At 43.7% G+C, this 121,896-nt stretch overlaps 1 protein-coding gene across 2 annotated transcripts; it reads left to right on the forward strand.

The window, feature by feature from the left end:
- The first annotated feature begins 22,389 nt into the window (after positions 1–22,389).
- extl3 (exostosin-like glycosyltransferase 3) lies at positions 22,390–107,646 on the forward strand. 2 transcript variants are annotated; one of them, XM_078541956.1, is made up of 6 exons: positions 22,390–22,583; positions 87,226–89,914; positions 97,947–98,074; positions 98,244–98,388; positions 101,212–101,340; positions 106,010–107,646. In XM_078541956.1, the coding sequence occupies exons 2-6, from the start codon at positions 87,782–87,784 to the stop codon at positions 106,217–106,219; spliced, it is 2,745 nt and encodes a 914-aa protein (XP_078398082.1). In that variant the 5' UTR covers positions 22,390–22,583; positions 87,226–87,781; the 3' UTR covers positions 106,220–107,646. The 2 variants fall into 2 exon arrangements, with proteins under 2 accessions (XP_078398082.1, XP_078398081.1); XM_078541955.1 differs by lacking the exon at positions 22,390–22,583 and adding an exon at positions 32,961–33,099.
- The last annotated feature ends 14,250 nt before the right edge of the window (positions 107,647–121,896 follow it).

Below are 121,896 nucleotides of genomic sequence, written 5' to 3' on the forward strand. Positions count from 1 at the left end.
GCACATCGGTTGAGTGTTGAATGAATACTTCACGTCCATCTTCACCCAAGAGAATGAGGATGAAGGTATCGAACTCGGGGAGAGAGACTGCGAGGTTCTTGAGCAAATTGATATAAGGAGTGACAAGATATTGGAGGTGTTGGCAGGTTAAAAGTGGACAAATCTTCAGGTCCGGATGATTTGTGTCCCAGACTGCTGAGGGAGGTAAGGGAGGAGATCGCAGGGGCTCTGACCCAAATTTTTAATTCCTCTCTGGCCATGGGGGTGGTGCCAGAGGACTGGAGAACAGCTAATGTGGTTCTGCTATTTAAGAAGGGTTGTAGAGATGAGCCAGGGAACTACAAGCCAGTGAGTCTCACGTCAGTGTTAGGGAAACTATTGGAGAAATTTCTGAAGGAGAGTATCTATCTCCACTTGGAGAGGCAAGGTTTGATCAGGGATAGTCAGCATGGCTTTGTCAGAGGGAGGTCATACCTAACAAATTTGATTGAATTTTTTGAGGAGGTGACCAGGTGTGTAGATGAGAGTAGTGTAGTTGATGTAATTTATATGGATTTCAGCAAAGCCTTTGACAAGGTCCTACATGGGAGACTTATAAAGAAGGCAAATGCACATGGGATACAGGGTAATTTGATAAGGTGGATTCAAAATTGGCTTAGTTGTAGGAGGCAGAGGGTGATAACAGAAGGATGCTTTCGTGACTGGAAGCCAGTGTCCAGTGGCGTACCACAGGGATCTGTGCTGGGTCCCCTATTATTTGTCATTTATATAAACGACATAGATGACTATGTGGGGGGTAGGATTAGTAAGTTTGCAGATGACACAAAGATTGGCCGTGTGGTTAACAGTGAGGTTGAGTGTCTTCTGCTACAGGAAGATATAGACGGGATGGTCAAATGGACAGATAAGTGACAGATGGAATTTAACCCTGAAAAGTGTGAGGTGATACACTTTGGAAGGAGTAATTTGACAAGGAAGTATTCAATGAATGGCATAACACTAGGAAGTTCTGAGGAACAAAGGGACCTTGGCGTGTGTGTCCATAGATTTCTGAAGGCAGAGGGGCATGTTAGTGGGGTGGTGAAAAAGTCATATGGGACACTTGCCTTTATCAATCGAGGCATAGATTACAAAAGTAGGAAGACCATGTTGGAGTTGTATAGAACCTTGGTGAGGCCACAGCTGGAGTACTGTGTGCAGTTCTAGTCGCCACATTATAGCAAGGATGTGATTGCACTGGAGGGGGTGCAGAGGAGATTCACCAGGATGTTGCCTGGGATGAAACATTTAAGTTATGAAGAGAGGTTGGATAGACTTGGGTTGTTTTCGCTGGAGCAGGGAAGACTGAGGGGTGACCTGATCGAGGTGTACAAGATTATGAGGGGCATGGACAGGGTGGATAGGGAGCAGCTGTTCCCCTTAGTTGAATGGTCAGTCACAAGGGGGCATAAGTTCAAGGTGAGGGGCAGGAGGTTTAGGGGGGATGTGAGGAAAAGCTTTTTTACTCAGAGGGTGGTGACGGTCTGAAATGCACTGCCTGGGAGGGTGGTGGAGGTGGGTTGCCTCACATCCTTTAAAAAGTACCTGGATGAGCACTTGGCAAGTTATAATGTTCAAGGCTATGGGCCAAGTGCTGGTAAATGGGATTAGGTAGGTAGGTCAGGTGTTTCTCACGTGTCGGTGCAGACTCGATGGGCCAAAGGGCCTCTTCTGCACTGTGATTCTGTGATCTATGTGTTAACACCACTTGGAAGAGGCACTGAGGATAACAAGGACACAGAATGTACTCTGGGGTGGGAGACTTCAATGTCAATCACTAAGAGTGGCTTGGTAGCACCACCACTGAGAGAGTACGGTGAGTCCTGAAGGACAAATCTATGAGATTTGTGGCAGGTGGTCATGAAACAACACACTTGACTTTGTCCTCATAAAGACAATCGGCAGTCTGAAAGCAGCTCGAGTGGAGAGGCAGTCGGGAGATTGAAAACAGCATGAGAGAAGAGGCTGTCGGGAGATTGAAAACAGCGCGAGTGGAGAGTCAGTCGGGAGATTGAAAACTGCATGAGTGGAGAGGCAGTCGGGAGATTGAAAACTGTGAGTGGAGAGGCAGTCGGGAGATTGAAAACAGTGCGAGTGGAGAGGCAGTCGGGAGATTGAAAACTGAGAGTGGAGAGGCAGTCAGTCGGTAGCTTGAAAACAGCACGAGTGGAGAGGTAGTCGGGAAATTGAAAACTGTGAGTGGAGAGGCATTCGGTAGCTTGAAAACAGCATTAATGGAGAGACAGTAGGGACTTTGAAAACAGCGCAAGTGGAGACCAAGCAGGCAGCAGGGGAGGAGCCTCAGACTTTGCAATTGTCAAACAAGTTTGAAGTGCTCACAACCTGTGTGGATGAAAGTGAGGTCTGCAAGGTGGATGAGCAGGCTGGACGTGGCACCATGGTACAGGAAGCCAATCAAGCGGGAGCAAAGAGGAATGTAGTGGTAGTAGGGGACAGTATAGGGAGGGGATTTGACACTGTTCTCTGCAGCAAAGAGCAAGAGGCCAGAAGGCTGCGTTGCCTGCCCAGTGCTTTCTGCTCAGGGCTGGAGAAGAACTTGCAGTGGGAGGGGGAGGATCCAGTTGTCGTGGTCCATGTAGGTACCAATGACATAGGTAGGGCAAGGAAAGAGGTTCTGCATGGTCAGTATGAGGAGCTAGTTATCAAATTAAGAAGCAGAACCTCAAAGGTAATAATCTCTGGATTAATACCTGAGTCATGTGCAAATTGGCATAGGACAAATAAGATTAGAGAGATGAATGCGTGGCTCAAAGACTGGTACGGGGAGTAGAGACAAGGCAAGGGAGAAGGTATTAATTTGGGAAATGAATCACAAACCATGACAGGAAGGGACAGAGAGTACAAATCTAAGAGTAAACCAACAGATAAGGCTAGAGGTTACAAAAATAATAAAAGGACAAAACTTAAGGCTCTGTATCTGAATGTATGTAGCATTCATAACAAAACACATGAACTGATAGTGCAAATAAAAGATAAATAAGTACGATCTAATAGCCATTACAGAGACATGGCTACAGGTTGGAAAAATTGGGACCTGAACATTGAAGGGTATGTGACTTTTAGGAAGGATAGTAAGTTAGGAAAAGGTGGAGGGGTGGCTCTGTTAATTAAAGATGACATTAACACAATAGAGTAGAATGGCCTAAGTTCAGGAAATCAGGATATTGAGGCGGTTTCCATAGTCAGAGCTAAGCAATCCCACAACCAAAGGATCAGATCAAACCTCTGCAGCCTGCTACATTTGGCCGTGAATGATGGGCAATTAAACAAGTAATGGGAGGAGGAGGAGGCTCCATGAACATCCCCATCCTGACTGATGGCGGAGTCCACCATGTCAGTGCAAAAGCCAAGGTTGAAGAGTTTGCAACCCTCTTCAGCCAGAAGTGTCGATCGATGATGTATCTCAGCCTCCTCCTGAGGCCCCCAGCACCACAGATGCCAGTCTTCAGCCAATTTGATTCACTCCACACGTTATCAAGAAATGACCGGATGCTCCAGACATAGCAAAGTCAATGGGCTCTAATAACATCCTGGCTATAGTGTCGAAGATTTGTGCTCCAGAACTAACCATGCCCCTAGCCAAGCTGTTCCAATACAGCTATAATGCTGGCATCTAAGTGACAATGCAGAAAATTGCCCATCAAAAGCAGAACAAATCTAATCTGGCCAATTAGCGCCCCACAATCTGTTCTTCATCATCAGCAAAGTGATGAAAGGTGTCATTAACAGTGCTATCAAGTAGCACTTACTCAGCAGTAACCTGCTCACCAATGCTTATTTTGCCAGGACCACTTGGCTCCAGAAGTCATTTTACAGCCTTGGACCAAACATGGATAAAAGAGTTAAATTCTACAGCTGATAAGACAGTGATTGCCCTTGACACCAAGGCAGCATTTGACTAAGTGCAGCATCAAGGAGTCCTACTAAAATTGAAGTCAATGGGAGTCAGGGGGAAAGCTCTCCACTGACTGGAATCATACCTAGCACAAGGGAAGATGGTTGTGCTTGCTGGAGGCCAATCATCTCACCCCAGGACATTTTTGCAGGGCACTGTCCTAGGCCCAACCATCTTCAGCTGCTTCATTAATAATTTTCCCTCCATCATAAGGTCAGGTGTGTGGACATTCACTGATGATTGCACTGTTTCCAGTCCCATTTGCAAATCTTCAGTCCATGCCTGCATGCAGCAAGATTTGGACAATATTCAGGCTTGGGCAGATGTTGGAAAGCAACATTCATGCCACACCAATGCCAGGCAATGACCATCTCCAAGGGTGAATCTAACCATCTCCCCTGACATTCAACAGCATTACCACTGCTGAATCCCCTATGATCAACATCCAGGGGACTTAGCATTGACCTGAAACTTAACTGGACCAACCAAACAAATATTGTAGCTACAATAGCAGGTCAGAGGCTGAGAAATCTTGGTGAGTAACTCACCTTCTGGCTCCCCAAAGCCTGTTCATCATCTACAAGGCACACATCAGGAGTATGATGAAATATTCCTCATTGCCTAGATGAGTGCTAGCAGTTCAACACTATCCAGGACAAAGCAGCCCACTTGAGTGGCACCTTTCCACTACCTTAAAAACATTCACTACCTCCACCACTGGTGCACAATGGAAGCAGTATCTACCATCTACAAGGTGAACTGCAGAAACTCGCTAAGTCTCCTTTGACAGCCCCTTCCAAACTTGCTATCTTTACCACCTAGAAAAACAAGGGTAGCAGATACATGGGAAGACCACCACTTCCAAGTTCCTCTCCAAGCCACACACCAACCTGGCTTGGAACTATATCACTGTTCCTTCACTGTTGTTGGGTCAAAATCCTCAAACTCCCTCCCTAACAGCACTGTGGGTGCACCTACACCAGGTTGACCGCGGCGGTTGAAGAAGGTGGCTCACCTCCACATCCCATGTATGAATTGAAGAAACATGGCCCCCAGGACATGTGAAGCATCCTGGAATTCCCACAGGGTGCAGAAATTGGAGTCAGCACATTTCAATTCTTTCCCCATGCTATTTAGAGTCTACTTATTCTATGCGTATATATGTGCTTCTTACGTTGCTTTTATGTCTTATCTTAGTACTCCTTTAACTGAAAATGCATCTATTTATTTAATATGTGTGTATACCAAATTCTTTTTAACACAATTTTGGGTCCCTTTAGTGTTGTTACTCCTTAGATACATATTCTAAATACATATCTTAAATATTTAATAGCAATTTCTTCGGCTCTGCACAGCACGCGTTGTGATATCACTTCCTCACGTTTTTTATGGCTGTTTAGCGATGCTCTTTGGGCGCCGTTTCCACACATGCGCTGTTTTTATGCTCCGGAGTCGCACCCCCGCCCCAGTCCTGCTCTCCGATGCCGTTTCCATGCCTGTTGTCTATTTATGATCTCGATCGACCCGCGATTCTCTCTGCCGCCCTCTCCGTGCCTGCTCTGTATTTATGATCAGGATTTTAGCGCAGTTCTCTCTGTCGCGCTCTCCGCTCCTTGCGCTGTATTTCTCCGCCTCGTTCCTCCTGCAATACTCTCCGTTTTCTCCCATGAGATCTCTGGGCTGATTGTGGGAGCGCGTTAGCTGCAACCTCCTTTGAATGTTGCTTTTCTGCGTTGTCCTGTCGTCATGTTTTGAAGGAAAGCTTTACTGTGAAGGCGTCCCGGGATATTTAAACTGCCAGCTCTGTAACTCCCCAAGGTTTGAAATCGGTCGAGATCTAGGCAAATGTCGCACGAGCAATTAACGTCTTTAAAAGGTGTATTTCTGGCAGGAAGCCTTTGAAGCACAGTAATTGAATTCAAATCAATAATCAATGGAAATGAAACTCGGAAAGAGATGTATAACTCGGCGCTGTTTCATAAATGGCCCTTTTACACTATTGCCCAGTCAACATGACCCCGTCTTGCATGATATGAACCCCTCTGTTCAATAACAGCAAAAACTCACATTCAATAGCACCTTTTTATGAAGGAAAACGACCCGCCACACTGCTGCAAAAGGGCAGAATCGGACAAAGATTAACAAGGAGTCAAAGAGATAGCTTCAAAGGGTCTTTTAAAAAAAAGGTGGCGAGCTTGAGGGAGGGAATTCAATATGAACGCAAACTGGAGGAATAGCACCTCATCTTCCGACTACGCACTTTGCAGCCTTCCGGACTTAATATTGAGTTCAACAATTTCAGATAATGAACTCTCTCCTCCTTCCCCACCCCCTTACCAATCCCCCCTTTTCCAATAATTTATAGGTTTTTTTATTATAATGTTTTTCATACTTTTTTCTTTTCCCTCCTATTTTAAAATTTATTTAGATCTATTGTTTCATCTCCACCTTTTAGCCCATTTCGATCCCTTCCCCCCACCCACACTAGGGCCATCTGCCACTAGCTTGTCCTGTTTGCTACCCTCAATGTCCCCATTAGCACATCTTTCAGATAATACCACCACCGTCAACACTCCTTTGTCCATGACATCTTTGGCAGTCTCTTCTTGGCCTCTACCTATCACTGGCCCTCTGTCAAGCTCTCCTGTCCCACCCACTTCTTCCAACTTATATTTCATCTCATTTCTATATGTCTTAGTTCTGATGAAGGGTCATCCAGACTCAAAACGTCAACTGTGTCCCTCTTCACAGATGCTGTCAGACCTGCTGAGTTTTTCCAGGTATTTTTGTTTTTGTTCCATATTTTAGGGCCTATATAGCTGAAGGCAAGCCACCTAGTGGAGCATAAAGAAGTGGACCAGCTTCGGAACAATGCAGAGATCGCATATACATGGTTGTAGGACAGAAGGAGGGGACAGAGATCGGGGCTGGAACTTTCCAGCCCCTCATGCCGGCGGTATCTTCCGGCCTCTGAAGTGATTTGACCAGGAGAATGAGAATTTGAAATGTGAAACCTGCTCTGAGGTGATGGGTGAACAGGATTTGTTATGATTTGTTACGAGTTGGGATCCATGCAGCAGAGTTCATTTGTTTCAAACTATTTATTGGCACCTGTCCAAATATTTGTTAAAATTAGTTTCGGAAATTGAGCCATTCCTGTGCTGGCCACACTAGAATTAATATGTGTGGCTCTCACAAAGGACAATTGTGCCTCCTTTCAATTACTTAGCGACTCTTCTCCAGAGCTCTAGAGAAGAGTCAAAAGGACGTAAAACGTTAACTCTGTTTTTCTCTCCACAGATGCTGCCAGACCTGCTGAGTTTTTCCAGCATTTTCTATTTTTATTTTAGATTTCCAAAATCTGCAATATGTTGCATTACTTTCCAACTTCTACCTCTCTCTCCTCCTTGAAGGCACTCCTTAAACCTACCTCTTTAGCCAAGCTTTTGGTCACCTGTCCTTAATATCTTTTTATGTTGTTTGAAAATTATCCTGCAAAGCACCTTCAGATATTAATACTACTTTAAAGCTGCTATCTAAATGTGAGTTGTTGTTCTTGTAGGCCAGGTACAAGGAATGGTCACATTTGTGAAGTAATGGAACACTACCATCACCCATGAAACCATATCCCCAGAAAATCAGTGTTCTGTAATCTCCTTCAAATTACTACCCATCATGTGATGGTGAATGAAGTAAAATGTGGGTTCTTGGAGATGACCTCCTCTAATATACCTATATAAAAGTTCACTTCAATTATCCCCCCAGTCCACTTTAAGATCCACCAGGAGCTGACCCTGTCTCATGTAAATGGAGTTGAGGGGAAATGTTGCTAATGCCTTTGACTCATCTCCCCCAATGTTCTGCCCCAAATAATTATTGCCACTAGTTAGAAGATACTGTGTTCACTGCACTGTTGGAAATATGTCTTTTGGTTGAAATATCAAATGAGGATCTTGTCTTCAGAATAATGAGATGGAATATTTTGCCTCCACCTGAGAAGACAGACAAGGTCCTCATTTGACATTTCAACCAAAAGACATACCTCAAACACTGTAATGGACACAGTACTGGACTGGTATGTCAGTTTAGTTTGTACTCAAGTCTCTGGAGTGTTTCAAACCTTATCTTCTGTATCAGAGACAAGAGTGCCACCCATTGAGCTACAGCTGACACTTCACCTATATATCATTCCCTTTAGTACTTCAGAGATTTAGTCATGACTGTTGCTGGTACAATCCCCACCATGTACACCATCTATGCTTACCATGGACAGATGCCTATATCAACAAAATGACGTTGACCATTTGTCATTACCATAGGAGTCAATTACAATGGTACTGCTTGTGATGGAATAAAGACTGTAACTATTGCTGAAAGTTCGATAAGAACTTATCATGTACTCACTTAATTAAAAAGCAAAGTCAGGTCTTCAAACTGTTTCCATCAGCTGTCCATACCTGGTTAAAGTCTAATGAGTGATGAGATCCTGGATGCAATTGCTAACAGTAGAAGCAGTTTCTCAGTGGCGAATTCCTGTTGATTAAATACGTTGGTTGCTTAGCTTTTTGGTTTTATCATCCATCGCTCCTAGTGGACAAATTACATTAACACCCAATGTTGCTCAAAGTCCTGTTTTACATTGTGGACATGTATTTTCCACTGGGAATTCTATTATGCAATGAGGAAGAGGATGATATGGAAGAAGCTAGATTGAAGCTCTTAGAATGGAATCAGTGAAGACATTGCTTCCCTACGTGCAGATGTGGCTAGTGAACTCCTCTTGTTTGTCAATCACTCAGCCTTATACATAAAATGATCACTGCTGCCTCTATCGATGCTCCCTAATAATAGCTGATTTGAAACCTGAGATCTGGGATCAGAATCTCTAGGCTCCTCAGTCAACTGGGAATTGGTACCCTCTCACCCTCTTCCATTACTAGACCCTCTTGCTCATTAATGCTTAGTTCTTCAACCAGTGGCAGCTCTTCTGCCTCACTAGTTATTTCCCTGCGAGGGTTGTCTCTTGGCTTGTGCATGTGTAAGTAAAATGCCACGATGCAGTTGGTGTGGAAGTGGTTTTGTGATTGGGAAGCTAAATCTACAGTGGGAGTGCCTGAGTGGTGATTATCATGCTTTTTGCAGAAGTGAGGTCCCTTGATTTTCCCAATGCCGATATTGAAAGAGTTTAATAAGTAAGGAGCAAAGTGGAGGCTTTATTAATGGTAGAGGATATGTTTTGGCAACAATGCCTTGAATTAACTTTGCCATCCATGTGAGGCCATTGCTCCTCTCTGTCTGTGTAGCAGTTCATGGAGTGATATGGGTTGCACTGATTCCCTTGGCCTCCTTCCTTCACACTGCCTGTGCCATTCTTTTATGAGACTTTCATCAGTGTTCAGAAATGTTCTTCTTATAGTCATCACCACCAGCAACATCATTCCCTCTTCATTCTGGTAAATTATTTATCAAATCCAAAATGCCATTGTCCTTTATTATGGTTTTATTTACCAGCACTAAAACTATCAGGAGAATATATATTTCGATCCCAGGGTCTCTTTATTCATCCACACCCTTCAATGTCTTTTTTTATTGTGTCATGGATTGCATTATTTGATGTCTTGATGATAGCTCTGAGTACTGGCATTGCTGGAAATCCTTTGTTAGCTCTAGTGTGTCAAACATGCACAAGTAATTTAATATTAAGCATCAAATCATTCACTGTGGAAACAATTCTACGTCCTTGAATGTCAAACAAACTCCTGCCATTCTGTCAGTCACTATATTCATTTGTAGAGACTGCAACACATGAAGAACAGAACGATGGTGTAATGTGTTGGTGGAGTTAGTGCTTGGTCTCTGGACTCTCAGATCTTTATTCAGTCATTGGAAATGAACTGTTGCTCTCTCTTCCTATAACGGATAACCCACTTTAGGGGACTTGAATACAAAATCGAAGCTGACGCTTTCAGTGAATTACTGAGTAAGTGCCAGATTGCTGGAGGTCCCATCTTTTGGATAAGTTGTTAAATTGAGGCCCTGTTTGCCCTCTCAAATGGGTGTAAAGATCCCTCTGCACTATTTTGAAGAAGAGCAGATGAGTCCTCCTCAATATCCAGGCCAACATTTATTCCTCAACTAAGTTCACTTAAAAAAAAACAGATTGGCCATTATCACATTGCTGTTTGTAGAAACTTGCTGTGTGTAAGTTAGCTGTCACATTTTTCACATTACGGAAGTGACACGCTTCAAAATAGTATTTACTTGTCTGTAAAGCTTTTTGTGACATCCTGCAGTCATGAAAGATGCTATATAAATGCAAGTCTTTCTCTTCTTTTAATCTGCCATATTCTTAGTGTCTCCACAAGAATGTGTAGTTGAGATTTTTTAAAAATTCATTCACGGGACCTAGGCTTCGCTGGCTGGGCCAGCATTTATTGCCCATCCCTAGTTGCCCTTGAGAACGTGGTGGTGAGCTGCCTTCTTGAACCGCTGCAGGCCATATGGTGTAGGTACACCTACAGTGCTGTTAGGAAGGGAGTTCTAGGATTTTGACCCAACAGTGAAAGAATGGCGATATATTTCCAATTCAAGATGGTGAGTGGCTTGGAGGGTAACTTCCAGGTAGTGGTATTCCAATACTGCTGCCATTGTTCTTCAAGATGGTAGTGGTCAAGGGTTTGGTAGGTGCTGTCGAAGGAGCCTTAGTGAATTCCTGCTGTGCATTTTGTATATGGTACACACTGCTGCTATTGTGTGTTGGTGGTGGAGGGAGTGAATGTTTGTGGATATGGTGCCAATCAAGCAGCCTACTTTGTCTTGGATGGTGTCAAGCTTCTTGAGTGTAGTGGGAGCTGCACTCATCCAGGCAAGCGAGTGTATTCCATCACACTCCTGACTTGTGCCTTGTAGATGGCAGACAGGCTTTGGGGAGTCAGGGGGTGAGTTATTCGTCGCACTATTCCTAGCCTCTGGGCTGCTCTTGTAGCCACACTATTTATATGGGTAGTCTAGTTCAGCTTCTGGCCAATGGTAACCCCCAGGATGTTGATTGTGGAATTCAGTGATGGTAATGCCATTGAGCATCAAGGGGCAATTGTTAGATTCTCTCTTGTTGGAGATGGTCCTTGTGTGGCGAATGTTACTCGCCACTTGTCAGCCCAAGCCTGGATATTGTCCAGATCTTGCTGCAGTTGAACATGGACTGCTTCAGTATCTGAGGAGTCGCAAATGGTGCTGAAAATTGTGCAATCATCAGTGAACATCCCCACTTCTGACCTTATGATGAAAAGAAGGTCATGGATGAAGCAGCTGAAGATGGTTATGCCTAGGTTACCACCCTGAGGAACTCCTACAGCAATATCCTGGAGCTGAGATGACTAACCTCCAACAACCACAACCATCTTCATTTGTGTTAGGTATGACTCCAACCAGTGGAGAATTTTTCCCCTGATTCCCATTGACTCCAGTTTTGCTAGGGTTCCTTAATGCCATACTCGGTCAAATGTGGTCTTGATGTCAAGGGCAGTCACTCTCGCCTCACCTCAGGCGTTCAGCTCTTTTGTCCATGTTTGAACCAAGCCTATAATGAGGTCAGGAGCTGAGTGACCCTGCTGAAACCCAAACTGGGCATCAGTGAGCAGGTTATTGCTCAGCAAGTGCCACTTGGTAGCACTGTTGATGACCCCTTCCATTACTTTACTGATGATCAAGAGTGGACTGATGGGGCGGTAATTGGCCAGGTTGGATTTGTCCTGCTTTTTGTGGACAGGACATACCAGGGCAACTTTCCACATAGTCGGGTAGATGCCAGTGTTGTAGCTGTACTGGACCAACTTGGCTAGGGGCGCGGCAAGTTCTGGAGCACAAGTCTTCAGTACTATTGCCAGAATATTGTCAGGGTCCATAGCCTTTGCAGTTTCCAGTGCTTTCAGCCTTTTCTTGATATAAGAACATAAGAAATAGGAACAGGAGTAGACTACTTGGCCCCTTGAGCCTGCTCCACCATTCAATAAGATCATGGCTGATCTTCTTCTGTTTCAATTTCCGCTTTCCCATCTAACCCCGATAACCTTTGATTCCCTAGCCTAACAAGAATCTATCTAGCTGTGCCTTAAAAGTATTCAATGACCCCACCTCCACCACCTTCTGAGGCAGAGAATTCCAAAATTGCACAACCCTCTGAGAGAAAAAAATTCTCCTCATCTCTGTCCTAAAAGGGCAACCCCTCATTTTAAAACAGTGCCCCCTATTCTGGACTCACCCAGAAGAGGAAACATCCTTTCGACATCTACCTTGTCAAGGCCATTCAGGATCTTGTATACTTCAATCAAATCACCGCTCACTATTCTAAACTCCAGTGGAAACAAGCCCGGTCTGTCTAACCTTTCCACGTAAGACAACCCGCTCATTCCCGGTATCAATCTAGTAAACCTCCTTTGAATTGCCTACAATGCATTTACATCCTTCCTTAAATAAGGAGACCAAAACGGCACACAGTGTTTGAGGTGCGGGTCTCACAAATGCCCTGTATAACCGAAGCATAACATACTTACTTTTAAGTTCAATGCCTCTTGTAATAAAGGATAGCATTCCATTAGCCTTCTTAATTACTTGCTGTACCTGCAGACTAACTTTTTGTGACTCATGTACTAGAACACTTAGGTCCCTCTACACCTCAGAATTATGCAGCCATTCTCCATTTAAGTAATACTCTGCTTTTTTGTTCTTCCTGCCAAAGTGAACAACTTCACATTTTCCCTCATTAAACTCCATTTGCCAGATCTTTGCCCACTGACTCAACCTATTTTTGTCCATCTGCAACCTCCTCATGTCCTCTTCACAATATACTTTCCTACCTATCTTTGTGTCATCTGGAAATTTAGCTGCCATGTCTTCACTCCCTTCATCTAAGTCATTGATGTAAACCGTAAAAAGTTGAGGCCCCAGTACAGACCCCTGTGGGACTCCACTTGTCACATCCAGCCGATCCAAAAAAGACCCATTTATGCATACTCTCTGCTTTCTGCCAGCCAGCTAATCTTCTATCCATGCTAATATGTTACCCCTTACACCATGAGCTTTTATTTTCCGTAATAATCTTTGATGTGGCACCTTATCAAATGCCTTCTGGAAATCCAAGTACAGTACATCTACAGGCTCCCCTTTGATCCACTGCACATTCTACTCCTTCAAAAAACTCCAATAAATTCGTTAAACACGATTTTCCTTTCACAAAACCATGCTGACTCTTCCCGATTGTCTTGAGCTCTTCGAAGTGTCCAGCTATTGTCTCCTTAATGATTGATTCTAATAACTTCCCCATGACAGATGTCAAGCTAACTGACCTATAGTTTCCTGTTTTCTGCCTCTCTCCTTTCTTGAATAGAGGGGTTATATTTGCTACTTTCCAATCTGATGGAACCTTTCCAGAATCTATTGAATTTTGGAAAATTAATACCAGCACATCAGCTACCTCATTAGCCACCTCTTTTAAGTCCCTAGGATGTAGTCCATCGGGACCCGGAGACTTGCCAGCCCACAGCTCCATAAATTTGCCCAGTACCGTTTCTCTAGTGATTTCAATTTCACCAAGTTCCTTTCTCCCATTCACCTCCTGATTTGCAGCTTATACTGGAATGTTTTTTGTATCCTCTATAGTGAACACAGAAGCAAAATATTTGTTCATCCCTTCCACCATTTCCTTATTATCTACTAGTAACTCCCCACTGTCACTCTCTGGAGGACCAACACTCACCATACTCACTCTTTTCCTTTTTAAATACCCTGTAGAAACTCTTGCTATCCATTTTTACATTTCTAGCTAGCTTCCTCTCATACTCTAATTTCTTTCTCCTGATTAACCTTTTAGTCATTCTCTGCCATTCTTTCTTTATGTTCTATCCAATCATCTATCCTACCACTCATTTTTGCAGAGTTGTATGCTTTTTCATTAAGTTTGGTGCTTTCCTTAACTTCTTTAGTAAACCACGGATGTTGGGTCCTCCTCTTATAATTTTTCTTTTACAGTAGGAATGTACTTATTCTGAATACTCTGAAATATCCCCTTAAATGTCTGCCACTGCTTCTCTATTGATCTATCCTCTAGCCTAGTTTCCCAGTTCACTTCAGCTAGCTCAGCTTTCATCCCCACATAGTTGCCCTTATTTAACTTTAAGATACTAGTCTTAGACCCACTCTTCTCCCTCTCAAACTCAATGTAAAATTCAATCATATTGTCGTCGCACACAATATTTTCTCTTGAATACTTTGTCCTACACTGTGGCTACTGTTAGGGGATCTGTAGACCACTTCCACGAATGACTTTATTCCCCTACTATTCCTCATCTCCACTCAAACCATTTCTACATCCTGATCTCCTGAAGCAAGGTCATTTCTAACAATTGCACCTATTCCCTCTTTGATTAACAGTGCACCCCTCCACCTTTACCTAGCTTCCTATTCTTCTTGAATGTCATGTACCCCTCAATATTAAGGACCCAATCTTTGTCATCCTGCAGCCATGTTTCTTTAATTGCTATCAGATCATATTTATTTACTTCAATGTAGGCCATCAATTCATTTACTTTATTATGAATGCTATGAGCATTCAGATAGAGAGCCTTCAGTTTTGTCTTTTTGTTACCTTTGTAACATTTAGACTTGACTGTTGATGTATTCTTAGGCTTTTTCTCTCTGTCCCTTCCTGCCATTCTCTGACCCTCATTTCTCATATCACTATTTTGCTCTCCTGTCTTGACCCTATGCCTTGAATTGCTACCTCTACCCAAGCCTGATCCCTCACCCCTCTTGTTTAGTTAAAAGCCATCTCTATTTCCCTAGTTATGCGATTTCTGGCAATTCTGACACATCCAATTGTGAATGGTGGTGGATAATTAAACAACTCACTGGAGGAGGACGCTGCACAAATATCCCCATCCTCAGTGATGGGGGAGCCCAGCACATCAATGCAAAAGATAAGGCTGAAGTATTTGCTACAATCTTCAGCCAGAAGTGCTGAGTGGATGATCCAACTCGGCCTCCTCTGGAGGTCCCCAGCAGATGCCAGTCTTCAGCCAATTCGATTCACTCCATGTGAATTGTGGCGTATCAGGGGTACAGGAAGCTGTTCAAGTAGGAGGAGCGAAAAGAAATGTAGTGGTAGGAGGGGATAATATAGTGAGGGGGATTGACACTGTTTTCTGCAGCAAAGAGCGAGAGTCCAGATGGCTATGTTGCCTGCCCGGTGCCAGAGTTCGGGACATCTGCTCAAGGCTGGAGAGGAACTTGCAGTGGGAGAGGGTGGATCCAGTTGCTGTGGTCCATGTAGATACCAATGATATAGGTAGAACTAGGAAAGAGGTTCTGCAAAGGCAGTATGGGGAGCTAGGTACCAAATTAAGAAGCAGAACCTCAAATAATCTCTGGATTATTACCCGAGCCACATACAAATTGGCTTAGGACAAATAAGATTAGAGAGTGAATATGTGGCTGAAAGACTGGTGTGGGAGAAGTGGGTTCCGGTTTGTGAGGCACTGGCATCAGTACTGGGGAAAGTGGGGGCTGTACTGTTGGGACAATTTACACCCGAACCATGCTGGGGCGAGGACTGCAGAGCTTAGATCTGATCCATTGGTTGTAGAATCACTTAGCTCTGTCTATCACTTGCTGCTTATGCTGTTTGGCATGCAAGTAGTCCTGTGTTATAGCTTCACCAGGTTGACACCTCATTTTTAGGTATGCCTGGTGCTGCTCTTGGCATGCCCTCCTGTACTCTTCATTGAACCAGGGTTGATCCCCTGGCTTGATGATAATGGTAGAGTGGGGGATATGCTGGGCCATGAGGTTACAGATTGTGGTTGAGTACAACTCTGCTGCTGCTGATGGCCCACAGCGCCTCATGGATGCCCATGGTCGCTGGATTTGTTCGAAATCTATCCCATTTATCATGGTGGTAGCGCCACACAACACTATGAAGGGTATCCTCAGTGTGGAGATTTCTCTGTCCAATGGAAATCGGTGCTTAAAATCCAAATGAATAGTGTCCCTATAGTAAGAGTATATTTTGCTTTCTGTTTTCCTGATATCAGGTTTGTGATCAGCCAGACAGAGGATTTAGACAAGAATATTTCAGAGCAATGTCCTAGATCCAATCATCTTCACTGCTTCATCATTGACCTTCCCTCCATAAGGTCAGGAGTGGGGATGTTCACTGATGATTGCACAATGTTCAGTACCATTTTCAGCTCCTCAGCTACTGAAGCAGTCTGTGACTGCATGCAGCGAGACTTGGGCAACATTCTGATTTGGGCTGATAAGTGGTGAGTCACACTTGTGCCACAGAAGTACCAGGCAATGACCATCTCCATCAAGAGATAATTTTCATCATCTCCCCTTGACGTTCAATGGCATTACCATCACTGAATCTTCCACCATCAATGTCCTGCGAGTCACCATTGAGCAGAAACTTAACTGGATCAGCCACATCAATACTGAGACTACAACACAGGTCAGAGGGTGGATCTTCTGCAGTGACTAACTCACCCCTTCAAAGCCTGTCCACAATCTACAAGGCACAAGTCAGGAGTGTAATAGGGTACTCCCCACTTGCCTGGATGAGTGCAGCTCCAATAACACTTAAGAACACTTGACATCATTCAAGACAAAGCAGCCCAGATGATTAGCACCCACCATCTTAAACATTCATTCCGTCTACCATTGGCATACCGTGGTTTCAGTGTGTACCATTTAGAAGAGGCACTGTGGCAATAGGCAAGGCTTCTTCAACAGCAACCACCAAACCCACAACCTCTGTCACCTAGAAGGTCAAAGGAGAAGGCACATCAAAACACCACCACCTGCAAGTTCCCCTCCAAGTCACACACATTCTTGACTTGTAAATATATCATTATTCCTTTATTGTTGCTGGGTCAAAATACTGGAACTTCCTCCCTAACAGCCCTGTGGGTGTTCTTACAGCCCACAGACTGCAGTGGTTCAAGAAGGAAGTTCATCACCATTTTGTCAAAGGTGATTAGGAATGGGCAATAAATGTTAGCCTTGCCAGTGACAGCCACACCCCAGGAAAGGAAAAGAAAACAAACAATGTATGAAACAAGCAAAGAGGCAGCTGATTTTGTCTTTCTCTGACAGTAGCATCATAGAATATCAAGCTAGTATTATTTAAAACAAATGATTGCATACAATGGACCAGTCAGTTTTAGCAAATATCTTCAAAATTATTTTTAGGGAATGTAATGGTTGAATGCCTGGACAAGCAAAACTTGATTGGAACATAGGAACAGGGAGTGGACCATTTAACCCCTCGAGCCTGTTCTGCCACCATTCAATCAGATCATGGCTGATCTGTAAGCTAATTCCATATAGCTACCTCGGTAAAGTGCAGCCAGGAAAGGGAATGTGACAGAAATGAAGCTTTTATTATTATAAGAAGCAATAATTTTGTGTAGTATTGTACTCATTGAACTCCATTTGGTGACTCCATGCAATACAGACACTAGGAGGAATTTTAACAAGGCTGAGCGGGTGGGATTGGGTGCAGGTGGAGGGGTAAATGGGCAAAATTTCTAAGCACTTCAGGAAGTGGACGGGACTGGATGCTTCTGACCTTACTGTGGCTGGCTAGGTTTCCCAGGCCTCTAGAAACCCAGCAGCTGCAGCAAGGTGAGGTTAGCCCTAGAGAGAAGATAAATACCTTCACAGCAGTCCACCTAGTTTATGAGGAGTGGCAGTGCTTCCTTCAGTCCTTCTAGGTTCCCCCATCATCAGACCCATACAACTCACCATGCCCCGCTGCCATCCCTGGGATCGGATATCAGACCACCCCCAACAACTGGAGGTTGGGGATTGATTCCCCCTGATTGAACGCCTCTCTGAATTAAGGATCAGACCTACCTTGGTCCTGCAACCTCCCCTGGATTGTTCCTTACCCAACTGGGAGCCAAACCTGTCAATCAGGTTGACATCTGGGTGGAAAAGCTGTCATGGATCTAAAGTCACTGCTTTGCAGTTAAAACTCCACAGCAAACAGGAAAACTGAAACGTATGGGTTTCCATCATGCTACCAGACCGTCCAAACCCATTCCCACCCTGCTTCCAGCATGTTGGGAGTACAACAGTAACTTCAAAAAGACCTTAATTGGCTGTAAAGCACTTGGAGACATGATGAGGTTGTGAAAGGTGCTATATAAATGCAAGTCTTTCTTTTGTTCCACTGACACCCCTGACTATTAAGCTTGTCTATCAGTTTCTGTATCAGTCCCACCTTCCAGCACGTATAGAGAATTAAACTTACAAGATCAGCCAGAATAGAGGACTTTAAAATTATCGACTGGTTTGATAGGGTAGATGTGGGGAAGAAGTTCTGTGCAGAATCCCAAAACTAGGGGCCATAAATATAAAGACAAAAAGCTAAAAGCTACTGCGGATGCTGGAAATCCAAAACAAAAACAGAATTACCTGGAAAAACTCAGCAAGTCTGGCAGCATCGGTGGAGAAGAAATCAGTTAACGTTTCGAGTCTTCATGACCCTTCGGCAGAACTGAGTATAGTTAGGAGAAAGATGAAATATAAGCTGGTCTAAGGTGGGGGGGGCGGGGGGAGAGAGAAGTTGAGGGTGTGGTGATTGTGGAGATAAGCAAGCAGTGATAGGAGCAGATAATCAAAAGATGTCACAGACAAAAGGATCAAAGAGGTGTTGAAGGTGGTGATATTGTCTAAGAAAAGTGCTAATTAAGAATGGAAGACAGGATACTCAAGGTACAGCTCTAGTGGGGGTGGGGTGGAAAGACTAACAAAGTTTTAGTTTTAGATTTAAAAATAATGGAAATAGATGGAAATAATTTTTTTCAATTTTTTTTCAATAATTTATATAGATTCTTCTTTTCCCACCTATTTCCATTATTTTTAAATCTAAAACTAAAACTTTGTTAGTCTTTCCACCCCACCCCCACTAGAGCTGTACCTTGAGTATCCTGTCTTCCATTCTTAATTAGCACTTTTCTTAGACAATATCATCACCTTCAACACCTCTTTGATCCTTTTGTCTGTGACATCTTTTGATTATCTGCTCCTATCACTGCTTGCTTATCTCCACAATCACCACACCCTCAACTTCTCTCTCCCCCCGCCCCCCCCCCCCCCCCCCCCCCCCCACCTTAGACCAGCTTATATTTCATCTTTCTCCTAACTATACTTAGTTCTGCCGAAGGGTCATGAAGACTCGAAACGTTAACTGATTTCTTCTCCACCGATGCTGCCAGACCTGCTGAGTTTTTCCAGGTAATTCTGTTTTTGCCATAAATATAAGATCATCACTAATAAATCCAATGGAGAATTCAAGAGAAATATCTTTACCCAGAGGGTGGTGAGAATGTGGAACTTGCTACCACAGGGGGTGGTTGAGGTGAATATCATGGAGGTATTTAAGGGGAAGCTGGATATGCACATAACAAATGTTTCTTTATATAGTGTCTTTAATGCAATAAAACATTCCAAAGCACTTCACAGGAGCATAATCAGACACACGTCAGTGTTCAGAATCACGAAGGGCCTGAACAGAGTAGATAGGGAGAAACTATTCCCATTGGTGGAAGGGTCGAGAACCAGAGGACCGAGTTAAAGTAAAACAAAAACAGAATTACCTGGAAAAACTCAGCAAGTCTGGCAGCATCGGCGGAGAAGAAATCAGTTAACGTTTCGAGCCCTCATGGCCCTTCGGCAGAACTGCAGCATAGTTTCAGCAAGGGAGAAATATAAATTGGTTTAAAGTGGGTGGGGGGGGTGGGGGGGGGGGAAGAGACACATTGAGGGTGTGGTGTGAGCAGATAATCAAAGGATGTCACAGACAAAAGGGTCAAAGAGGTGTTGAAGGTGGTGGTCTTTGTCTGAGAAAAGTGCTAATTAAGAATGGAAAACAGGATATTCAAAGTACAGCTCTAGTGGGGGTGGGGTGGAAAGACTAAAGGTTTTAGTTTTAGATTTAAAAATAATGGAAATAGGTGGGGAAAGAAGAATCTATATAAATTATTGAAAAAAAAGCGGGTGGGGGTGGAAAAAGAAACGGGGTGGGGATGGGGGGAGGGGGAGTTTAAGATCTAAAGTTGTTGAATTCAATATTCAGCCCAGAGGGCTGTAAAGTGCCTAGTCGGAAGATGAGGTGCTGTTCCTCCAGTTTGCGTTGGGCTTCACTGGAACAATGCAGCAAGCCAAGGACAGACATGTTGGCAAGAGAACAAGGTGGAGTGTTAAAATGGCAAGCGACAGGGAGGTTTGGGTCTTTCTTGCGGACAGACCGCAGGTGTTCCGCAAAACGGTCGCCCAGTTTGCGTTTGGTCTCTCCAATGTAGAGGAGGCCGCATTGGGAGCAACGAATGCAGTAGACTAAGTTAGGGGAAATGCAAGTGAAATGCTGCTTCACTTGAAAGGAGTGTTTGGGCCCTTGGACGGTGAGGAGAGAGGAAGTGAAGGGGCAGGTGTTGCATCTTCTGCGTGGGCATGGGGAGGTGCCATAAGTGGGGGTTGAGGAGTAGGGGGTGATGGAGGAGTGGACCAGGTTGTCCCGGAGGGAACGATCCCTATGGAATGCCGTCAAGGGGGGGTGAAGGGAAGATGTGTTTGGTGGTGGCATCATGCTGGAGTTGGCGGAAATGGCGGAGGATGATCCTTTGAATGCGGAGGCTGGTGGGGTGATAAGTGAGGACAAGGGGGACCCTATCATGTTTCTGGGAAGGAGGAGAAGGCGTGAGGGAGGATGCGCGGGATATGGGCCGGACACGGTTGAGGGCCCTGTCAACGACCGTGGATGGAAAACCTCGGTTAAGGAAGAAGGAAGACATGTCAGAGGAGCTGTTTTTGAAGGTAGCGTCATCAGAACAGATGCGACGGAGGCGAAGGAACTGAGAGAATGGGATGGAGTCTTTACAGGAAGCGGGGTGTGAGGAGCTGTAGTCGAGGTAGCTGTGGGAGTCGGTAGGCTTGTAATGGATATTGGTGGACAGTCTATCATCAGAAATTGAGACAGAGAGGTCAAGGAAGGGAAGAGAAGTGTCAGAGATGGACCATGTGAAAATGATGGAGGGGTGGAGATTGGAAGCAAAATTAATAAATTTTTCCAGGTCCCGACGAGAGCATGAAGCAGCACCGAAGTAATCATCGATGTACCGGAGAAAGAGTTGTGGGAGGGGGCCGGAGTAGGACTGGAACAAGGAATGTTCCACATACCCCATAAAGAGACAGGCATAGCTGGGGCCCATGCGGGTACCCATAGCCACACCTTTTATTTGGAGGAAGTGAGAGGAGTTAAAGGAGAAATTGTCCAGTGTGAGAACAAGTTCAGCCAGACGGAGGAGAGTAGTGGTGGATGGGGATTGTTGGGGCCTCTGTTCAAGGAAGAAGCTAAGGGCCCTCAGACCATCTTGGTGGGGGATGGAGGTGTAGAGGGATTGGACATCCATGGTGAAGAGGAAGCGGTTGGGGCCAGGGAACTGGAAATTGTTGATGTGACGTAAGGTGTCAGAGGAATCACGGATGTAGGTGGGAAGGGACTGGACAAGGGGAGGGAGAAGGGAGTCAAGATAACGAGAAATGAGTTCCGTGGGGCAGGAACAGGCTGACACGATCGGTCTGCCAGGACAGTTCTGTTTGTGGATTTTGGGTAGGAGGTAGAAGCGGGCCGTCCGAGGTTGGGCGACTATCAAGTTGGAAGCTGTGGGAGGAAGATCTCCAGAGGAGATGAGGTCAGTGACAGTCCTGGAAACAATGGCTTGATGTTCTGTGGTGGGGTCATGGTCCAGGGAGAGGTAGGAGGAAACGTCTGCGAGTTGACGCTCAGCCTCTCCGAGTTAAAGTGACTGGCAAAAGACCCAACGGCAGCGACATGAGGAAAACCTTTTTACGCAGCCTGTGTTAGGATCCAGAATGTACTGCCTGAGCCTGTGGTAGAGGCCAATTCAATTGTGTCTTTCAAACGGGAATTGGATAATTATCTGGAGAAAGTATTTGTAGGGCCATGGGAAAAAGGCTCGGGAGTGGGACTAGCTTTGTTGCTGTTGCCGACAGCTGGCATGGACATGATGGGCCGCATGGACATACTGGGCCGAATGGCCTTTTTCTACAAAGAGATACGTAACATGAGGGACAAAGGAATCAGAAGGATATGCTAATAGTAAATAGATGAAGTAAGGTGGGAGGAAGCATGGGTGGACCCGTCGGGCCGAGTGCCTGCTTCTCTGCTCTCCATGCGATGTAATTCCCCGTCAGAGCAGGGAGATGTGGGTTGGAACCAAGCATAACGGCGGGCGAGCTGTGTGTTGTGAATTACGGTAAGACTGCTGTTACCAGCCTGGCCAGCAGGAGGCGGGCGGCCGCTGTGGGTCGAATGGGCCGCGGTTCCCACAATGCTGCTGCGCCCTGTTTGGAAAGCGGCTTGTACAATGCGGTGGGGCTGAGAGCGAGTGCTAGCTGAGTGAGATCCCTCCATTCAGTCCTCCAATGTGTGGATGCAGTGTTTTTATCCATATTTTTTAAAAGCAGCTTCAATTTTGCATTAAGAGAAGATATATCTAAAAACAAAGGAACGAGCGCCATCAAAAAGCAGCGCAACCCGGATCCTGTAAGTCATTTTCTTTTTCTGTATCCAAGAGATTTTTGTGTGTGTTGAAGCCGGACTGTGCGTTTGAGTGAGCGACACAGCCGTGTACTGGTGTTTGGCCACACACAGGCCTTTATGGAAGCTGCTAGCAAACGGCTGGAAGTTGCTACATCGGGTTCCTTTTAAGGCTACATGTTCGATACAGCGTTGCACTGTGGTTTGTAGCTCCTCCATTGCTTGGAAAATGCCCCCTGTTCCTCTTGTCCTGTTATGACCGGCTAGGGGCCTGGGCATTTTCAGCTCCCGGTAAGCTTGCAATCCGTGCTTTGTGTGTTTTTTGTTCTGCAGCATCAATTGTGGGGAATTTACTTTTTGGATTGTTTTCCAGAATCGCTTTGCGTTCATGTATTTTTTTAAAATATAAGTTTGAAGTTTAAACCATAGCCGAAACGAGTCCAGTGCTCAATGTTTCCCTTCATTGACTGCTGCTTTACTTTAGTTATGTATGTGATCACTTCAGGGCTGGAGTTTCCTGTTAGTCAGCTGTGGTCGTACAGGCGATGCACCCAACACTGTGTGCATTAAACCCCCTCCACCCTCCAAATATCGACTAACTAGCATGAGCCAAAAGTTCGTGGGAGCGAGCGGTTTATGTTTTGCCGGCTAAAATCATTGCTGATCAACTCGTGCAGCCGATCGAGTGAAAAATAAATATTTTGCTCAATGACAGTCTTAGGAATCGGCGAGTTGAACACTCAGTTGGTGTAATCCTAATCTTACATTCTAAAACTTCAGCCATGTTTACGTATTTAGCATTTCAAACCCTAGTTTCTTTTAATGAGTCAAAGCCTCCAGACCACCTGTCTCCAATTCAATTAAATCACACGCGTATACACACACGCACATAGAAACTATCCAAACCCCACTATTAACCTACTTTTGCAATGAATCACAATAATATTATGAGAATTATTATACTTACGTGACACCATGTAACTGAAATCCCTCATCCCTGGAACCATTCTCATAATTTTTGACATAGATTGTGCCGTTGAGTTTCATCTTAAACCCAAGTTGGAATTTCCTTGCTCTCTTGGTATAGGGGCAGATTTTTAAAAGATTAATTTTGGGGATATTAGTTAGTTAGTTGAAGGGTCAGTCACGAGGGGACATAAGTTCAAGGTGAGGGGCAGGAGGTTTAGGGGGGATGTGAGGAAAATCTTTTTTACCCAGAGGGTGGTGACGGTCTGGAATGCGCTGCCTGGGAGGGTGGTGGAGGTGGGTTGCCTCACATCCTTTAAAAAGTAGGTAGGTAGGTCAGGTGTTTCTCATGTACAGACTCGATGGGCCGAAGGGCTTCTTCTGCACTGTGTGATTCTGTGATATGGATGTTGTGAGCAAACTGTTGGCAATTATTGCCCACTCCTATCCTATCTCATGGACCCCCCATTGTCCATGTGTTGAAGGAGCTCCCACGGCGCTGTCAGTAGAGTGTTCCAGGATTTTGACTTAGTAGCAATAAAGTAACTGCAATATATTTCCAAGTCAGGATGGTGTGTGACTTGGACGGGAATTTGGAAGTGATGGTGTTCCCTATGCTCCTGCTGCTGTTATCCTTCTAGGTGGCAGAGATTGTGGGTTTGCGTTAGATGCCATGGTATGCTCTTCTCTGTTATTCATTAGCCAAGATTTTACAGCCCCACTGCAGCGTGAATCCCCCGGGTGGGTGCAGTGAGCCATTTAAATCTTCATTCAGTTCAGCGGGACTGAAATATTCCACTGGGCGGGAGGGGCCATAAAATCCTGGCCATCATGATGTGGTGGTGGCATGTTACAGATTATTTAGGTAGTCTGAGTTGCTGTGGGAACATTCACTTTTACATGCATGTTGTAGTGTGGGGCTATGGACAGTGATGGCAGAGGCTCCAACTTTCTATCCATCACATGGCTAACCAAGAATCTTTCCTACTCTTACTGGCCGCCTGTGTTTTGGAAGGATTTGCAGGTTGATAATCAACCTGTTTGGCCAAGTTACAAATCCACCGAGTCATGTGGTGGGACTTGAACCCAGAGCTTCTGGCTCAGAGGCAGGGATGCAACCCACTGTGCCACAAGACCTCCCTTTATAATGTAACGTCACAAATCATAAAGTAGCTGAACATTATCAGCACTCTCCTCCAATTTGTGCTAGCCCCAAGCTCTTCCATCGAACCAATAATTTCCCAAAGATTGGGTGTTTTTATGGATGTCACACACCACCCCTGTTCCCTCCAATCTGTTGCATGGCATGCACTTAACTGCTGGCTATTTGTTGGTTTCATATTTAGCAATGTGCCTTGAGACTGTGATTTGGCACAGGGAATTTCCCTCCTGCATGTACTGTCTGCTATCCTAGCCTATATAACCTGATTTGCATAACTTATGCTATTTTTATTTTTGCTGTATGACTAAATACATGCTTCACAAATATTTTAATGTCAAAATATCACTTCACTCTTGAGCCAGGAAGTTTCTCATTACATTGGCTCCATCTCCGCTCTCAATAACCTGTCAGAATGTTGTGGGTTCAAATCTAACTCAAGGGAATTAAACATATAGTCCAGATTGAGTCTCTGTGCAGTACTAATGGAGTCTTTTGCATTAGAAGTTAAACAAAGCTCCGGCCTATCCTAATTTCTCCTTAGCTCAGTTGTGTCTGATAGCGCTCCTGTTGAGCATCTTGGGATGTTTTACTCTGTGAAAGGGGATAGATAAGTCCAAGTTGTTGTTGTTAGTATTGCACAAAGTATCTCCAAAGAACTTAATGATTCTAATTAGTTGGTTCTAGTCAATCTCTCACATCATTCTGCACAAGGAGTCAATACCAATTATAAATTCAGGCAAAATGAGGTTAGAGGGAGGTGATTAATTAGATCAGACTGGTTAGGTGCTTACTTTGAGGTCATAGGTTTTGTTCTTAATTTATATTGTACTTTAGATTTATATCAGCAACAACTTGCACAACAATGCAGGATCAAAAACTAATCAAAACCCTTCAACGACCCATATCATACATCACAAAAAAAATAGCTTGATAGGTTGGAGTGAGTTTAAGGCTACAATCTAATTTTGTAGTTCAGATGCCTGTTTATAAAGCACTGGAGTGAGTCTGTGCAGTTTACGCTGTCATTGTGTAAATTATTCTGGTTATCTTCTGCTCTGTGTAAAACTCAAATTGAGACTCTATTAAATAAGACCAAAGCTTTACTGTATTCAACAACAACTTGCACTTATATAGCATAACATAGTAAAATATCCTAGGGCACTTCACATCACAAAGAATAATGTAATGCTGCTTAAAGAGAAGAGAGAGGTTTTAGGGAGGGAATTCCAGAGCTTAAGACTTGGCAGCTGAAGGTACAGCCAGCAATCAGTAGGGCATTTAAAATCAGGGATGTGCAGGGCCCAGAACTGGAGAAATGTAGAGATCTTGAAGGGCTCTGGATAGTTATTATGAGTTACTGTTATTTAACAAAATGTACAGCAATTTTGAAAGCAGAGAAACTATGTTCCTTGAAAGAGAAGGCTGATCGGAGAGACAAGCTGAGTTGCTACAGCACCACCATTAGCAAGAGGGTATAATTACTATGTGACAGGTTTACATAGGTGATTTCCATTATACATTTTTATGCCATGTTTGTAATCAGAAAAGTTGACAGGAAGTGCATGCAAACATAAGATCTTTAATGATTTATGGGTTATGTCATATGACAGCATTGGAATCAGTACAGGTAATTTAATTGGTGACTGGGTTAGCTGTAAAGGAACATTTCCTGTTTCTGTTTGACTCTGGTTGCTATTTCATAGCTACGAAAACCTTGTAATAAAATGGCCAGTGGCTCTAATTTATGATAAATTCCGCCTGCACTGTTCTAGGGAATCCCAGAAGGTTTATTTGTTGAAGAACACAGCCAGAATGACCTGAAAATTCTTAATTCACTTGATACAGCTTCAATGTTCGTTTAATAGTCATGAATCCTTAAGTCCCAGTCCCAAAAATAGTCCACCCTCTGTGCCAGCCTTTGTTTTACTTCAGGAAAATCATTTCTGTGCTTCATGTAATAGAATTTTGCTAAATCAATGTCCATGTTAAGGTTGGTTTCATTGCTGAAAATCATATGAAGCAAACTGTATTCTTGCCATAGATTTCACACAAGGTACCTGGATTTAAAATAATTTGGAATGTTTTCGTAATGGTGAGAGACTTGGAGCCTTGGAGGAGCAAAGAAATTTGTGTGTCCAGGTACAGAAATCACTAAAAGCTAGTATATAGGTTTTTTATTCATTCGTGGAATGTAGGTATCACTGGCTAGGCCAGCATTTATTGCCCATTTCTAATTGCCCTTGAGAAGGTGGCGGTGAGCTGCCTTGAACCACTGCAGTCCATGTGGCATAGATACGCCCACAATGCTGTTAGGGTGGGAGCTCCAGGATTTTGACCCAGCGACAGTGAAGGAATGGCAACATGTTTCCAAGTCAGGATGGTGAGTGGCTTGGAGGGATCTTCCAGGTGGTGGTGTTCCCGTGTGTCTGCTGTCCTTGTCCTTCTAGAAGGTAGCAATCTTGGGTTTGGAAGGTGCTGTCTAAGGAGCCTTGGTGAGTTCCTGCAGTACATCTTGTAGATGGTACACACTGCTGCCACTGTGCGTTGGTGGTGGAGGGAGTGAATGTGGACGGGGTGCCAATGAAGCGGCTGCAATGTCCTGGATGGTGTCAAGCTTCTTGAGTGTTGTTGGAGCTGCATTCATCCAGGCAAGTGGGGAGTATTCCATCACACTCCTGACTTGTGCCTTGTAGATGGTGGACAGGCTTTGGGGAGTCAGGAGGTGAGTTACTTGCTGCAGGATTCCTAGCCTCTAACCTTCTCTTGTAGCCACAGTATTTATATCGCATAGTCCAGTTCAGCTTCTGGTGAATTGTAACCCCCAGGATGTTGATAGTGCAAAAAGTAATCAAATTGCCCATTGGCATTTATGTCAAGAGTGTTGGAATACAGAAATAAGGGAGTGGTGTTGCTGTTGAACAGAGTCTTCATTTGACTCCACTTGGGTGCTGTGCCTCAGAAAGGACCTATTGGTCTCAGAGTAGTTTTAGATGCACCAGAAGAATACCAGAGCTTGTAGGGTTAAATTGTGAGGACAGTTTGCCTAAACTTGGTTCATAGTCCTTGAAATTAGAAGGTTGGAGGGTATTTAAAATGATAAAGGGATTTAAAAGGACAGGTACAGAGAAACTGTTTCCTCTGGTGTGGGAAGAAGAGAACACAAGCTTACTATTAAAGTTAAGCTGTTCAGGTGCTGTCAGGATGCACTTCTTCACATAAAGGGTAGTGAATTGTTCTCCACGCCTCACCCCCTGGGCATTGGCTGTGGGTGCTGGGGAGTGTCAGTTGAAATTTTCAAGATTGAGATCGATAGATTTTTGTTGGGTAAGGACATCAGAGGATATGGAGTTAAGATACAAATTGGCTGTCATCTTGAATTGTAGAGATTCTTAGGAATGGCCCATTCCTGTTCCTGTGAATCCAGAATTTGGTGAGGCCATCAGATTTCTCTCTGACCATCATCGGGTTTGTGTATTTGTTAACTTGTTGTATTTGTTGCTGTAAATGTTCGATTGATAGAAACGTTTTGTGTAATGGTAACACTGTGTTCCGTTGAGTAACTGACGCTTGCCTTTTGAATGTTGCTATGGGTTCCTTGGAGTGTTTCAATATTTATGTGGAATTCTATGCACACAAAAGTTTTAGAACTAGTATCTAAGGTTACTAATTATACATTTTTGTTTTCTCTTTTTTCTGTTTCTTTTTCTTTATTTTAAAGTAGGTCCCAGGACACACACTACTTTAGCTATCGCTTCATGGCATTGGCCATGGAGCTTTAGAGATCTATGCACTAAAACATCCAGATATCTACCCCCACTGGCTTAAATTACTTCTCTTGTAGGATATATGTATATTTAGCATTTGATCTGCCCATATGCATAACATTACATTTTCCTAAGTTAAACATAGGTCCAATCCCCAGAACTGCCTGTAGTAGTCAAGCATCCTCTGAAGTTCTGACTCGTACACGTCTTGGTATCATCAACAAACTTGCAGATCATTTCCCACTACCTATATTGAAGTCATCAATATAAATAGCAACAGTTCCAACACCGATACCTGTGGGGCATGACTGGTAATCGGTCACCAAACAAATACAAATCTATTGGTTTACAATTTTCTGCCTGAGGCAATTTGGCCACTTCCCAATCCACCACAGCAGACTGCTGCTAGTCCCACAAGATTCTATCTCTTAGAGAAGTCTCTTGTGACCTGCCTTATCAAAGGCTTTCTGTAAGTTCCAGTGGACAATGTCTAACCAGATTACCCTCACCCCCTAGCCCAGTGGCTTCTTCTTCAAACAATTCAAATTGGGAAGAGATGACCTTTTCCAGAAACTGTTGAGTGTCCCTGATTATGATCCTTTTTATCTGTGCTCATATCGGGCATCTTTAATGATGCCTTTGGGCATCTTCCCTATTGCTGACATCAAGTTAATAGACCTATAGTAACCTGGCTCTACCTTTTTTATTCATTCACGGGATGTGGGTGTTGCTGGCTAGGCCAGCATTTATTGTCCATCCCTAGTTGCCCTTGAGAAGGTGGTGGTGAGCTGCCCTCTTGAACCGCTGCAGTTCCCCTTTTTAAAAATTGGAACTACATTAGTCTCCTTCGAGTCTAGCGGAACAGCCCTTGACACCAGAGAGCCATAGAGTTGGGCAACAAAGGGTTCAAACACCATCTGTCCCAACTCCTTAAGGGACCAGGATGAATTTATCTATTTTGTGGTTAAATGTAATATAAGGGTCTGGCACATAGACTGAGTACAATACTGCCCACACAGTGACGTAAGAGAACACATGACTTACACCTAGGGGACAGTGTAGTGTTGGACAGAGCAGTGTGTAGAATTAAGCATGGAGACAGTTCCTAGCTTGTACTTTTCCTGTATCTATGTATATAGTTTCTAATAGTTTGTATATAGTTTCAATTAGTTAATAAATACTTACTACTGAACTACACCCAACACCTTACAACAAGGTGGCAGCGAATGGAACAGCTCAAAACCTTGCAGAGACTGCAGAAGAAAATTAAAATCCTGGAAAACTGAAGGAAAAATCAAGGAAGCATTCTGACCTGAAGAAAAGCTCAGGAAGCAAAGACGCAGAAGGAAAACGCCAGGGAAAAGCACAGAGGAAGGCTTGGAAGCTGAAGGTAGAAATTAAATTCCTCACTATAGCAGAAGACTCCATTGAATCCCATGGAAGTCCAGCTCCAGTACCCAGAGTGTACAGAGTTAGCTGATCTAGAAAGGGAGGGCTAAAAATTTAAAATTCCTAGACAACATAAACCCTGAAAGAGGTTACATACTGCAGTGGTCAGAAATTGCCATTTAAATTGCAGTCTGAGAAACCTGATTCCCAAGTTGGCGCCTGAACACGTGGCAGCCGAGCTCGTTCTGAATGAAGAAGAGAAAGGATAATTAATTAAAGTTAATTGCGACTGAGTAGGCAGCTTTAAAAACCCAGCACAAGTCAAGAGTTGACACTTCCAAGATCTGAGAAGATTGTGCTAAAGTGGGGAAGACATTAACCAGTGGATCCAGGCAGCCATTGTGAAAAAATTTAAATGCTGAAGTCGCAAACGCCATTATTGTGGGAGGCTGCCAAAATTGGCAAGCACAGGAAAATCCTTTGTGAAGAAGTGTATGGTGTTGCCATCTTGGATTTTTGGAAACCTCTTAAAGCTGAACCTGCAAATTAAAAAAAATTTAACCATGGATCAGAAATCCACTCTTTGGACTTATCCAAAACCCAGATCATTCACAAAATTGGAGACTTTGGCGAAAGAGAATTCTTAGATACACGCTTGGATAAAAAGACACAAGCTGAACAAGTTAATACACTGCTTTATTCAGTAGGCCTGCTAGCTGACAATATAATAGCTAGTCAAGGAATTAATGAATCATCTGCAAAATTTGATGAAGTTTTAAAATTATTCATCACTTATTTTAATCTCAGAAGTAACAAAATCCTTGGAAGGGCTAAATTTAATAAATGTGTCCAGCAGCCAGGAGAATCTGTCAACTCCTTCATTAATGACCTGTACAGAATGGCTGAAGGCTGTGCTTACAATAACCTGAAATCTGAGCTAATCAGGGATAAAATAGTTGTACCAGCGGCAGATGACGCACTTATGGATGTGCTTCAAGTGAAGGAAGATCTCACCCTTGAGAAAGCTATCCAAACTGTCAGGCGATCTGAAATCCGTCTGCAGCACAGATCCATGTTAAGGGGAGAAAGCAAACCGTAGTACAAAGTAAATCCCGCTGTCCAGTCAGTGAAACAGCATAAAAACAGGGATACTTCAGGCCAGGGAAAGCAATGCCCTAATCGACCAGGAGAGTGACCATGCCAGCGTTGTGGAGCAGAGTCCCCACTGGCGTGATCATTGTCTGGCAATTTCAGCCCAATGCTTTCAATGTAACCAAATAGGACACTTAGAAAGCTGTTCAAAGCCAAAACATTAAAATACACAGAAGATTCGAAGGGGATTCACAAGGTCAAGACAACACACCAAGAGGACACACAACTATGCTTCTTGGGTGAAGTCAAAGATCCTGGATTTTTGTTGTGGTATGCAGCATCTGAGTTAATGGCCATGTCACAAACTTTAAATTGGACACAGAAGCCAGTGTTATGGTCATATTGGACAAAGAACCATAGCTGAGACACCTCTGGCTTCAAACAACAGACATACCACTTTGTTGGCCTGGAGAAATCCAGCTTGGTCATAGGCATGATTCTGGAACCATTAAGGTATGGTGGCAAACAAATCCTTGAGCTGATGTATGTCATCCATAACCAATCTTTTTCTCTCTTGAGCGGAGATGCCCGTGTACACCTGAATCTCCTTTAAAGGCAGAAGATGTCAAGACAACTGCTGTCATAAATTATACAGAACTGCAAGTTCCTAAGAGCTCCAATTCAGCTTGGAATTGTCTTCACTCTTTGCAGAGCAGGTTTGTCCACTATCATTACAGGTGCCCTCATTGGTCAGACCAGCCAACCACTGATGGTTACCATGACACTTCGAGTAGATGACAGTCAAGAGAGAAACTAGCAATGAGAAGAGCCTCAACCTCCGGCTCCAATGCCAGTTGGAGAGATAAACCCTGAGACCACAGAGCAATTCCCAACCAGCATGACAGTGCCACAAGCGATGCTGGAGCCGAGTAGCAGCCATCCATTGATGACAGCACACCACACAGCCAAACACAAAGTTGAGCTTACTACCAAGTCACACCCTTATAACAGGAAAAGCCACCTTCCATCCCAGCATGTGTCATGGCGAGCTGCATGAAGTAAGAAGAGAAAGAAACTCTAGAGATGAGCTCAGAGTTCGTTGGCCCTGTAAAGAGGGGGATAAACCAACCCCGATCCATGGCTACAATTGGGGAATCGGCAAAGAGCGATTCAATGCCAAAGAGCAGAAAAAGAGGCTGAAAAGACACCACCCAGATGCCCGAACAACCTCCAATTCAACAAAGCTTACCTGTTGCGACGGAGCCTACCATTCCTTCGACGGCAGTGAAACAAGATATGGAAGGGTTATAAGGCCTCCAGATGGCCTGAACCTATGAACTCGGAGACTTGAGGGGGGTGGATGGGGTAGTAGTAATGATGTAATACATGGGGTATATTAGGATAACTTGTAAATACGTTAGATAAGGACTTGTGGGGAGGTGTAGTATAAGGGTCTGGCAAATAAAGGGTTAACGTGGGACTGAATACAGTACCACCCTCGCAGTGATGTAAGAGAACACATGACCCGGACTTAGGGGTCAGTGTAGTGTTGGATAGAGCCATGTATGGAAGCAAAAATAGAGACGGCCCCCAGCTTCGACCTTTACTGTACCTTTGTATGTAGTTTCCAGTAGTTAATAAATACTTACTGTTGAACTACCTAAAACTACAAATACCTTAAGACCTACTGAACTACGTCCAACAGCTTACAACAAATGTTCTTCTGATAGCAGAGAATTAGCAACAGTTCAAAGTCCTGTTCTCCTTTATTGCAACAAATTTAAGAGATTGAAACTAAGGTGAACTACTTCATTTTGAGAGTTGAGTACAAAATGTGGAAGAATAGTTCACACAGCTTGAACAACGACTGCGTGAGAAGAGCTAGTTTGGGTGATATGTGGGTGAGATTAACTGATCTCCAGTTCTATGTGATTCATTTTATTGTTATTTAAAAAGAAAATAATTTGTGCGATTTCACAGACAAAGCTGCCATTTATTACCCATCCCTAGATGTCCTAAGAAGATTGTGGTGGCCTTGAACACAGTAGTGGTTTGATACAACTGAGGGGCTCACAAGGCCTTCTTCATATGATGGTTAAGACTGGGCCATATTGATGTGGCACTGGAGTCATATGAAGGCCCAGACCGGGTAAGGCTGTTAGGTTTCCTCCCCTCAAAGGACATTGGTGAACCAGTCAGTTTTTACAATATTTTCACAACCTCATGTTCCCTTTGCTACCATATTTTGTTTATTTACAGTTTTATTTGAAACTGAATTTAAATTCTCAAACTGCTCTGATAGGATTTGGAAGTCTCGTACTCTGGATTATTAGTTGAGTAACATAACCACCTCACTACCGCACCTGTATATTTTGTATGTTATAAGACGGACCTTGCTCAGCTGTCATCAGCTTGAAATCTAGAGTTGTGGGGCCAAACCCATATCCTATTACTCAGTAGGATTCACAGTTTTGTTTTTGATGGTGGTACAACAAAGGATAATGTAATGCTAATGTAGTTTGCAAATGATGTAGATGGGATGAATATCCATGTAGGATCTGTGAATCCCTCTCACTATCTTGGTAACTTCACCCAGCCCTGCAGCCTCTAAGGTCTCTCACTGCTCCAATTCTGGCTGTTTCTGCATCATTAAATATCGTTGCAACTCTAGCAGCTGTGCCTTTAGCTGCCTGGGCCTTAACATCTGGAAATTCTTCAGTAAACCTTTCCGCCTCGCCACGTCTTCTCTCTCCTTTAAAGTGCTCCTTAAAACTTACTCTTTGATCCAGTTTTTAGTTGTCTGCCCTGATGTCTTCTCATGTGGTTCAGTGTCGTTTTATCTGACAGCATTCCTGTGAAGAGCCTTGCACTAAAGGTGCTATATAAATGCATTTTTCTACCTATCCTATTCCGTCTTTTAAAGTGCATTCTCCAGAAGGCGGTAAAGGTAAGTGTGTGACTGGTCCATTTGTATAATCAGTGCATTTGCACACAAGCCTGTTTGCTGCACCGAGTGATACATGCAGTAGGCTTCTTGTGCAGCCTTTGTGTATATATAGTGTTAACTTCAATTACTATGTTATCTGCCAACAGTAGCCATGATTTTGTGTGGGCGGTGTCATTTTGCTAAATGGTAGGTTTATACCTTTTGTTTGTTATGAAGTCGTATGATTCTCAGTTTTAACTGCATGTCGTGATTGAGTAGGAGAAGCATTGTCTATGCAATGAGGAAAATGTCCAACAAAAAAGGATTTCATTACAAGTGTCTTGTGACAGAATTAAATGAAAATAATCAACACATAAGAAAGATGAAGAACTTGTGTTTATATAATGACTTTCACGACTTAATGATGTTGCAAAGAATTCACAGCCAGTTGTACTTTTGAAGTGTAGTCATTGCTTTTTTTAATGTGATGAGGGATGAATATTGGCCAAGACACTAGGAAGAAACTCCCCTGCTCTTCTTTGAATAGTGATATGGAATCTTTTATACCCACCTGAAAAGGCAGTTGGGGCCTTGGTTTAACCAGTCAAATGGAAGATGGCACCTCCAGTGCAGCATTCCCTCGGTGTCAGTCAGGATTTTGTGCTCAAGTTTCGGATCGGGACTTGAACTGACAACTGAGAGAAAAGGTTTTGAAGCAAGGTGAGGAATAAACAAAAGAGTGTGAGAAAACTTTGGAAATTTGCAGTGGAGGGTAGGGTATAACATTTTGTAGTGCACACTAATATAAGAGGTTTTGGAGAGAGCACAATCAAAGTTAGTTGGATCTTGGAGCAGGTTTTGTGAAGTGATGGATATTACAGGTATTATGTGTGATTAATATTGTTTGGTATTGTAACTCTTAATATTTTATATTTATATGGTATTAGTAAATTAGGCCAATTATGGTGATTGCCCAACCTTTATGTGACAATAAGATTGCGTTAACCAGCAGAAGCAGCGTTCCACATCAGGGACTGCCTGCAAGCATTGTCATTGGACATTGGCTCACTAAAAGCTGTATTGTTATAACCCCCAGTGGAGTCCTGCCCATTTATATCTGACATGACAACTTCTGCTAGCAAAAAAAATTAATGTTTTCATGCAGACTATAATAACAAAATTAATAGACATGTAGTGATTTTCAGGCAAGTTGGGAGTCTTGAGCTTCAGATGATTATTATAAACAACGGAAACTTTGGTTTTGTGGTTATCCGATCATGATTGCAGCCTCGTTTTCACACTCTACTTCCACTTCCCAATATATATGAACTGTTCAATGAAATGGCAGCTATCCTGACATGGGTTTTAATGTAATCATTACAAGCTCAAAGAGTAGATAGTTAGTAAATATTCTATTAACTATGAATAAGACAGGTCCATGTATACTAACTGATCTATCACAGTATTGCTGACAGATTCTTTAAAAGTCTGTTTCCTTAACTCTGTTCCCATAATCCTTTGTGTTCCTCTCACTACCTTTCTATTTGCAACCTTCTCAGTTCAATAGGTCATAGTCATTGTGTGTTCTGTTTTTCTCGTTTTTTCTATCTCTATCTCTCGCTCTCTAAGCTTCTTGTTTGGTCTCCAGCTCACCTCAACAGGCTCCCTGTACCCCTGCACAGAGGCACATTAGCAAACCTATGGGACAAAAGTGGAAAATGCTGTAAAAACTCAGCAGGTCTGGCAGCATGTGTGGAGCGAGAAACCAAGTCAATGTCTTGAGTCCAATATGACTCCCACCCCCCCCCACCCCGAACAAGCGCTTTACAGTCAATTAATGCTTTTTTAAGTGTAGTCACTAATCTGAAAGACAGAATCTCCAATAGTGCAGCACTCCCTTAGTAATGCATTGGAGTGTCAGGCTAGATCTGAACCTGATCGAGACTCTATGTAGGACTTCAACCTTCAGACTAGAGGTGAGTTCATTGAACAGCAGCTGATACCTTGGGGATATGCTAAAGAGCAGAATCGAAGGAGTTCAGGGAGGCTTGGACCTGAGAGTGAGCTAGAGGGCGGATGCACTCTGGTGTACCTCAAGCACTCAACGTCCACACTGAATGTTAGCTTTTGTAGCAGTCTATTTCAGGACTCAAGCCAAAGTACAGAAAGGCCTTGCTGCCTTATCTGCAACCTCTCCTTCTTATCACAAATACTTTTATATGACAATGCAACCCTATTGCGATTTTAAAACATGATGTGGGAAGCTCTCATCTTTTGAATTATTTTCCCCACACAATGGGGAGAAAGTCACCTCTGTTTGCCAGCTGTGAGGGTTTCTTTGTGAAACAAGTTTGCGCCAGATCATTATGGCCCACATGCAAAGGACAAGAGAGTACACATCTACTCATAGGTTGCTAATTGGTAGTTGGATGGTACAGGATAGCTTACGTGGGAAGTGAAAAATATCGCATGATGCTGTAAAGAGATACTGGTCGAAAGGATGGGAGAAACAATTTATTTTGAAGTAGGTTATGGCAAAGATGGATAAAAGATCTTGTGTTTCTACAGCACCTTTCACAACCTCAGGGTGCCGTTATTTATGATCAAGCAACCACCTGGAACACACATGAATCAATGAAGTACTTTTTAAAGTGTAGATACTAATCTGAAAGATGACATCTCCAGTAGTGCATGCACTGAAGTGTCACACTAGATCTTTATGCTCAAGTCTCTGGAGTGGAGTGGAACTTCAACCTACAACCTTCAGACTAGAGGTGAGAGTGTCATCCACTGAGCTACAACTGACACCTTGTGATGAATGTGTAGAGTTAATGAAGTCCGTTAGGGTGTGAATAGTGGGTAATAGTGCAACCTCCGAAGACCCTGACCTCACCAAATTTCAGAGGAGCTCTTGAGCACCTTAGCTTCTGGTCCGTGTGTGAGCCTATACACCCTGTGCCTGCTGTTCCTGTTGTCACGAGGACACAAGAACTGAGGCAGATTCCATCCCTTTTAACTTCAGCACTTGCAGTTCCAGCAGAGGTCACTAGACAACAGTTGAGCTTTTCTTCTCCCAGCTTCCTGCCCCTTCCCCAATTCCTCACACAGTTCAAGGATGCTGACCTTCATTGTAGCTCCCCAACTAAAACTTATTCTACACAGAACAAACTGCAAATCACATTTGGGACTTGCTAGTCTGTGCACTGCCTGAACACAACAATCTAATTTTGACACTCCAGTGCAGCAGTGAGGGAATGCTGCACCATTGGAGGGTGCTGCCTTTCAGATAAGGCATTAAACTGAGGCCCCCATCTGCCTTCTCAAGTAAACGATCTATGGCATTATTCGAAGAGGAATAGGGGAGTTATCTCTCAAGTACTTGATGTACAAACTGAATGTTAGTTTTTGTAGCAGTGATCAGGAGTGATCCCCAATGTCCTGGTCAATATTTATCCCTCAATCAACACATTGCTGTTTGTGAGAGCTTGCTATAGACCGCAAGGTTTCCTACATTACAGCTGATGAAGTGCTTTTGAAGCACTTTTGTAAAGTGCTTTGGGACATTCTAAGGTTGTGAAAGGCACTATAGAAATACAAGTCTTCTTTCTACTTGTCTGGATTTAAATCCAGGCCCTAGAAATGAAAGGATTGTGCATGGCTTGTAAAACTAATGGGTAGCCAGTGAGTTTATGCCTGAGGAAATTCTGACAGAAATAGTTCCATATTTCGGACCTCATCTTGAATAGCATTTGAAATGTGTGTACGCACACATGCACTTGTTAAGTTGTTGGGCGAGGTCATAATTTGGCCTGCCTGGGCCGTTATTTATGACCAAGCAACCACCTGGAACACGCATGAAGCATGGTTACTTGGACAAGACATTAGGCAACAATACATGCTTGAGCAAATTGGGGTAAATGGGGAAAAATAAATTTGCTGATAACTAACTATTACAAAATATTTTAACTATTATTGTAGGGTGTGAATTTAACTGCTTCCCTCCTGAATTGACAATTGGAAGGAGCTGAGAGTGAGCTTAACTTGGTGGTTCTCTGTACTTGTGGAGCTGTCTGAATGATCTTGTGTTAACATGGTGTCATCTGATTTCTCTTCAGTGACCCTCTCGAGCGTATGATTAACCACCCACCTTTCTTTTGAGTGGAGCATTCAGAAATGACTGAAATACACGCTCAAATAACCCCAAAACTCCCATTTTTAGCAATTCGAAGTCTATTGTTCCCATTGTTTCTGTCTCTTTTGATATAGAGCTGTTAGTTATTGAGGCTTTCATCATGTTTCATTTCATGGTCATCAACAGTGAAGGTAACTTTCAACTTCAAACCATTGTCCCATTTATGACTACCCTGCTCCTCTTACCGAATAGGACAAAGGTGAGGTCTTGGTTTGTTGCTTGGTATGAGACAGAGTTTATTCAAGGTTGGGAGCAGCATTGCTGGGTGTGGGCTGTCTTGTGTCTTAATGCTGTGTGTGTCAGATCAGTGTGTTAGCAAATCATCTACCTGGAGTTTAATTTAATTTTCCCTTGCATGATCTTAGACCCATGATATATGACTACATGCTTCAAGTGCATAGGTTTACAAAAAAAGTTTAGAAAACCATGCAAAACACTGTGGGAGAAACCTGCCCGAAGCAAGTGTGGTTTCAGTGGGAGAGCCTTGCAAGATGGTGGTAATCCGCCCAGTTTGTATGCAAGAGTTTATTTTTTTAAAAAAAGGATGTGCCTTCTTAGTTCAAGACCCTCTTCTAATGAGCTTTCTCTCCATTATTCCATTGATTTTAAAAAGAAAACCAGTTTGCAACTGGTCCACAGGTTCCTCACATTTGTAATAGTCCTGGGTGACAATCAGAAATGTAATTAGAAACCTTGGACAACAAGGGAGCTGACATCACAGCATCCATTCAGGCAGAGTGTTTGCCTATGTTCCTATACCTAGCCCTAGGCCAGAGAAACAGATGTCTTCAGTGATTCATGAGGTTAAAGAAGGAAAAAAACTTGAAAGTGATTTTTTAAAATTGTAATTTAAAGAAAAATTGTGCCTCCTGCCCCAAAAAATCATTGTTTGTTTATTTTTTAAACCAGTTTGATTTTTAAGTTTAAAACCCTCTGCTTTGTGTTTTTAAAATTATTCCCTGGATATGGGAGTAACTCTTTCGAGTACATTCACAGTTCTTGGTTTCCGGGAGTGGGACATGAACCCACAACCCTCTGATTCAAAGGCGAGGGTGCTATGAACTGAGCCACAGTTGACACCTCCCTTAGGGCATTGCTGGCAAGGTGAGCATTTGTTGCTCTGAGTGGCTTAGTTAGCTAGGCTACTTCAGAGGGCAGTTAAGAATCATCCACATTGGTGTCAGACTAGAGTCACATGTAAATCCAGACTCAGTAAGGATAGCAGGTTTCCTTCCCTTAAGGGACTTAGTGAACTAGGTAGGTTTTTACAACTATCCGACTGCTTTGTGGTCACTTTAACTGATATCTGCATTTGATAACCTGAATTCAAATTCTGGATTACTAGTTCAGCAATTTAGCTACTATACTGCTATACCCTAACACTATGTGGTAATATAATGTTGAATTATCCTCTAGCTAGAAAACAATCTTCCTGGGGTTAATTTGCACATCATTCTGTGGGGAAAAATTAACTTGAAGTGTGCATGCAGAGCATTCAATGCTCACCTTTTCTTTGTGCTTGTATAAACTTGATAGGATATGGTCAGTGGAGCAGGAGGAGGCTGTTCAAGCCTGTCCCACCCTTGAATTAGATCATGGTTGATTCTGCTAATAGTCTTGTTGGCACCTGTGGTACATCTCCCAGTGTGAGCTGAGATATTGTGTGTTGGCAAGATATTTAGTCACAGAGGGAGGGGAGTCTCAACTGGACCTGATCCTCATGCCCACACATCTCCTTTCTAGCAGGAGTTTGCAATTGAGAGCATGAACCATAATTGTGGTTTTTGTTTGCTTTCCTTCCTCCAATTTCAATATTGAAATTACAACCAGCTATTTTTTTTGCATTAATTCCCAAGTATACATGCAAGGACGATGATAGAAATAAACAATCATAAAAGTGCTTATACTTCAAATTAATGTTTTAAATGATCTTGTGATCCCTGACTATAGCCATTAGTGGATCGATGGCTCATGATAATTGGAATAATGTTATTAAAACGTGAGAGCCTACAATGGGCGAGAGCCTCATGGCCAACCCAAACATGTAAAACGCATCGTTTATCTGCTGATGACAGCCATTAGATTTTAATGGAGCATGAATGATATTGGAGGGACAGATGTGTGTGAATGTTTGAGAAGGAATGTTGGTGCTTATTAAGAGCTATCCTCAGCACTTTCACCAGCTCATTCAGCCAGTGTCCACCCAATCTGTTCTCGGCTGACACGAATTGGAAAATTATACAAAAAAATGATTTGCTATAATTTCTTTATAGTGCAAAAGCACCTTTCATGACCTCAGGTGGTCCCAAAGTGCTTTACAGGCAATGAAGTACTTTGAAATTCTGTCACCATTGTAGGGGATGTGCAAGCCAATTTGCACACAGCAAGAACCCATAAACAGCAATGAGATTGACGAACAGATCATCTGTTTGAATGGCGTTGATGGAGAGAGAAATATTGGCGAAGGCATCGGGTGAATTTCCCTGCTCTTCCTCCAATTCTGCTTGGGATCTTTTTACATCCACCTAAGAGGGCAGGAAGGGTTTAATGTCACACCCACTCTCTTGGTACAGTACAGGGAGTGTTAGCCTAGGTTTTTGCTCGCTGGAATGGGACTTCAACCAATAACCTTCTGACTTGGAGGTGAGTGTGTCCCATTGAGTCATGGCTGACACTTGCATATGTGTAGACGAGGAATGCTGATGAATGGAACTATGCCAACACATTGTCGGGTAGAGTAAAGGTCTCACTCGCTCTCTCACGTATTTGTGCTTTTCCCAGCCTGAGAGAGCTCAGTGCTGACTTGGAGACATCCTTTCCCTTCCAGCTTCCTTCCTAGTTGGAACCAACTCCTTGCTGATCCATGGGCTCGGGCAGCACTCTAACATGCTAACCATGCCTGACCCAGTCCCAGTGTAGTATCTGCTTGTGAGCAGAGGCATGGTCACTGGATGCTGCTCTAGAGGAGGAACTCTGGCTGTTTCCTATCTCAGTTAGACAACTTTATTGAAGCACACAAAAAAATCCTAAAGATGTGTGATAAATACTCGAATAAATCACTGTTCCCAGGAATGACGTGGGACCTCTGGTCTCTTGTAAAATAGCATCTTTACCCCTAACTCGCACCAATTGCTGTTCAGTCATCCACCCCAGTGCTTGCTGACCTACACAGTTCCTAGTCCAGCAATGTCTCTATTTTAAAATTCTCACCCTTATCTTCAAATCGCTCCGTGGCTTCGCCCCTCCCTATCTCTCCTACAGCTACCTAAGATATCTGCTCTCTTCCAATTCTGGTCTCTTGATCATTCGCAATTTTATTTACTCCATCTTTCCACAGCTACTGAAGCCCTAAGCCATGGAATTTCCTCCCTAAACCTCTCCGTCTCTCTCTCTCTCCCTCCCTCTCTCTATCACTCCTTTAAGATGCTCCTTAAAGCCTACTTCTTTGGCCAAGTTTTTCGTCACCTGCCCTAATATTTCCTTATGTAATCCAGTGTCAAATTTTGTGTGATAACACTCCTGTGAAGCACCTTGCAATGTTTACTACGTTAAAAGCACTATATAAATTCAAGTTGTTGTTTAGCATCAGCAATTATGCTTTTAATTTGAGGGACGGAAGAGGAGAGATACAGAAGAATTGATTTTGGGCAGTGATGCCTTGTTCTCAGCATCATTGAAATGCAGCCATGACTTTAGGAACAGTGCAAGTGCTGAATGCTAATAGTCTTTACAGCTGACACTTTGTTTGTGTGATCTCCTGGACTAGTTTCAATTGCCAGAAGGCTGCGGAGAGAAATTTTGTGCAGCAAAAACTTTACTCGCTCCCTTAGCCAAGATGTTCCAGTACAGCTACAACACTGGCATCTACCCGGCTATGTGGAAAATTGCCCAGGTATGTCCTGTCCACAAAATGCAGGACAAATCCAACTTGGCCAATTACTGCCCCATCAGTCTACTCTCCGTCATCAGTAAAGTAATGGAATGAAACAGTGCTATCAAGTGGCACTTGCATTGCAATAACCTGCTCACTGGCACCCAGTTTGGATTCTACCAGGGCCAGTCAGCTCCTGACCTCATTACAGCCTTGGTTCAAACATGGACAAAAGAGCTGAACTCCCGAGGCAAGGTGAGAGTGACTGCCCTTGACATCAAGGCCGCTTTTGACCGAGTGTGGCATCAAAGAGCCCTAGCAAAACTGGAGTCGATGGGAATCGGGGGGGGAAAACTCTCCACTGGTTGGAGTCATACCTAGCACAAAGGGAGATGGTTGTGGTTGTTGGCGGTCAGTCATCTCAGCTCCAGGACATCACTGCAGGAGTTCCTCAGGGTAGTGTCCTTAGCCCAACAATCTTCAGCTGCTTCATCAATGACCTTCCTTTTGTCATAAGGTCAGGAGTGGGGACATTCGCTGATGATTGCACACTGTGTTCAGCACCATTCGCGACACCTCAGATGCTGAAGCAGTCCATGACCAAATGCAGCAAGACCTGGACAATATCCAGGCTTGGGCTGACAAGTGGCAAGTAGTATTTGCGCCACGCAAGTGCCAGGCAATGACCATCTTCAACAAGAGAGAATCTAACCGTCGCCCCTTGATGTTCAATGGCGTTATTATCACTGAATCCCCCACTATCAGCATCCTGGGGTTTACCATTGACTAGAAACTGAACTGGACTAGCGATATAAATACTGTGGCAGGTCAGAGGCTAGGAATCCTGCGACGAGTAACTTACATCCTGACTCCCCAAAGCTTGTCCACCATCTACAAGGCACAAATCAGGAGTGTGATGGAATATTCCCACTTGCCTGGATGAGTGCAGCTCCAACAGCACTCAAGAAACTTGACATCTTCTAAGACAAAGCAGCTCGCTTGATTGGCACTACATCCACAAACATTCAATCCCTCCACTGTATTAGCAGTGTGTACCATCTACAAGATGCACTAAAGAGTCTAAAGGCTCTTTAGACAGCACTTTCCAAACCCACGACCATTACCATCTAGAAGGACAAGGGCAGCAGGTAGACGGGAACACCACCACCTGGAAGTTCCCCTCCAAGTCACTCACCACCCTGACTTGGAAATATGTCGCCGTTCCTTCACCGTCGCTGGGTCAAAATTCTGGAACTCTCTTCCTAACAGCACAGTGGGTGTACCTACATCACATGGACTGTAGCAGTTTATGGAGGCAGCTCACCACCACCTTCTCAAGGGCTACTGGGGATGGGCAGTAAATGCTGGCCCAGCCAGTGAAGCATACATCCTGTGAATGAATTTTTAAAAATTTCCCTTATTGGCCCTTTCTTCCTTGTTTTCTCTTTTTATTGCCTCGCCAGAAGATTACATGGCAGTGTCGAGTCCTCATGGTCCAGCCATCAAGTGATGTGTGGCTTGATGGAACAGCTGGTCTTTTCCTACCTGTCAATTTCATGTGTTTATGATATATATCGTTCATTTCTGGAGGGATAGAATTGTAGGGCAGCGAAGTTATGTTAAGCTTTTATAGAACCATGGGTAGATCACACATTGAGTATTGTGAACAGTTTTGATCTGCAAATTTTGAAGGTACTGGAGAAGGTGCAAATAAGATTTACATGGATTATACCAGAACTAAGAAATTATAACCATTAGGAAGAACTGAACAAACTGAGGCTCTTGTCTCTAGAAAAGAGAAGGCTGAGGGGTGCGCTAATAGAGGTATTTAAAATTATGAAGATATTTGATAGGGTAGGCATAGAGAGGATGTTTCCACTGGCGGGGAGTTCAAAACTAGGGGCCATAAATATAAGGCAGTCATTAATAAACCCAATATGGAATTCTGTCAAGAAATTTTGTTAAGCAGAGAGTGGTTAGAATGCAGAATTTGCTATTACAAGTTCTTGAGGTAAATATCAAAAATGCATTTAAGTGGAAGCTAGATTGGTATACAAGGGAGAAAGGAATAAAAGGATATGCTGATGGGGTGAGTTGAAGGTGGGTGGAAGGAAGCTCGTGTAGAGCATAAACACTGACATGAACCAGGTAGTCTATATGACCTGTTTCTGTGCTGTACAGAATCTCAGAATTTTTACAGTGCAGAAGGAGGCCAATTGAGTCTGCTCCGGCTCTCTGAATGAGAAATTTACTTAATGCCATTCTCCCACCTTCTACCTGTAACCCTGCACATTCTTCCTTTTCAAATAACAGTCTAATTCCCTTTTGAATGCTTCAACTGAACCTGCCTCCACCACACATTCAGGCAGAGTGTTCCAGACTATAACCATTTGCTGTATGAAAAGTTTTTTCTCATTTCGCTTTTACTTCTTTTACAAATTACTTTAAATTTGTGCCCCCTTGTTCTTGATCCTTTCACGAGTGGGAACAGTTTCTCTCTAACTCTCTGTCCAGACCCCTTGTGATTCTGAATGACTCTCTCAAATCTCCTCTCAGCCACCTTTTCTCCAAGGAAAACAGTCCCAGCTTCTCCAAACTATCTTCATAACTAAAGGTCCTCATCCTTGGAACCATTCTCGTGAATCTTTTCTGCACAATCTCCAATGCATTCACATCCTTCCAAAAGCGTGGCACCCAGAAATGGACGCAATACCCCAGCTGAGGTCGAACTAGTGTCTTAGACAAGTTCAACATAACCTCCTTGTTCTTGTACTCTATACCCCTAATAATAAAGCCTAGGATACCATATGTTTTATTAACCACGCTTTCAACCTGTCATGCTACCTTCAATGACTTATGCACATATATACCCAGGTCTCTCTGCTCTTGCATCCCCTTTAGAGTTGTATCCTTTATTTTATACTGTCTCTCCATGTTCTTCCTACCAGGATGAATCGCTTCATTTCTCTGCAGTCAACTTCATCTCCACCTGTCTGCCCATTCTACCAACATGTCTATGTCCTTTTGAAGGTCTACACTACCCTCCTCACAGTTTATAATGCTTTGAAGTTTCATATCATCCACAAATTTTCAAATTGTGCCCTGTAAAAATTCAAAGGGGAGGACCCACCATCTGTGGTTAATTAAAGAAATTAAGGAAAGCATCAAACTTAAGGAAAAAGCATTTAACTGTGCAAAGATGAGTGGCAAGTCAGATGATTGGTCAGAATATAATGAGCAGCAGGGAAAGGCTAAAAGGTTAATCAGGAGAAAGAAATTACAGTATGCGAGGAAGCTAGCTAGAAGTGTAAAAATGGATAGCAAGAGTTTCCACAGGTAGTTAAAAAGGAAAAGCATAAGTAAACTGATTGTTGGTCCTCTAGAGAGTGACAGCGGGGAGTTAATAATAGATAATACAGAAATGGCGGATGAAATGAACAAATATTTTGCTTCCATCTTCACTATAGAGGATATAAAAAACATTCCAAAGGTTGAGGCCCCAGCACACATGCCGGTGGGACTCCATTCGTCATGCCCTGCCAATCAGAAAATGACCCATTTACGCATACTTTGTTTTCTGCCAGCCAGCCAATCTTCTATCCATGCTAATGTTACTGCCTAGACCAGGAACTTTTATATTCTGCAGTAACCTTTGGTGTGGCACCTTATCAAATGCCTTCTGGAAATCCAAATACAGTACATGCCCTGAGTGAGGAGTAACCAGGAGGTGGAAGGGAGGGGGGAGCTTGGTGAAATTACATTTACTAGGGAAATAGTACTGAACAAACTGGACTGACAAGTCTCTGGGTCCAGATGCACTTCATCCTAGGGTCTTGAAAGAGGTGGCTAATGAGGTAGTAGGTGGGTTGGTGTTAATTTTCCAAAGTTCCCTAGATTCTGGAAAGGTTCCATCAGACTGAAAAGTAGCAAATATGAACCCCCTATTGAAGAAGGGAGGGAGGCAGGAAACTATAGGACAGTTAGCTTGATGTCTGTCCTGGAAGAAGGTATTAGAACCGATCATTAAGGATAGCTGGGCACAGAGAAACTGAAGGTAATCTGGAAGAGTCAGCATGGTTTTGTGAAAGGGAAATTGTGTTTAACCAATTTATTGAAGTTCTTTTGAAGGAGTAACATGCATTGCAGATAAAGGAGAGCCTGTAGATGTACTGTACTTGGATTTCCAGAAGGCATTTGATAAGATGCCACATCAAAGGTTACTGCAGAAAATAAAAGTTCCTGGTCTAGGCAGTAACATCAGCATGGATAGAAGATTGGCTGGCTGGCAGAAAACAGAAAGTATGCGTAAATGGGTCTTTTTCTGATTGGCAGGGCGTGACGAGTGGAATCCCATAGGCATGTGTGCTGGGGCTTCAACTTTTTACAATTTAAATCAAAGACTTAGATGAGGGGAGTGAAGCCATGGTAGCTAAATTTGTAGTTGACACAAAGATAGGTAGGAAAGTAAGTTGTTAAGAGGATGTAAGGAAGTTGCAGATGGATACAGATAGGTTGAGTGAGTGGACAAAAATCTGGCAAATGGAGCATAATGTAGGAAAATGTGAAGTTGTTCACTTTGGCAGGAAGAACAAAAAAGCAGTGTATTACTTAAGTGGAGAACGGTTGCAGAATTCTGAGGTGCAGAGGGATCTAGGTCACATGAGTCACAAAAAGTTAGGATGCAGATACAGCAAGTAATTAAGAAGGCTAATGGAATGCTATCCTTTATTATGAGAGGAATTGAACATAAAAGTAAGGATGTTATGCTTCAGTTATACATGGCATTGCTGACACCACATCTCAAATATTGCATGCAATTTTGGTCTCCTTATTTAAGGAAGGATGTAAATGCATTGGAGGCAGTTCAGAGGAGATTTACTGGATTGATACCTGGAATGAGTGGGTTGTCTTATGAAGAAAGGTTAGACAGACTGGGTTTGTTTCCACTGGAGTTTAGAAGAGTGAGGGGTGACTTGATTGAAGTATATAAGATCCTGAAAGATATTGATAAGGTGGACGTGGAAAGGATGTTTCCTCTTGTAGGTGAGTCCAAAACTAGGGGGCACAGTTTTAAAATTAGGGGTTGCCCTTTCAGGGCAGAGATGAAGAGAATTTTTTTCTCTCAGAAGGCTGTGCGACTTTGGAACACTCTGCCTCCAAAGACGGTGGAGGCAGGATCATTGAACACTTTTAAGGCAGAGGTAGATAGATTCTTGTTAGGCAAGGGAATCAAAGGTTATCAGAGGTAGATGGGAATGTGGAATTCAAAACATAAACAGATCATCCATGATCTTATGAATGGCGAGCAGGCTCGGGGGGGCTGAATGACCTACTTCTGCTCCTATGTTGTATGTACATCAAGGTCTAGGTCATTAGTACATATCAGGAAAAGCAAGGGTCCCAACACTGACCCCTGGGGAACTCCATTACAAACCTTCCTCCAGCCTGAAAAACATCCATTAACCACTACTCTCTGTTTCCTGTCACTCACTGAATTTCGTATTCATGTTTCTACTTTCCCTTTTATTTGATGAGCTGTAATTTTGCTCATACGTCTGTTGTGTGGCACTGTATCAAATGCTTTTTGGGAGTCCATGTATACTACATCAACAGCATTGCCCTCACCAAACCTCGGTGTCACCTCTTTAGAAAAACTATAGCAAATTAGTTAAACGCAATTTTCCCTTAAGAAATCCATTCTAGATTTCCTTAATTAACCTGCATTTGTCCATGTGACAATTTGTTTTGTCCCAGATTATTGTTTCTAGAAGTTTCCACACCACACTGAAGTTAAACTGACCGGCCTATAGTTGCTGCATTTACCTTTACATCCTTTTTTGAACAAGGGTATATTGTTTGCAATTCTCCACTCTTCTGGCACCAGCCCTGAGTCTGAGACAGACTGAAAAGTTATGGCCAGTGACTCTGCAATTTCCACTCTCACTTCCCTCAGTATTCTTGCTTGCTTGTCATTCTGTCCCAGCGCCTTATTAACTTCAAGTACAGATATCCTATTCAATCCTTATCAATTTTAAACCCTTGTAGTGTCTGTATTATCTCTTCTTTCACCATGGCCTGGGTAACATCTTCCTTGGTAAAGACAGATGCAAAGTATTTATTTAATACCTCAGCTGTGCCCTCTGCCTCCTTGTGTAAATCCCCATTTTGGTCCTTAATTGGCCCCACTCCTTTTACCATCTTTTTTTATTATCTATATGCCAAAAGAAGACTTTGGGATTCCCTTTAATATTCGGTGTTAGCCTCTTTTCATAGTCTCTCTTTGCTTTTTTTTATTTTCTTTTTCACTTCACCTCTGAACCTTCTATATTCAGCCTGGTTCTCAATTGTATTTTCTACATGACATCTGTCATAAGCCTGTTGCCTGGCTGGAGAGTTTAGTTATGAGGAGAGATTGGATTGACTGGGGTTATTTTCCCTGGAGCAGAGGAGATTGAGGGGGGACATGATCGAGGTGTATAAAATTATGAGGGGCATAGATAGGGTGAACAGGAAGGAACTTTCCCCCTTGGTGGAGAGATCTATAACCAGGAGGCATAGATTTAAGGTAAGGGGCAGGAGGTTTAGAGGGGATGTGAGGAAGAATTTTTTCACCCAGAGCGTGGTGGGAATCTGGAAGTCACTGCCTGAAAGGGTGGTAGAGGCAGAAACCATCATAACATTTAAGAATTATTTGGATGTGCACTTGCGATGCCATGGCATACAAGGCTATGGGCCTAATGCTGGAAAATGGGATCAGATTAGTTAGGTACTTGTTTGACCGGCGCAGAGTTGATGGGCCGAATGGCCTTTTTCTATGCTGTAGACCTCTATGACTCTAAGCACACTTTTTCTTCCTCATCTCAATTTCTATCTCTTTTGTCATTCAGAGAGGTCAGGATTTGTTTGCCTTAGCTTTCCCTTTCAAGGCGATATACCTTGACTGTACTTGAATTATCTCTTCTTTGGAGGTATCCCATTGATCAGCTACCGTTTTTCCTGCCAATCTTTGATTCCAGTTTATTTGGCCCAGATCCCTTCTTACCCCATAAGACCATAAGACGTAGGAGCAGAAGTGGGACATTCGGCCCAATGAGTCTGCTCCACCATTCAATGAGATGATGGCTGATAATCTTCAACTGCACTTTCCTGCCTTTTCCCCTTAACCCTTGATTGCCTTAAAAATCTGTCTATCTCAGCCTTGAATATACTTAACGACCCAGTCCTCTGCGGTAAAGAATTCCACAGATTCACTACCCTCTGAGAGAAGAAATTCCTCCTCATCTTTGTCTTAAATGCGCGACCCCTTACTCTGAGATTATGCCCTCTGGTCCCTGTCACAAGGGGAAACAACACTCAGCATCTACTCTGTCAAGCCCCCTAAGAATCTTACATGTTTCAATAAGGTCGCCTCTCATTCTTCTAAACTCCAATGAGTACAGGCCCAACCTACTCAACCTCTCCTCATAAGAAAATCCCTCCATATCTGGGATCAACCTAGTGAACCTTCTCTTATCCATGCTAATATACTACCCCAACAACATGGGTTCTTATCATATTAAGTAGCCTTATGTGGAGTACCTTATCGAACGCCTTTTGAAGATCAAAGTATATTACATCTACTGGCTGCCCTTTATCTATCCTGCTTGTTACCACCTCAAAGAATTCTAATAAATTTGACAGGCATGATTTCCCATTCATGAAGCCATGCTGACTCTGCTTGATTATATTATACATTTCTAAATGCTCTGCTGTTACATCGTTTATAATAGACTCCAACATTTTCCCAATGACAGATGTTAAGCTAACTGGCCTATAGCTACCTGTTTTTTGTCTCCCTCCCTTTTTGAATAAGAGTGTTACATTGGTAGTTTTCCAATCCTCTGGGACTTTTCCAAAATCTAAGGATTCTTAGAAGATTACTACCAGTGCATCTACTATCTCTGTAGCTACTTCCTTTAATATCCTAGGATGCATCCCACAGGTCCAGGGGGCTTATCAGCCTTTAGCCCCATTAGTTTCCCTAGTAGATTTTCTCCAGTGATAGTTATTGTATTTTTTTCCACCCCACCTCGTTTTGTCACTTGATTATTTAGTATTTTTGGAATGCTACTCATGTCTTTTACTGTGAAGACCGATGCAAAGTATTCATTTAACTCCTCTGCTATTTCCTGGTTCCCCATTATTATTTCCGAGTCTCATTCTCTAAGGGGCCTATGTTCATTTTGGCCCCTCTCTTCCTTTTTATGTATTTAAAGAAGTTCTTACTGTCCATTTTTATATTACATGCTGGTTTACCCTCAAAATTTATTTTCTCCCTCTTTATTACTTTTTTGGTCATCTTTTGTTGGTTTTTAAAACTTTCCCAATCCTCTGGCTCACCACTAATCTTTGCCACAGTGCATATTTTTCTTTCAACTTGATACTATCCTTAACTTCCTTGGTTAACCATTTTTGGTTTATCCCCTTCCCAGAATGTTTATTCCTCAATGGGATATATCTGTGTTGTGACCCCATTAAAGTTGGCTTTCTCCCAATTAATTATTTTTACTCTGGATTGTTCTTTGTTCTTTTTCATTGCCAGCCTAAACCTTTGTAATCCTATTTAAAAAGGAGATGCCAACATACACCACATTTGGAGCACTTTTCATTAAAGGGGTAACGGCTGTCCTGATTCTAAAGCTCAGGATGCTGTGTCTAGTTTGCTTCCTGTAAAATGACTTTCAATTTCCTATTTGAATCAGTTTCCAGATTCACTTCCTCTCTCTCCAGGTTACATATTTTATAATCAACATGGCTTATTCCCCCAGTAACCCAATGTGAATTTGCATATTTTAAAATGTAAAATCAATATTCAGGGAAAAAATTTTCTCCCACGAAAAATAATGAAACGGCATTCAGAAATTCAGTGTCCGTATTCTGCTGATCATAAACCACAAGAGAAGTGGCCAGAATGTTTAAACGAGACTGTTGCCTGTAGTTTATCCCCTGTGGAGGTGGTCGTGTACCAACTCCGGTTTGATCCAATTGCATGATTTGCTAGGTTATTTCACAGGGCAGTTGGGCGTCAACTACTTTGCTGTTTTCTGGAGTTCCCTGAAGAACGTGTGATTTTACTGTCATGGTGGTATTTGATTCCATGTTCTGTCTTATTAATCCAGGTCTCTGATACAAGTCTAGTAACATAACACTGATGTATCCTTGGTTTGAAACCAAGTATAATACAATGTAGATGTTGTACGTGAGACAGGACAGTAAAGCATCAATAGATCAAATGGCATCAATTCAATACAAAAATTAACGGCTGCATACACATTACTGAAAAAAAGTTATTGTTTTTTCTTGCCAGCAGTGGGCATTATAGAAGAAGGGAGTGAATGGCAGACCCCTACAATCAGAAGGCACAGTTTGTGTTCATTATTTCTCCATCTCTTCCCTGCTACCTCCCAAATTCCGTCCAACTTGCCTTTTAAAGTAGTCACGTGCTATGAATCACTCCCCGAAGGCAGGTTATGAGCTGGCCCAATTGGCTATTCCATGCTTGGGTGTGTGCTCGGTGGTGGTGTGAACAGTGACTGTAGGCAGCTTATCTGAAAGGCTAGGCTGATCCTGGACCTCACCTCAAGTACATTAAGTCTCTTTTCCCAGCAATTAGCCACTTTCCCCATCTTCCCCCAGCCCCCCCTCCAACCCCATTCAATCCAAGGGGTGCTGAAACCAATGTAGCACATTATTGCTGCTCCATTTGCTATCAACTAGCCATCACGCCTGGGATCTCCCAATTCATTTCCATGCTGGGCAGTGTACTTAACAGCTGAGCAAGTCTATTTTTATATTTATATGCCGCATCCCAGAGACTTGAGCATGAAATCTAGGCTGACATTTCAGTGCACTGCTGGGGGAGCGCTGCACTGTCAGAAGTGCCGTCTTTTTGATGAGATGTTAAACAGAATCCCCATCTACTCTTTTAGGTGGGTGTAAAAGATCTCATGGCACTCTTTCAAGAACAGCAGGGGAGTTATCACCAGTGTCCTGGCCAATATTTATCCCTTAACCAACATCACTAAACAAATTATCTGGTGGTTATTTCAATGTTGTTTGTGGGTTTTTGCTGTGGGCAAGTTAGGTTCTGCATTTCCTGCATTACAACAGTGATTACACTTCAAAAAATCCTCATTGGCTGTAAAGCACTTTTGACATCCTGAGGTCATGAACACCATTAGATAAATACAAGTCTTTCTTTCATATTTCTACCCTCAAAGTTTTCATTCTTCAGTTATGTGAAACTAAGCAGCTTGGAAATCAAAGGCTAATCCACAGTTGGTTATTTAAGCCTATTGTTGGACGGCTTCTGATATGTGTCAGCAGTTGGAAGAATTCTTGCCTGAGTGAACTTTGGTTGTGATACTTGAGCATGTAATCTAGGCTGACACTTCAGTGCAGCGCTGGGGGAGCACTGCACTGCTGGAGGTGCTGTCATTTTGCGAAGATGTTAAAACTAGGCCCTGTCTGCCTCCTCTACTTGTAGGTAGATGTTAAAGATTTCAGGAGATTGTTTGAAGGAGGTGGGAAGTTTTATCAATGGAATGCTTCTCATCCCTGCCATAACAATACCTCCCTCCAGAAAAATGTTGCTGCCAAAGTTGTAAAGTTTCTGATGCAGAATGGCAGCTGCATTTCCCCACAAAACGGTCACTGCCTTTCAGTCTTTGTATCAAGTGGCAAATGAACCTAGAGCAACATGGTGCTGATGGTGTGAGTCACAAGCAAGGTCAGGCTGGTACTTAGAGTCATACAGCACAGAAACAGACCTTTCAGCCCATCGTGTCCATGCCGGCCACCAAGCACCTATTTATTCTAATCCCATTTGCCAGTTCTTGGCCCGTAGCCCTGAATGCTATGGCATTTCAAGTGCTCACTTAAATACTTCTTAAATGTTGTGAGGGTTCCTGCCTTGACCACCCCTTCAGGCAGTATGTTCCAGATTCCAACCACCCTCTGGGTGAAAAAACCTTTCCTCAAATCTCCTCTAAACCTCCTGCCCCTTACCTTAAATTTATGCCCCCTGGTTATTGACATCTCCGCTAAGGGGAAAAGTTCCTTCCTGTCTACCCTATCTATGCCCCTTGTAATTTTGTATTCCTCTATCAGGTTCCCCCCTCAGCCTTCTCTGCTCTAAGGAAAACAACCCTAGCCTATCCAGTCTCTCTTCATAGCTGAAATGCTCTAGCCCAGGCAACATCCTGGTGAATCTCCTCTGCACCCTCTCCAGTGCAATCACGTCCTTGCTTATGTGTGGCGACCAGAACTGCACACAGTACTCCAGCTGTGGTCTAACTAGCATTTTATACAGTACCAACATAACCTCCCTGCTCTTATATTCTATGCCTTTGCTAATAAAGGCAAGTATCCCATATGCCTTCTTAACCACCTTATCTACCTGTGCTGCTGCCTATGGACATGTACACCAAGGACTCTCTGGTCCTCTGTACTTCCTCGGGCCCTACCATTCATTGTGTATTCCCTTGCTGTGTTAATCCTCCCAAAATGCATCACCTCACAGTTCTCAGGATTAAATTCCATTTGCCACTGCTCTGCCCATCTTACCAGCCCGTCTATATTGTCCTGTAATCTAAGGCTTTCCTCCTCACTATTTACGACACCACCAATTTTCGTGTCTTCTGCGAACTTACTGATCAAACCTCCTATCTTCACATCTAAATGATTAATGTACACTACAAACAGCAAGGGTCCCAGCACCGCTCCCTACGATACACCATTTGTCACAGGCTTCCAATCGCAAAAATAACCTTCGACCATCACCCTCTGCCTCCTGCCACTAAGCCAATTTTGGATCCAATTTGCTAAATTGTCCTGGAACCCATGGGCTCTTACTATTTATAATGTGGAGGATAGTGATTAAAGATAAAATGCAACATAGCCACTTTATAAATTGGGCATCAATTTTTTCAAAAGTTAAGTTGTAACAGTTTCTCCTTGATGTAAATATCTGGCACTTGTTGACTAGCTCTCATACCAAACCTGACCCACACAGTGAAATTACGAACTAGCTCTTACACCTGACCTGATCCACTTGGTGAAATCATTCACTAGTTCTCACGCTGAACCTAATGCACTTGGTGAAATCACTAAACAAAAATAAAAATATCTGGAAAAACTCAGCAGGTCTGACAGCTTCTGCAGAGAGGAACACAGTTAACGTTTCGAGTCCGTATGACTCTTCAACAGAACTAAGGAAAAATAGAAGAGAGGTGAAATATAAGCTGGTTTAAAGCGGGGGGAGGTGGGACAGGTAGAGCTGGATGGAGGGCCAGTGATAGGTGGAGACAACCAAAAGATGTCATAGACAAAAGGACAAAGAGGTGTTGAAGGTGGTGACATTATCTAATTGGATAGCTCTTTCAAACGGCTGACAAAGGCAGAATTGGCCCAATGGCCTCATTCTATGCTGAATCATTCTATGATTCTATAGCAATTTCTTCATCTTCAGGCTGAACACCTCGAATTCTCTACTTCCCATCTCTTAAGTTTCTCTCACCTGTGTCCTCACCAGCCTCCTACTAGCTTTCCATTTCCCAGCATATTGATTTCATTGATTTGTGCTTGGCTTTAATGTCCCTACTATGACCTTCCCCACCCTACCTCTATACCCCATGTCCTAGCTCACACCTCTGCTCCCCCATTTTCAACTGACCCCCTCCTGATTCCTGCTCATCTCTGTAAAACACCATGGGATACTTTGCTATGTCAAAGGTGCTACTGAAATTGAAGTTGTTGCATCAACTATAACATTTATGGGGATTAGGGGGATGGGAAGAGAGAGTGAGACAGACATAAACACAATTTACGAGGACAAGACAGAGCCAGAGGCGAACACTTTCAGTAACTGAGAGCAGAGATCCAACATACAAGTAGCAAATTCCTCTTGGACATTAAAACAAATGGCAGAGATCAGCTGAGAGCAAAGACTGACAGGCAAACCATTTCCCTGCATTTTACTTCAGTCAGTGGTGCCAGAGAGAGGAAAATCCATGTCAGGAGGAGCTTAGTTCTTTTAAATAATCCAAAGTCTTGTCAGTGCTACTGACACATGAGCCACTTTGACCATATCTCCACACACCAACCAAATATAAATCAAACATTGCACAGGGCTTGAATATGTCATAAAAGTGAACAATAATAGGGTGCCTTTCACAACCTCAAGACGTTAAAGGTGCTTTACAGCCAATGAGGTACGGTTGCAGCACCGACACTGTTATAACGTAGAAAACATGGTTTCTAATTTGAACACAGCAGGAGTTCACAAACAGCAATGCAATAATGCTCAGATAATCTGATTGTAGTGGTGTTGGTTGACGTTACTCTTCCCAACTCCCAGCTTAAACCCCTCCAACTCTCTGACTATCTTTAAAACTCAGCTCTTCAACCCAGCTTTTGGTGAAACCTGCCAATCGCCCATTCCTGTCTCTTGGCCTATTTTCTTAGAGAGCTTTCCTTATGCAAAGGTGTTTTATAAATTTATGTTCTCCTTCGCACTCACTGTCCTGCACTGACCTTTCCAGCCATGGACTGAAAGAACGATTGTCATAGCCACCAACTGCAACTTAATAAGCAAGCATTTTTGTTTTTCAGTTCTAGTTCAAGACTTGCACAGTTCCTTCAAGATAGTGCAATTGGACCTTTTACAGTGCAATTGGATCTTTTACATCCACCCAAGAGGGCAAGATGGGGTTTTACATCACAGCCAAAAGACATTTTTTAAATTATAAAAGTGTAATAGGGTAACTGTTGAGAGATGTTCCCACTTGTGGGAGAGACATTAATAGAAGATTATAAGTTAAATATAAAATAAATATAAATATAAACAAAAATACACTTGGGGCCATAAGTATAGGACAGTCACTAATAAATTCAGTAGGGATTCAGGAGAAAGATTTTTAACCCTGAGAGTGATGAGGATGTGAAACATCCTACCCACTGGAGTGGTTAAGGCCAATAGTATAGATGCATTTAAGGGGAAGCTAGATAAACATGAGAGAGAAAGGAAGAGAAGGATATGCTGATGGAGTGAGATGAAGAGGCGTGAGATGAGGCTTCTGTGGAGTACAATTGCCGATATGGACCTGTTGGGCCAAATAGTCTATTTCTGTGCTGTAGGTTCTGCTAAAAGAATAGGAAGCCTCAAACCCAAGATCAGGGATTCAGAATCTCATATCCACACTGGTTCAATATGTAGTAAGTTGTTTTTCTTGACCTGTTGTCTTCTTTGTATCACCATGACTGAAATTCTTAAAGTTATTAATCTGAGGGACGTACTGTTCCGTGACAAGGTCAGCAGCACACATCTTGTTTTATATTCCTTATCGCCAAAGTACAATGCCATGTGAAACTGTTGTCCTCTTTAGATGTGCTGCCTGATTTTATTGCAAAACACTCATTACATGAGCAGAAATTGTTTAAATCTGGCCCTGCAAACACACTATCGGGTCTGAATTACAATCAGCAGAAAACCCAAATAAGATCTCAGCTAACAAAAGGATTTCCCCTGTCTGTGAATAGCATATATTTGTGGAGTTTCCAGCTACATATCCACGATATCAGCAAGACTGCCCACTTTCACCTTTGCAGTATTGTCCAACTCTGCCACTGCCTCAACACACCTGCTGCTGAAACCCTCACCCAAGCATGTTACCTCCAACATTAGCTATTCCATCGCAATCCTGGCAGGCCTACCACTTGCCACCCTCCATAAACTTGAACTCAGCCCTGCTGCTTCTATCCTAACTTGCACCAACTTCTATTCACCCATCAACCCTTGTGCTCACTGACATACATTGGCTCCTGGCCCAACACCTCAATTTTAAAATTCTTCTGTTTTCAAATCCCTCCATGGACTCATCCCTCCGTACTTCCTCCAGCCCCTGCAATTCTCTAAAATCTCTGCACTCCTCCAATTCCAGCCTGTTGAGCATCCCTGATCTTCATCACTCCACTGTTAGCAACTGTGCCTTCGACTGAAATTCCACCTCTAGAACGAATGAAGGTTATGCTGATAGTGTGAAGTAGAGTGAGAGTAGAGTGCGAGGAGGCTTGTGCAGAGTATATACAGACTGTTGGGCCAAATGGCCTTTCTCGGTGCAACAGTTACAATGCAATGTCTAAAATTGCTCATATATCGTATTCAAAAGTGTTACTTGCTGAAATAAATCTAATTTGCATTTGAATGAATCAATACTAACAGTTTCCACTGTCTCCATAGGGAGCCTGTTTCATAGATTGACCATTTGTTTACTGAAATATTATTTCCACAGAGCAGTTTTTAATTCTTCCCAACAAGCTCTGGTCATGTCCTGTGCTTCTGCTGTTCTGAACAAACTTATCATGGTTGATATTATCTAAACCCACAGCCTCTACAACCTAGAAGAACAAGGGCAGTAGATGCAAGGCAATACTGCCATCTGTAAATTTCCCTCCAAGTAACACACCATCCAGTCTTCGAACTATTCCTTCACTGTCGCTGGGTCAAGAACTTGGATCTTGGATCATACCTGCATCGCATGGACTGCAGTAGTTCAAGGTGGCAACTCACGTCCACCTTCTCAAACAGAATTAGGGATGGGCAATAAATGCTGCTTTGTCAGCGACACCTATGTTCCAAGACCAAAATTTTTTAAAAACAGCCTGTCGACACTCGGTGCTTACCGGTAAACCTGTCCATTTTATTCTGACTGTGCTAGGGGTTTAGATGGTGACGGTGGGGGAGCAAGGCGGGAGTAAGAGGGGAGTAGAAATGAAAAACAACTGCAAGATTTTACACACACATTTGCTTTAAACAAATTAGGTGGCAGCATCAAACCAAGGAGGAAGTGTCAGTGAAGATCATTATTTAAGAGGCAACAGGTGAATCTGGGAACTTGAAACTATAAAATCTCTCTGTTAAGGACACAAGTCCAGCATTGGTTTCTGAAAGCATTTTAAACTACTAAGAAGGTTAGTGTTCCTTTAAGATGCTGCAAATTCAGAAAGTAAGCTGCATGTGGCCCAACAGCTGCTGCGAAGGCAGAGAGCAGCTGTTTACTTCTCACGCGCTCTAGTCCGGAAGGAAATCTAGCCTTCTGTCTCCTGTTGCAAGGACTGAAGGTTCGAAGTAGGGGAGAAGCTCACACATAGCAATTACACAAGGCCGGCTTTCCTGAAAAGCAGCAGCAGCGATAGTACACCGATCGAAGCAAAATGCCAAGATGGTAACCAAGCTCCTCAGTCACTTCACAGAAGCTGTTTTATACTGAAGTGATCCTCTTCGTTCATTATTTACTTAAACCTGGTCTCATTGAGGTAAAACCCAAGTCAGAACATTGTGGGTTCAAGTCCCAGTCCAGAGACATAAGCCCATGATCCAGGCTAACATCCCACTGCATTACAGAGGAAGGTCTGTGCTGTCAGGAGGGACAGTACTGAGGGAGGGCTGCACTGATGGAGGTGCCGTCTTTCAGGTACTTGCAATATAATTACAGATGAAGGTGCTCATTCAGCCTATCACGATTCATCCATGCAGCAAGATCCTAAACTTCCTGTCCCTCTGCCATTGCTCCATCCTGTTGATTCTTAAATGATAGTTATTGCTTCCATTCCTGTGTCTGGGATATATAAATATGGCTTGGATGAAGGGATCGAAGGAGTGGTTGCTAAATTTGCTGACGACACAAAGATAGGAAGGAAAGTAAATTGTGAAGAGGAAATAATGAGGCTACAAAGGGACATAGATTGGTTAAGTGAGTGGGCAAAGATCTGCCAAATAGAGTATAATGTGGGCAAATGTGAAATTGTTCATTTTGGCAGGAAGAATAAAAAAAAGTTTATTATCTAAATGGTGAGAGATTGCAGAGCTCTGAGATTCTGAGGGATCTGGGTCTACTAGTGCATGAATCATAAAAGGCTAGTTTGCAGGTACAGCGAGTAATTAGGAAAGCTAATAGAATATTATCATTTATTGTGAGGGGGAATTAATTACCAAAGTAGGGGGGGTTATGCTTCAGTTGTACAGGGCATTGGTGAGACCACATCTGGAGTATGATGTATATACTGGTCTCCTTATTTAAAGAAAGATGTAAATGCTTTAGAAGCAGTTCAGAGAAGGTTTACTAGACTAATACCAAGAATGGGTGGGTTGTCTTAAGAGGAAAGGTTGGACAGGTTAGGCTCGTTTCCACTGGAATTTAGAAGAGTAAGAGGCGACTTGCTTGAAACCTTTAAGATCTCAAGAGGTCTTGACAGGGTGGATGTGGAGAGGATGTTACCTCTTGTGGGAGAATCTAGAACTAGGGGTCACTGTTTAAAAATAAGGGGTTGCTCATTTAAGACAGAGATGAGGAGGAATTTTTCTCTCAGAGGGTACAGTGTCTTTGGAATTTTCTTCCTCAACAGGCGATAAAAGCAGAGTCCTTGAATATTTTTAAGGCAGAGCTAGATAGATTATTGATTAACAAGGGGGTTAGGCAGGAATGTGAGGTTGATGTTCCAATTCAATCAGCCATGATATTATTGAATGGCGGAGCAGGGTTGAGGGGCCGAGTGGCTCAGTCCTGCTCCTAATTCCTATGTACGTATGTTCGTATGATCACTGTCTGTTCCTGAAGAACTTCTAATCAGTAATAAATTTGTCTTTTACTAGTTTGGACCCATGACCACTTTTCACACAAAATTAAGGCTCATGAGATTTTGGGGTAATATATTCACATGGACTGAAAATTGGTTAATGGACAGAAAACAGATAGCAGGAATAAATGAACGCTTCTGGTTTAGCAAGCTGTAATTAACGGGTACCATGAGGATCAATACTTGGGCCTCAGCTTACGAGGGGGTCACAAAGAGGCTGCAGAGGGATATAGGCAGGCTGGATGAGTGGACAAGAACATGGTAGATGGAATAGAATGTGGTGAAGTCATTCACTTTGATAGGAAAACTAAAAACACAGAACATTTTTGATTGGTGAAAGACTGGGAAATGTTTGCATTCAGAGGGACTTGGGTGACCATGTATATGCTTCACAGAGTTAACATGTAGGTGCAGGAAGCAATTAGGAAGACAAATGGTATGTTAGCTTTTGTTACAATGACGTTTTACTACAATTAGTGAGCAGTGGAGGACTCTGTGCAGTTTTGGTCTCCTTACTGAAAGAAGGACATACTTGCCCTAGAGGGAGTGCGACAAATTGCCCTATGAGGAAAGATTGAGTTAACTCAGCCTATATTCTCTGGGGTTTAGATGAATAAGGAATGGTCTAACTGAAACATATAAAATTCAGGTTTGACAGGGTAGATACTGAGAATATGTTACCCCTGGCTGAAGAGCCTGGTACAAGATGTCAAAGTCTCAGAATAAGGGGTCGGCCATTTAGGCCTGAGCCAAGAGTAAATTTCTTCACCAAAAAGGTTCCGAATCTTTTAAATTCTCTACCCTAGAGAGCTGTGATTGCTCAGTCATTGGGTTTATTCAAGGCACAGCTTAATGGATTTTTGGGTACTAAGGAAATTAAGGGATATGGGGTTAGTGTGGGAAGGTGAATTTGAGATAGATTAGCCATGGCACTGTTGAATGGCAGAGCAGGCTCCAAGGGGAAAATGGTCTATACCTGTTCCTATTTCTTCTGTTCTACCCTTGCAATTTGGAGATGGTGCAGAGGATATTTAACAGAATAGTATCAGGAGCTCGGGATTTCAGTTACATGGAAAGACAGGAAATGGTGGGATTATTCTCTTTAAATAGATTAAGGGAAAATTCAACAGGAAGGGTTCAAAACCATGAAGGGTTTTTCATAGAGTAAATAAGGAGAAAATAGCAGGAGGATCGGTAACCAGAGAACGCAGATTTGACACAATGAATTGGCAAAAGGGCCAGAGAGGAAATGAGGAGAAATATTTTCACACAATGAGTTATGATGATCTGGAAGGGCAGTAGATACAGATTCAACATTAACTTTTAAAAGGGAATTAATTATATACTTGAAAAAAATTTGCAGGGTGATGGGGTAGAGAGTAGGGGAATGGAACCAGTGTGATAGCTCTTCCAAAGAGCTAGCACAGGAATGATGGGCCAAACAGCCTCCTTCTATGCTATATGATTCAATGATAATTTAGTTGAAGGCTGGTTTCCAGATTTAACTATAACATATCCTTCTACAAGATCTTCTTGTCAAGCATTTCCTTCCCAAGCTGGGAAGCCAGCCATTTTTCTAGTCATACCACATAACTTGAACTCTTAGGATCAGCTTGTAACCTTGCAAGCTACCGCAGCTGACAAAAACGTGGCTTTAATAAAGGTTGTACTATGATGTCACTTCCCCCGTGAACCCAGCCAGGAAATATAACGCTGTCAATAGCTTGTTCTGATCAATCATGCAAAACTTTGAGTAAGACACACACATATTTTGCCACAATGAGTAATCTGAACCTATTACACAGGCAAATGGGGACATGTCTGCTTCTAACACAGCAACCTCTTTTCAAGTGTGTGCATGCACATCTCAGAGGGCGGTGTACCATTCAATGTTACTTAATGTTGATGGAAGAAACAGGGTAAACTCCAATTCTCTAGAAAGGAGAAGACTAAGAGGAGATCTCTTAGAGGCCTTTAAAACTATGAATGTGTTCGATACGGTGAATGTGGAGAAAGTAATTCCATCTCTGCATTTGTTCAGAATAAGGGGACAGAAATGGGTGTCAGCTGTGGTCCAGCTGGTCACACTCTCATTCTGAGTCAGAAGTTTGTGGTTTCAAGGATCACTCCTGAACATGAGCGCAAGGCTGACATTCCAATGCAGTACTGAGGGAATGCTGCACTGTTGGAGTTGCCATCTTTTGGATGAGACATTAAACCAAAACCCCATCTGCTCTCTCAAGAGAACACGAAAGAACCCATGGCACTCTTTCAAAGAAGACCAGGGGAGTTACCTCGGTGTCCTGGCCAATATGTATCCCTCGATCAACTTCGCAAAAAACAGATTAACTGGTCATCATCACATGATGTGTTTGTGGGAGCTTGATGTTTGCAAATTAGCTGCTGTGTTTCCTACATTATGACAGTAACTACATTTCAAAAGTACTTCATTGGCTGTAAAGTGCTTTGGGAAGGCCAGTGGTTGTGAAGGGCACTATGTAAATGCAAGACTTTCTTTTTCAATATAAGATAGTCACTAACAAATCAAATGAAGAATGGAGGAATTTCTGTAAAAAGTGGTGACAGTGTGGAGCTTGCCGCCACATGGAGTAGTTGAATCGGAAATCATTAATGCATTTCAGGGGAGGTTTGATGCATATGTGAAGGAGGAGGAAATAGAGGGATATGATGGCAAATTGGGAAGAGGTCGTTAGGGTGGGTGGAAGTTTGTGTGGGGTAGAACACCAGCTTAGACCAGTTGGGTCAAATGGGTCCATTTTTGCGCAGTAAATATAATAAATTTTGCACATTGTGGGTCTCTGTCTATTTTGGCAGAGAGCAGCATTGATGATCACTGAGGAAGGGTCAAACTATTCCTTAACGGTGGGATGGACAGATTTTTGGTCTCTCAGGAAATCAAGGGATATGAGGAATGGCAGGAAAGTGGAGTTGAAGCCAAAATCAGCCATCATCGTATTTGAATGGCAGAGCAGGCTCGACAGGCCATGTGGTCTACTCCTGCTCCTACTTCTTGTGTTCTTGTGGATTTTCACAGAATGGAAGGAGCATAGTGCAGATTGAGCATAATGGCACTGGGGCTAAAAGGGTTAAGTTATGGGTGCTGATTGCATATACTAGATTTGTATTCCCTCAAACATAGCAGATTAAGCAGTGATCTAACTGAGGTATTTAAGGTAATTAAAGCATTTGATAGTTTCTCTCCATCAACCCTATTTCCTTCAGTGGATGGAATCCAGAATAAGGGAGCATAACCTCAAAATAAGAGCTAGGCTGTTCAGGGGTGATGACAATAAGCACTTCTTCATATAAAACATAGTGGAAATTCAGAACTCCCTCCCCCAAGATGCTATTGAGGGTCTAGGAGTCAATTGAAATTGTAAAACCAAGACTAAAAGATTTTTGTTAAGTAAGGGTATTAAGGGTCACGGAACCAAGATGAGTGGCTGAGAGTTAAATTAGAGATCAACCATGATCTCATTGAATAGCGGAGCAAACTAGAGGGGCTGAATGGCCTCCTCTTGTTCCTAACTGTGGGGGAGGTGCAGCGGGGAGATCTTTGTTGCACTGAACTTACAAAGCAATTGTTGGACCTCCGACTTTGTCATTTAAAAACAATTTTGATTTTTTTTTAAAAATGAAGAGAAAAACTCAAATGCTGAAAGTCTGGTGAACGTTTGTACCAGAGACATCAGTCGATTTTCTCGCTTGAACCTGCTGTGAATTTTCAGCTGTTCCTGGAAAACCGTTAGGTAAGTGCGTGAAGGATTCTAGTAGACACTCAGCACAGAACACTTGATAGCACTTCAGCTATTTGTAACACTTCACTTCTAGCTTCCATCTATTATGCATGAACAGAAAATTAGGAGAGTGTAACCTGACCTGCCAAAGAATGCATGGAACATTAAAAAACCACAAATCACCAATGTACAAGGATTGGAATTCAAAAACTGAAACCAAAAAGCGGATATTTAAGAATACGGGGCTATTTTTGGTGATTTTTATCACGCGTTCATTAAGATCAAATAATTTAATTTTGGGGTAGTATCAAAGCAAAGTAATTTAATGGTAAATCTGATATTTTAAAAGCAACAATTGCTACAGTTTTTTCTCCAACTCGCCTGCAGCTACTACAGATGATTGCCTGTATTGTGCTGTGCTGGAGCATAATGACTCTAAACTCTGGCCATTATCAACAGCAACAACAACTTGCATTTATACAGCACCTTTAACTTTGTAAAATGTCCCAAGGTACTTTAGAACAAAAGTTGACACTGAGCCACATAGGAAGATATTAGAACAGGTGACTAAGAGGAGCATCTTAAAAGAGTAAAAGCAAAATAAAAGCAAAATACTGTGGATGCTGGCAATCTGAAACAAAAACAAAAATACCTGGAAAAACTCAGCAGGTCTGACCACATCTGCGGAGAGGAATACAGTTGACATTTTGAGCCTGTATGACTCTTCATCAGAACTAAGGAAATAGAGAAATGAGGTGAAATATAAGCTGGTATAGGGGGGTGGGACAGGTAGAACTGGATAGAGGACCAGTGATAAGGGGAGGCAAAGAAGAGATTGCCAAAGATGTCATAAACAAAAGGACAAAGGGGTGTTGATGGTGGTGATATTATCTAAGGAATGTGCTAATGGGGACATTCAGGGTACCAAGCAGGACAAGCTAGTGGCAGATGGCCTTAGTGGGGGTGGGGTGGGGGGAAGGGATCGAAATGGGCTAAAAGGTGGAGGTAAAAGAGTAGACAGAGATAGAGAAGTTTAGGGAGGGAATTGCAGCATTTAGGACCTTGTCAACTGGAGGCACAGCCACCAGTGGTGCAGAGATTAAAATTTGGGATGCATGAAAGGCCAGCGTAAATCTTTCAGAGAGTTGTAAGAGATTGTCGAAATAGGGAGGAGCAAGGCCATGAAGGGATGTGAATTTTAATATCTTGGCGTGGTTGAACCAGGAGCCAAGGCAGGCAGGTCGGTCAGCAAGCACAGAGTGGTGGGTGAACAGAATTTGGTGCCAGTTAGGATATGGGCAGAACTCTGGTTAACCTCAAATTTAAGGAGGGGGACAGATGGGAAGCCAATTCCCATTGGAAAGCTGCAGGTTGTGCCTGAAGGGAACAAAGGCATTAATGACAGTTCCAGCATCAGATTAGCTGACGCTAGGTCAAATTCTCCTTGTTCTGCTTGCTCAATTCCCGATACAGTTCAGGAAGAGTCTATTATTAATTCACACTGTTTCAGACACACGTTTTTCTGCATTCCTTGTAACTTTCACCACCACCCCACTCCCCGGATTCAAATTCCAGAGAGATAGTAACTTAACTAAAGTCAACTTTTACCTTGTCCCTTTCAAAATATGTTAAAAACTCAAAGTAAGGTAAGTCAGTGTCAAATGATTTTCAGTAAAATCATTTGAGCACTATAACCTTCTTCACACACAAAGAGAGAGATCAAGGTGTGGAATGAACTCCCAGACTTGGAGTAAAAACCCTGGAATCATTAATTAGTTAAGTTTATGTTTTGGGTGTTGTCCCCTTTTGGAGAGCTCCCAGTTCTAATAGAATCTGTACTTGATGTGTAAACCTGCCTATTCTCTACATGGACACTGTGTGTTTCCAGCACTTTTGGGTTTTGTTTCTGGCTGGATATACCCTTGGCTGAAGGACAAGCAGCAAAAGAAAAATACTTTTTTTAAAAAAAAAGCCTGTAGGACACAACTAATCTCCCAGGGTAGAGACTCCAGCATCTGTGAACAGCAAGAGAAACAATCTTTAGGAGCCAAATATGCTGGTGAAAAAAATAGTCTTTTCCATTTTCAAATTTAAAAAAACTATCTTGATCTTGTGCTGAGTCTGTAAATCAGCCAATTTAATTTGTTCACCGATGTTTGAAATTTTACTCAAAGGGTTTAACCCAAGGATCAAACTCTAAGTAATCAGCAACAAAGTCTAAACAAAATTCTCTGGATGAACAATAAGAAGTTAAACGACAGTAATTTCACTGAGCGCATTAGGTTCAGTGTGAGAGCTGGTTGGTGATTTCACTGACTGGGTTAGGTTCAGTGTGAGAGCTGGTTAGTGATTTCACCGAGATAAAAACAAAAAACTGCGGATGCTGGAAATCCAAAAGAAAAATAAAAATATCTGGAAAGACTCAGCAGGTCTGACAGCATCTGTGGAGAGGAACACAGTTAATGTTGAATCTGTGTGACTCTTCAACAGAACTAAGTTAAAATAGAAAAGAGGTGAAATATAAGCTGGTTTAAGGGGGGGGGTGGGACAGGTAGAGCTGGATGGAGGGCCAGTGATAGGTGGAGATAGCCAAAAGATGTCATAGACAAAAGGACAAAGAGGTGTTGAAGGTGGTGATATTATCGAAGGAATGTGCTAATCGGTGACATTATGGGTAGAAAGCAGGACGAGCAAGGTACAGATAGCCCGAGTGGGAGTGGGATGGGGGGAAGGGATCGAAATACGCTAAAAGGTAGAGATAAACCAATGGATTGAAATACATTTAAAAATAATGGAAATAGGTGGGAAAAGAAAAATCTATATAAATTATTGGAAAAAAGGGGGATCGGAAAGGGGGTGGAGATGGAGGAGAGAGTTCATGATCTAAAGTTGTTAAACTCAATATTCAGTCTGGAAGGCTGTAAAGTGCCTAGTCGGAAGATGAGGTGCTGTTCCTCCAGTTTGCGTTGAGCTTCACTGGAACAATGCAGCAGGCCAAGGACAGACATGTGGGCATGAGAGCAGGGTGGAGTGTTGAAATGGCAAGCGACAGGGAGGTCTGGGTCATGCTTGCGGACAGACCGAAGGTGTTCCGCAAAGCGGTCACCCAGTCTGCGTTTGGTCTCTCCAATGTAGAGGAAACCGCATTGGGAGCAGCGAATGCAGTAGACTAAATTGAGGGAAGTGCAAGTGAAATGCTGCTTCACTTGAAAGGAGTGTTTGGGCCCTTAGACGGTGAGGAGAGGGGAAGTAAAGGGGCAGGTGTTGCACCTTCTGCGGTTGCATGGGAAGGTGCCATGGGAGGCGGTTGAGGTGTAGGGGGTGATGGAGGAGTGAAGAAATTTACCCTTGGCTCAGGCCTAAATGGCCGACCCCTTATTCTGAGACTTTGACATCTTGTACCAGGCTCTTCAGCCAGGGGTAACATATTCTCAGTATCTACCCTGTCAAACCTGAATTTTATATGTTTCAGTTAGACCATTCCTTATTCATCTAAACCCCAGAGAATATAGGCTGAGTTAACTCAATCTTTCCTCATAGGACAATTTGTCGCACTCCCTCTAGGGCAAGTATGTCCTTCTTTCAGTAAGGAGACCAAAACTGCACAGAGTCCTCCACTGCTCACTAATTGTAGTAAGACGTCATTGTAACAAAAGCTAACATACCATTTGTCTTCCTAATTGCTTCCTGCACCTACATGTTAACTCTGTGAAGCATATACATGGTCACCCAAGTCCCTCTGAATGCAAACATTTCCCAGTCTTTCACCAATCAAAAATGTTCTGTGTTTTTAATTTTCCTATCAAAGTGAATGACTTCACCACATTCTATTCCATCTACCATGTTCTTGTCCACTCATCCAGCCTGCCTATATCCCTCTGCAGCCTCTTTGTGACCCCCTCGTAAGCTGAGGCCCAAGTATTGATCCTCATGGTACCCGTTAATTACAGCTTGCTAACCCAGAAGTGTTCATTTATTCCTGCTATCTGTTTTCTGTCCATTAACCAATTTTCAGTCCATGTGAATATATTACCCCAAAATCTCATGAGCCTTAATTTTGTGTGAAAAGTGGTCATGGGTCCAAACTAGTAAAAGACAAATTTATTACTGAATAGAAGTTCTTCAGGAACAGACAGTGATCATACGAACATACGTACATAGGAATTAGGAGCAGGACTGAGCCACTCGGCCCCTCAACCCTGCTCCGCCATTCAATAATATCATGGCTGATTGAATTGGAACATCAACCTCACATTCCTGCCTAACCCCCTTGTTAATCAATAATCTATCTAGCTCTGCCTTAAAAATATTCAAGGACTCTGCTTTTATCGCCTGTTGAGGAAGAAAATTCCAAAGACACTGTACCCTCTGAGAGAAAAATTCCTCCTCATCTCTGTCTTAAATGAGCAACCCCTTATTTTTAAACAGTGACCCCTAGTTCTAGATTCTCCCACAAGAGGTAACATCCTCTCCACATCCACCCTGTCAAGACCTCTTGAGATCTTAAAGGTTTCAAGCAAGTCGCCTCTTACTCTTCTAAATTCCAGTGGAAACGAGCCTAACCTGTCCAACCTTTCCTCTTAAGACAACCCACCCATTCTTGGTATTAGTCTAGTAAACCTTCTCTGAACTGCTTCTAAAGCATTTACATCTTTCTTTAAATAAGGAGACCAGTATATACATCATACTCCAGATGTGGTCTCACCAATGCCCTGTACAACTGAAGCATAACCCCCCCTACTTTGGTAATTAATTCCCCCTCACAATAAATGATAATATTCTATTAGCTTTCCTAATTACTCGCTGTACCTGCAAACTAGCCTTTTATGATTCATGCACTAGTAGACCCAGATCCCTCAGAATCTCAGAGCTCTGCAATCTCTCACCATTTAGATAATAAACTTTTTTTTATTCTTCCTGCCAAAATGAACAATTTCACATTTGCCCACATTATACTCTATTTGGCAGATCTTTGCCCACTCACTTAACCAATCTATGTCCCTTTGTAGCCTCATTATTTCCTCTTCACAATTTACTTTCCTTCCTATCTTTGTGTCGTCAGCAAATTTAGCAACCACTCCTTCGATCCCTTCATCCAAGCCATATTTATATATCCCAGACACAGGAATGGAAGCAATAACTATCATTTAAGAATCAACAGGATGGAGCAATGGCAGAGGGACAGGAAGTTTAGGATCTTGCTGCATGGATGAATCGTGATAGGCTGAATGAGCACCTTCATCTGTAATTATATTGCAAGTACCTGAAAGACGGCACCTCCATCAGTGCAGCCCTCCCTCAGTACTGTCCCTCCTGACAGCACAGACCTTCCTCTGTAATGCAGTGGGATGTTAGCCTGGATCATGGGCTTATGTCTCTGGACTGGGACTTGAACCCACAATGTTCTGACTTGGGTTTTACCTCAATGAGACCAGGTTTAAGTAAATAATGAACGAAGAGGATCACTTCAGTATAAAACAGCTTCTGTGAAGTGACTGAGGAGCTTGGTTACCATCTTGGCATTTTGCTTCGATCGGTGTACTATCGCTGCTGCTGCTTTTCAGGAAAGCCGGCCTTGTGTAATTGCTATGTGTGAGCTTCTCCCCTACTTCGAACCTTCAGTCCTTGCAACAGGAGACAGAAGGCTAGATTTCCTTCCGGACTAGAGCGCGTGAGAAGTAAACAGCTGCTCTCTGCCTTCGCAGCAGCTGTTGGGCCACATGCAGCTTACTTTCTGAATTTGCAGCATCTTAAAGGAACACTAACCTTCTTAGTAGTTTAAAATGCTTTCAGAAACCAATGCTGGACTTGTGTCCTTAACAGAGAGATTTTATAGTTTCAAGTTCCCAGATTCACCTGTTGCCTCTTAAATAATGATCTTCACTGACACTTCCTCCTTGGTTTGATGCTGCCACCTAATTTGTTTAAAGCAAATGTGTGTGTAAAATCTTGCAGTTGTTTTTCATTTCTACTCCCCTCTTACTCCCGCCTTGCTCCCCCACCGTCACCATCTAAACCCCTAGCACAGTCAGAATAAAATGGACAGGTTTACCGGTAAGCACCGAGTGTCGACAGGCTGTTTTTAAAAAATTTTGGTCTTGGAACATAGGTGTCGCTGACAAAGCAGCATTTACTGTCCATCCCTAATTCCGTTTGAGAAGGTGGACGTGAGCTGCCACCTTGAACTACTGCAGTCCATGCGATGCAGGTATGATCCAAGATCCAAGTTCTTGACCCAGCGACAGTGAAGGAATAGTTCGAAGACTGGATGGTGTGTTACTTGGAGGGAAACTTGCAGATGGCAGTATTGCCTTGCATCTACTGCCCTTGTTCTTCTAGGTTGTAGAGGCTGTGGGTTTAGATAATATCAACCATGATAAGTTTGTTCAGAACAGCAGAAGCATAGGACATGACCAGAGCTTGTTGGGAAGAATTAAAAACTGCTCTGTGGAAATAATATTTCAGTAAACAAATGGTCAATCTATGAAACAGGCTCCCTATGGAGACAGTGGAAACTGTTAGTATTGATTCATTCAAATGCAAATTAGATTTATTTCAGCAAGTAACACTTTTGAATACGATATATGAGCAATTTTAGACATTGCATTGTAACTGTTGCACCGAGAAAGGCCATTTGGCCCAACAGTCTGTATATACTCTGCACAAGCCTCCTCGCACTCTACTCTCACTCTACTTCACACTATCAGCATAACCTTCATTCGTTCTAGAGGTGGAATTTCAGTCGAAGGCACAGTTGCTAACAGTGGAGTGATGAAGATCAGGGATGCTCAACAGGCTGGAATTGGAGGAGTGCAGAGATTTTAGAGAATTGCAGGGGCTGGAGGAAGTACGGAGGGATGAGTCCATGGAGGGATTTGAAAACAGAAGAATTTTAAAATTGAGGTGTTGGGCCAGGAGCCAATGTATGTCAGTGAGCACAAGGGTTGATGGGTGAATAGAAGTTGGTGCAAGTTAGGATAGAAGCAGCAGGGCTGAGTTCAAGTTTATGGAGGGTGGCAAGTGGTAGGCCTGCCAGGATTGCGATGGAATAGCTAATGTTGGAGGTAACATGCTTGGGTGAGGGTTTCAGCAGCAGGTGTGTTGAGGCAGTGGCAGAGTTGGACAATACTGCAAAGGTGAAAGTGGGCAGTCTTGCTGATATCGTGGATATGTAGCTGGAAACTCCACAAATATATGCTATTCACAGACAGGGGAAATCCTTTTGTTAGCTGAGATCTTATTTGGGTTTTCTGCTGATTGTAATTCAAACCCGATAGTGTGTTCGCAGGGCCAGATTTAAACAATTTCTGCTCATGTAATGAGTGTTTTGCAATAAAATCAGGCAGCACATCTAAAGAGGACAACAGTTTCACATGGCATTGTACTTTGGCGATAAGGAATATAAAACAAGCTGTGTGCTGCTGACCTTGTCACGGAACAGTACGTCCCTCAGATTAATAACTTTAAGAATTTCAGTCATGATGATACAAAGAAGACAACAGGTCAAGAAAAACAACTTACTACATATTGAACCAGTGTGGATATGAGATTCTGAATCCCTGATCTTGGGTTTGAGGCTTCCTATTCTTTTAGCAGAACCTACAGCACAGAAATAGACTATTTGGCCCAACAGGTCCATATCGGCAATTGTACTCCACAGAAGCCTCATCTCACGCCTCTTCATCTCACTCCATCAGCATATCCTTCTCTTCCTTTCTCTCTCATGTTTATCTAGCTTCCCCTTAAATGCATCTATACTATTGGCCTTAACCACTCCAGTGGGTAGTATGTTTCACATCCTCGCCACTCTCTGGGTTAAAAATCTTTCTCCTGAATCCCTACTGAATTTATTAGTGACTGTCCTATATTTATGGCCCCAAGTGTATTTTTGTTTATATTTATATTTATTTTATATTTAATTTATAATCTTCTATTAATGTCTCTCCCACAAGTGGGAACATCTCTCAACAGTTACCCTATTACACTTTTATAATTTAAAAAATGTCTTTTGGCTGTGATGTAAAACCCCATCTTGCCCTCTTGGGTGGATGTAAAAGATCCAATTGCACTGTAAAAGGTCCAATTGCACTATCTTGAAGGAACTGTGCAAGTCTTGAACTAGAACTGAAAAACAAAAATGCTTGCTTATTAAGTTGCAGTTGGTGGCTATGACAATCGTTCTTTCAGTCCATGGCTGGAAAGGTCAGTGCAGGACAGTGAGTGCGAAGGAGAACATAAATTTATAAAACACCTTTGCATAAGGAAAGCTCTCTAAGAAAATAGGCCAAGAGACAGGAATGGGCGATTGGCAGGTTTCACCAAAAGCTGGGTTGAAGAACTGAGTTTTAAAGATAGTCAGAGAGTTGGAGGGGTTTAAGCTGGGAGTTGGGAAGAGTAACGTCAACCAACACCACTACAATCAGATTATCTGAGCATTATTGCATTGCTGTTTGTGAACTCCTGCTGTGTTCAAATTAGAAACCATGTTTTCTACGTTATAACAGTGTCGGTGCTGCAACCGTACCTCATTGGCTGTAAAGCACCTTTAACGTCTTGAGGTTGTGAAAGGCACCCTATTATTGTTCACTTTTATGACATATTCAAGCCCTGTGCAATGTTTGATTTATATTTGGTTGGTGTGTGGAGATATGGTCAAAGTGGCTCATGTGTCAGTAGCACTGACAAGACTTTGGATTATTTAAAAGAACTAAGCTCCTCCTGACATGGATTTTCCTCTCTCTGGCACCACTGACTGAAGTAAAATGCAGGGAAATGGTTTGCCTGTCAGTCTTTGCTCTCAGCTGATCTCTGCCATTTGTTTTAATGTCCAAGAGGAATTTGCTACTTGTATGTTGGATCTCTGCTCTCAGTTACTGAAAGTGTTCGCCTCTGGCTCTGTCTTGTCCTCGTAAGTTTTGTTTATGTCTGTCTCACTCTCTCTTCCCCTCCCCCTAATCCCCATAAATGTTATAGTTGATACAACAACTTCAATTTCAGTAGCACCTTTGACATAGCAAAGTATCTCATGGTGTTTTACAGAGATGAGCAGGAATCAGGAGGGGGTCAGTTGAAAATGGGGGAGCAGAGGTGTGAGCTAGGACATGGGGTATAGAGGTAGGGTGGGGAAGGTCATAGTAGGGACATTAAAGCCAAGCACAAATCAATGAAATCAATATGCTGGGAAATGGAAAGCTAGTAGGAGGCTGGTGAGGACACAGGTGAGAGAAACTTAAGAGATGGGAAGTAGAGAATTCGAGGTGTTCAGCCTGAAGATGAAGAAATTGCTATAGAATCATAGAATGATTCAGCATAGAATGAGGCCATTGGGCCAATTCTGCCTTTGTCAGCCGTTTGAAAGAGCTATCCAATTAGATAATGTCACCACCTTCAACACCTCTTTGTCCTTTTGTCTATGACATCTTTTGGTTATCTCCACCTATCACCGGCCCTCCATCCAGCTCTACCTGTCCCCCCTCCGCCTTAAACCAGCTTATATTTCACCTCTCTTCTATTTTTCCTTAGTTCTGTTGAAGAGTCATACAGAATCGAAACGTTAACTGTGTTCCTCTCTGCAGAAGCTGTCAGACCTGCTGAGTTTTTCCAGGTATTTTTGTTTTTGTTTTGGATTTCCAGCATCCGCAGTCTTTTTGCTTTTATCTTAGGCCCACTCCCCTATTGTTTCCCCATAGCCTTACAAATTCTTCCTTTTCCCTTTTGAAAGTTGTTATTGAGTTTGATTCCACAACCCTTTCTGCAGTGTGTTTCAGATCAGCATATCTTGCATTTTAACAAAACTTATCTCCGGACCATTTTGTTAACTACATTACTGAGCCTTCTGGCACTGGAAACAGTTTCTCCATATTTACTCTGTTAAACTCCTCATAGTTTTGAATCCCTCTGTTAAGTTTCCTCTTGTCCTTCTGTGCTTTAAGCAGAGCAATCCCAGTTTCTCTAGCCTCTATACTGAGGGTTTTGATGGCAGTTGGAATAAGTCGTAGTAGGAGTAAGCAGTTTTGGTAGTGGATCAGGTCAGGAACTCCGCTCGGGCTCAAGCAGGCACAAAGATTATCCACAGGTTGGACCTGAGTGAGCATCCAGGGAAGGATTGGATCTGAAGTTAAGTGGCAAATGGCAACAGACAAGCCCGGGAGAGAGGGCGAGCAGTGATCTAGGACAATCCATGGAACTGCAGTTTGTTTACAGATGATCTGTCAACCAACAACAACAAGTTGTATTTATAAAGCACCTTTAAGTTAGTAAAACATCATCAGGCATTTCATAGGAACATTATTAAACAAAAATTTGACAGTGAACCACAAGGTGATATTAGGACAGATAACCAAGAACTTGCTGAGCGGCAGGTTTTAAGAAGAGTGTTAAAGGAAAAGAGAGAGGTGGAGAGGTTCAGACCTCAGCATCTGAAAGCATGGACACCAACGAACACACTGCTAATTGGAAGTCAAATTGTGCCTCAAAACAGAAGCTATTAGTCAGTCCAGACACTAGCAAAATTTATCTGTGTGCTCAGTCTAAAACATAGCAGGAGCAAGAGGCCATTCAGTCCCTCTAACCTGTTCTGCTATTCCATCAGCCCCCCAAAAATTACAAAGAAAATTTGCAGGCACTTGGTTTGTATTCCATTGAGCTTAGGAGGTTGAGGGGTGAAGAAAGTGAGATGTCTGGAACATTGGATAGGGTGGGTTGGGAGAGTTATTTCCTCTGGTGAGGGAAATCTAGAACAATCTTAAAATTAAAGCTAGCTAAATCAGGTGAGAGTTCAGAAAACACTTCTTCACACTCAGGATGAATCTGGAGCTCTCTCCCCCCAAAAAGCTGTGAATGCTGCGGGTCAGTTGGAGCTTTCAAGTCTTAGATCGATAGATATTTGTTAGGTAAGAGTGTCAAGTGATATGGAGAAAAGGAGGGTAAATGGAGTTGTGATACAGACCAGCCATGATCTAATAGAATAGCAGAATAGACTCAAGGGGCTGAATGGCCTCCTCCTGTTACCAATGTTGCAACACTTTTTCCAAATGCAGTTGCTTGGTTCTGAGGAATTTTGAAAAGATGTAATGTCTGGAAATTGGCAGCTGGCCATTGTAGAATTGGAGCAGCCATAAATCTGAACTCACCAGGAAACAGAGCCTTTCAGAAACATTTAAATCAACATTGCCAGATCTGATTAAGGTAACAATGCCCATTGTCATTGCCCATGGGAGGGTTCAGGGGCCCTGTGTGTGTTTGTGAGGGAATCTTGCAGAGTAGCCCATTATCCTGGGTCAGGATATTATTGTGTGGCATTCATATGATGTGTTTCTTTAGATGCAGCTCATGACAATATGTGTTTTTCATTAACTGTTATTATTAAAGTTCCCCGAATTGCACTCCTTTTCTCAGATGGCTGGTGTCAGCCGTAGGGCACACTCTTGCCTCTGAGACAAAATGTCATGGGTTCAAATCCCACTCTGGAGACTTGAGCATAAAAGTCCAGACTGATACACTCGGTGCAGTATTAAAGGGGTGCTGCCCTGTTGGAGGTGGAGTCTTTTGGATGAGACTTTAAGCCCAGTCCACATCTGTCTCATGTGGATGTAAAGGATACTATGGCACTTATCATAGAAGAGCATGGGTGGTCTTCTTGGGGTTTGGGCTGATATTTATCCTCAACTTGGGAAAAAAAATCATCTGGTCATTGTGTTATCTCTGGGATCTTGCTGTGCCTAAATTGGCTGCTGTGTTTCCTACTTTGCAACAGTGAATATGCATCAAAAAATGCTTCATTAGCTGTAAAATGTTTTGGAACATTCCGCGATTGTAGAAGAGACCATATAAATACAGGTCTTTTAAATTGTCTACTATATTCAGCTTCACTGATTCAGTGTAATTTAGTGCAAAAAGAAGTCACGCTTGTTTGTATGCAAACGTGAACCAATGCTTCTTTTCTTTTAAATGGGGTGCAGTGAGCTGTCCCGAGGGGTGAGTTAGCCTTCTCACTACTGCATTTCTTTTATAGTGTACCAGTTGTGGATGTTGTGCGATGACCCAGTAGAAGCGAAGCTAATGAGACTGATCTTTTCATCACCGGATTGGGCTCGTTTTACAGTTCAATCTAATTCAGATTTCCTAAAGGTTTTTGAAGGCAGGATGACATAATCAGGATTTAAGCCTGTTCCAGATGTGATTGGCAAATTTCACCCCAGAAGGCAGACAAGAGAATTAGACCAATTCTCTTTATTTTTGTTGGGAAGTTCCATTAATAAAAGTGAGGAATACCTCCTAAGTTTCCCCACTTGTGCTGTAGCAGCTTAATATGGGAATCAAGGGGCTATTAAAGATATTGGTTGGCGGATACAGAGGGCCTCTGAACTGATTGTTGATTCAGGTCTTCAGCTGGCAGTCCTGGCCAACGTGAATTGGAACTTGAGCATGGGTCTTTGCCGGCACTCCCCCTCACCCCGGCTTCAGCATTTTCCCCATGGTTTTGGTCCTTTTTCGTTTTCCTTAAATGACAGAAAATCGCAAAGAACCAGGAATAAAGTTGTACGAAAGTCTTAGGAGAATCAACACTAAACATGTCTAATCAATGCAGAGTCACAATCAAGAACGCCAATAGAATGTTGCGCTTTATAATCAACAGGGCAAAAAGTAAGTTGGATGGTTGTGATCAAACCATATGGTGCTCTGGCTGGACTTCATCTTGAGTCTTGCATCAGCACTGGCCACCGAGATATAACGGATATTCCAGAGGATAGCCATGAGACTGATCCTCTGTGTTGGAAGCTTGAGTTACTTTTAAGTCTAGGAAGGAAGCGTCTGATATGTGACTTTATAAGAGGTATATGATAGTAAATGGTACCTGAAAGGTAAGTCCAAAAGTTATTTTAAATTGTGTAAGAAAGACAAAGTATCACACTTTTAAAATAGTAGAAGGCAAACTTGGGGCTGATATCAACAACAACTTGCATTTATATCACAACTTTTAATGTAGTAAAACAGGTCTTGTGACACAGTCCCTACCTCTGGGCCTGAAGCTCCAGGTTCAAGTCCCACATCACGACTTGTTGGCCATGGAAGGAGTGTTTGTGATGCGGTTCAAAGGCTGATAATCAGCCTGGGAATCCTTCCACCACCTCCCCACTATTCCCCAGAGGGAAAAAACAGTGTGTGGATATACATCAAAAAAAGTGTAGTAAAATGATTCAAGGCACTTCACAGGAGCATTATCAAACTAAATTTGACGCTAAGCCCTGTATGGAGATATTGGGACAGGTGAACAAAAGCTTGGTCAAAGAGCTAGGTTTTAAGGGAGGAGAGAGAGGTGGAGAGGTTTAGGAAGGGAATTTCAGAGCTTTGGGCCTTGGAAGCTGAAGGCATGGCTACCAATGGTGGGGCAGTTAAAATTGGAGATGCACGTGAGGCCAGAATTGGGGGCATGCAGAGTTCTTAGAGAGTTGTAGAGCTGGAAAAGATCACCGAAAGGGGGAAGCCATGGAGGAATTTGAAAGAAACAGTAGGTCAGGCAGCATCAGTGGAGAGAAACAAGTTGATGATCTTTCATCAGAACTGAAGATAGAAATGTAAGAATTTTTAAGCCAGTGGAAAGAGGGAAGGGGCAGGAAGAACAAAGGAGAAAGTCTGTGATACAGTGGAGACCAGGGGAGATTAAATAACAAAAGATTTCATGATGCAACAGCCAAAGAGAGTGGTAATGGATATAGTAAAGAAACAAATGAGGTTTGAATTGCTGCATAAAAGCCATCTGAATGGAACATGAAGGGGTAATGAAAGAAAAAGACGAAGACCGACCCAGGAAATAAAAAAAAAACTCATTAGAACAAGATGTTATTATCTAAAGTTGTTGAACGCGATGTTGAGTCCAGAAGCCTGCAGAATGCTGAGTCTAAAGATAAGGAGCTGTTCCTCAAGCTTGTGTTGAGCTTCACTGGAACACTGTTGCAAGCCATGGACAGAAAGGTGAGCAAGGGGGAAAGTTAAAATGACAAGCAACTGAAAGCTCAGGGTCGTGCTTGCGGACCGAATGGAGGTGGTTCTGCAAAGCAGTTGCCCAGTCTGCGTTTGGTCTCCCCAATGTAAAGAAGGCCACATTGTGAGCTGTGATTACAGTATACTTAGTTGAAAGAAGTACAAGTAAATTGCTGTTTCACTTGGAAGGACTGTTTGAGGCCTTGGAAAGTGAGAATGGGGGAGGTGAAAGAGCAGGTGTTGCATCTCCTATGCTTGCATGGAAAGGTGCCAATAGGGAAGGGAGAGGGGGGTGTTAGTGATGACTGAGGAGCGAACTAGGGTGTCGTGGAGGGAACGGTCTCTATGAAATGCTGGAACTGGAGGGCAGGGGAAGATGTGTTTGGGGGTTGCATCATGCTGGAGCTGGTGGAAATGGCGGAGGATGATCTATTGATTACGGAGGCTTGTCGGGTGGAAGGTGAGGACAAGGGAGCCTTATCATGGTTCTGGGAGGGAGGGGAAGGGGTGAGAGCAGAAGTGCGTGAAATGGATTGGACGTGCTGGAGGACCCTGTCACCCACGCTGGGTGGGAACCCTCAGTTAAGGAAAAAGGAAGACATGTTAGAAGTGCTGGGGTGGAAGGGTTCACCTTCAGAACAGATGTGATGGAGACAGAGAAACTAGGAGAATGGAATGGAGTCCTTACAGTAAGCAGCGTGTGAGGAGCCGTAGTCGTGGGAGTCCATGGGTTTGTAATGAACATTAGTCTATCTCCTGAAATGGAGACAAAGAAGTCAAGGAAGGGAAGGGCAGAGTCAGAGATGGGCTGGGTGGAAATTGGAAATAAAATCAATGAAATTTCCCAGTTCTTTAGTATATCCAGTACTACTCTCTTTGGCTGTTGCATCATGCAACCTCTTGTTATTTAATCTCCCCTGCCCTCCACCGTATCACAGACTTTCTCCTTTCTTCTTCCTGCACCCCCTACCCCTTCCACTTGCTTAAAAACTTGTAGCTTCCTATCTCTTTTCAGCTCTGATGAAAGGTCATCGACCTGAAATGCTAACTCCATTTCTCTCCACAGATGATGCCTCCTACTGAGATTTTCCCGTTTTTTTTTGTTCGTTCTTCAGATTTCTAGCTTCCGCAGTATTTTGCTTTTGTTTTCGAGGAATTTGTGAACAAGGATGAGAACATAGATCATCTGGCAGCCAATGTGGATTAGTGAGCATAGGAGTGATGGGTTTCTTATTCACACAGAATGACAGCACCATAAAATACATTCCCTGGATTGAGTAGTGGAGGTGAAATCATCGAATCATTTAAAGACCAATTACATGGTGGTAATTCTGCATGCAGGAGCTATGATGGACTGATTGGCTCTTGTCCATGCTAATTTTATGTGGTTTCATGTATGTCGGACAATCCAGCTGACCAGAAAACAAAATCTGTATCCGACCTGGATTCAACAGCAGCCTCCTTTCCTGAAAATGTTTCTGCTGTTACTTTAAATTTCTTAGATCAACCACTTCTTTTGGTCTTGGAGTGAGATTGCCAGTTTAGTGCCAACCCAAGAGTAGCTTTGTGCTGTGGGACTTGCTTAATGCTGTTGAAGCTCACTTAGGAACCTTACAGAAGGAGTTTTTCCAGTCTGGATTCAAACACAATTCTTGGTTTCAATGGTTTTAACCCATTGAGTTTCCTATACTCTACGCTCGACAATCAAGTGGCAGGAAATTGATTCAGGCTGGACTAGAACTAACCTCACGAGTGTTATGGCCAGATTTAGATCTGATATATGTTTAATAATCCAATACTTGGCATTCCAATGAAGCATGTGGAGTATGAGGAGTCCCATGTTATTGGCCAATCAGTGTTAACATATCAAAATAAAGGCTGTGGCAGAATTACTGATGTCACCAGTAGCTCCAACTGTATTTACATAGGAAGATACAGAACAAGGAAGGCCATTAAGCATGTTCATTGTACAGAATATGCATTCACTAATATTCAAAGTAAAGAAGGAACTTGTATTTGGATAACTTATTTTACAATGTCTGGATGTCCTAAAGGACGTTACAGCCAATGAAGTACTTTTGAAGTATATTCACTGATGAACTGTAGGAAACGCACACAGCAAGCTCCCGCAGACTGCAATGTGATGATGATCAAATAAACTGATTTTTTAAAAATGAAGCTGCCTGAGAGATAAATTTTGGGCAAAACAACTGGGAGAACTCCCCTGCTCCTGTTCAAAATAGTGTTGTGAGATCGTTTAGATCCACCTGATAGGGCAGCATTGGTTTACTGGCTCATTTTACTGAGAGACTGCTGACGTGTGCTGTACCAGCTCTCTCAGTTGAGAGATTTTGGTGTATGTTGCAGCTGCCAAGCATCAACAGGATGAAATACTAAACTGCATCTACCTTGATCAGACTGAAAGGAGCAATAAAGTCCTCTCGGTTCTTGTTGGGGTGGAAATTGTGTTTTGGAAGCTTTGGATGAAGGGTAGCAAATGATGAGAGAAAGCAGCAGAGTGTCTTTTCTCACCCTTAAAATGGGATACTGATTGCTTGACACTCTTCCTTTACACAACTTTGTAAAATTATAGGTCAGAGGAAGAAAGTGATTAATCGTTCTCTCACTTTCCTCTCACTGGAGTCCATGTCTAAGGGGTAGGATTACCCAGTTCAATGGCTGGGTTTATTTCAAGTCCTACTAGGCCTGTGTGTTTTCTTTAAATCAATCTTGGTTTTGTACAATGGTTATGTTGCAAGAGAGTTAGAGAACACAAGTTCAAATCCCGCCAAATTGACCATTTGAATTCAGTTTTTTAAAATCTTGGAAATTAAAACGAGGACAAGTGACCATGAAGCTGTCAGATTATCATTAAAAACCTCTCTGGTTCACTAATGTCCCTATAGGGCAGCAAACCTGCTGCCCTTACCTGACCTTGGGTCATTGGTGGCTCCAGTCTCACATCAGTGTATTATTTTAACTGCCCTCTGTCTCTCCACCTGCTCTCTCTTTCTCTCCATCTCTGTTTCTCTCTCCATTGAGCTATAGAAAAGCTAAGGCACAGAAAGAGCCCATCGTGTCTGCGCCAACTAAAAAGAGAGAAAAAAGAAACTTGCTGCTCATTTTAATCCCACTTCCCAGCACCTGGTCCGTAGCCTTGCAGGTTACAGCGCTTCAGATGCAGATCCAGGTACCTTTTAAATAAGTTGAGCATTTCAGCCTCAACCACCAATCCAGGTAGTGAATTCCAGATGCCCACCACCCTCTGGGTGAAAAAGTTTTTCCTCATGTCCCCTCTAATCCTCCTACCAATCACCTTAAATCTATGCCCCCTGGTAACTGACCCCTCAGCTAGGGGCAATAGGTCTTTCCTGTATATCCTATCTAGGCCCCTCATAATTTTGTATACCTCAATCATGTCATCCTTCAGCCTCCTCTGTTCTAAGAAAAGCAACCATAACCTATCCAATCTTACCTCATAGCTGCAATTTTCAACCCCTGGCAACATTCTTGTAAATTTCCTCTGTACTTTCTCCAGAGCAATTATGTTCTTCCTGTAATGTGGTGACCAGAACTAGACACACAATTCTAGCTGTGGCCTAACCAGTGTTTTATACAGTTCCAGCAATGTATCCCTCTCTCCCCATCACACTTTATTTTTCTTTCTTTCTCTCTCTCTCTCTCTTCGCTCTATATCATTTGGACTGGAAGCAAAAAGTGAAAATCATCCCACTATAAACATAGTTACCCAATGTTGCACTCTGTTACTCTGCTTTTAAATAAAATAAAATTTGGCTTCTGTGTGAAGAATGCTCCCTTGTGAAAAGGACCCGGAGAAGTACATGTGGATTTGGACCCAATGCGAACAGGAACTACTCTAGTCCAGAGAAATACAACTATTTGTATACCCATGATTCCAAGATCATCCTGGAATGTACCACAAACTATCTTCTTCCTTATATCGTTCTCCACCCACGTTCCACTTCCCCCTCCCAATCCCACCTGATTTGGTGTCCAGCCCTGAAAACAAACTCCTGAATTACTTAGAGTCCAAACTCTTCGGCCTTTGACCCTTAGTCACCACAACGTTACCTGCGGCTGCCAATTTGCTGTGGCACACCTGCACCTTGTCCTCAGTAAAACCATACTCACTCTGATCTGGCAGATCCCCAGTACTACCCTTATCCTCACTCCCTTAAGTGTATGGGACACACACTTGAACGGATATGGCAGACAATTTTAAAAATATTTGTTCATGGGATTTGGGTGTCACTGGCTAGGTCAGCATTTATTGCCTATCCCTATTTGCCCTTGTTCAGAGGACATTTAAGAATCAACCACATTGCTGTGGGTCTGGAGTCACTTGTAGGCCAAACCAGGTAAGAACAGCAGATTTCCTTCCCCGAAGGACATTAGTGAACCAGATGGGTTTTTACAGCAATGGACAGTGGTTTCATGGTCGTCATTACCATGGTGGGATTCAAACCCAGGTCCCCAGAGCATTACCCTGGATCCCTGGATTACCAGTCCAGTGACAATACCACTACGCCATTGCCTCCCCTTTGTTTAGTCATTCCACACCAGATCTGGCTAGACCACATAAATCACACTCATCTGCCAAAACTACCCACTATTCCAGAGTTATACTGGAATACAAAGATAGACCCCGGCTTCTTTTCTGTAGTGCAAACCATCATCTTAAATTTCTGTTCTCTCCACCCTCACTTCCAGCAAGTGCAAGGAGTTTATACACTTCTTTGTCACTAAGATTGAGATAATCTGATCACCTGTCTCTGCTTCCCTCCCTTCCCCTAAACCACTGAGCCAGATGTCTTCTAAGGTTCCCCCCTCTACTCTGTCCCTGAACTCTCATCTTTCTCTCCTATCTCACATCATGTCCCCTCTGAGCTCATCTTGTCCATGAGACCTACCTCCTGCTCCTTCAATCCTATTCCTATTAAACCTCTGACCATCTTATTCTCAGCCTACTCCCCATGTTAGCTCCCTATTAATGGTTCTCTGCCCCCATGTACTGTCCCTGGTCTTCTTGAAATCTGTAGTCATCTACCCCTCAAAAAATCAACCCTTGACCTAGTCCTTGAAAACTACCACCCAAATTCCCAAGCTCCCATTCTTCACTAAAGGCATTGAATGTGTTGTTGCTTCCCAAATCCATGCCCATCTTTCCTGGAACTCTATTTTAATCTCTCCAATCAGATTTCCGCTCTGCCGCACTACCAAGATGGCTTTTATCAAAGTCACAAATAACATTCTGTGTGACTGTGTCAAAGGTCAGCTCTCCCTCCTAATCCTTCTTGACCTGTCAGCAGCCTTTGACATTGTTGACAACACCATCCTCCTGCAGCACTGTCATTCAGCTGTGTAGGACTACATTCACCTGGTTCCATTCTTCTCTATCAGTCATAGTCAGAGAATCATGTGCAATGGCTTCACTTCCTGCTCCCGTACAATTACCTCAGCTGTTCCCCAAGAATCTTCTTTGGCCACCTCCTATCTCATCTATGTGCTGCAGCTTGGCGACATCATCCAAAAACAGTGTCAAGTTTCCGCATGTATGCTGATGACACCCAGCTCGACGTAAGCACCAACTCTCTGGACCCCTCCACCGACTCTAAATGATCAGACTTCTTGTTCAAAATCTAATACTGGATAAGCAGAAGCTCCTTGCAATTAAATAATGAGAAAATGAAATCAGTTGTTTCCTGTTTTTGTCACAACTCCATTACCTAGCCACAAACTCCCTCCCATTTCCTGGCAGCTGCCTGAGGCTGAACCAGACTGCTGCACTCCGTTCTCTCAGGTCCAACCCTGACATTGTCATCAAACCTGCTGACGAGGGTGGTGCTGTTGTTGTCTGGCGCACTGACCTCTACCTCGTAGAGGCTGAGCGTCAACTCACAGACAGTTCCTCCTACCTCCCCCTGGACCGTGACCCCACCACTGAACATCAAGCCATTGTTTCCAGGACTGTTACTGACCTCATCTCCTCTGGAGATCTTCCTTCCATAGCTTCCAACCTCATAGTCTGCCAACCTCGGATAGCCCGCTTTTACCTCCTACCCAAAATCCACAAACAGGATTGTCCCGGCAGACCGATCGTGTCAGCCTGTTCCTGCCCCACGGAACTCATTTCTTGCTATCTTGACTCCATTCTCTCTCCCCTTGTCCAGTCTCTTCCCACCTACATCCGCGGTTCCTCTGACACCCTACATCATATCAACAATTTCCAGTTCCCTGGCCCCAACTGCCTCCTCTACACCATGGACGTCCAATCCCTCTACACCTCCATCCCCCACTGGGATGGTCTGAGGGCTCTCCGCTTCTTCCTCGAACAGAGGCCCGAACAATCCCCATCCACCACTACTCTCCTCCGTCTGGCTGAACTTGTTCTCTCACTGAACAATTTCTCCTTAAACTCCTCTCACTTCCTCCAAATAAAAGGTGTAGCTATGGGTACCCGCATGGGCCCCAGTTATGCCTGTCTCTTTATGGGGTATGTGGAACATTCCTTGTTCCAGTCCTACTCCGGCCCCCTCTCGCAACTCTTTCTCCGGTACATCGATGACTGTTTCAGTGCTGCTTCATGCTCTTGTCTGGACCTGGAAAAATTTATTAATTTTGCTTCCAATTTCCACCCCTCCATCATTTTCACAAGGTTCATCTCTGACACTTCCCTTCCCTTCCTTGACCTCTCTGTCTCAATTTCTGGTTGTAGACTGTCCACCAATATTCATTACAAGCCTACCGATCCCCACAGCTACCTTGACTACAGCTCCTCACACCCCGCTTCCTGTAAGGACTCCATCCCATTCTCTCAGTTCCTTTGCCTCCGTCGCATCTGTTCTGATGATACCACTTTCAAAAACAATTCCTCTGACATGTCTTCCTCCTTCCTTAACCGAGGTTTTCCACCCATGGTGGTTGACAGGGCCCTCAACTGTGTCCGGCCCATCTCCCGTGCATCTGCCCTCACACCTTCCTCTCCCTCCCAGAACCATAATAGGGTCCCCCTTGTCCTCACTTATCACCCCACCAGCCTCCACATTCAAAGGATCATCCTCCGCCATTTCCGCCAACTCCAGCATGATGCTGCCACCAAAAACATCTTCCTCCCCCACCACGGCATTCAGCAGGGACTGTTCCCTGCGGGACACCCTGGTCCACTCTTCCATCACCCCCTACACCTCAACCCCCTCCCACGGCACCTTCCCATGCAACCGCAGAAGGTGCAACACCTGCCCCTTTACTTCCCCTCTCCTCACCATCTAAGGGCCCAAACACTCCTTTCAAGTGAAGCAGCATTTCACTTGCACTTCCCTCAATTTAGTCTACTGCATTCGCTGCTCCCAATGCGATTTCCTCTACATTGGAGAGACCAAATGCAGACTGGGCGACTGCTTTGCGGAACACCTTTGGTCTGTCCGCAAGCATGACCCAGACCTCCCTGTCGCTTGCCATTTCAACACTCCACCCTGCTCTCATGCCCACATGTCCGTCCTTGGCTTGCTGCAATGTTCCAGTGAAGCTCAACGCAAACTGGAGGAACAGCACCTCATCTTCCGACTAGGCACTTTACAGCCTTCCGGACTGAATATTGAGTTCAACAATTTTAGATCATGAACTCTCTCTTCCATCCCCACCCCCTTTCCGATCCCCCTTTTTTCCAATAATTTATATAGATTTTTCTTTTCCCACCTATTTCCATTATTTTTAAATGTATTTCCATCCATTGTTTTATCTCTACCTTTTAGCCTATTTCGATCCCTTCCCCCCACCCCACCCCCACTAGGGCTACCTGTACTTTGCTCATCCTGCTTTCTACCCTTAATGTCACCTATTAGCACATTTCTTAGCTAATATCACCACCGTCAACACCTCTTTGCCCTTTTGTCTATGACATCTTTTGGTTAACTCCACCTATCACTGGCCCCCTATCCAGTTCTACCTGTCGCCGCCCCCCCCCCCCCCCCCCCCCCCCCCCCCCCCCCGGCGCCTTAAACCAGCTTATATTTCACCTCTTTTTTCTATTCTTCCTTAGTTCTGTTGAAGAGTCATACGGACTCGAAACGTTATCTGTGTGCCTCTCCGCAAATGCTGTCAGACCTGCTGAGTTTTTCCAGGTATTTTTATTTTTGGTTTTGTTTTGGATTTCCAGCATCCACAGTTTTTTGCTTTTATCAGACTGTTAGCAACCTTGGTGTCATACTTGACTTTGAGATGAGCTTCTGACCGTACATCACTAAGGCCACCCATTTCCACCTCCATTGCCTGACTCTGCTCCTGTCTCAGCTCATCTGCTGTTGAAACCATCATCCATGCCATTGTCAACACAAAAACAGAAATACCTGGAAAAACTCAGCAGGTCTGGCGGGTATTTCTGTTTTTGTTTTGGATTTCCAGCATCTGCAGTTTTTTTGTTTTTATCCATACCATTGTTACCTCTAGACTATCCAAAGCAATCCTGGCTATCCTCCCACGTTCTAACCGCCACAAACTTGTGTTCGTTCAAAACTCTGGTGCCGTGTCCTGACTCATACCAAGTCCAATTCATCAATCATGCCCTATGCTCACTGACCTACATTGGCTCCCAGTTAAGCAAAGCCACAATTTATAATTTCTCATCCTTGTTTTCAAATCCCTCCATGGTCTCGTCCCTCCCTATCTTTGAACACTTGCAGCCCTGTAACCTTCTAAAATACAGTACCTGTGCTCCTCCAATTTTAGCATCTTAAGCATTCCTAATTTTGGTTGCTGTGCCTTCAACTGCTGGGGCCCTAAGCTCCAAAATTCCCTCCCTCTCTCCACCTCTAATTCTCTTCCCGCCTTTAAGAAACTCCTTAGAAACTACCTCTTTGACCAAGTTTTTTGTCATTTGCCCTCATATCTCATTATGCGATTCAGTGTCAAATTTTGTTTTATAATGCTTCTGTGAGGTGCTTTGGGTCATTTAACTATGTGAAAGCTGCTTTCTAAATACAAGGTGTTGTTTTAGAAAGGAAGTGTTTTGCATTGCTAATAAATGATGTACTTGAAGCATTTTGGAAACTGGTCATTGCCTTAAAAGAATGACCTGTTTTAAAGGAGAATTGGATAAAGCTATGAAGTAGAGGAAATGCAGGTCCATGGGATTAGTTTCGGATTGCCGATTCTCCAGCACAATCACAATGGCCTGGAAACTTCTCTGGCATTGGTGCCAGTGGTTTGATTTCATTTAAAGCCTCCACACTCAAGTTTACCGCACACTCTCAGGAAAGACAATACCCCTTTAACTCTAACTCTTACCTGACACCCCAAGCCTTGTCATCAATTGGGCCTCAATTAATTCTGTTGCTGTTTTAATATTATTCCAAAGCACCATGCGCAATAACAACAATGTAAATTTGTGTTGTGCCTTTAACTGAGTATAATGTCCCAAGGTTCTTTGCTGAACAGATTATCGAGTAAAATTTGACACTGAACCAAACAAGATATTAGGACAGATGACCAAAAGCTTGGTCAAAGAGGTAGATTTTAAGGAAACACTTAAAAGAGGGAAAAGGGGTGGAGAGGGTTGAGGAGATTTAGGAAGGGAATTCCACAGCCGCCAGTGGTGGGGTGATGAAAATCGGGGCTGCCCAAGAGGCAAAATTAGAGGAGCGCAGAGGGTTATGGGGGCTGGAGGAGGTACAGAAATAGGGAGAGGCAAGGTCGTTGAGGGATTTAAACAGGCGGATGAGAAACACAGTTCATAAAGTCGCAGCCCTGGTGATTTAAACCAAATGAGCAGCATCGACAGATGCTTCCCATTCTCAGTAATATTCAAAAAACTTGTTTTGTATGAAAACACTAACCTGAAACCTCTTCTATCGCAGCTGGTGATGTCGCTACCGGAAGTTGAACTGATGTGAGAAGAGAGAGGGGGCAAAGGACGAGTTACCTGTCAGCTCCTGCTCATTGTTGTGGCAGTGGTTCGTGAATACCTTAGGATATTGGATTTATTGTCGACTGCCCGTTCAGGATGCTGAGGGCCACTAATGGAGGCTGCCAGCTTAACAGGCATCTGCAGTGGTCCTCTGAGATCTGTCATCGTCATGGCAATGGCACCTCCAGTGGCTACAGTGAGCTGAAGGTGTATGCTGATTGATTTCGGTTTTCTCAGCAGCCTCGGGAGGAGAGAGAGACATTGCGTGGGAGGAAGGAGAGAGAAAATGAAATTTCCATTCTATTGGTGTTAAGTTGTAAACAGCTTATGGGAAATATCTAAAGGAAAATACACAGTGACCCTTTGGGTAGTGAGTGAGATTAGATTTCCCTGTCATGGCTTCTGATCAAACGTGATTGTGATTGTGAGAGGGATTTATCCCCCTCTCTTCCACTTTTTTAATTTAAAAACTACTATTTTGCCCCTAACTCTTGCTAGTTTATATCATGCTCCGTAACGGAGTTGTTGGGAATGTAGGGCAGCCATGCATGTTACGTTGGTCCAATCGCATCCGGTTGACCTGGCTCAGCTTCACCCTGTTCATTATACTGGTTTTCTTCCCGCTGATTGCCCATTACTACCTGACCACCATTGACAACCTTGATGATTCGGGCCCACGCATTTTTGAGCCGCGCTCGGTCAACGCCCTTTGTGAGGTCAAGCACGTGCAAGATCTGTGCCGCATCCGGGAGTCAGTCAGCGAGGAGCTGCTCCAGCTCGAGGCCAAGCGGCAAGAGCTAAACAGCGAAATTGCCAAACTCAACCTGAAGATCGAGTCCTGCAAGAAGAGCATCGAGAATGCCAAACAGGATCTACTGCAGCTCAAAAATGTCATCAGCCAAACCGAGCACTCTTACAAGGAACTGGTGGCTCAGAACCAGCCTAAGCTCTCGCTGCCAATCCGCCTGTTGCCAGAGAAAGATGAGACCAGCTTCCCATTGCCAAAATCTCCCAACAGCTGCCGCTTGCATTCTTGCTTTGATTACTCCCGGTGTCCGCTTACATCTGGTTTTCCCGTTTACATCTACCCACTGGATCAGTACCAATTCAGCGCTTTAATCGATCCGTTAATCAGACAGGCATTCCAGGCGACCGCTCGGACTAACATCTATATTACAGACAATCCTCATGTTGCCTGTGTCTACGTGGTCTTGGTTGGGGAGCTGCACGACCCAACCGCAATGAAATCCATTGACCTCGAAAAGCAATTGCATTCCCTCCCTTATTGGCGGTCGGATGGGCACAATCATCTTCTCATCAACCTGTCCAGGAGGTCCCAAACACAGAATCTGCTCTACAATGTCAGCACAGGCAGGGCCATGGTTGTCCAGTCTACATTCTACGATGTGCAGTATCGTCCCGGGTTTGATCTCATCCCCTCGCCACTCATCCACGCCATGTCTGAACCCAACTTCCTGGAGATCCCTCCCCAGGTTCCTGTCAAAAGGAAGTATCTCTTCAGCTTTCAGGGAGAGAAGATTGAGTCGCTCATGTCCAGCTTGCAGGAGGCCCGTTCCTTCGAGGAGGAGATTGAGGGCAATGCTCCAGCCGATTATGATGACAGGATTATTGCCACCTTGAAGGCTGTCCAGGACAGCAAGTTGGACTTGGTTCTTGTGGAGTTCACCTGCAAAAACCAGCCGTGGCCTGCCTTGCCTACTGAGTGGGCACTTTGTGGAGAGAGGGACGACAGGCTAGAGTTACTGAAATTGTCCACTTTTGTATTAATCATAACACCGGGTAACAGTCATCTCATTGCTTCTGCTGGCTGTTCCATGAGGCTTTTCGAAGCCTTGGAAGTTGGAGCCATCCCGGTAATCCTTGGGGAACATGTGCAGTTGCCGTATCATGATACAATACACTGGAGTGAGGCAGCTCTAGTGGTGCCAAAACCTCGCATAACCGAAGTCCACTTCCTCCTGAGAAGCATCTCAGACAGCGACCTTCTCAACATGAGACGTCAGGGCCGTTTCCTATGGGAGACCTACTTTTCCACCTCGGATAATGTGCTGAGCACTATCCTGTCCACCGTGCGAACTCGAATACAAATCCCTGCTGCTCCCATCGCAGAAGAGCCCTCCAAGGAGATCCCTCATAAGACGGGAAAAGCTGCCGGCACCGATCCCAACATAGCGGACACTGGAGACTTGGACTTGGGGCCCGTTGAGACTGAACCACCATATGCCTCCCCTAAATACCTGCGGAACTTCACAGTCACTGTCCGAGACACTTACAGAGCCTGGAATGCAGCTCCAGGACCTTTTCACCTCTTTCCACACACCCCACTCGACCCCACGTTACCCTCGGAAGCCAAGTTTCTTGGGTCCGGGACAGGGTTCCGGCCAATAGGTGCAGGAGCCGGGGGCTCTGGAAAGGAGTTCCAAGCAGCGCTGGGCGGGAATGTTCCCAGGGAACAGTTTACAGTCGTAATGTTAACCTATGAGCGCGAGGAAGTCCTGATGAACTCCTTGGAGAGGCTGAATGGCCTTCCTTACTTGAATAAAGTTGTTGTCGTGTGGAATTCTCCCAAACCACCTTCTGAGGATCTTGTGTGGCCTGATATTGGAGTGCCCATTGTGGTAAGGATGTTTTCTTTTCTCTGGTTTACCTCTGTTTCGGTTCAGTAATGTTCTGTGTAGCATGTTAAAACATGACAAAGGACCAGACCTCTCAGGCCCAGGGGAGAAGAGAGTGTGGATGGATATGAGTTAGACGAACGCAGATATGTTGGAGAGTAGGTCTGGAGGAGACCCCCCTTTCCCTTCTCAAGTGAACGTAAAAGATCTGACAATACTGTTTCAACAAAGAGCAGGGGAGATCTCCCCATTGTCCTGGCCAATATTTATCCCTCAAATTCACTAAAACGGATTATCTGGTTATTATCGTATTGCTGTTTGTGGGAATTTGTCATTTCCTATGTTACAAGAGTGACAACACTTCAGAAATTCATTGTGAAATGTTTTGGGAGGTCCTGTGGACATGAAGTGCTAAATAAACATAAGTTTATTCATTGTTGAAAAGAGCGACATGTTTTCAGCAATATTCAAGTTCTGTGCTAACACGTCTGTTCTTTGGCTCAAATGTCCGCTTGACATAATGTGAAGTAATGTCCCTGTTTAACTTGGTCCTGGTTAAACATTGTTTTGTGCTTTTGAGTTGTGCTGCATTTGAGAGGTGCAATACTACTCAGTGCAAGACTCTGAGTTATGTAGATGGGCAGTAAGATTGCTTGAGGACAGCTCTGCCCCATTACCTGTGTGTCTGCTGCTACAAAGAAATGGGAGAAGCAAATGGCTTCCATTTGTTTCTAGCAACCTCATTAGTAAAAGCTTTTTTGTGGCTTAATTTTTGCCTAGAAATGCTCCAACGCCAAGGGTGTCCTGAGAGTTGTCTCCAGGCACCAATCGTTGGTTGCTATGGAACCATTCTATTCTGGTACATCGTACTGTGTGCTGCACTGAGATGGAGACTTGCTGAAAGTGGAGAGCAGAGACTAATGTGAGTTACTGCAAAGGTTTTATCATGTTACATCATCAGTTTGGTCTGAACTGCCTTTGGAGATCTGCACAGACTGCAGCAGATAAACAGGATTTAAAAAAAAAACCATCAATAGATCCAAGGTATCAACCCCTTTGGTAGAGTAATCACATTGTAACACAATATGCCTCAATCCTTTCTCTGTTCAAAAATATATCTGACACTTTTACATGTTTGCTTTGCCTCAGTTGCAAAAGTGTCTACATTTCAAAAGTATTTAATTGGCTGTGAAGTGCTGAGGTCATGAAATGTGCTAAATAAATGCAATGGAGAATGTGCAAAGATTTACTAAGGTGTTACCAGAACTGTCTCCTTATAATTATCAGGCTGAGGGGTGATCTCTTAAGGTCCTTAAAATTATGAAGGAGTTTCATAGGTTAGAAGATATTTCCAATGTAGAGGGAGACCAGAACTAAGAGCCATAAATGTTAGAATGTTGACTAATAAATCCAGTAAGGAATTCAGGAGAAACTTCTTTAACTAGAGTGTGGTTAGAATATGGAACTTGCTACCACATAGAGCAGCTGAGGTAAATAGCTTGTATGCATTTAAAGGGAAGTTAGATGAGCATGAGGGAGAAAGGAATAGAAGGATATGCAAATGGCATAGGATAAAGATAGGTTGGAGGAGGCTAATGTGCAACATAAGGACCACCTTGGACAGGTTGGGCTAAATGGGCTATTTTGTGCTGTAAGATCGACCCTCTTTCTTTACTAATTTTCTCCCCTCCCAGGTGCCAACAATTAGTTTTTGTCCCTCCGGTGCCTATTGCCCTGCAGAATCACACTAGGCTGACTCTCAGATTTGAGAGAGATTCAATGATGATGTTGACATTTTATTTAAATAAGGTGGAGTAGCATCATGACAGCACTTGATTTCCCAGTATCCAAATATTGCTCGCCACTGTCAGTCAGAAAGCAATTAACAGCTGGAACCTGAATTGACTTTCCTATCTAGCCAAGAGCAATAGTTGTCCTTTGCAGATGCCATCTAACTTAGCACTGAGTGCAGGGGCTGGGAACCTGGGATCCTTATGGAATAATTCGACACACTGGGTAAACTGAGGGAACTATGTAGGAAAAGATTAGTAATTATCAGATACCTGTTTATACTGGGCCAGAACATTCAGTTTCCACTATGCTTCCATTTGAGAGAAGGGAAGGGGTGACAGTCAGGGGATAGTCTCTCTTTCTCAGCCATAACTGCACCCACCATGATCATCCCCCAATCCCTTCCTCCCGCCCATCCACCCACTTTCCTCCCAGCCTCCCAGCCACCCACCCACTTTCCTCCCAGCCACCCACACACCCACTTTCCTCCCGACTACCCACCACTTTGCTCCCGACGGCCCACCCACCCACTTTGCTCCCGCCCACCCACCCACCCACTTTCCTCACACCCACCCACTTTCCTCACGCCCACCCACCCACTTTCCTCACGCCCACCCACCCAATTTCCTCACGCCCACCCACCCACTTTCCTCACGCCCACCCACCCACTTTCCTCACGCCCACCCACCCACTTTCCTCCCACCCACCCACCCACTTTCCTCCCACCCACTTTCCTCCCACCCACTTTCCTCCCACCCACCAACCCACTTTCCTCCCACCCACCAACCCACTTTCCTCCCACCCACCAACCCACCCACTTATCACCCACCCACTTTCCTCACACCCACCCACTTTCCTCACACCCACCCACACAACCAATTTCCTCCCACCCACCCACTTATCACCCACCCACTTTCCTCCCACCCACTTATCACCCACCCACTTTCCTCCCTCTCTCTCTCCCCCCAACACTCTCTCTCCCGCCAACTCTCTCTGTCTCTCTCCCCAACTCTCTCCCTCCCGCCCAACTCACTCTCTCTCTCTCTCTCTCTCTCCCCCCCCAAATCTCTCTCTCCCCCCGAACTCTCTCTCTCCCCACTCTTTCCCCTCAACTCTCTCTCCCCCCCCGAACTCTCTCTCCCCCACCTCTCTCTCTTCCCACCACACCTTTCTCTCTCCCCGCCAACGCTCTCCCTCCCCGCCAACGCTCTCCCTCCCCGCCAACGCTCTCCCTCCCCGCCAACGCTCTCCCTCCCCGCCAACGCTCTCCCTCCCCGCCAACGCTCTCCCTCCCCGCCAACGCTCTCCCTCCCCGCCAACGCTCTCCCTCCCCGCCAACGCTCTCCCTCCCCGCCAACGCTCTCCCTCCCCGCCAACGCTCTCCCTCCCCGCCAACGCTCTCCCTCCCCGCCAACGCTCTCCCTCCCCGCCAACGCTCTCCCTCCCCGCCAACGCTCTCCCTCCCCGCCAACGCTCTCCCTCCCCGCCAACGCTCTCCCTCCCCGCCAACGCTCTCCCTCCCCGCCAACGCTCTCCCTCCCCGCCAACGCTCTCCCTCCCCGCCAACGCTCTCCCTCCCCGCCAACGCTCTCCCTCCCCGCCAACGCTCTCCCTCCCCGCCAACGCTCTCCCTCCCCGCCAACGCACTCTCTCTCCCCCCAACTCTCGCCCTCCCCCCAACTCTCGCCCTCCCCTCAACTCTCGCTGTTTCTCCCCCACCCCCAAATCTCTCTCTCCCCCCAACACTCTCTCTCTCCCCCCAACACTCTCTCTCTCCCCGCCAACGCTCTCTCTCTCCCCCCAACACTCTCTCTCTCCCCCCAACACTCTCTCTCTCCCCCCAACACTCTCTCTCTCCCCCCAACACTCTCTCTCTCCCCCCAACACTCTCTCTCTCCCCCCAACACTCTCTCTCTCCCCCCAACACTCTCTCTCTCCCCCCAACACTCTCTCTCTCCCCCCAACACTCTCTCTCTCCCCCCAACACTCTCTCTCTCCCCCCAACACTCTCTCTCTCCCCCCAACACTCTCTCTCTCCCCCCAACACTCTCTCTCTCCCCCCAACACTCTCTCTCTCCCCCCAACACTCTCTCTCTCCCCCCAACACTCTCTCTCTCCCCCCAACACTCTCTCTCTCCCCCCAACACTCTCTCTCTCCCCCCAACACTCTCTCTCTCCCCCCAACACTCTCTCTCTCCCCCCAACACTCTCTCTCTCCCCCCAACACTCTCTCTCTCCCCCCAACACTCTCTCTCTCCCCCCAACACTCTCTCTCTCCCCCCAACACTCTCTCTCTCCCCCCAACACTCTCTCTCCCCCCAACACTCACTCTCTCCCCCCAACACTCTCTCTCTCCCCCCCAACTCTCTCTCTCCCCCCCAACTCACTCTCTCTCCCCCCCAACTCACTCTCTCCCCCCCAACTCTCTGTCTCCCCCCCAACTCTCTGTCTCCCCCCCAACTCTCTGTCTCCCCCCCAACTCTCTGTCTCCCCCCCAACTCTCTGTCTCCCCCCCAACTCTCTGTCTCCCCCCCAACTCTCTGTCTCCCCCCCAACTCTCTGTCTCCCCCCCAACTCTCTGTCTCCCCCCCAACTCTCTGTCTCCCCCCCAACTCTCTGTCTCCCCCCCAACTCTCTGTCTCCCCCCCAACTCTCTGTCTCCCCCCCAACTCTCTGTCTCCCCCCCAACTCTCTGTCTCCCCCCCAACTCTCTGTCTCCCCCCCAACTCTCTGTCTCCCCCCCAACTCTCTGTCTCCCCCCCAACTCTCTGTCTCCCCCCCAACTCTCTGTCTCCCCCCCAACTCTCTGTCTCCCCCCCAACTCTCTGTCTCCCCCCCAACTCTCTGTCTCCCCCCCAACTCTCTGTCTCCCCCCCAACTCTCTGTCTCCCCCCCAACTCTCTGTCTCCCCCCCAACTCTCTGTCTCCCCCCCAACTCTCTGTCTCCCCCCCAACTCTCTGTCTCCCCCCCAACTCTCTGTCTCCCCCCCAACTCTCTGTCTCCCCCCCAACTCTCTGTCTCCCCCCCAACTCTCTGTCTCCCCCCCAACTCTCTGTCTCCCCCCCAACTCTCTGTCTCCCCCCCAACTCTCTGTCTCCCCCCCAACTCTCTGTCTCCCCCCCAACTCTCTGTCTCCCCCCCAACTCTCTGTCTCCCCCCCAACTCTCTGTCTCCCCCCCAACTCTCTGTCTCCCCCCCAACTCTCTGTCTCCCCCCCAACTCTCTGTCTCCCCCCCAACTCTCTGTCTCCCCCCCAACTCTCTGTCTCCCCCCCAACTCTCTGTCTCCCCCCCAACTCTCTGTCTCCCCCCCAACTCTCTGTCTCCCCCCCAACTCTCTGTCTCCCCCCCAACTCTCTGTCTCCCCCCCAACTCTCTGTCTCCCCCCCAACTCTCTGTCTCCCCCCCAACTCTCTGTCTCCCCCCCAACTCTCTGTCTCCCCCCCAACTCTCTGTCTCCCCCCCAACTCTCTGTCTCCCCCCCAACTCTCTGTCTCCCCCCCAACTCTCTGTCTCCCCCCCAACTCTCTGTCTCCCCCCCAACTCTCTGTCTCCCCCCCAACTCTCTGTCTCCCCCCCAACTCTCTGTCTCCCCCCCAACTCTCTGTCTCCCCCCCAACTCTCTGTCTCCCCCCCAACTCTCTGTCTCCCCCCCAACTCTCTGTCTCCCCCCCAACTCTCTGTCTCCCCCCCAACTCTCTGTCTCCCCCCCAACTCTCTGTCTCCCCCCCAACTCTCTGTCTCCCCCCCAACTCTCTGTCTCCCCCCCAACTCTCTGTCTCCCCCCCAACTCTCTGTCTCCCCCCCAACTCTCTGTCTCCCCCCCAACTCTCTGTCTCCCCCCCAACTCTCTGTCTCCCCCCCAACTCTCTGTCTCCCCCCCAACTCTCTGTCTCCCCCCCAACTCTCTGTCTCCCCCCCAACTCTCTGTCTCCCCCCCAACTCTCTGTCTCCCCCCCAACTCTCTGTCTCCCCCCCAACTCTCTGTCTCCCCCCCAACTCTCTGTCTCCCCCCCAACTCTCTGTCTCCCCCCCAACTCTCTGTCTCCCCCCCAACTCTCTGTCTCCCCCCCAACTCTCTGTCTCCCCCCCAACTCTCTGTCTCCCCCCCAACTCTCTGTCTCCCCCCCAACTCTCTGTCTCCCCCCCAACTCTCTGTCTCCCCCCCAACTCTCTGTCTCTCCCCCAACTCTCTGTCTCTCCCCCAACTCTCTGTCTCTCCCCCAACTCTCTGTCTCCCCCCCAACTCTCTGTCTCCCCCCCCAACTCTCTGTCTCCCCCCCCAACTCTCTGTCTCCCCCCCAACTCTCTGTCTCCCCCCCAACTCTCTGTCTCCCCCCCAACTCTCTGTCTCCCCCCCAACTCTCTGTCTCCCCCCCAACTCTCTCTCTCCACCCCAACTCTCTCCCTCCACCCCAACTCTCTCTCCCCTCCCCAACTCTCTCTCTCTCTCTCCCCCCAACTCTCTCTCTCTCTCCCCCCAACTCTCTCTCTCTCCCCCCCAACTCTCTCTCTCTCTCCCCCCCCAACTCTCCCTCTCTCCCCCCCCCCCAACTCTCTCTCTCTCCCCCCCCCAGCTCTCTTTCTCTCCCCCCCAACTCTCACTCTCTCTTCCCCCCAACTCTCTCTCTCTCTCTCTTCTGCACCCCACCCACCCTTCCTGGCTGCCATTAATGGCCCCTCCCACTCTTTTCTGGCCCACTCCTCCCTTCCCTCGCCAGCACCCTGCCCCAGTTCCTTTGGTTGTCTTTATCCTGACCTGTCTGAATGACATAAGCTGGAGGTTACACAAATAATTCCTAAGTTCTTTGAGTTCTATAATTAGCAGTTCCCAAGTTTTCCTTGTGATTGTTTGCAAGTTTTTTGCTCACTTTTTACTCTGTGCCTGATGAACTGTGGTGGGAAGTTGCAAACAAGCACAAAATGGTTGTACTGTCGAGGGAGCCAACAGATGCTCCCCTTCATGTCCCATTCCTTAACTGCGCAATGTTCTTTGAACTCTCTGTTAAACACAGCGTGACTGCCCCAGCAGCATAGCATGCCTGCGCAATGACTCATTGGAACGTACATGGGTGACTCTCAGCCCACTTAACTGGGGAGGTGCAGAGTTCCAATCATAGTGATATAGGCCATTCAGCCCTTCTCAGCTGATCTGTATTGTAACTCCATCTACCCACCTTGTTTCCATCATACCTTTATACTCTTGGTTCCTTTATCCCTTACTACAACAAAAATATATCAGTCTCCTGTTTTGAAGTTTTCAGTTAATCCCCAGCATCAACAGCTCTTTGGGGGAGAAAGTTGCCAATACCCTTTGTGTGAAGAAATTGCTTCACCTATGCTAGCTCTAATTTTATTATGCCCTCTTCTTCTGGACTCCGATACCAGGGGAAATATCTCTCCTTTACCAACTCCTCCATCATCTTGAACACCTCATTCAGATTACCCCCTCCTCCATCATCTTGAACACCTCATTCAGATTACCCCTAAAGCTTCTATAGTCAAGTGATTTTCTGACTTGGGAGTGCTACCCATTGAGCCATGGGGTCACACCTAAAATTACTATCAGATCATATTGCTTGTAGATTCCCATGGGAATGCTCCATGTGAAAGGGGAGACCAGCTGCCATTGGTTGGTGGGGTCCAGCCCTTGGCTGCAGGCCCCTTGAACCGACTGACTGCTTGAATAGGGAGGTTGATTTTAAATTTTTCCAGGCTGCTGTGAGTGTGGTAGTGCTGATGGGTGATTTGGAGCACTCACAGGTTCCTACTCTGCTCAGGCTAGATTCTAATCTTGTCACTGCAGGAAGGTGAGGAGCAGAGACAGGGAGCTACAAACGGAGAAATTTCCAGGGCGGGGTTTGTGGTGGGGGGATGTTGGGGGAATTGGAGCAAGGGCCATCTCTTGTATCTTGCTCTGGCAGTCCCTAACTGAGTTAAAAAGGAGGATTGGAAGTATTGGAACCCTTTCTCTCAACGGCAGGAATATGTCGTCTGGGAGTCTAAGAAAGGGGAAGATCAAAATATGAAGAGTAGGCAGTAACAGGAAGGTTCATGCAATGGTCCAGAAGTATGCAAAGAGACTCCCTGTCAAGTGTCTCAATAGTGATTCAATAATCTCGTTGGTTGATATCATTGTGGTTCAAATCATTTGATTGGTTGAGATACTCTCGGGCTGATCGTTTGATTGGGTGTGATTTTCAGGTCTGGAAAATGCCATTGAGATAATTTATTTTCCCTTTAGGTTGTTCATACAGAGAAGAATAGTTTAAATAATCGTTTCTTACCCTGGGATACTATTGAAACAGAGGCAATTCTTTCTATTGATGATGATGCCCACCTTCGCCACGATGAGATCATGTTTGGCTTTCGGTGAGTACAGTAAAACTTTATAATCTGCTAGTTAGTGACCATACAGAGCTGAGCAATTAATCAAAATCTGAATAGGCTTGTTTACTGTCAGTCCTGAAGATTCTTGCATTGCACTGGCCTTTTACTACTTCCTCATTGGACCTGAGATTTATATTACTTCCTCCTCCAGGGTTTGGCGAGAGGCAAGAGATCGAATTGTGGGTTTTCCTGGCAGGTACCATGCCTGGGACATGGCCCACCAGTCCTGGCTTTACAACTCCAACTATTCCTGTGAACTCTCCATGGTGCTGACTGGCGCTGCCTTCTTTCACAAGGTTTGTCCGTGGTGTGTCAAGATTGTTAATTATATATTGTTCAGCCCAATGACCCTGTTCCACCATTCTGTTAGATCATGGCTCAACTCCATTTGCCTGTCTTTGATCCATAACCAGCAAAATGACTTGGGATAAATTGTCTTATGCAGCCAGAAATAGAAATCTATATTGGTTTTCCCAATCCAAACCAGCTGCCCTAAACCCCTGTACTCACTGAATTAGATTGGCTCCCAGTATGTCAACACCTTGATTTTAAAAATTTCTCATCCTTGTCTCTAAATCCCTCCATGGCCTCACCCCTCCCTATCTCTGCAAACTCCTTCAGCCATACAACCATCAAGATTGTACTTCTCCAATTCTGGGCTCCTGAGCATCCCTGGTTTTAATTGCTGCACCATTGGCAGTCGTAGCTTCAGTTGCCTGGGCTCTAAACTCTGAAATTCTCTCCCTAAATCTTTCTGCCTCTCTTGCCTCCTTTAAGATGTTCCAAGCATTTAATCACCTGCTGCAATGTCTACTTTTATGACTCAGTGTCAAATATTGTTTGTTAATGCTCCTGTGACGCGCCACAGGATATTTTACTGCATTAAAGCTGCTATATAAATGCAAGTTATTGTTGCTGACCTGGGTGTTGGATACTTCCTTGTGTGCATGCTCAGCTCCACACCAGGCAATGTATTTACCATCTAAGAAATCAAAGGAGACCTTGCAAATTCATTTTTAATCTCCCTCTTCACTCTCCCAGAAACTCAACCAGCTGAAATAGGTGAGGTTGGCATTTGTACGATTTACAATCCAACAGCCACTAGAGGAAACTGGGCTGTCCCTCAGGGGGATCCCCTATCAAGAGAATTTCAGCTGCTCAGGAGGGTCAGAGTCAGCCAGCTGTTCCAGTATAGCTACAACATTGGCATCTACCCTGGAAAATTGCCAAGGTACGTCCTGCACACAAAAAGCAGGACAAATCCAACCCGGCCAATTACCACCCCATCAGTCTACTATCAATCGTCAGTAAATAATGGAAGGGGTCCTCAACAGTGCTATTAAGCGCCACTTGCTTAGCAATAACCTCACTGACGCCCAATTTGGGTTCTGCCAGGGCCACTCAGCTCCTGACATCATTACAGCCATGGTTCAAACATGGACAAAAGAGCTGAACTCCCGACGTGAGGTGAGAGTGACTGTCCTTGACATCAAGGCTGCATTTGTCCGAGTGTAGCATCAAGGAGCCCTAGCAAAACTGGAGTCTGTGGGAATCAGGGGAAAAACTCCACTGGTTGGAGTCATACCTAGCACAAAGGAAGATGATTGTGATTGTTGGGGGTCAGTCATCTCAGCTCCAGGACATCAATGCAGGAGTTCCTCAGGGTAGTGTCCTCAGCCCAACCATCTTCAGCTGCTTTTTCAATTCTGTCATAAGGTCAGAAGTGGGGATGTTTGCTGATGATTGCACAATGTTCAGCACAATTCATGACTCAGATGCTGAAGCAGTCCATGTCCAAATGCAGCAAGACCTGGACAATGTCCAGGCTTGGGCTGACAAGTGGCAAGTAACATTCTCGCCACACAAGTGCCAGGCAATGACCATCTCCAACAAGAGAGAATCTAACCATCGTCCCTTGATGTTCAATGACACTACCATCACTGAATCCCCCACTATCAACATCCTGGGGGTTACCATTGACCAGAAACTGAACTGGACTAGCCATTTAAATACAGTGGCTACAAGGGCAGGTCAGAGGCTAGGAATCCTGTGACGAGTAACTCACTTCCTGACTCCCCAAAACCTGTCCACCATCTACAAGGCACAAGTCAGGAGTGTGATGGACTACTCCCCACTTGTCTGGATGAGTGCAGCTCCCACAACACTCAAGAAGCTTGACACCATCCAGGACAAAGCAACCCACTTGATTGGCACCTCATCCACAAACATTCACTTCCTCCACCACCAACGCACAGTAGCAGTTGTACCATCTACAAGATACACAGCAGGAATTCACCAAGGCTGCTTAGACAGCACCTTCCAAACCCATGACTACTACCATCTAGAAGGACAAAGGCAGCAGATAGAACACTACTATCTGGAAGTTCCCCTCCAAGTCACTCATCCTGACTTGGAAATATATCACTGGGTCAAAATCCTGGAACTCCCTTCCTAACAGCACTGTGGGTGTACCTACACCACATGGACTGCAGCGGTTCAAGAAGGCAGTTCACCACCACCTTCTCAAGGGCAACTAGGGATTGGCAATAAATGGGCACAGCCAGTGATGCCCACATCCCGTGGATGAATTTTAAAAAAAGATTCATTCAGGATTGGCTGAGATTGGTTGGGTTCAGGGTTGGCCAGGGTCACTGTTGAGATTGGTTGGGGTCGGGGATCCTTATAGGAAAAGGAAAGTTGAATGTGCCAATTATTCTATTGGCACTGTTGAGCTTCAGTTGGGACATTTGGGTCCTTTTGGTAAATATTCCTGAGTTTTAGCAAAGCTGATAGATAAACTGGTTCTCATTTTGATGATCTGTGTTTTAAAACTCAGTTTCAACAACACCAATCTGAATTTATATAACGCCTTTAGTGTAATAAAACATCCCAAGGCTCTTCACAGGAGCATTATCACACAAAATTTTATACAAAGCCACATAAGGCATTAGGACTAGTGACCAAATCCTTGGTCAAAGAGGTAGGTGTTAAGGAGAGAGGCGGAGAGATTTAGAAAAGGAGCTTCAGCTCATGGTTTAGTTCTGAGGCCTCATCTCCTCCCCTCTTTCTCCCATTATATTTTCAGGCTACCTCCTGAAGGTTTTGTTCTTCTCTTCCAGTACTATGCGTACCTCTACTCCTATATAATGCCACAGGCCATTCGTGACATGGTGGACGAGTACATTAATTGTGAAGATATTGCCATGAACTTCCTTGTCTCCCACATCACCAGGAAACCACCGATAAAGGTCAGTGTTGCTGAGACTGATATGACTGTTTGACAGGACAAGACTATCGATGAGGTTCTGCATTAATAAAGTACTTCAGAGGAAGGGCAGGAAGTTAGGAAAAGGTGGAGGGGTGACTCTGTTAATTAATAATGGTATTAGCACATTAGAGAGGGATGACCTAAGTTCAGGAAACCATGATGTATAAGTGGTTTGGGTTGAGATGAGAAATGATAAAGGTGAGAAGTCACTTCTGGGAATGATGTACAGGCCTCCTAATTGTAACTACACAACAGGACAGGGTATAAAGGAAGAAATAATGGGAGCTTGTCAGATAGATATGGTAATAATCATGGGGGATTTTAATCTACATATAGATGGGCAGAGGTAGGGTAAATGAAGAGTTCATAGAATGTTTTCGGGATAGTTTCTTAGAACAGCATGTTCTGGAGTCAACCAGAGAGCAGGCTATACTAGACCTGGTATTGTGCAACAAGATAGGATTAATTGATAACCTCATAGTGGAGGCACCCCTAGGTGGCAGCAATCCTAATATGATTGAATTTTACATTCAGTTTGAGGGAGAGAAGAGTGGGTCTGAGACTAGTATTTTAAACTTAAATAAGGGCAATTATGAGGGCTAGCGAAAGTGAACTGGCAAATGAGGTCCAGGGATAGGTCAATAGAGATGCAGTGGCAGACATTTTAAGGGATATTTCAGAATACACAGATTTGATACATTCCAATGAGAAAGGAAACTTCCAAAGGGAGGATCCACCATCCATGGTTAACTGAAAAAGTTAAAGACAGTATCAGACTTAAAGAAAGAACATATAATTGCGCAAAGATGGGTAGCAGGTCAGAAGATCGGACAGGATATAAAGAACAGCAAAGAATCACCAAAATATTAATAAGGAGGGAAAAAATAGAGTACAAGAGGAGGCTAGCTAGAAATATAAAGACGGATAGTAAGAATTTCCATAGATTTTTAAATAAGAAAAGAGTTTGATTCGTTCATGGGATGTGGGCGTCACTGTCTGTGCCAGCATTTATTGCCCAACCCTAATTGCCCTTGTTCAGAGGGCATTTAAGTGTCAGCCACATTGCCGTGGGTCTGGAGTCACATGTAGGCCAAACCAGGTAAGCACAATAGATTTCCTTCCCTAAAGGACATTAGTGAACCAATCAACAATGGTTTCATGGTCATCATTAGACTTTTAATTCCAAATTTTTATTGAATTCAAATCCCACCATGGCAGATGCATGGTGGACAATATCACTATGCCACTGTCTCCCAATTAATAATGAAAATAAGGAGATGGCAGATGAATTGAACAGATATTTTGCATCAGTCTTCACTACAGAGGATACAAGTAATATCTCAGAAATATCTGTAAATCAGAAAATGGAAGGGAGGGAGGAACTCGGGAAAATCACAATCACCAGAGAGTGGTATTGAACAAATTGTTGGAGCAGCAGGCTGACAAATCCCTGGGTCTTGATGGACTTCATCCTAGGGTCTTGAAAGAAGTGGTTAATGAGATAGTTGATGTGTTGGTTTTAATTTTCCAAAACTCCCTGGATTCAGGGAAGGTTCCATCAGATTAGAAAATAATGAAAGTAACTCCTTTATTCAAAAAGTGGGTGGGGGTGGCGGCAGAGACAGAAAGCAGGAAACTACAGGCTAGTTAGCTTAACATCTATCATAGGGAAAATGTTAGAAGCGATTATTAAAGATGTTATAGCAGGGCACTTAGAAAAATTCAAGGTAGTCAGGCAGAGTCAACATGGTTTTGTGAAAAGGAAATTATGTTTAACCAATTTATTGGAGCTCTTTGAAGGAGTCACATGTGCTGTGGATAAAGAGGAACTGGTGAATCTACTGTACTTAGATTTCCAGAAGGCATTTGATAAGGTGCCACATCATAGGTTATTGCAGAAAATAAAAGCTCATGGTTTAGGGGGTAACATATTGGCATGAAAGAAGATTGGCTAGCTAACAGGAAACAGGGGGTAGCCATAAATGGGTCTTTTTCTGGTTGGTGGGATGTAATGAGTGGTGTGCCACAGTTGTGGCCTCAGCTTTTTATAACTTATATAAATGACTTGGATGAAGGGACCGAAGGAATGGTTGCTAAATTTGGTGACGACACGAAGATAGGTACGAAAGTGGGTTTTGAAGAGGACATGAGGCTACAAAGTGACATAGAAGGTTAAGTGAGTGGGCAAGATCTGGCAAATGGAGTATAATGTGGGAAAATGTGAAGTTGTCCATTTTTGCAGGAAGAATAAAAAAGAAGCTTATTATCTAAATGGTGAGAGATTGCAGAGCTCTGAGATTCAGAAGGATCTGGGGGTCCTAGTGCAGGTACAGCAAGTAATTAGGAAAACTAATAGAATGTAATCGTTTATTGTGAGGGGGAATTGATTACAAAATTAGAGAGGTTATGCTTCGGTTATACAGGGCATTGGTGAGACCACATCTGGAGCACTGTGTACACAGTATTGGTTTCCTTATTTAAGGAAGGATGTAAATGCACTAGAAGCAATTCAGAGAAGATTTAATAAAGGTTGGACAGGTTAGGCTTTTATCCACTGGAGTTTAGAAAAGTAAGAGGCAACTTGATTGAAACATTTAAGATCCTGAGGGAACTTGACAGGGTGGATGTGAAAAGGATGTTTCCTCATGTGGGTCATGGTTTAAAAATAAGGGGTCATTCATTTACGACAGATGAGGAGAAATTTTTTTCTGAGGATCGTGAGTCTTTGGAATTCTCTTCCTCAAAAGGCAGTGAACACAGAGTCTTTGAATATTTTTAAGGCAGAGCTAGATAGATTCTGGATAAACAAGGGGGTGAAAAGTTATTAGGGTAGGCAGGAATGTGGAGTGGAGGTTACAATCAGATTAGCCATGATCTTATTGAATGGCGGTGCAGGCCCGAGGGGCTGACTGGCCTACTCCTGATTCATATGTTCGTATGTGTCTGTTAAAATGGAACAATATTTCAATGTTTCATGATGGAGCAAGGAACCTTTATTATATATGCATTGAGTATATGAAGGAAAGGTTTAGAGTGGAGGTGCTGTTTGTGTGTAATGGGAATGCGGTCAATGGATTTCTGGTCTGACTGAGGGGGGACTGGTTTACAGTAATAATGTGGTGTATGTTTTCTCATAATGCGCCTTCATATTTCACGCTAGAGGACATAATCCAGGTTGATGCTCTGCACCACCAGTACTGAACAAGAGCTGTTCTGTTAGGGTTGTCATCTTTTGGATGAGATGTTAAAATGAATCCCACCTCCCCTCAGGTGGATGTAAAAGATCCCATGGCACTATTCGAAGAAGTGCATGGGGAGTTCTGCCTAGTGTTCTGGGGCCAATAGTTATCCCTAAATCAACTTCACAAAACTATGATCAGACTATTATGAGATTGCTGCTGTGCACAAATTGGCTGTTGCTTTTGTTACATGAAAACAGTGACTACACTTCAAAAGCACTTCATTGGCTGTAAAATACTTTGGGATACCTAGATGTTATTTCCATCCCTGCCTCAGCTTGTCTGCTGTTATTCGACTATTCCAGTGTTCTTCTAACCAGCCTCCTGCCCTGCATCCTTAGTAAACTTTTGAGTGCTTCCAAAATTTTGCTGCCTATGTCCTAACTTGCACTGAGTCTCATTCACCAATGACCCCCATACCCGATGACCTATGTAGGTTCCCGGTCCGACAGCGCCTTAATTTTTAAATTTCCATTCTTGTGTTCAAATCTCTCCATGGCCTAACCTCATCCAGTCTCTGTTTGCTCCCATGTTCTTACACCCTCTGAGATATCTGTGTTCCCCAATTCTGGCCTCTAGTGCATCCCTGATTTTAATCGCTCAACCATTACCTTCAGCTGACAAGGCAATAAGCTCTGGAATTCCCTCCCTAAACTAATCCGCCTCTCCACCTTTTAAGATGTTCCTTAAAACCTGTCTCCTTAACTAAGCTTTCGATCACCTGGCCTAATACCTCCTTATGCGGCTTGCTATCCCATAATAATTGTGAAGTACCTTGGGATGTTTTGCTACGTTAAGTGTTCAATATAAATACAAGTTGTTGAGGTCGTGGAAGTTGTTTTTAGAAACATAAATAAAAATTCCTTCTTTACAGAGACTCATGCCCAAAACTCAGGGGGTGGAGGGGGAGAATCATGAAATTAATTGCACCATCTTTAAGTTTTTTTATCTTTGCAAGTGAAACCAAAGATTCTGGTCCTTTTTTCTTTTTCCCATGCCTCAGAGAGTCCAGGCCTGTAACCCAGACCTTCCCAAACTGTGGGCTGTGACCCACTGTGGGATCACAGGAAAAGTAATTAGAATCATGACCTCCCTCTTCACCGTGGCAGCAATGACGACTGTGGAGCAGATACTCAATGGGATCGGCTCTGAGGCCCCTTGACATGCGAGCGCATAATTTTCTTCTCGCCCTACACCCCTTGGTGCGCTCTCATCTGTACACTACCCCTCCCCGCTTCTCACAGATGTACAGCCTCCCCTCCCCATCCTCTCAAACCTCACTCGCCTCACAACTCTCCACCACCACCCCACACCATACAATTCTAACCTCACTCTGGGTTATGGGAATTTTCAGTGGGGAAAAAGTTTGGGAAGTACTGCTCTAACCTCTCCACATTCTTCATCCAACAGGTCACGTCTCGCTGGACCTTCCGTTGCCCAGGATGTCCCCAGGCACTGTCACACGATGACTCCCATTTCCATGAGAGGCATAAGTGCATCAACTTCTTTGTGAAGGTCTACGGGTACATGCCACTGCTCTATACCCAGTTCCGCGTGGATTCTGTTCTTTTCAAAACACGGCTGCCACACGACAAGACCAAGTGTTTCAAATTTATTTGAGGACTCCACCATCCCACCACACTCATGAGGGAAGGGACACCAACAGTCATTCCACCCCATTAAGGCTCCATTTCATCAACAACACCCAATAGAGAAGAAGTGGGAGAGTTACTTCAAAAACAATAAATCATAAAATTCTTCCCCCACATTCCACCGTTAACTAGTAATCGTAAGGCTGGTTTGTATTTAAATAACCTACTTCATGAAAAGCTGAAATGAGAAGGATAATGAGCAAAGATTTGCCGCGTGGAAATGTGACACATGATGCTATTCCAAATTGCAGAAGGACATTGTATCTAATTTGCTAACTTTTTCTGGGGGGGGGGACCAATTTGTGTTCTATGAGTAAAATTGGATCACGGACAGAGAGTTGGACGAGATTGCTAGTCGGCTAAGGAAAGCTTCAAATTTGCCAAACCCAACACAAAGCTGGTCAGATCTCAGTGCGACCTCGCAACCTTTCTCCTTTGGATTTTTTGTTCTGCTTAGTATATGGGACAGCCTTCACCAGGAACAGACTGAGGCACCATGAGAGAGAAGGAAATGTGTAAATTGTTCTGTCGTGTCCATCACTTCTCCCCCCACACCCCATCCACGTCCTTGGACATCAACCAGTCACATATACTCACTGGTGGTATGATAGTTGTGTCAGTTCACTGCCACACAGACATTACACTTTTGCTCCAGAAAGTATTAAACTTTGGGTTTTATTTACAAAGTTGTTTTCTTTATAGTTCTGTTTTTTTTTTGCTGTTTTGTTTATGTCTCAGGGTTCTTTTTTGGAATAACTTGCTTTGTATTGTGAAATTAGCCTTTCACAAGTGATCAGCTAATGCTTTGAGTAGCAATGAATGGTGGGAAACATTTGGGTGTTTTAGCATACATGATAAGGCACAGGCTGGCTGGGGTGTGCCATAGACCATTTTATAGGATGGTGGAACTTGCTGCCAAATTCCCATCACGTCTAGGAGGTTAGGAAAGGGCTGTTGCTGCCTCTTTGGTCACTGACCTCCAGAGTGCTACAGGTGCCCTTAACCCCTGAAAGAGTTGGTCAGCACCTTGCAAAGTGGAATCGAGATGGGGTGAAGAAAAGATCAAATGGGAGATTGACAGAGATTGGCTTCCTCTGGGGAACATGATGACTTGCATTCCATGAAATGCACTGCATATCTGAGCAGTGGGGATTCCTGCTCTGGCTACTTCTTGGTCCTTGCCCTGTGGAGGAAGAGAAGTATGGACGGACTTGTAACCGTGCTGCCTCAAGCACAGTCAAAGCATTTTTCCTAAGTTCAGCTGCTGCAAGAACCTGGAGCTCAGCTCATGATATTGGAACCCTCTGGTGAGTTTATAATATTGCAAACACTCTGGGATACCCAACATCCTGTGTATATATCTTTATAATAAAAGTCCTTGTATCTATCGTGTAATTCTAATCTGATGACATCTGAATTACTTAGGTTCTGTGTATACCAGCCTCAACCCCAAAATATAATTCACAATACCACCCATGAAGTTCTATGGGGCCACTGTACACCTGAGGTCTTTGGTGCATGGAAACAGGATTGGCCCCTCCATACAGGGGGCTCACAGGATGTGCTGGAGAGTGGGGAAAGTGCTTGTGTTTAGTGACACCTTGTTATAAAACCAGGAGATCGCCATGAATAACATCACAATAGAGACATCCCACGTGTGTATCTTATATGGGGATGCAACCTACAGATAGAAGCAACATGATTCAACACACGTACCAGCAGCTGACATCCATTGCTCAATAGGATTGCTTCCCAACACCCAAGACAGACAGGGTCTCTGTTCTCTATTCAAAATTTTTCTCCCTCTCCCAAACTCTACATGATATATTTCCCTCATCACAACAAGAGTGCCTCTTATTTTCATGGATTGTTTTGACTATATTTAGGATTTTAAATCCCTCCAAGATCTCTGTTTTCTTTGATTTCTGGCCTCTTGTGTGTCTTGGAGATGTATTGGGTTGCACTTTGCTCAGAGTCAGCCTTCAGGGTTGATCATTTGTATCTGTGATGGGATGCAAGAGTACAAAACATCCATGACTTCAGATATGTCATGTTTAGCTTGAGGTTGAGCCAGTGAACATCCCATTAATTATAGGGTACTCCCTGTACCCTTAATTATAGCTGCCTTCAATTAAAACCTTGACTTCAGAACCTCAACATCATTCAGCAGTTGGAGCTGGTGCCAGCCAACCACTCTGTATCAAAAGACTCAAGTTCCAGACTTGTAATCTTTTCTCCAAGGTTTTACATCAAACTGAATTATAACCTGATGGCACTCTGCTGGGTATTTATTCCACATTGTACTTTACACATTGGATGAATACAAAGCTGAAAAACTCCTGGGTTTCACAGTCCTCTCTTTCACAATCAGTAGTCTGCAGCGAAACCCAAAGCCTCTTGTAAGTGAAATGGAGCAGAGGCAGAAAATGAAGATTAAAAAAAAGCTGCTTCCTCTGATGTCATTGGCTGAAAGGTATGATTGCAAATTGTTTAGATTTCTTACCAGAGATTTGAACATGTTAACACAAGTGTACAGCCAAGAACACTTTTGACTGTCAGTGTGCTGTGCTGCATTCTAAACAAACCCAGGATTTCTTCAGTCGATTGTGCTCCAGATAGGTCGCTAAGCATTTTAAAAAGGTGCTTAGGTTTTTGATGATTAAACCAAATATTAAGAAGCAGTGTGAAGTAGCGAATGTAACACAATCAGTCACTTGAGTATTGGGTTCATCTGTTTTACCACACAATCCAAAATGTGATTCATACAAACAACGCAGGAGAACACCTACTTGTCCATCCAGCCTGTCGCACATGTTTGTGATGTTTTATCCTTCACTCTCCAACCCAGTAGGAGCTATGTGAGCTCTGGGTAAGGCAAAAAAATAAGTTTAAACTGTGACCAATTAGGGAAAAAAGAAACTGGAAAATTCCTCCCTGGCCCCCTTAGACAATGGAAACTAGTCCTGGAGATCACTATGACCATGATCTACATTACCAGGTAACAACCTCTTGTACTCCAGCCAGAAACAGGTTCAACTCTCACTTGAAGGAGTTCAGCGAATCAGTGTTCATAGCATAAGCTGGCTGCCTATTCCAGAGATCCACTATTCTCTGGGAAAAGAAAAACTGTCTAACCTTCAACCTAGATCTGCCTTTACATAATTTGTAAGTATCACCCGTGGTACTTCCTAACATAATCAAAATAATTGGTCCACACAAACACCATCTCGTACTTTTGTTATTTACAAAGCTTGATCAAATCAAGATCAGCCTATATAAAGTGAGGCTTAAACTTGCATAGTTCCGAACCAGGAGAGGCTTGCTGCCAAGTGAGGCAAGCTTGATTCTCCTTATTCCCCACAATGAGTTTGTAGTTCTTGCTGAAACATGTTCTTGGTGTGAAGATGGATTTGCCAATTCACTGACCAACAGGTGCCCAGTCAATATGGTCTGAGCCTGGCTGGCAGAATCTGAGGTCAACATCAAAACCTCCCAACACCAGTACCCCTTCAGAGAGACCAAAAAAACAACTCATCCCAAAAAAAACCCATTAACTTACAATTTTTATCTATTGAGTAATCTGTATAAGATACTGAAAAAACTAAGTCAGTATTGGGACCACTGCACCTTTTGATATATATTAATGATATGGGCTTGGGTATACAGGGCATGATTTCAAGGTTTCTGATGACATAAGACTCAGAACAGTAAGGATGGTAGAAGATTTCAGGAGGACGTAGACTGGTGAAATAGGTAGGTACATGGCAGTTGAAATTTAACATGTGTGAAGTGATGCATTTTGGTAGGAAGAAAAAGGAGGGGCAATATAAAGTAAAGAATACAATTTTAAAGAGGTTTCAGGAACAGAGACCTGGGATTATATGTATACAAATCTTTGAAGTTGAGAAGGCTGTTTTAAAAAAAAAATGCATATGGGATCCTTGACTTTATTAATAGAGTACAAAAGCAAAGAAGTTATGCTAAACCTTTAAATATAATTGATTAGGCTCCATTTGAAGTATAGTGTCCAATACTGGGCTTCATACTTAAGGAAGGATGTCAAAGCCTTGCAGAGGAAATTTACTAGAAAGGTACCAGGGATGAGGAACCTTTGATTTGTGGAGGGGCTGGATTGTTCTTAGCGCAGAGAAGGTTCAGAGGAAATTTACAGAGGTGTTCAAAAATTGTGGAGTTTTAATAAGTATAGATGGGGAGAAACTTTCCAGTGATAAGATAGTAACCAGAGGACACAAATTTAAGATAAATGGTGAAAGAACCAGAGACAACATTGCTTAGTTTTTTACACATGAAGTTATGATCTGGAATACACTGCCTGAAAGGGTGGTGGGAGCATAGGAACGAAGGACTTAAGAGCAGGAGTAGGCCATTTGGCTGATCTGATTGTGGTCTCAACTCCAGTTTGCCGTCTGCGCCCCCATAACCTTTGATTCCCTTGTCTATCTGTTTAACTCTGAAAAAAATTCAATGACCCAACCTCCTCTGCTTTCTGGGGAAGAGAGTTCCACATACTGATGACCCTTTGAGAGAAAACATTTCTCCTTAGCTCCGTTTTAAACGGTAGACCTCTTGTTCTTAAACTGTGTCCGCTGATTCTAGTCTTGCCCACAAGTGGAAATATCCTCCTGGTATCTACACTATCAAATCCCCTTGGGATCTTTTATGTTTCAATAAGATCACCTCTCATTCTTGCAAACTCCAACGGATATAGGCTCAACCTGTTCAATCTTTCTTCACAAGATAAGCTCCTCATCCCAGGAATGAGCTGAGTGAACCTTTTCTGAACTGCTTCTAAAGCAATTATATCTTTTTTCAAATAAGACTGAAATTGTACACAGTACTCCAGATGTCTCATCAATGCCCCACGCAGTTACAGTAAGTCTTCCCTTGCAATAAATGCCAACATTCTATTTGCCTTCCTAATCACTTGCTGTACCTTTTGTGATTCATGCACGAGGACACCCAGATCCCTCTGTACCACTGAGTTCTGCAACCTCTCTCCATTTAAATAGTATTCTGCTTTTCTATTCTTCCTGCCAAAGTTGACAAGTTCACATTTTCCCACAGTATACTCCATTTGCCTAATTTTTGCCCACTCACTTAACCTGTCCATATCTCCTCTTGACAACTTACTTTCCTACCTATCTTGGTGTCATCAGCAAAGTTATCTACCATATATTTGGTCCTTTCATCCAAATCACTGATGTGGATTGTAAACAGTTGAGGCTCCAGCACTGATCCCTGTGGTACTCCACTTGTTGCAGCTTGCCAACCCAAAAAGACCTCCTCTCTGCTTCCTGTTAGCTGACCAATCCTTTACCCATGCTAATATGTTACCCCCTACACCTTGTAAACTTGTCTTGTGTAGTAACTTTTGATGAGGCACCTTCTGGAAATCCAAGTACACCAAATCTACAGGTTCCCTTTTCTGCACTTTGATTGTTACTTCTTCAAAGGAATTAGTTAAACCTGATTTTCCTTTCACAAACCCATGTTGACTCTGCCTGATCAAATTATAATTTTCAAAGTATCCTGTTAAAATCCTTTGATGATGGATTCAAGTATTATCCCTATGACAGATGTTAGGCTAACTGGCCAGTAGTTTCCTGCTTTCTGTCTCCCTCCTTTATTGAATAAAGGTGTTACATTAACTATTTTCCAATCCACTGAGATCCTTCCAGAATCTAAGGAATTTACAAAGATTATAACCAATGCATCTATCTCTGCAGCCACTTTTAAGACCCTAGGATGCAGGCCATTTGGTCCTGGGGACTTGTCAGCCTTTAGGTCCAATAGTTTTAGGAACAGGAAAAGGCCATTCAGCCCAGCAAGCTTGCTCCACCATTCAATACGATCATGGTTAATCGAACACTTCAATGCCTTTTACCCACACTATCCCCATAACCCTTTATGTTATTGTTAATCAGAAATCTATCAATCTCTACCTTAAACATACTCAATAACTGAGCTTCCACAGCCTTCTGGGGTAGAGAATTCCAAAGATTCACAACCCTCTGAATAAACAAATTTCTCCTCATCTTGGTCCTAAGTGGCTTTCCCCCTTATTTTGAAACTGTGTCCCCTGGTTCTACACTCCCCAACCAGGGGAAACATCTTACCTGCATCCACCCTGTCTATCCCTTTGAGTATGAGATTAACTTTCATTCTTCGAAACGCGAGAGAATACAGGCCCAATTTCCCCAATCTTTCTTCATAAGACAGTCCTGCCATCCCTGGAACAAGTCTAATGAACCTTTATTGCACTCCCTCTATGGCAATAATATCCTTTATGAGGTAAGGGGATCAAAACTGCACATAGTACTCCAGGTGCGGCCTAACCAAGCTTCAGTACAATTGAAGCAAGACTTCACTACTCATGTACTCACATCCTCTCTGATAATATTCTATTAGCCTTCCTAATTGCCTGTTGCACCTGCATGTTAGTTTTCAGTGACTAATGGACAAGGACACCCAGGTCCCTTTGTACATCTACAACTTTCTAATCTCTTTACCATTTAGGAAATTCTCTGGACATCTGTTCCTTCTACCAAAGTGGATAACCTTACATTTTCCACATTATACTCCATCTGCCGTGTTCTTGTCCACTCACTAAGCCTGTCCAAATCCTCCTGTAGTCGCTTTACATCTTCCTCACAACACACATTCTGCCTAGCTTTATATCATCTGCGAACTTGGAAATATTACATTTGGTCCCCACATCCAAATCATTGATATATATTGTGAACAGCTGGGGCCCAAGTACTAATGCTTGTGGTACCCCACCAGTCACAGCCTGAAAATGCAAGGATGACCGGTTTATTCCTACTCTCTGTTTTCTTGCTGTTAGCCAATCCTTAATCCATGCCAGTATATTGCCTCCTATCCCATGTGCTTTTATTTTGCTAATCAACCTCCTGTGGGGGACTTTATCAAAAGCCTTCTGAAATGCCAAGTATACTACATCCATCAACTCTCCTTTACCAATTTGGTTAGTAACATCCTCAAAAAACTCCAACAAGTCTGTCAAACATGATTTCCCATTCGCAAATCCATGCTGACTATGATTATCATGATTATCCAAGTATCCATTTATCATATCCTTTATAATGAATTCTAGCATTTTCCCTACTACTGATGTAAGGCTAATAATAGGTCTGTAGTTCCCTGTTTTCTCTCTCCCTCCCTTCTTAAATAGTGGGGTGACATTTGCTACCTTCCAATCTTCAGGAACCATTCCAGAATCTGTAGAATTTTGGAAAATGATCACCAATGCATCCAGTATTTCTATAGCAACTTCTTTCAACACTCTGGGATGCAGAATATCAGGTCCCATGGACTTATCCACTTTCAGTCCCATTAATTTCTCCAATACAAGCTTCTTACTTATACTAATTTCCTTCAACTCCTCATTCTCCCTAGTTCCTTGAATCTCGAAATCTGGGAGAATACCTGTATCTTCCTCAGTGAAAACAGACACAAAATAATCATTTAACTTCTCTGCCATTTCTCTATTTCCCATTATGAATTCTCCTGACTCTGCCTGTAACGGACCCACATTTGTCTTAGCCAAACACTTCCTTTTTACCTACCTATAGAAGCTTTTACAGTCTGTTTTTATGTTTTTTGCTAGATTGCATTCACATTCTATTCTCTCTTTATTTACCAGTTTTTTGGTCTTCCTTTGCTGTATTCTAAAAAACCTCCCAATCCTCAGGTTTACTCATCCTTCTGGCAACTTTATAAGCCTTTTCTTTTAATCTTTACAATCCTTGACTTCCTTTGTCAGCCATGGTTGACTGACTTTTTGGGATTTTGTACCTTGAAGGAATGTATAGGTGCTGTAAGCTATGTAATGGTTCTTTGAAGACTATCCATTGCCTCTGTATAGTCATACCTTTTAATGTATTTTTCCAATCCACCTCAGCCAATTTGTTCTTCATGCCTTCATAATTTCCTTTATTTAACCTTTACTTCAACCTTGCTTCAATGTGAACTACCTCACTTTCAAACATAAAGTAAAATTCTATCATATTGTGGTCACTCATCTTTAAAGGTTCTTTTACAACAAGATTATTAATTAACCCTTTTACCCCAGTGATGATTGTTCACTCCCATTCACCTCTCGATTTTCAAGTACCTTCGGGAAGTTTTCTAAATCTTACACATTGAAGCCAGACACAAAATACCTGTTCAACACCTCTGCCATTTCCTTGTTATCCATTATCAATTCCCCAAGCCCACTCTGCAGAGGACCAACACTTGCTTTGGTTACTCTTTTCCTCTTTAAATATTTGTAGAAATTCTTACTATCTACTTTTATGTTTCTAGCTAGCTTTCTCATACACTTCTTTCTCCATTTTTATTCTTTTTTTTTAGTCATTCTTTGCTGGTTCTTAAAATGTGACCAATCTTCTGACCTACCACTAATCTTTGCAGATTTATAGTGTTTCTTTCACTAGCAATAGCAGCTTCAATAGTAACTTTTAAAACGGAACTGGATAAATACTTGAAGGAGAAAAATTTGTAGGGCTATGCGAAAAAAGCAAAGGAGCCGGACTAATTGAATAACTTTCAAAGACTTAGCACAGACACAATCAGCTGAATGGCCTCCTTTTGTTCTATGAACATACAAATTAGGAGTAGGAGTAGGCCATTTGGACCCTTGACCCTGCTCTGTCATTCAATAAGATCATGGCTGATCTGATTGTGGCCTCAACACCACTTTCCTGCCTACCTTCGATACCCTTTGACTTCTTTGTTAGTCAAGAATCTATCTACCTCTGCCTTAAAAAAAATATTCAATGACCCTGCCTCTACACTCTCTGGGGAAGAGAGTTCCACAGATTCACGACTCAGAGAAAATAATTCTTGTCATCTCCTCTTTAAAGGGAGACCCCTTATTTTTAAACTGTATCCCCTAGTTCTGGTTTCTCCCACAAGGAGAAACATCCTCCTTGCATCCACTCTGTCAAGTCTCCTCAGGATCTTAGGTGATTCATTAGGATCACCTCATTCTTCTAAACTCCAATGGATCCAGGTCCAACCTTTCCTCATAAGATAACCTCCTCATCCCAGGAACCCATTGAATGAACCTTCTCTGAACTGCTAATGCAATTTTATCCTTTCTTAAGTAAGACGACCAAAATTATACACAGTACTCCAGATGTGGTCTCACCAATGCCCTGTACAATTGTAGAAAAACTTCCCATTCCCCTTGCAATACATGCCAACATTCCATTTGCCTTCCTAATTACTTGCTGTACCTGCATACTAACTTTTTGTGATTCATGTACCAAGACACCCAGATGCCTTTGTATCGCAGAGTTCTGCAATCTCTCTCCATTTAGATAATATGCTGCTTTTCTATTCTTCCTGCCAAAGCAGACAAGTTCACATTTTCCCACATTATACTCCATCTGCCAATTTGTTTCCCACTCATTTAACCTACCCATATCCCTTTGCAGACTCCTTATGTCCTCTTCACGACTTACTCTCCTACCTATCTTGTGTCATCAGAAAATTTAGCAATTATACATTTGGTCCCTTCATTAAAGTCATGGATATAGATTGTAAATAGTTGAAGGCCCAACACTAGTCCCTGTGGCATTCCATTCATTACATCTTGTCAACCTGAAAATTTATGCCTACTGTCCGTTTCCTGTTAGCTAACCAATCCTCTATTCATACTAATATGTTACCCCTTACACCATGAGCTCTTATTTTGTGTAGTAACCTATAATGTGGCACCTTGTCAAATGCCCTCTGGAAATCTAAGTACACCATGTCTACAGGTTCCCCTTTATCCACGTAGCCTGTTACTTTCCCAAACAACTCTAATAAATTAGTCAAATACTATTTCCTTTTCACAAAATCATGTTGACTCTGCCTAATTGCATTAGGGTTTTCCAAATGCCCTGCTATAACCTCGTTAATAATAGATTGCAGCATTTTCCATATGATAGATGTTATGTTAACTGGCCTGCAGTTCCCTGCATTCTGTCTCCCGCCTTTCTTGAACAGAAGAGTTATATTCCCTACTTTCCAATCTGGTGGGACCTTTCCAGAATCTAAGAAAGTTTGGAAAATCAAAACCAAAGCATCTACTATCTCAGCAGCCACTTCTTTTAAGATTCTAGGATGAAGTCCATCAGGAACTGGGGGCTTCTTAGCTTTTAGTTCTATTAATTTTCTCACTACCCTTTCCCTGTTGATTGTAATTATTTTAAGTTCCTCCCTCCCTTTCACCTCATTTTACAATTATCTCTGGGATGTTATTTGTATCCTTTGCAGTGAAGACAGGTGCAAAATATCTGTTCAATTCATCCACCATTTCCTTATTTTCCATTATTAATTCCCCTGACTCACTCTAGAGGACCAATGCTCACTTTACTTACTCTTTTCCTTTCTAAATATATGTCGAAACTTACTATCTGTTTTTATATTTCTTGCTAGCTTTCTCTCGTACTCTAATTTCTCCCTCCTCATTATTATTTTAGTCATTCTTTGCTTTTTTATATTCTGTCCAATCTTCTGACCTGCCACTAATCTTTGCGGAATTGTGTGCTTTTTCTTTCAATTTGATACTATCTTTAACTTCCTTAGTTAGCCATGGGCAATACATCCTTCCCCTAGAATCTTTCTTTCTACTGGAATGTATCTTTGCTGAGTGTTATGAAATATCTCGTTAAATGTCTGCCACTGCATCTCTATTGACCTATTCCTTAATCTAATTTCCCAGTTCACTTCAGCCAGCTCTGTCTTCATCCCCTCATAATTGCCCTTATTTAAATTTAAAACACTACTCTTAGATCCACTCTTCTCTCCCTCAAACTGAATGTGAAATTCAATCATGTTATGATTACTGCTACCTAGAGGTGCATTTACTATGAGGTCATTAATTACCCTGTCTCATTGCACATTACAAGATCTGGTTGGCTGTAGAACGTACTGCTCTAAGAAACTGTCCCGAAAACACACTATGAGCTCTTCTTCCGGGCTACCTTTGCCAATCTGATTCATCCAATCTATATGCAGATTAAAATCACCCTTGATTATTGCCATACCTTTGTCACAAGCCCCCATTATTTCTTCCTTTATACCCCATCCCACAATGTGGTTACTGTCAGGGGGCCTATAAACTACTCCCACAAGTGACTTCTTACTTTTACTATTTCCTTTCTCTATCCAAATGGATTCTACATTTTGATCTTTAGAACTAAGGTCATTCCTCTTTACTGAACTAATGTCATCTTTAATTAACAGAGCTACCTCTCCACCCTTTCCTATCTCGTGTCCTTCTGAAATGTCATGTACCCTTGAATATTCAGACCCCAGCCATTGCTATCTTGCCACGTCTCTGTAATGGCTATCAGATTATACATATTTATTTCTATTTGAACTTACAATTCATCTGTTTCGTTATGAATGCTACCTGCATTAGATGCAGAGCCTTTAGTTCTATCTTTTACTATTTCTGCAGCCTCTAGCCTTGTCTGCTGACTCACTCTTAAGTTTGTATGAACATACAAACAAGGAGCAGGCGTAGGCCATTCAGCCCCTCGAGTCTGCTCTACCATTTAATAAGGTCATGGCTGATCTGACAGTAATCTGAAATCTGCATCCCACCAACCCTTGACAACCTATCAGCCCCTTACCAAGAATCTATCCACCTCTGCCTTAAAAATATTCAAAGACTCTGCTTCCACCACCTTTTCAGGAAGAGAGTTCCAAAGACTCACGACCCTCTCAGTGAAACAATTTCACTGCTTCTCCGTTTTAAATGGGCGACCCCTTATTTTTAAACAGTGACCCCTAGTTCTAGATTCTTCCACAAGAAGAAACATCCTCTCCACATCCACCTTGCCAAGACCCCTCAGGATTTTATATGTCTCAATCACGTCGCCTCTTACTCTTCTAAACTCCAGCGGATACAAGCCTAGTCTGTCCAACCTTTCCTCATAAGACAACCCACCCATTCCAGGTATTGGTCTGGTAAACCTTCTCTGAACTGCTTCCAATGCATTTACATCCTTCCTTAAATAAGGTGACTAATACTGTACACAGTACTCCAAATGCGGTCTCACTAGTGCCCTGTACAACAGAAGCATAACCTCCCCACTTATTTATTCAATTCTCCTTGCAATAAATGATAACATTTGCTTTTCTAATTACTTGCTGTACCTGCATACTAGCTCTGTTCCTTCCTGCCATGCTCTGATTATCATTTCTCTTATCGCTACCTTGCTCTCGCCTTGTCTTCTCTCTTCAATTTATTACATCTTCCCACATTTGATCTCTCGCCACTACTATTTAGTTTCTGTATGATTCTAAGCCTGATTTGTCAGTCCATTTTGTTTACTGTAGTTTTGTGAGCATCAAGCGGAAACAGCAACTCCCAATGATCCACATAGAGGGTGACTTCATGACCTGAGAAAAAGGTCCAGAGGAGAGCTGCAAGAATGAATCCCAGCTCAAAGAACTTCAGCTGCTCAGATAGGCTTGAGAACATTGGTCCATTTACTAGAACACAGTATCTTAGAAATGACCTCACAGAAGTATATAAAGCACTTAAAGGGTGTGATAACCTCATTATTGATAGATTATTCCAGTTTAACAACTTGGGGAGGGCTAGAGGACACAACTTCAAACTAAGTAAAAATAGAAATAGACTGGATATTGGGTGGTTCTTCTTTTCCCTGAGGGTAGTGAGGCCTCTGGAATATGTTGCTGGCTGGTGTGGTCGCTGCTGACTTTGTACCCTTTTGAGGGGGAACTGGACGTAAGAACATAGGAAATAGGGAGTAGACTATTTTGCCCTTTGCACCTACTCTGTCATTCAATAAGATCAAGGCTGATCTACCTCAACTCCACCTTCCCACAATATCACTGTTTCCCTTCCCTTATTACCCCAAAATCTATTGATTTCTGTTTTGAATATACTCAATGAGTGAGCATCCACAGCTCTGTGGAGTACCTAGAATTCCAAAGATTCACCCCACTTTGAGTGAAGAAATTTCTCAACTCAGCCCTATATGACTGACTACTGATGCCGAGGCTGTGAGTGGAATTTTATGGTCCAGCTGAAGTCAATGGACTTCTGAACGGCTCGCCGTGTTTTACGGCCCTGCCCCCCACCTTGCTGCAGTGGGGGTGTAAAATTCTGCCCTGTGATTCCCGAGTTCTAGGTTTGCCATCCAGGGAAAAAGGCTCCCAACATCCACTCTGTGAAGCCCCTTAAGAATTTTATGTGTTTCAATTAGGTGACTTCTCAATCTTCTAAACTGCAGAGAATTTAAGCCTAGTCTACTCAATTTCTCCCCAGAGGACAATACCTCCTTTCCAGGAAAGAGTCCAGTGAGCCTTCATTGCACTCCCAGAAGGCAAGTATATCCTTCCTTGGATAAGGAGAGACACAACTGTACACAGTACTCCAGATCTGGTTTAACCAAAGCTCTATATAATTGTAGTAAGAATTCTTTACCCGTATATGCTAATCCTTTCATAATAAAGGCTAACATACAATTTGCTTCTTTAGTTGCTTGCTGTACCTGAATGTCAACTTTGTTATTCCTGTACAAGGACAACCCAGGTCCTTCTGAATACCAACATTTCTCAGTCTCTCACTGTTTAGAAAATATTCTGTTTTTCTATTTTGAATAACTTCACACTTCCCCACATTATATTCCAGCTGCCATATTTTTGCACACTCGCTTAATCTGTTTATATTCCTTTGCAGCCTCTTTACATCCTTCTCAAAGCTTACTTTCCAAATTAATTTAGAATTCTAAGAACATTTGGATAAATTACGCTCAATCTCCTCACCTAAGTCATTAATATAGATTGTAAATAGCTGAGGCCAAGGACTAATTCTTGTGATACCTCACTTTTTACAGCCTGTCACCCTAAAAATGATCCTTATCAATGGGCAACAAAATGCTGGCCTTGCCAATGCTCCCACATCCATGAAAGAAAAAATATATTTATTCCTACTCTTTTTTTTCTCTCCATTAACCAGTCCTCTATCCATGCTACTCTATTACCCCCAATCCAATGAGTCACAATTGATTTGTAATCGCCTGTCTGGCAACTTATCAAATGTTTTCTTTGAAGGTCCAAAAACGTGACATCTGCTAGATCCCCCTTAACTACCTGCTGGTTACAACCTTAAAAAAAATCTTAATAGATGTAACAAACATAACTTTCCTTTCATAATTTTGTACTGACTTTGTCCAATTCTGATTTTCCAAGAGCTCGGTCATCATGTCCCTAACTGTAGTTTCCAGCATTTTCCTTACTGACCAAATCTTGACTGTGGCACATAGAAGTTAATGTCTTTATAGAAAACACTTCATCCATGTGATCTCCTGGAATAGCTTCTATTGTTTGTAAGTGCCAGTGAGAAATTGCCCAGAGGCTTTCCCCCTTAATGGCCTTGGATTTTTTCAGCCTTTCCCAGGAGATTATATGGCTGTACGTGTGGGGGGAGAGGGGAAGCAGGAAAGATGGGGTAGAGGTTGGGGGTGATGATGGTTGTGGGAAGTATTTGGTTATGATTCTCCAGCCACCATCAACATGAGGCAAGCTTGATGGATTACGTGCTCTTTTCCTGACTATCAATTTAATATGTTCGTAAGTATTTCTTGTACACAGATGGAATTTCTCCACAGTATCTGAAAATTCCCAGCACTCAGACTGTGGTAGAATGACCACCCAGATGGAAGGGCAGAATTATGCAGAGAAAACTTCTTGCACATTTTTCTATGATTAAATAACAACTTGTCGGTACATGTAGTGACTGTTTTTTCAGATATTGCATGGGGCACAGAACCAATGTGTACTCGAAGTCTGCTGGGAATCCCCCACCCCCATGCAAATAGGGTCTGAGTAGCCACTGGCCAGGTGTCTACTAACTGGGTGGGTACTGGCAACAATCACCCCACAGACTTATCACTAAATCTTGTTCACTCTCTCACTCACCAGTGTCTCACAATAATATATGAAAAGACTCACTGTTTATAGAATGCTGCAGAACAGGAGGAAGCCCATTGTGTCTGTGTTGCCTTTATCCAACTAATCCTGCTCGCCCCTGCTCTTTCCCAATACCCTGCAATCTTTTTTCCCTTTCCAAACTTCTCTGTTGACAAGGAGACTTCCATTTATATAGTGCCTTTCATGATCCCAGGACATCTCAAAGCACTTTACAGCCAATTAAGTACTTTTGATGTCTAGTTACTGTTGTAATGTAGGAAAGTTGGACACAGCAAGCAGGAATGTGATTATGATATCTGATCATGTTTTTGTGATTTGGACAGGCCAGGATACTGGAGATAACTCCTTTGCTCTTTCTCAAAATAGCACCCTGAGATATTTTACCTAATAGGGCGTACAGAACAAGATCGAGACAGAACATCTGACTTTCCTAATGCTATCCTTGTTGCTAAAATAATAAAAGGGAGTGCTCCACCAGCAGTAAACAGCAGATTTCAAGATTAGAATTCCATGCATATCACACGTTGGATTTTCTTTGATGTGGAATCCAGTTTTTATTGACAGTTTTCAAAACCCTGGAGCCAGACTAAACAATAGAGACGAACTGACAGACTGACTGGGAAAGGGGGCCTTAAGAAT

Source organism: Cetorhinus maximus, chromosome 5 (genome assembly GCF_964194155.1).
Source record: "Cetorhinus maximus chromosome 5, sCetMax3.hap1.1, whole genome shotgun sequence".
Lineage (NCBI taxonomy): Eukaryota > Metazoa > Chordata > Chondrichthyes > Lamniformes > Cetorhinidae > Cetorhinus > Cetorhinus maximus.

Coding starts and splice junctions, on each gene's coding strand:
- extl3 (XM_078541956.1), top strand. CDS start 87,782: ATGCTCCGTAACGGAGTTGTTGGGAATGTAGGGCAGCCATGCATGTTA. Junction 98,075..98,243: donor GAGATCATGTTTGGCTTTCG/GTGAGTACAGTA, acceptor TTCCTCCTCCAG/GGTTTGGCGAGAGGCAAGAG. Junction 101,341..106,009: donor CCAGGAAACCACCGATAAAG/GTCAGTGTTGCT, acceptor TTCATCCAACAG/GTCACGTCTCGCTGGACCTT.